The sequence below is a fragment of the Phoenix dactylifera genome, chromosome 5 (genome assembly GCF_051530095.1).
Source record: "Phoenix dactylifera cultivar Ajwa chromosome 5, Ajwa_hap1_PhDact_Kaust_v1.1, whole genome shotgun sequence".
NCBI lineage: Eukaryota > Viridiplantae > Streptophyta > Magnoliopsida > Arecales > Arecaceae > Phoenix > Phoenix dactylifera.
Genome location: NC_143194.1, coordinates 24,787,307 through 24,927,055, shown reverse-complemented (window position 1 = coordinate 24,927,055; position 139,749 = coordinate 24,787,307). Strand labels below are relative to the sequence as shown.

Sequence of the window (139,749 nt, the reverse complement as noted above, 5' to 3'; positions counted from 1 at the left end):
CAGCATGATATCTGGTTGCTAATCGTATTGAGCGACTAGCTTAAAGAACATCTTTATTTTTGGTAACTGACTCATTCTTTTTGGCTCAGGTCGTGAAGCTCTAAATACAATTGCTGAGTCTGATCCATCAGCAGACATATGTATCAAGCCCTGTCATTCATTTTAACCCATGTTGGCACTTATGTGACTAGTTCTTCTATTATGTCTTGCAGTCAGCCCCATCACATGAGTCCCTTCTTTCATTTTTGCACTGACAACTGCACTTTCCTTCCCTTGGCAGCTGAATAAAGGAAGTATGACAACTGGATCGATCAAGAAAAATATAAGGTTCATTGTTTCAAAAACAATACAGGATTTTTTTCTTAGCCATTTGTGAGGACCTGTTAATGATGCATAGGGATCCATCCGACAGTTTTTAGGATCCGAAGGATGATTGTTACTAGTACACCATCAACATAAGTTGATTGTTGCCCCAAGAATTTAATTCTATATTTGGTGGTCCTAGGAATCCTAGATCAATTTTTGACTTTTGCATTCTCAAGAAGATTGGTTTTTGCTAACTTTCACACCTAGCCTTAGGAGTGGGTTGAACTCTCGTATGAGGTACCCTGTCTTCTAAAACCGCAGGATGAGAGGAATGTCCATGGTTACTATGTTGGCACCTGGTGCAGGGGTACATTGGCACCTGGTGCAGGGTACATTAGCACCTCAGGTATCAATGTTGTAGATCTTGCCTTGACACATTCTGTCGGTTGCCCTTTGATTAACTTACAGTAAGCAATCCTCTAAAAGTTCTCCATCTTCTGCTCGAAAATGATCAAGCATGGTGCCGTCATCTGTTTGTCTCCAGTATCGACATGTCTTGATGATTTTATACGTGCTTTGACCACTTAGTTGTGTAAAGACGCTCTGGCCACTTTATACCAAACCAATGAAGCCTCATAGTGTTTGGGCCTGCTACTCAGTTGTATAAAGGGGCCTAAATCAATGGAGCCTCCTAGTGATTAGTTGTATAAAGGGGCCTAAATCAATGGAGCCTCCTAGTGATTGGGCGCATGAACAAGTAGGATGATGCTACTGTACTTTTAAATTGGGTTAATAATGCTTTTTGGAGGTTTTGATGGTATTCTGTTCTCTAATCTGGTTTTGGACTGATAAGGGGAAATGTCCAGATTCAGGGACTAGGAAAGGTGGGAGTTTTTAGGTTATGAAGGTTCAAGTTTATAAGAGAGTCTATAGCAGAGAAAAAGATCTGTATGAGTTCATGAAACCACACAATGTGATCAACCCCTGATGTGAGGGTTTTAACAAAAGTTGGCTCTTTCCTTCCAACAGTAGAAAGGTTGGTTCTTTAGATGCACATTCTAAAGCTTTGTTATGATGGGAAGCTAGAATGGGAATTACTTCAACTGGAAGCCAGTGAAATAAGAGAGAAGGGTGTTTTTGTGAAGATGAAGATGAAAGGAATAAGTCCGCGATAGTGAAAACGGCTCAAGAAACAAAGACTTGGGCAATGCAAGGCAAGAACCCTTTTATTAGTTATGTGAAGGCAAAGTTGTGGAAGCAGCTTCTTTGGTACAATATACAATAAATCTCCATATTAATTAGTAAATTCTATGATTTGAAGAAATTTGAGAAAAGCATAGAGGACATGTTGGGTTTCTAAATTTTCTTGATATCTGATGGTTTGAATGTCTTTTTGAGTGGCTGGTAGTCACAAATTTGTGGTACATCAGTCTGAAGTATGCGATGTGAGTGATGCTTTCATGCATCACTAACCCAACGGAAACTTGTTAAGATGCTCTCTGGGCTAGAATTCGTATAAAGGAGAAACTTGCCTCATGCAGTCAGTCAATCCATTATGTCACAGATCAACAAATCAGTGCCATTCTTCAATTAGTATGATCAATTTTCTCTTACTTGTTTAAGGATCCTAATAAAAGAATCACCTGCCTTTACCCCAGAAAAAAAGAATCACCTGCCTGTCTGCTCTTGAATTCAATATGGTAAAACACAGATTCTTCATTTCCCTAATACTTTTAATGTTGGAGTTTGTTTACTTTGAATATCTTTGAAATGAGTGGTTAGTGTAATTCTTAAGATCCTTTTGATATACTTCTAAAAATAAAATCTAGTAAATAGTAATTAGGAGATCTGACTTGTTATCTAACGAAAGTAGAAATTGTTCTTTACTACTACATAATTGTAGTTTAGGTTCTCATGATAGCTTTGGTTTGCCTACTCCAAACATCCTGATAATGTGCATTTCTTGCTCTCACGTGATATTTAAGAAAGCAACCTCCAGATAGATCTTTTTTCCCCTTTTCGAGTTGCATTTTGGTTGTGTCTTATAAGTTGTGCCTTAAATGTAATCTTCTATGTCAAACCACCTTCTTTCTTTGTTTCAACCCTTGGCAAACTTGTAGGAATCATTATGGGTTGCCCCCTTCTTGCGTAAGCTAGGGTGGGAACCTTGGAGGGTGGCTCTTAGGTCATGCAAGTTTAGATAGGTTTCCTATAAGCTGACTAGCCTTCTTGATTTTGCAGCTGGGCCCTTTGATTTACCTGACAGATATGGTCTGACACATGATTCTGCATGAAGACATTTTAGACATTTGAATGATGTTACAATTGTCAGAATTGGGAGCAGGTGAGGGTGTGGATGCAGGGAAGTGGATACTTTAGAAACCTTTTTAAGTAAGGAAGCACATAAGAAGTGGGTGCAGGTTCGAGATTCTAGGAAGATTCTAAAGCCGGTGGCGCTACCCTAAGAAGAAGATTCCGGCTCCTAAGATTTTACTCGTAGACCTGCACCTGTAGTTGACACTTGAACTGGGTAACATAGGAAGCTAAATAAGTGAGTGAATAGATAGAAGGTAAACCTATAAGAAAAGGAGGAATTAATTTCAGAAAAAAGAAAGTAAATAGGTCTTATTATGACATAATTGTTACCACCAAATAACTGAGAAATTGTGACCTAATTTTAAAGGGATGATCACTTTAGTGGATGTAGTTGTTTACAAAAATTGCTATATTCCATGTGATCTAAAGTAAAATTCACTAAACCAGTTGAGTGTCTATGTTTGTGTAATTGGTCTACACATCATTTGGGGTAGTAAAGACAAGTTTAGGGTTGTTTGGTAGGCTGCTTTAACCAGAAACTGAATTCATTAATCTCATGTAATTGGGTATTGAGATTATAAATGTTCCGGTGAAAATGCAGGCCTGTTTTTATGTGATCCAGGAAAACCCAAAAAATATGGATTTCAGGTTATATGAGGCCCTCATCTTTCTGAAAATTGTGTTCCCTGAAAAAAGCATGGAATTTATTGATTAGGTGACAACTGCGCTCTCAGGTCAAGTGATGATGCTTCCAACAGCCCACCTCTAGAACCACCAGTCTCCTAAGCAACACCAACAAAGCATGGCAAATTAATCCATTTGCATGTACTTGAATTAGACAACTTTGGTATGCCATTTCATTCCTTTTGTACTTCCCTCTTTTGCTTTTCTTGTTTTTCAATACTATTGTCTGGTTGCACCAAGCAAAAAGATTGAAGTTTTATGTGATATGTAGGCTCAGTCGCTGATAAGAGTCCGTGGTAGCCATACTTTTTCTGGTATTTTTAGCTACAGATATCAAAAACACAGAACAATAATTTTAAGACTTTTATCTGTTACAACTTGAACCATGTACAAGGTTTGTTGCAGGGAAGTCCTAATGACCATTCTAACTAGAACCATTTTTCTATTATCATTCTCCATGGAGAATCCTTTTTTACATTATTCTGCTTTTTTTGTGGAGTTTTTCCATTCTCATCAAATGCATATACGGTATTAAATCCATTTGCCAGTTATAATGACTTGATGCGTGGATTTTCTTTTGAATGGTGCATGATACTACCTTTTCCCTTGTTATTAGTGATTGATCTGTTGCCCATAACCTATCAACTACCCCATCTAGTGGAACTTTGGTTGGGAATGATCCTTTGCAGTTGATCGCTGTGGCAGTTGTAGCTTTAGCACCCTATGGATACAGCTATACCAACGTATAGAACAGATACTGTTCAAGTAAGTTCATCTTTTCTATCTTATTGTTGTTCTGTGTATTAGTTTATTGCCCTCAATCAAGTTAAAATTTTGATATGGAGATACGTAAGTCATCTTATTTTCTTTGATCAATGTTATCTTCTCTCTCTGTGTCCAGCTTAGAAATGTTTGTGGAACTATTTAGACTTCAAATGACCAATGTAACTCTTCATGCTATTGTTAGGTGACTTTTTTTGTAACTTTTGTGTATTCCTTGGATAAACTTATGTTTCATTTATTTATTTATTTATTTATTTATTTATGATATCAATCTTACATTATTTTGTCTACATAATCCTTCTGCCCTTCATAAAGAATCTGAATTCCTGTGCACTTCTATATGAACTTTTTTTAAGCACTCTTTCTCTCTCTCAATCAATCAATCAATCACAATAAAAAACAATCCCTTGTTTAGTCTTACTGAGCATTTTACATGCTATGTTCAGTTGTTCTGGGTGTATCTCAAGCCATTTATGTATGTTATACGAGCATCCATGATGCTCTTCCTGTTGTAAATTTCAATTCTGAAATCTTAATCTTGGGTTTCCAGAGCTTATATGTATGATCAAGCATAATTTGAATGATGTCATAACTTCAATCTACGTCCACTGGAATGAGTTAAATTCTGTTAGTTTCTGATTTTCTTCCAGTCTTTGGTTCTTTCCTCTCTTTAAGTTGGTTGCTCATGATTCATTTTATGTGATCATGTTCTAGGTGCTTGTTAACAGTACCGTGACTGGCTTCCTGACCAAAAATTTTATTTGTCTTTGGAAAATTCATGCTTGAAAAGGAATCATATGGAATCAACATGGGTCGCCTTAGATGTGCATTATAGAATAAGCAGCTAAAGAAATGGTGTCAGATTATGGAAGCTTGAATTTTTTGGCTGGATATGTTATGAGCTGTCACTTGTTGAACAAATTTTGTGAGGTGGGATTTGTTCAGGATCAAGTTTGTACTAACTATTATGTCTTCAAAATGATTTTTTTTTTGGTTTTCTTTTTCTTTTTCCCAAAATTACACGAAAGATTGTATAGAAGTATAATAGGAGAGGTGCATGCATGTTAGGCTAGCTATTCAGCTCATTTGCTCCAAGACGACTGATGATCACCCTCAAGTTGAATGTTAAACAATAAAAACATCAAACTATTTTTTTCCGCACAATGTCAGCTTTTAACTAACTGCTAATGGATTGTTAGGTAAAGGCATTTATCTGATCATTTTATTTCCGTTACTTATCCATTTCTATTTGACAATGTCAAATGCTTGCAGGTTAGAGGGAAAACTTGAAACTTTTCCTTGTCATTTTCCTTTGAGGTTTTTCTGGATGTGTTATTTATTTATTTACTTTTGTGAACATCTGAGTGGATTATATTCGCTGATCAAGTTTTCCCGTCGCAGGATCTCGACAGAATTCTTCTCTAGAAAAGAAAAAAAGGAGGCGAGAACGACCCAATCGACTTGTTCACTGGTACATTGGATTGCCGAGGAGGGGCTGTCGTTCCAGATGTTAATGGTACGTATCCGTCCAGTGTGTCCTGAAGCTGAGCAGCTCTGCCGTAGATCTTGGTGATTCACCGTCGACGGTGGAAATGCAGGCCGGGAATACTACTCGGCGTGGGATCGAGTGGAGGCTGGCTGGCTGGCAGGGTGGGAAGCATTCGCCTTGTCACCAAGTCAGGAACCGCAGAAACATGTTGAAAGGGCCCCAGGTGCCTTGTAGCTTACTAGTGGCACCATCGCTGCGAGATGGATCCGCACATCCTTGGAATAAGTCAGAGCCACACGGGGGGCAACCGTCTGCTGAGTGGAATCAGGCTGCGAACTGGAAGGTCTGGGTTGTATCTTCCGCTTGAAAGAAGGATTCACCGCGAAAGCCAGCTGCTGGCCATCCGGACCACCCCCAGCCGCGTTCCGCCCAAGACCTCTTTCTTTGAAAAGCACCGTCTCCTCCACCTAGCCGTCAAAGCCCGGTGGAGGTGGGGAGCCTACTTCAGCTGCAACACCGGGCCTGCTCGGGCCTGCTCGGCCATTGGCGAGTTCCTTGCTACCACATTCTCTCTGGTAGCCATCCCTGACTCCTTGTTGAAAAAAATCTCTTGATAAGTTAGGGATGCAAATGGGTCGGATCAGGTTCTGAGAGACCCCGATTTTATCTGATTTTTTGTTCGGATCCTAATTTTGGATCCAAATCCGATCTGGTTGAAGATCAGATTGGGTTCGAGTCGTGTCCGAGTCAGGTTTGGATCCGAATCAGATTCAATGTTTTTGCTCTTTTGGGAAAGGATCCGGGCAAATCTAATTTGGTCATATCATAATTATGAGGTGCTGGGTGACCCATGACTTGAATCTGATTACTAACCAAGTCGGTCTACAAGCCAAATTTCATGTCACTATATTTTTTGTCCATATGACTGATTGGACGGAACTTGGTGTCTCCCAGCTCCCCTCTCACGAGGACAAAAAAAATCCCAGACTTTCTTCCAAATTCCAATTCCATTGCAAAGAACTGGCACATGACCCATAGTTCCCTCACTTCCTCCCTGCAAAAGTTAAAAAAAACAGAATCCAAAAAAACAAAATTAAAAAAAAAAAGCCAGCTACCGAGACAATCAATAATGTAATAGATCAAGAGAGAATCCTGATGGACCAATAGTGCCATGACCCACCAAAAATAAAAAAAAAAACCTCCCTTTTGCTTTTTCTCTCTCTCTCTCTCTCTCTCTCTCTCTTCAGATCCATTCGGGTCGAGTCGGGTCTGTTCGGTAAATCCAGATCCGACTCAGAAAATAATTCGGGTCCAATTTTAGAACCTGATCTGGACTTGCGGGTCCTAAAATTTGGATCGGATCGGATCTACATGGGTCGGATCTCGAGTTGACCCGACCTATTTGCAACCTTAAGGTAAGTTGAGGATGTTTCCAACTGGATAGGCAGTTTCTAGCAATCCCGTGCATGCTTTGAACGTGATAAAACAGGCATTGTTTAATAACAAACAGTCTTGTCCATTTAAACAAAATAATTGTTGGAAAATAATGGCCAAAAATTGCTATATTGTTATTATAGCATAGTGTTATAAAAGGATAATCTACTAAAATAAATTCAGAAATTTGAAAGAAAAAAAATTTGAATCAAGGCGTGTGACTCATGCTATTTTAAGGACGTGATTTGCCTTCTACATGCGGGTCTGCGGCGATTTCGTCCTCAAGGTACAATAATCAGGCTCAGCTCTATTCTTCTTTAACGAGCACGATTATCGATAGGCTTGATCTGATCGACTTTTTCAGATGTCCACAAAATAAAAAAGATAAAAAAGTAGAAAAATTTTTTGTCTGTGGAAGAAACTTTCGGAATATAGAGTACCAGTGAGAGATATTAGATTATATTTGATTAATCTCAGATGAATCTATTACAGACTCTAGGGGTAATTAATTCCCCACCCTCCAAAAGACCGCATTATAACAAAAAGTCCCCGTTGACCACTCTTAAAATGTTCCGTCCAATATCTCCACCAAGTTTAATTCCCGGTCCCTGAGCCCCTTTTATTTTTTCAAAAAAATGCCGAAAATACCCCTGCCCCTCTTAATCTCCTATTCCAAGAAGAAGGAGGAGGAGGAGGAGGAGGTACGGACCGGTTGACCATGGCCTGTCCCTGCCCAAGCTCCCTCCCGCGGCCGCGACCGGCCCCGGCTCGCCCCCTCCCGTGCCCCTGCCCCTCCTGATCTTCTGTTCCCAGAAGAAAAAGAAGAAGAAAAAGGCCCGGCTACCGCTGACCGCGGCCCGCCCCCGTTCGAGCTCCCTCCCGTAGCTGCCGTCGGCCCCTCCCGAGCCCCCTCCCATGGCCTGCCCTTGCCCGAGCTCCCTCCCGCAGCCGCCGCCAGCCCTGGCTCGCCCCCTCCCACGGCCGCGCCGCCAGGAATGCCCCTGCCCCCGCCCCTTCACGAGCCTCCTCCCGCGTCCGTCGCCGGCCACGACCCGTCCTCCTCCCGCGTCCGTCGCGGCTTGGCCCATTACTGGAGCCGCCGACCTCGCGGAAGGAGAGGCGTTCTCCACTAGCCAGCAGCGGCGGTCGCCGCCGGCGGCCACGCCCTCTCCCGCGGCTCCCTCCAACGGCCGCCACGGCCCGGCCCCCTTCCGGCGTCACCGGCTCACGGGAGGAGAAGAAAGAAGAAAGAAGAAGAAGGGAAGAAGAGAAGAAAAAGAAAAAAAAAAGAAAAGGAAAGAAAAAAAAGTAAAAAAGAAAGAAATATATATATATAAATGAACGAATAAATAAATAATATATTTTAATAAAATCAAATAATATAAATAAATAAATAAATAAAGCCACCACGGTCAGGCCCTCTCCCGCGGCCCCCTTCCGGCACCGCCAGCTCGCGGGAGGAGAAGAAAGAAGAAAGGAAGAAGAGAAGAAAAAAAGAAAAAAAAGAAAAAAAAGGAAAGAAAAAGAAAAAAGAAAAGAAAAAAAAGAAAAAAAAAGAAAAGAAAAAAAAACAAAGATTTAAGTGAGTGCAAAGAAGACTTACTTGTGTATAGAGAACACTTAACTGTGTGATCCACATAGTTAAGTGTTCTCTGTACATAATTAAATTTTGGGGTAATTAATTCCCCACCCTCCAAAAGACCGCATTATAACAAAAAGTCCCCGTTGACCACTCTTAAAATGTTCCGTCCAATATCTCCACCAAGTTTAATTCCCGGTCCCTGAGCCCCTTTTATTTTTTCAAAAAAATGCCGAAAATACCCCTGCCCCTCTTAATCTCCTATTCCAAGAAGAAGGAGGAGGAGGAGGAGGTACGGACCGGTTGACCATGGCCGGTTGACAATGGCCCTAGACTCTATTCGGATGAGTGAAGAGACGGTAGCTCTGTAAATGCATAATGTTTTAAAAATACTATATTTTTTTTATAAACCAACGTTGTCTTTCAAAGAGTCGCAATTTTTTTGAAAGAAGCGTATGATAAAAATATATTTTAAAGCATTTAAAATAATTATAATTTAGGAGATAAGAAAATTTATTTTTTTTTTAAATTTAAACTCCAACAATAACAACCTTAACTTGCCCCATCAACTAAGACTCATAAAATGTGGCTTGACTCATCAAACTGACTGTGTTCAGCCTACCATAAGCAAGTTTCGATTTGGACTAAAGGGATTTGGGTGATAAACAATTTAACCTATTTAACCTATTTAACATTTAGGTCAAGTTCAGTTTCAGACCCTGATTTACTTAACTTGTTTAACTCGTTTAATATTCGGATCAAGTTGGATTGGATAATCTGTTCAATTTGTTTACCTCATTTAACCCCTTTAAGATATGTTAACTTATTTAAAACCTTTTTAACCTGTTTTTGTCTTATTTAACCCGACTCGCTTAATATGATTAACCCATTTAAATTCATTTAACCCATTAAAAATTCACTTAATATGTTTAACCAGTTTAACTTGATTTGATCTGTTTAATAAACGTATTATGTGGGTCGGATTGAATTACCTTTTTAATAAATAGGTTGAATTCAGATATGAATTTTTGACTTATTTAATAAACATGTTGGGTTCGTCTTGATGAATTTTTAAACTAACTGCATCCAACCGGACCCCATGTTTAACCTGATTGCCACCCCTACTGTTACGGGGGAACTTAGCCACCATGCCCTACGTGACCGGCACGCGCGCCCAGGAAGACTATGGCAGCCCCTTGATCCAGCAATCCGACCCCGAGTCGGACATCTTCGGCTCCGCAGCCCGACCCCGAGTCGGCTGCCCCTTAATCCAGCAATCCGACCCCGAGTCGGACATCTTCGCCTCCGCAGCCCGACCCCGAGTCGGCAGCCCCTTGATCCAGCAATCCGACCCCGAGTCGGACATCTTCGTCTCCGCAGCCCGACCCCGAGTCGGACATCTCTCGACAACGACAGGCTATTCCCCAGAGGCACGCCGCAGCCTCCTGCTCCACTACTCCCTGCAACGGTTGTATCTGGCGCTGCTCCACGATCCCCTGTAACAGCCGTACAAGGCGGAGCTCCACTACGCCCTGTCACGGCCGTACCCAGCGCTGCCCCATGACGCCGTGTAACGGCCGTGTCAGTGGCAGCTCCATCGTGCCCCACGATGACGAACCCCCCTGAAAGACCCCCCAGCCTGGTATATATGCGGCTGGGGGGAGAAGGGGGGGTAAGCAAGAACTTCCAGAGCATTCTCCTACTTGCTACTATTATCTTTCCTTCTCCTCCAACCTCCTCTGACTTGATCGTCGGAGGGCCCCCACTACCCCAGTGGTGGTGCGAGGCTTGCTTGCAGGTTTTCCGGTGGAAAACGGAGCGCAATCAACACCAACCAAGGCAACCCAAACGGAACCCCGTTCACACCGCTGTGCCAATCGTTCTCGGTTTGGACCACCAGCAACAGTTGGCGCTAGAGGAAGGGCCCGAATCTCAGAGCGATCATAATGGCACGGCGAGGTGGTCGTGGAGCTTCTAATGCCTCCGGTCGCGGGGCCTCTCGCGCCTCCGGCCGGGAGGCCGCTGCGTCTCCAACACATTCTCAGCAACACTCCACCGTTCCACCCCCCATTCAGATGGTCGAAGCCGCTCAGTTCGACCAGTTAGCCCAGCAGGTTCGCACCCTCGCGGAGGCAGTGCAGAACCTGCAGGGTGTGATGTCTCGGGCGCCGCAGCGGGCCCAGGAGCCGCTGCTCCCTGAGCGCTCACCTGTCCTCCTCAACCCGCGCTCCTTCCTCTCCCATGGGGAGGAGCGCCGGCGCGAGGAAGATTCTCGAGCACGGTCCATTCTGCCGGGACCTTCCCATCGGAGCTGCGTGGGGTACGAGAGGCGGGCCCGGGCGCGTTCCCAGACCCCCCAGTCCTCAAGGAACCCGCGCTCCAGTCGGTCCCCCTCTCGGTGCACCTTGTCTCCCACCCATCGGTCGCGCTCCCTGGACCGGCGGGTGGACGATCTCCACCGACAACTCCAGGTCCTGAAGGGCCACTCCAAAGATCCCTTCGCCGACTTGGAGATCTCCTCCCAGCCGGCGCTTGCCTCGAGGATCCTGCGGACCCCGAATCCGCCGGGGTTTAAAATGCCGGCGATCGAGCCCTATGACGGGGCGGCGGACCCGCGGGATCACGTCGAGAGTTTCAGGACCCTTATGCTCCTCCACGGAGCATCAGATCCTCTCCTCTGCAAGGCCTTCCCGGCGACCCTCCGTGGCCCGGCAAGGGCGTGGTTCGCCGGCTTGGAGGCTAACTCAATCCAGTCCTTCGACCAGTTTACTCGCCTCTTCATCACCCATTTCGCCGTCAGTAGCCGGCGGCGACTGGTCTCCGACTCCCTCTTTGATGTCCGGCAAAACGAGGGAGAAAGCTTGCGGGATTATCTTACCCGCTTCAACAAGGCTACGCTGGAAGTCCGGAACCTGAGCCAGGAAGTGGCTCTTTCAGCCCTGAAGCGTGGCTTCCGAAAGGGCAGACTCACCTTCTCCCTGGACAAACGCCTGCCGCGGAGCTTTCCGGAGCTGTTGTCCCGGGCGAACCAGTATGCGGACGCCGAGGAGGCGGCCGCCCACCGGAGCAAGGAGGCCGCCGAGATCCCTCCAAAGCTCGAGAAGAAAAGGCGAAAAGAGGCACGCCAGAGGAGGAGCCCGACGCCTCAACGTCGGTGCAGAAGCCTGTCGCCGGCGAGGAACCACGGCGCCCTACGCCCTCGTTCTCCGCCCCGACGTTTCAACCGGTACACTCCTCTCCTGACTCCCCGGGCCCAGATCCTCATGGAAATCAAGGGGCGGGAGGACCTCCCGGTCCCGAGACAGATGAAGAAGATTCCTGGGAGGAGGCCCTCTCGGGCGTACTGTGAGTACCACCGGGACCACGGCCACGACACCGAAGACTGCTTCCAGCTTCGGGACGAGATCGAGGTTCTCATCCGCCGAGGGCGTCTCGGTCGATATGTGAACGACCGACGTCCCCCCGCAGATCCGCGTCCGGCCGATCCGGCCCCTCAGGAGCCTCGGGAGCAGAATCGACCCGTCGCGGGCGTGATCCACACTATCACTGGGGGCTGCCCCCGGCCCGAGAGGAACGTAGGGGGCTCGACTGAAGCGTCAGGGGCAGCCGTCGCAAAGAGGCAGAGGGTCGGTAATGTAATCACTTTTTGTGATGAAGATGTAAAGGGGGTTCAGACCCCCCACGATGACGCCATGGTGATCTCCCTCACTATGGCAAACTATGATGTAAGGCGTGTTCTTGTGGATAGTGGAAGCTCAGCTGATATTTTGTTTTACGAGGCCTTCCAAAAGATGAGCTTGTCCAGACAATTGTTGCACAAAACATCCACCCCCCTCATAGGATTCACTGGTGACGCTATCTCGGCCGAAGGTGTCGTTGAGCTGCCTGTAACTGCGGGCGTTGCACCCGCAGAAGCCACGGTGCGGCTCGGGTTCTTGGTCGTCCGTGTTCCCTCGGCCTACAACGCTATCCTCGGACGACCCGGACTGAACGCCCTTCGCGCGGTGGTCTCTACGTACCACTTGCTCATGCGGTTCCCCACGGCGGCCGGGATTGGAGAGGTCCGAGGTGACCAACCGACCGCAAGGCAATGTTTCCTAGCAACTCTCAAAGGGAAGAAGTTCCTGAGGCCTAACCCTCGGATGACTGGCTTAGAGCCGGAAGAAGTTCCTGAGGCCTAACCCTCGGATGCCTGGCTTAGCGCCGGAAGAAGTTCCTGAGGCCTAACCCTCGGATGACTGGCTTAGAGCCGGAAGAATTTCCTGAGGCCTAACCCTCGGATGCCTGGCTTAGCGCCGGAAGAAGTTCCTGAGGCCTAACCCTCGGATGACTGGCTTAGAGCCGGAAGAAGTTCCTGAGGCCTAACCCTCGGATGCCTGGCTTAGCGTCGGAAGAAGTTCCTGAGGCCTAACCCTCGGATGCCTGGCTTAGCGCCGGAAGAAGTTCCTGAGGCCTAACCCTCGGATGCCTGGCTTAGCGCCGGAAGAAGTTCCTGAGGCCTAACCCTCGGATGCCTGGCTTAGCGCCGGAAGAAGTTCCTGAGGCCTAACCCTCGGATGCCTGGCTTAGCGCCGGAAGAAGTTCCTGAGGCCTAACCCTCGGATGCCTGACTTAGCGCCGGAAGAAGTTCCTGAGGCCTAACCCTCGGATGCCTGGCTTAGCGCCGGAAGAAGTTCCTGAGGCCTAACCCTCGGATGACTGGCTTAGCGCCGGAAGAAGTTCCTGAGGCCTAACCCTCGGATGCCTGGCTTAGCGCCGGAAGAAGTTCCTGAGGCCTAACCCTCGGATGCCTGGCTTAGCGCCGGAAGAAGTTCCTGAGGCCAAACCCTCGGATGCCTGGCTTAGCGCCGGAAGAAGTTCCTGAGGCCTAACCCTCGGATGCCTGGTTTAGCGCCGGAAGAATTTCCTGAGGCCTAACCCTCAGATACCTGGCCTAGCGCCAGAAGAATTTCAAGAGTCGGGAGTCAGCGAGACGCTACCAAGAGTTAAAAAGAAGAAGGACGAAAGTGAAATGAAGAAACTCTATTTGCATTAACTTTCATTGTTTCAGGGCCGAGACCCATACAACTTGGCAAAACGCCAACACACAAAGAAAAGAACGAAAATACAGAAGGTCAGCTTGGAGGAACCCCCGGGTCGGGAACGCCGGCCACGTCCGCAGGGGGTAGGGAGACGGTTGGAGAAGCAGCAGGCAATGGCGCCGGAGGGGAGTCGAGAAGGGAGATCCCACTCAGGTCAATTTCGGGGTACTTAGCCGACACCCTTGCCAGGCCTTCCTCGAAGCCTAAGACAAAGGAGTCGGACCCCGCGTCCGACATGTCACGGACGAACTCGTCAGACTGACGATAGGCCTGTACCGCCTCCGACATATCACGGGTGAACTCGGCGGACTGACGATAAGCCTGTACCGCCTGACGCCCGATCTCCGCACTCTTCTCGGCCAGCGCCGCCTCTGCCCGCTCCATAATCTGAGCCTTCGCCTCCAAGACCTTCGCCACAATCCGGTCGTCCGCCTCGGAGGAGACCCTCAGCAGATCAGCCTGAGCCTCCCTGTGCTTCGCCTCGGCAGCAATGCGGGCAGCCTCAGCCTCCTCCAGGCGCGAATGAAGCTCCTGGTCGCTCGCGCGGGACTTCTCCAAGGCCGACTCCAATTCGCCCAGCTTGGCTTCAAGAGACCGGGTTCGGTTGCGGGCATTGTCGGCTGACCGCTGGGCTTTCTCCCACCTCTCCCGGTAGTCGGCAGCCTTCCGGGACTGCTTCTCGGCCCGCTCCTCCGCCTTCTTGATCTCGCCCTCGAGACCCGAGGCAACCTTGAGTTGCTCCTGAGCCTCCAACAGTTGCTTCTCGAGAGTGACGAAGCCGAGTGCCCGCTCTTCGACCACCCGGAGCCTCATCTCGAGGTCCCTAGTCGTCCTCCCCGCCGCAGCCTGACCTCCCTCCTCTACTGCCTTCAGTTAGCTCTCGGCCCTCGCCAGAAGCCTCGCCTGTTCCTTGTAGCACTCCTCCAGGCGGATCATGTACTGGGCGAGCTAAGAGATAGGAAAAACGATGGCGTCAGGCGGGGATCAACAGAGCCTATAAATGATGAAAGCGACCGAAAGAACACTCACCGACATGAGACAGACGCAGCTGGCAGCCCCAACGTCAGGGACCCTCATCTCCCGGACCTGCCTGCGGTCCTTCTCCAGCAGTACCGTCTCGATGAGGCTTCGGGCGCCGGCGAAAGTGAAGGCCGACCCCGACTTCTTCCCGGAGTCGGACGGTGGTTCTGCAGCCTTACCCTTACCCATCGCTTGGGGAAGAGTCATGCTGACCATGCTCGGGGCGGGGACCGCCCCTGGAATTGACAGGGTCCCGCTCGGCCGGGGCCTCGGCGCGTCCCTCCTCGTATCATCCGGAGCCGACCGAGTCAAAGGCTGGGCTGGGGACCGATCACGTCCGACCTGTCCATCTCGGCCGCGCCCGGGTGATGCCTCCGGAGAAACGGTAGTCTCGGCATCGGAGGGCTGATACAGCGTCAACTCCCGGTCCGCGCCCGCGGCGTCCCCCTGATCGGTGGGTCCGGACCCGTCTGTCGGCGTCAGAGTCGCCTGCCGGCGGGACTTCTTCGCCGGTGGGGCCCCGCTCGGAGGAGCTCGTTTCTTCCTCCGAACTGCTTCCAGTAGGGACGTCCTACCAACAGCCGTTGCCTTGTCCGACCGCATGACGTCGTCGATCTCTGCAAAAGGGACGAGGTGGTCGGAGGTTGAGAAACTGAAGGAAAGAACGAGACGAAAGAGGAGAAAAGAGCTAAAAAAGAAATGGTGGCGGGCTCACGGTCAGTGGGGACCGAGCTCAGACCAACGTTCACCAAGGTATCCTCGGAAATAAGGCAAGCCACCGAGGGGAGCCGGCCCTCGGCAACCAACCCCTTCAAGACGGCGACGCCATCGGATTCCTCCCTCGACAACCTCGATAGGCCAATCGGGGACTTCATCGGCGTCTCCCAGGTTGCCCTGATTCCCCAAGAGGGATCTACGTCAATGAAAAAGAAACGCTCCTTCCAGCCGTGAATGGAGGAAGGTGCCTCCTTGACGAGGCCGCACCCTCGCCGCGCCACAAAGCACCACCACCCTTTGTCCTGGGGGTGGCCGCTCAGGCCGTAGCATTCCCAAAAGACATTCAGGGTGGCGGGAACCTCGTGCATGCGGCAGAGAACCTGGAAGGCCGTCTGGGCGCGCCATGAGTTCGGCACCAGTTGCGTCGGCGCCACTCTTAAACCCCGAAGCACCTGCACAACTAAGTCCGAGGGGGGAAAGCGAAACCCAGCCTGAAGAATGCCCTCATTGATGGCGACCTTCCCTGGAGGAGGATGGGACATCCTCTCCTCAGGCCCCGGGAGCGTAACATTGCAGGCCTCGGGAAGGTGGTATCGAGCCACGAACCTATCTAGGTCTTCAGCGACCAGCTCCGACTTAATGCGGTCTGCTCTCACTTCGCCCATCCCTAATGGCCAGTGAATCTACGGTCAGGACAGGGTCAAGAAGGGGGAAAGGACCGGAACGACTGGAGTACCCTAATACAAAAGGAGAAAGTATGGAGAGCCTTAAATTGAAGAATGGGGCAACTCACCGGAAGAAAAGGAAGAACGGCTCCGAGAGCGTCAAAGGAGGAGCAAGCGAACAGTCCGACGGCAATGACGGCAGCGCAAAGGAGAAACTCGGAGATGTCTGTAAAGAGAGAGGCGGACGGAGGAGGGCCCCCGGTTAAATAGGCGGAAAGGTGGGTGACGCCACGGTGAGGACGCCTGGCTGCCGAAGGGTCGCTCGCGCCCCAAAGGCGAATCGACGCCATTAAGGAGGGATGTCCGCCGAAATCCTCAGGCTGCCAGGTCAGCAACAACCGCCATACGCCATAAAGAAGGCGGGGAGCTCGAAGCGCGCGCGCCTCTCCGAGGGATGGCGGCAATCACGAAGCATCACTCCCTTCACCCGTTCCCCTTCTGGTTCCAGGCTCGGAAGTGGGGGGCTACTGTTACGGGGGAACTTAGCCACCATGCCCCACGTGACCGGCACGCGCGCCCAGAAAGACTACGGCAGCCCCTTGATCCAGCAATCCGACCCCGAGTCGGACATCTTCGGCTCCGCAGCCCGACCCCGAGTCGGCTGCCCCTTAATCTAGCAATCCGACCCCGAGTCGGACATCTTCGCCTCCGCAGCCCGACCCCGAGTCGGCAGCCCCTTGATCCAGCAATCCGACCCCGAGTCGGACATCTTCGTCTCCGCAGCCCGACCCCGAGTCGGACATCTCTCGACAACGACAGGCTATTCCCCAGAGGCACGCCGCAGCCTCCTGCTCCACTACTCCCTGCAACGGTTGTATCTGGCGCTGCTCCACGATCCCCTGTAACAGCCGTACAAGGCGGAGCTCCACTACGCCCTGTCACGGCCGTACCCAGCGCTGCCCCACGACGCCCTGTAACGGCCGTGTCAGTGGCAGCTCCATCGTGCCCCACGATGACGAACCCCCCTGAAAGACCCCCCAGCCTGGTATATATGCGGCTGGGGGGAGAAGGGGGGGTAAGCAAGAACTTCCAGAGCATTCTCCTACTTGCTACTATTATCTTTCCTTCTCCTCCAACCTCCTCTGACTTGATCGTCGGAGGGCCCCCACTACCCCAGTGGTGGTGCGAGGCTTGCTTGCAGGTTTTCCGGTGGAAAGCGGAGCGCAATCAACACCAACCAAGGCAACCCAAACGGAACCCCGTTCACACCGCTGTGCCAATCGTTCTCGGTTTGGACCACCAGCAACACCTACTATCTACCCTATGGTGATATTTGGTGACCCAAATGGAATCATTATAATAATTTTAGATCATTGGTGATCCTTATTGTTGCTGGTGGTCCAAATCGAGAACGATTGGCACAGCGGTGTGAACGGGGTTCCGTTTGGGTTGCCTTGGTTGGTGTTGATTGCGCTCCACCTTCCACCGGATAACCTGCAAGCAAGCCTCGCACCACCACTGGGGTAGTGGGGGCCCTCCGACGATCAAGTCAGAGGAGATTGGAGAGAGAAGGAAAGATAATAGTAGCAAGTAGGAGAATGCTCTGGAAGTTCTTGCTTACCCCCCCTTCTCCCCCCAGCCGCATATATACCAGGCTGGGGGGTCTTTCAGGGGGGTTCGTCATCGCGGGGCACGATGGAGCTGCCACTGACACGGCCGTTACAGGGCGTCGTGGGGCAGCGCCATCGTGTAGCACGATGGAGCTGCCACTGACATGGCCGTTACAGGGCGTCGTGGGGCAGCGCTGGGTACGGCCATGACAGGGCGTAGTGGAGCTCCGCCTTGTACGGCTGTTACAGGGGATCGTGGAGCAGCGCCAGATACAACCGTTGCAGGGAGTAGTGGAGCAGAGGGCCGCGGCGTGCCTCTGGGAAATAGCCTGTCGTTGTCGAGAGATGTCCGACTCGGGGTCGGGCTGCGGAGACGAAGATGTCCGACTCGGGGTCGGATTGCTGGATCAAGGGGCAGCCGACTCGGGGTCGGGCTGCGGAGCCGAAGATGTCCGACTCGGGGTCGGATTGCTGGATCAAGGGGCAGCCGACTCGGGGTCGGGCTGCGGAGCCGAAGATGTCCGACTCGGGGTCGGATTGCTGGATCAAGGGGCTGCCGTAGTCTTTCTGGGCGCGCGTGCCGGTCACGTGGGGCATGGTGGCTAAGTTCCCCCGTAACAGTAGCCCCCCACTTCCGAGCCTGGAACCAGAAGGGGAACGGGTGAAGGGAGTGATGCTTCGAGATTGCCGCCATCCCTCGGAGAGGCGCGCGCGCTTCGAGCTCCCCGCCTTCTTTATGGCGTATGGCGGTTGTTGCTGACCTGGCAGTCTGAGGATTTCGGCGGACATCCTTCCTTAATGGCGTCGATTCGCCTTTGGGGCGCGAGCGACCCTTCGGCAGCCAGGCGTCCTCTGGCGTCACCGAGGCGTCACCCACCTTTCCGCCTATTTAACCGGGGGCCCTCCTCCGTCCGCCTCTCTCTTTACAGACATCTCCGAGTTTCTCCTTTGCGCTGCCGCCATTGCCGTCGGACTGTTCGCTTGCTCCTCCTTTGACGCTCTCGGAGCCGTTCTTCCTTTTCTTCCGGTGAGTTGCCCCATTCTTCAATTTAAGGTTCTCCATACTTTCTCCTTTTGTATTAGGGTACTCCAGTCGTTCCGGTCCTTTCCTCCTTCTTGACCCTGTCCTGACCGTAGATTCACTGGCCATTAGGGATGGACGAAGTGAGAGCAGACCGCATTAAGTCGGAGCTGGTCGCTGAAGACCTAGATAGGTTCGTGGCTCGATACCACCTTCCCGAGGCCTGCAATGTTACGCTCCAGGGGCCTGAGGAGAGGATGTCCCATCCTCCTCCAGGGAAGGTCGCCATCAATGAGGGCATTCTTCAGGCTGGGTTTCGCTTTCCCCCCTCGGACTTAGTTGTGCAGGTGCTTCGGGGTTTAAGAGTGGCGCCGACGCAACTGGTGCCGAACTCATGGCGCGCCCTGACGGCCTTCCAGGTTCTCTGCCGCATGCACGAGGTTCCCGCCACCCTGAATGTCTTTTGGGAATGCTACGGCCTGAGCGGCCACCCCCAGGACAAAGGGTGGTGGTGCTTTGCGGCGCGGCGAGGGTGCGGCCTCGTCAAGGAGGCTCCTTCCTCCATTCACGGCTGGAAGGAGCGTTTCTTTTTCATTGACGTAGATCCCTCTTGGGGAATCAGGGCAACCTGGGAGACGCCGATGAAGTCCCCGATTGGCCTATCGAGGTTGTCGAGGGAGGAATCCGATGGCGTCGCCGTCTTGAAGGGGTTGGTTGCCGAGGGCCGGCTCCCCTCGGTGGCTTGCCTTATTTCCGAGGATACCTTGGTGAACGTTGGTCTGAGCTCGGTCCCCACTGACCGTGAGCCCGCCACCATTTCTTTTTTAGCTCTTTTCTCCTCTTTCGTCTCGTTCTTTCCTTCAGTTTCTCAACCTCCGACCACCTCGTCCCTTTTGTAGAGATCGACGACGTCATGCGGTCGGACAAGGCAACGGCTGTTGGTAGGACGTCCCTACTGGAAGCAGTTCGGAGGAAGAAACGAGCTCCTCCGAGCGGGGCCCCACCGGCGAAGAAGTCCCGCCGGCAGGCGACTCCGACGCCGACAGACGGGTCCGGACCCACCGATCAGGGGGACGCCGCGGGCGCGGACCGGGAGTTGACGCTGTATCAGCCCTCCGATGCCGAGACTACCGTTTCTCCGGAGGCATCACCCGGGCGCGGCCGAGATGGACAGGTCGGACGTGATCGGTCCCCAGCCCAGCCTTTGACTCGGTCGGCTCCGGATGATACGAGGAGGGACGCGCCGAGGCCCCGGCCGAGCGGGACCCTGTCAATTCCAGGGGCGGTCCCCGCCCCGAGCATGGTCAGCATGACTCTTCCCCAAGCGATGGGTAAGGGTAAGGCTGCAGAACCACCGTCCGACTCCGGGGAGAAGTCGGGGTCGGCCTTCACTTTCGCCGGCGCCCGAAACCTCATCGAGACGGTGCTGCTAGAGAAGGACCGCAGGCAGGTCCGGGAGATGAGGGTCCCTGACATTGGGGCTGCCAGCTGCGTCTGTCTCATGTCGGTGAGTGTTCTTTTGGTCGCTTTCATCATTTATAGGCTCTGTTGATCCCCGCCTGACGCCCTCGTTTTTCCTATCTCTTAGCTCGCCCAGTACATGATCCGCCTGGAGGAGTGCTACGGAGAACAGGCGAGGCTTCTGGCGAGGGCCGAGAGCCAACTGAAGGCCGTAGAGGAGGGAGGTCAGGCTGCGGCGGGGAGGACGACCAGGGACCTCGAGATGAGGCTCCAGGTGGCCGAAGAGCGGGCACTCGGCTTCGTCACCCTCGAGAAGCAACTGTTGGAGGCTCAGGAGCAACTCAAGGTTGCCTCGGGTCTCGAGGGCGAGATCAAGAAGGCGGAGGAGCGGGCCGAGAAGCAGTCCCGGAAGGCTGCCGACTACCGGAAGAGGTGGGAGAAGGCCCAGCGGTCAGCCGACAACGCCCGCAACCGAACCCGGTCTCTTGAAGCCAAGCTGGGCGAATTGGAGTCGGCCTTGGAGAAGTCCCGCGCGAGCGACCAGGAGCTTCAGTCGCGCCTGGAGGAGGCTGAGGCTGCTCGCATTGCTGCCGAGGCGAAACACAAGGAGGCTCAGGCTGATCTGCTGAGGATCTCCTCCGAGGCGGACGACCGGATTGTGGCGAAGGTCTTGGAGGCGAAGGCTCAGATTATGGAGCGGGCAGAGGCGGCGCTGGCCGAGAAGAGTGCGGAGATCGGGCGTCAGGCGGTACAGGCTTATCGTCAGTCCGCCGAGTTCACCCGTGATATGTCGGAGGCGGTACAGGCCTATCGTCAGTCTGACGAGTTCGTCCGTGACATGTCGGACGCGGGGTCCGACTCCTTTGTCTTAGGCTTCGAGGAAGGCCTGGCAAGGGTGTCGGCTAAGTACCCCGAAATTGACCTGAGTGGGATCTCCCTTCTCGACTCCCCTCCGGCGCCATTGCCTGCTGCTTCTCCAACCGTCTCCCTACCCCCTGCGGACGTGGCCGGCGTTCCCGACCCGGGGGTTCCTCCAAGCTGACCTTCTGTATTTTCGTTCTTTTCTTTGTGTGTTGGCGTTTTGCCAAGTTGTATGGGTCTCGGCCCTGAAACAATGAAAGTTAATGCAAATAGAGTTTCTTCATTTCACTTTCGTCCTTCTTCTTTTTAACTCTTGGTAGCGTCTCGCTGACTCCCGACTCTTGAAATTCTTCTGGCGCTAGGCCAGGTATCTGAGGGTTAGGCCTCAGGGAATTCTTCCGGCGCTAAGCCAGGCATCCGAGGGTTAGGCCTCAGAAACTTCTTCCGGCGCTAAGCCAGGCATCCGAGGGTTAGGCCTCAGGAACTTCTTCCGGCGCTAAGCCAGTCATCCGAGGGTTAGGCCTCAGGAGCTTCTTCCGGCGCTAAGCCAGGCATCCGAGGGTTAGGCCTCAGGAACTTCTTCCGGCGCTAAGCCAGTCATCCGAGGGTTAGGCCTCAGGAACTTCTTCCGGCGCTAAGCCAGGCATCCGAGGGTTAGGCCTCAGAAACTTCTTCCGGCGCTAAGCCAGGCATCCGAGGGTTAGGCCTCAGGAACTTCTTCCGGCGCTAAGCCAGGCATCCGAGGGTTAGGCCTCAGGAACTTCTTCCGGCGCTAAGCCAGGCATCCGAGGGTTAGGCCTCAGGAACTTCTTCCGGCGCTAAGCCAGGCATCCGAGGGTTAGGCCTCAGGAACTTCTTCCGACGCTAAGCCAGGCATCCGAGGGTTAGGCCTCAGGAACTTCTTCCGGCGCTAAGCCAGGCATCCGAGGGTTAGGCCTCAGGAACTTCTTCCGGCGCTAAACCAGGCATCCGAGGGTTAGGCCTCAGGAACTTCTTCCGGCGCTAAGCCAGGCATCCGAGGGTTAGGCCTCAGGAAATTCCGCTCGTTGGTCGGCCAAGGCTGGCGCAAGCCGAGGCAACCGGTCGGGGCTTCAGGCTAGTCTGCTCCCGGGATGATCATCGGGTTAGCCTGGCATCCGAGGGCCGAGCCTCGGGAGATTCCGCTCGTTGGTCGGCCAAGGCCGGCGCAAGCCGAGGCGACCGGTCGGGGCTTCAGGCTAGTCTGCTCCCGGGATGACCATCGGGTTAGCCTGGCATCTGAGGGTTGTCAGGCCTCAGGAAATTCCGCTCGTTGGTCGGCCAAGGCTGGCGCAAACCGAGGCGACCGGTCGGGGCTTCAGGCTAGTCTGCTCCCGGGATGATCATCGGGTTAGCCTGGCATCCGAGGGCCGAGCCTCGGGAAATTCCGCTCGTTGGTCGGCCAAGGCTGGCGCAAGCCGAGGCGACCGGTCGGGGCTTCAGGCTAGTCTGCTCCCGGGATGATCATCGGGTTAGCCTGGCATCCGAGGGCCGAGCCTCGGGAAATTCCGCTCGTTGGTCGGCCAAGGCTGGCGCAAGCCGAGGCGACCGGTCGGGGCTTCAGGCTAGTCTGCTCCCGGGATGATCATCGGGTTAGCCTGGCATCCGAGGGCCGAGCCTCGGGAAATTCCGCTCGTTGGTCGGCCAAGGCTGGCGCAAGCCGAGGCGACCGGTCGGGGCTTCAGGCTAGTCTGCTCCCGGGATGATCATCGGGTTAGCCTGGCATCCGAGGGCCGAGCCTCGGGAAATTCCGCTCGTTGGTCGGCCAAGGCTGGCGCGAGCCGAGGCGACCGGTCGGGGCTTCAGGCTAGTCTGCTCCCGGGATGATCATCGGGTTAGCCTGGCATTCGAGGGCCGAGCCTCGGGAAATTCCGCTCGTTGGTCGGCCAAGGCTGGCGCAAGCCGATGCGACCGGTCGGGGCTTCAGGCTAGTCTGCTCCCGGGATGATCATCGGGTTAGCCTGGCATCCGAGGGCCGAGTCTCGGGAAATTTCGCTCGCTGGTCGTGCGCCTGTTGCTTGCCGCCCGACGGGATTTCTCCGTGGCCAGCTGCGATCGTGTTTCTCCTCCTCTCCAAGCGTCGCCTGGGGAACACCAGATGGGCATTAAATGCTAATTGAGGGGTTACCTGGAAAATCGGACCGCCAGTTGCTGCTTGCGAGGAGTGTCAGTTAAGCGGCCGCGATACGCGCGTTCTTCGAGGCGGATGCGGCCTGGGCGCGAGCGGAGATATGTGGACCTAGGGGTACAGGCCACCCGGAGTGTCCTGCACAAAGAATGCGATTAAGGAGAATAACGCTTAGGAAATCGCGGGGAGATACGCCTCGAGAGCCGGATCGGCTCCGGATTCAATGCGCCCGCATTTATTGGAGCCACCCGTAGCGGAACGACCGGGGGGCCGCAGTTTGGCTATAAATATAGGTGCAGGTGCGATGGAGCCTGCCAAGTCGGAGCTGTTCAGGTTGCCATGGATCGTGGGCCTCCTCTCCGGCGCATGGTTGAGAGACCCCTACCGAAGGGACGGGAGGCGCGCCCTTCGCGACTTCCGCCAACTAGCCGTTTCATCTGGGATCAACAAGGAGGTTCTCCCCGGCGGAACTCCGCTCTAGGCGTTTCATCCGGGATCACGTCTCCCCTCCTTGAAGTTCGGCCTCCCGATTGAGCTCCGCACCAGGCGCTTGACCCGGGACCGCGCCTCCATATGCTCTTTTCCCTTGTATTCCTTCTCTCCCCTAACACTGGGGAGGACCGGAATATCCCTTGGAGGTGGCGTTCCCCTGGAGGCAGCGGGAGCTTCATCTGCGGCGGCTCCTCATCTTTTTCGTGAGGCGTGGATGGCGCCTCTGGGTAGGAGCAGCGTGGACTTCTCCTTCGTCCACTTCTTCTTCATCCGCGCCGGCTCTTCGTCTTCTTCGTGAGACGCCGATGGTGCCTCCGGTTGGAAGCACCCACTTCCGGCGGGATTGCAGCCGCTTCGGATGGAGGTTTCGGGATCCCAGATCTTCAGCTCCTCGGAGTCTCCACCTCTTCTTTACTTTCTTTACACCCTAATTCCCCTCTGGGAATTCCTTGTAATCACACGAGCACGCCATTGTAACCAGAAATTATTGAAATGAAAAGTGTTATACATTTTTGAACTGTCTTTCTGGCATTGTCGTTCTACTGGTAATACATCCGCAGGTTAGCGGAATTCCAGCTCCTTGGAATTTCTCGACCATCTAGGGCCTCCAACTGGTAGGAGCCAGGTCGGTTTACCCAGCGAACCCTATACGGGCCTTCCCAATTTGGCGCTAGCTTCCCACCTTCCGCAGGTTGAGATGCTTTAGCTCGCCTTAGCACCAGATCTCCGATTCTGAAAAGCTTCGGTCGGACCTTGGAGTTGTAATATCGGGCCACCCTCCGCTGATACATCGCCATCCGAACCTGCGCCATTTCCCTCGCTTCTTCCAAGAGATCCAGGTTCCCTCGGAGTTGCTCCGAATTGGCCTCGGGTCGGTGCGCGGCCACCCGAGGTGAGGGGAGTCTGAGCTCCACGGGGACAACGGCTTCCGTGCCATAGGTTAGGCTGAAAGGCGTCTCCCCGGTAGGGGTCCGATGCGTGGTCCGATACGCCCAAAGGACATTCTCGAGTTCTTCGACCCAAGCTTGCCCCGTCCGACCGATTCGCGCTTTGATTCCTTGGAGGATTGTCCGATTTGTGACCTCGGCCTCGTAAAACAAAATATCAGCTGAGCTTCCACTATCCACAAGAACACGCCTTACATCATAGTTTGCCATAGTGAGGGAGATCACCATGGCGTCATCGTGGGGGGTCTGAACCCCCTTTACATCTTCATCACAAAAAGTGATTACATTACCGACCCTCTGCCTCTTTGCGACGGCTGCCCCTGACGCTTCAGTCGAGCCCCCTGCGTTCCTCTCGGGCCGTGAGCAGCCCCCAGTGATAGTGTGGATCACGCCCGCGACGGGTCGATTCTGCTCCCGAGGCTCCCGAGGGGCCGGGTCGGCCGGACGCGGGTCTGCGGGGGGACGTCGGTCGTTCACATATCGACCGAGACGCCCTCGGCGGATGAGAGCCTCGATCTCGTCCCGAAGCTGGAAGCAGTCTTCGGTGTCGTGGCCGTGGTCCCGGTGGTACTCACAGTACGCCCGAGAGGGCCTCCTCCCAGGAATCTTCTTCATCTGTCTCGGGACCGGGAGGTCCTCCCGCCCCTTGATTTCCATGAGGATCTGGGCCCGGGGAGTCAGGAGAGGAGTGTACCGGTTGAAACGTCGGGGCGGAGAACGAGGGCGTAGGGCGCCGTGGTTCCTCGCCGGCGACAGGCTTCTGCGCCGACGTTGAGGCGTCGGGCTCCTCCTCTGGCGTGCCTCTTTTCGCCTTTTCTTCCCGAGCTTTGGAGGGATCTCGGCGGCCTCCTTGCTCCGGTGGGCGGCCGCCTCCTCGGCGTCCGCATACTGGTTCGCCCGGGACAACAGCTCTGGGAAGCTCCGCGGCAGGCGTTTGTCCAGGGAGAAGGTGAGTCTGCCCTTTCGGAAGCCATGCTTCAGGGCTGAAAGAGCCACTTCCTGGCTCAGGTTCCGGACTTCCAGCGTAGCCTTGTTGAAGCGGGTAAGATAATCCCGCAAGCTTTCTCCCTCGTTTTGCCGGACATCAAAGAGGGAGTCGGAGACCAGTCGCCGCCGGCTACTGACGGCGAAATGGGTGATGAAGAGGCGAGTAAACTGGTCGAAGGACTGGATTGAGTTAGCCTCCAAGCCGGCGAACCACGCCCTTGCCGGGCCACGGAGGGTCGCCGGGAAGGCCTTGCAGAGGAGAGGATCTGATGCTCCGTGGAGGAGCATAAGGGTCCTGAAACTCTCGACGTGATCCCGCGGGTCCGCCGCCCCGTCATAGGGCTCGATCGCCGGCATTTTAAACCCCGGCGGATTCGGGGTCCGCAGGATCCTCGAGGCAAGCGCCGGCTGGGAGGAGATCTCCAAGTCGGCGAAGGGATCTTTGGAGTGGCCCTTTAGGACCTGGAGTTGTCGGTGGAGATCGTCCACCCGCCGGTCCAGGGAGCGCGACTGATGGGTGGGGGACAAGGTGCACCGAGAGGGGGACCGACTGGAGCGCGGGTTCCTTGAGGACTGGGGGGTCTGGGAACGCGCCCGGGCCCGCTTCTCGTACCCCGCGCAGCTCCGATGGGAAGGTCCCGGCAGAATGGACCGTGCTCGAGAATCTTCCTCGCGCCGGCGCTCCTCCCGTGGGAGAGGAAGGAGCGCGGGTTGAGGAGGACAGGTGAGCGCTCAGGGAGCAGCGGCTCCTGGGCCCGCTGCGGCGCCCGAGACATCACACCCTGCAGGTTCTGCACTGCCTCCGCGAGGGTGCGAACCTGCTGGGCTAACTGGTCGAACTGAGCGGCTTCGACCATCTGAATGGGGGGTGGAACGGTGGAGTGTTGCTGAGAATGTGTTGGAGACGCAGCGGCCTCCCGGCCGGAGGCGCGAGAGGCCCCACGACCGGAGGCATTGGAAGCTCCACGACCACCTCGCCGTGCCATTACGATCGCTCTGAGATTCGGCCCTTCCTTTAGCGCCAACTGTTGCGGGATTTTCACCCCGGCAACAACCTTAGTCCCAACCGAGCCGAGCAGAAAGAGACCGCGTCCCCCACGAGGTATTGTCCGCTTTGGGCGCTCCGGTCCGCGCGTCCAGCGCTGACGGAGGGAGACGTTTCCGGCCCGCGCGTCCAGCGCTGACGGGGGGATTGCCCTCACGGTTTTGTCCCACAAAAGGGCCCTCGTAAGGAAAAGGCTTCGCCCTCCTCATTATAAGGCACGGAACTTTCCGCTCTAGCCGATGTGGAACTAAATTCAAGGCCCCCTCCCCCCCCCCACAACATAGCCCCCCCAGCGGGAAGGTTCCGGCCAGGTTTTACCCCAACGGGCCCCCACAGTCCTGGAGGGTAGTCAATGGAGAGAGGAGGCGTCCCTTCCTCTAGCGCCAACTGTTGCTGGTGGTCCAAACCGAGAACGATTGGCACAGCGGTGTGAACGGGGTTCCGTTTGGGTTGCCTTGGTTGGTGTTGATTGCGCTCCACCTTCCACCGGGTAACCTGCAAGCAAGCCTCGCACCACCACTGGGGTAGTGGGGGCCCTCCGACGATCAAGTCAGAGGAGATTGGAGAGAGAAGGAAAGATAATAGTAGCAAGTAGGAGAATGCTCTGGAAGTTCTTGCTTACCCCCCCTTCTCCCCCCAGCCGCATATATACCAGGCTGGGGGGTCTTTCAGGGGGGTTCGTCATCGTGGGGCACGATGGAGCTGCCACTGACACGGCCGTTACAGGGCGTCGTGGGGCAGCGCCATCGTGTAGCACGATGGAGCTGCCACTGACATGGCCGTTACAGGGCGTCGTGGGGCAGCGCTGGGTACGGCCATGACAGGGCGTAGTGGAGCTCCGCCTTGTACGGCTGTTACAGGGGATCGTGGAGCAGCGCCAGATACAACCGTTGCAGGGAGTAGTGGAGGAGAGGGCCGCGGCGTGCCTCTGGGAAATAGCCTGTCGTTGTCGAGAGATGTCCGACTCGGGGTCGGATTGCTGGATCAAGGGGCAGCCGACTCGGGGTCGGGCTGCGGAGCCGAAGATGTCCGACTCGGGGTCGGATTGCTGGATCAAGGGGCAGCCGACTCGGGGTCGGGCTGCGGAGCCGAAGATGTCCGACTCGGGGTCGGATTGCTGGATCAAGGGGCTGCCGTAGTCTTCCTGGGCGCGCGTGCCGGTCACGTGGGGCATGGTGGCTAAGTTCCCCCGTAACACTTATCATAGGATAAGTTGATCTCCAATAATTTAAAATTACTATGTTTGGTATGTTCCCAACTACTCATGTTATATTTCATAAAAATATATTTATTAATCCTATAAATTAATAATTCTATAAAAAATATTAATTATTATTATAAAATTAACATTCGTATTTATACTTAAAATATATTATTATTTTAATACTATTATTATTTTAATTAAGAAATAAGGCAAATAGAAGCTATAAATTGAATAAGTTCGTAATATAAATATAAAGTATATTAATATATTTCTATTATAATTTAAAAATAAAATCAAATAATAGTATGACAATGATATGATTATACTATAATATAATATATATCATAGATTCTATATATGTAACATCAATACAATATAATATATAATGTTGATATAATATATTAATAGTATATTGATATACTATTTTTTTGTCACTGAAGAGATATTTTTGTCCCTAAGTGATCTTGGATATCCATCTTCTAGGATAAGTTTTCCATCACTCAGTTGAACAATAATTTGACAAATGGAGATAATTTAGAATTATTGCCACATAGGATTATTATGGTGTAACCAAATATAATGATTTTGTTGTCTGCACCCACATCACTTTTGATCTTGAGATGATCGCTCCATACCAAACACATTCTTTTAGAAAATTGGATTAGAATAAATAATAGATGTCATTGTCTTTAAATGAAATATTTTTATAAGGTGGCATGAAGATTTAATTTTTCAAAACTTATATTAATTAATTTTACGAATTTATCTAAAAAATCAAATAAATGATGATTAGCTCAAATGTTGGCCATTATCGTGTTGAATGATGCTCATTATCCAATCATATACTATTTATAATGCAAAATTGCGGAAGTTTGGCCACGAGCGGCGGGAAAAAAATAGATAATAATTTTTGCAATTGGTGATAATATTGTGCGTGAATTTTAGACGTGGAAAAAAATCAAATCGACGCCGTGACATCTTGCTGGGAAAATACGGACCGCTAATTGGTTGATTCTGAGCTGTTGGATCGATAGAATTCTGAATTCCTTTCACTTAGATGGGCGGGTCGGGATTCGAGAGTCGGCTCCGGCGAGGAGACGAGAGCACCGAAGGCGTCTTGGCGGGGCCGGATCGGTAGAATTCCGACCGGGTTCGGGTCCACCTTAAAAAAGATCGGACCTAAACCAGATCAAGCTCGACCCGGTCCATTTTTCTTTCTCTAAAACCCTAAATCCCTGCCCCTGTGCTCTTCTTTCGACAATTCTCCGAGCCTCAAACCCCTCGTCTCCACATGCCCGCGGCCATGGCGAAGTCGCTGGCGGCCTCCAAGAAAAAAGCTGTATTACCTTCTCATGTTTTTATATTCTTAATCTCCCTATTCTTGCATTTCTTAGTCTAAAATTCCTCAACCTGCTTTTTTTGTTGACCTGTTGATTGGAGAGCAGGATCGCGTCGAGCAAGAAGAGCCAGAGGAGCCATCGGAAAACGGTTTTGTGAGGGAATACGGTGATCAAGAAGAGGAATCCGAGCGTACTGATGCGGTGGGTTCATCGGAAGGCGAGGTTGGTGTCCATCCTCCGTTCTTGAATTGTAATCCTTCAAAAGCTCGTTTTTTTGATAACTTTTGTTCTATATTCGCTGTAGAGATCCTCTGGAGAAGGTGAGAAAGATGGGAAAGACGATGGAAAAATTCATCAGTCGTCGGAGGAGAGTGATTCATCTGAAGATGAGGTATTTCTTGTCGTCCGGTTGAGTAGCTGATACAATTTAGCGGTTGATCTTATAAATACTTCTTTCGAGCCATTGTTTAAACGTTTGGATTTTTTTTTTCGTGTTAAATGAAATGTAGGTGGCTCCCAGGAATACGATTGGGGAAGTTCCATTGGAGTGGTATAAGGATGAGGAGCACATTGGATATGACATCACGGGGAAGAAGATCAGGAAGCACGCTAGGAAGGACAAAATTGACTCTTTTCTAGCCGGGGTAGATGATTCGAAAAATTGGTGAGTAAAGGTCTTGTTGTTATTTTCATCCAAGTCATGTTTAGTTTAAAGAAGTGATGCGGGTTGATAGGTTCTTACTAAAAATTTCTATACCATGTTCTTTTCAACTGTATCATTAGTGGGCGTGAATAGGTGTGATGTTTGGTTTTTTGGGAGAAGTAGTAGTTGCTGCTTGTTGCTGCTAGTTGCTGCTTAAAATCCAGCATCTCTATGAACCTGAACCTTAACGTTTAATAGCTTAATAAGAATTTAAGGATTTTAGGGTTCCTTGGATCGAGGGTAACTTGCTACTTGATGTACTAAGATTTGTACACTTAGCAAGTGGTTTACATGCAATTTACAAGTCTTTTGGGTTCTCTCAGATAAGAGAATGGAAAAGAGGAAGGATTCAGGCTTGAAAATAAAGGGTTTTATGTCTGGGATTTAACAGAAATAGGACTTTGGTCTAATCTGAGGTTAAAAGATTGATGGATTTTAAGAGAAAAAATATATGATCAGAAAGTTATTAAATCTGTTATCGCAATCATCAATAATTGAAACAAAAACAGGCAAAAAAAATGTCAGATGAATGTAATTCCTTTTGTTATAATGTGACTGGCCCCTGCAATTACTGGCATGAATTCTGTTTGGATTACTAAAGTGAAAAAGGGTTACTCTCATAGAAAAATTAAGAAACCCAACTCCTTAGCTGGTTATCATCTTTAAGACCTAAATACCTTGTAATGAATGTCATGCTCTAATTTAACTTTTAAGCACAAAAAGCCCATGATCAATAGTTGTCTCATGTCACGCACCTTCCTTTATATTGTTGTAGAGACATGTGCCCCATAAATTTAACCACCAAATTGTTGAGTATCTAATACTTTAGGAGGAACATTTCTTGAAATTAGGTCCAGTGTTCCAGCTTGTGAATGATATCCAATGCTGATCATGATAACTATATGAAATTCAGCATGCTCCCAACTACATAAACATGCATATAATTACTTTCAGCAGTTGTGCATTTATGCATAAACTGGCCCATAAGTAACAGTTATCATCTCACATTTTCTAGAATGCATCTCAGACACCTCTATCCATATTGGTATAGCAAGACAGGTGCCACCAGCATGACTTCCCACTGCAACAATTTAGGGGAAATGTCCACAAAAATAGGTCCACTGTCTCTGCCAATGAGTGATGATCAATGCTGACCATGAAACTTATGTGGAACTTAGTATATTTTCCCACATGAGAAGTTAAACTTGTAGGTAATCGGTTTTTCCCACATGTGGAACTTATTATATTTTCCCACATGTGGAACTTATTTGGTTTTAAGTTCCTGTTTTAACATGAAAAGGCAATTTAGTTTGGAAACAATGGAGCTTTTTCATAAATTCCTATTAGTTTTCTTGGTAGGCTGATGATACTCACAGCTTAACATGTTTATATATACACAAAAATGGAACTGTCTATCATGACGTGGAGCTGGACCAGCTACAGACTGCCATCTTAAGGGTCAAGCCTACCTATTCATCCGAAAGTTCAGTGGTAGCCCTTGCAAGCAAGCCTATGGCATGGACTTTCTATACCCAAGTTGTCAGTATTTCACCTTGTTATGAATATCATTCATACGTGTCCTTGGAGATTAATGGAACTGAGATTACTGCTTTTTAGATCAGCATTAGATGCTTTGCAGACAGGTTAAAGTGTAACTTCATTTTCTATCATATGAAGTAGGATAGCATGGATGAGTAGAGGAGAGAGCAGTATGATCCATTGTCCTTTACCTTGTCTACCTGATTATTCTTAAATCTTTTGTCAGTATTTTCATTGGTTATACATTATTTTTGTTTCCGTTTCTTTTGGCTTCATTGTTCTTTATGTAATATTCTATGCCAATTTATGTTGGAGTTTCTGGATTTCAATTAGCTTATTTTTTTTATTTTTCAAGAAAAAAATAAGTGAATAGTCCCTTGCTTTTATGTTTAGAACTTATTATTTTGGAAACCCAATGCCATTTATGTGGTAGCATGTCCATGCTAACTACATCATAGGTTCCAAGAGGTAAAATTTTCCAATACGAGTTTTTGACTTCTCTAGTTATTTCATATTGGCTCATCACCTTTCTTCTCAAATATGTGGACTGATTAAAAATGCTGCACACTGTTATTAGAGGGTCTATCTCCATTGTTATTTTGTGTCTTCTTCTTAATTCTTACAGACCTATAGCTGATATAAATTTCTATAAGTACTTGATGCCTTATTTAATTTGTTAATCCTTGGTTGCTAAACTATTTTACGATATCCAGTTGAAGGTGCATATGGATTGTGTTTCGAAATGCATTACAACTCTATCCTGCTGACCAGAATTTCTTTTTCCTGCTTTGTTTTGCATGTTTTGTTTGCCAAATTTAGGAGAAAGATTTATGATGAGTACAATGATGAAGAGGTGGAATTGACAAGGGAAGAGATTAGAATTATCCGTAGATTGCTGAAGGGAAGGACTCCGCATGCAGAAGTTGATCCATATGCGGTTTGTAGTCTGCCCTGCCATATACTATACTAAGTTTGTAATCTTGCAAATGGTTCATCTTTTAAATTTATGCACGAACTGTATTAACATGGAATGCATTGTTGTATCATCTATATTACTCATTCAGCCCTATGTTGATTGGTTTGACTGGGAGGATAAAGGACATCCTCTCTCAAATGCACCGGAGCCAAAGAGACGATTCATTCCTTCCAAATGGGAACAGAAAAAGGTACAAGTCATTGCTACAAATGTTTAATCTTATAGAAAAAAGGGATTGGTCTTGGTGGAACTTTAATTATTTTATGTTTTGAAGAATGTCAGCTATCAGCTAGCATTGTCTGCTTTGTAAGCATTGATTAAGGGTATTACCTTTGGTAGGTAGAGGCCGAAGCAACTTATCATTACGCAGCATTTGCACTTTTTTCCTTTTCAAACTAATATGGCCCATGCTGTTTCTTTATTTATTGCTATTATCATTGGGAATCAGCCTTTGTAGTAGTCATCCAAGCAATTTAATCACCAGCCAATGTTATAATGTCATAAACATCAATAACCATAATGAATATAACATGTGATTTTGATTTAATGTGATGCCCTTGAAATAATTATCAGTAGATTAATACTTTTGTCAGTATGGTCTAGAAATATCTTTTGATAGAACAACACATTTTTAAAGTCAAGGATCATTGTAACCATCATCGTTATTGATAACCCACATTTTCTGATAAATTTTATTGATGGCCTAAATATATAAGATCATTATTTATAACAGTTATGTACTTATGTTTCTCGCTCAGTTACTTCAGAAATTTTTTGTTACTTCTATGTAGTAGTTCAATTAATTAATATGACCAAGTATCAGCATCTTTTTTTTCTTCTGTGGATGCGGTAATCATTAATATAAAACCAGATATGAGTAAACTAACCATTTTTCTCAATCCTCTACAATACATGCATTCAAACATGTTCAAAAGAGATTTTAATAAAGGAGGAAACAACATTAATGGATATCATGTGAAAGCAATGGACTTGTAGTTTTGGAAAGTATGCTGCTTTTTTCCCCCTAGCGAAATATGTTTGTCACCCTGAAATCTTTTAATAATGCCAGGTGTTTATAATTAATGTAGCATTATGCTGTGACATAATGGGGGTGGATGACAAATAGAATTACTGGCTGCATCATGCCAGAGTAATTAATTTTATTTCTTAAAATCTATTAGCTAAAAGATTCGGATCATAGGGGAATATAATTACAATATAATCTGAATTCAGGGACGATCAGTCTGTGGATAATATTCCGTGGATAGAAATGTTGGGCAATTAAGAGGGTTGCTACACAAGATGAGTATTATAAGCTTGAGAGCAAGATTTGCCATATTGGTCGGTACTATATTGGTACCACATGGTATGCTGTCTCGTACTGTACCGACACTCGGCCTCAACATCTCGTACTGTACCATGTACCGACACTGTAATAGGATGGTACCGGTACAAGGTCCGGTATCGAGACGGCAAACCTTGCTTGAGAATACTGAGTTGATTGTGTTTGATCGGGAAGAATGAAGTTAAGACTGTTTTTAATTTTGGCAACTTAAAATTCTGCTGATAGAGGGTAAAGTGATCAAACAGAAAATTGGTTGAGATAGTATACAATGTGCAATGAAGTCTTGAGGTGGCCTTCTATGAAACAGGTTTAAGATTGTGAGGAAGGTTGAAACAATAATGGAAGAGCAAAGAAAAGTTTAATGGAAATGGTTGTCGAGGAAGATCTTTAAAAGGACTAAGTTACTAGGGTAAATGGTGAAGAGGCCTTCTATGAAACAGATTTAAGATTGTGAGGAAGGTTGAAACAATAATGGAAGAGCAAAGAAAATTTTAATGGAAATGGCTGTCGAGAAAGATCTTTAAAAGGACTAAGTATATATCCTTTTACCAGGGTAAACGATGAAGAACAGAAGAAGAATTCCATATGACATCTGCAAATAGATGGGAAAAGGCTTTTTGGTTATCTTGATATTTACTCTAGAACAAATTCCGACTTCGTACTGACTGTTAAAATTCAAAGTAATCATAACCAAAATATTGCAAGTATTAGATGCGATATAGCTTGCTCTGCATATCCTATTTGTCATTACTTTTTATCACTAAGAGAATCTATATGTTGATCTTGTCTACTTTCTTCATTCCAGGCCTTCTCATCTTGTTTCCTGTTAGTTTAATGATTGAAAAGTAATCTATTTTTTTAATTTTTTTTACTAAATTCATTGGTGATTTGGAACCTATAGGATTTGAATTTCTGATTTACCATTGATGAAAAGACACTGTTGTAACTTTCAACCTTTTCCAGCACCAGTAATTTTGTTCTTCAATAGTTGGTTTAACCATTAACTGTTGGACATTTTATTAAAAATATTAGTTGCATGAAACCTTTTGAAAAGATTTAGTTTACCAATTTTTTCTCAGCCATGATAGTGAACTCCATTGACCATTTTCATGGTGTTCTTTTGGTTCTGGCTTAGGTTGTTCAATATGTCAGAGCCATTCGCAAGGGCCTGATTAAGTTTGACAAACCAAAGGAAGAGCCTCCTTTTTATTTATTGTGGGGAGATGATTCTAGTGTGGCAGAGAACAAACGGCATGGTTTGAGTTATATTCCTGCACCAAAACCAAAACTGGCTGGTATTGTATTTTTCACTTTTATAAATTGTAAGGTTAACTGGAGGCAGCCGAAGCTTTGTTGCTAAAAGTTGGCTGTCTCTGTTTAGATTTTTAATTTTAGTTAATCACTTAATCTTGATACTTTATTTTGTAAATATTATCCTCTGAACATGGCTATGGAATATTTGGTTTATGCGGTGTTTCTATTTACTACTTCAGATTACCCATAATGGGGCTTGATATTTGAAATTGCTAAGGTACTTTCCACTATCAGGTCATGAAGAGTCATACAACCCTTCTATAGAATACATCCCTACTCAAGAGGAGATCAATTCGTACCAGCTCATGTTTGAAGAAGACCGTCCTAAATTTATTCCAAGAAGGTGCTTTGGGGTTTTTGGTAGTTTCATATTTATCCAGTATTATTCAATTAGGTCAAGACATGTTGATCGAAGTGATGAATATGTAACAGGTATGAGTCCCTTAGGAGTGTACCTGCTTATGAGAATGCTCTTAAAGAAGGATTTGATAGATGTTTGGACCTGTATTTGTGCCCTAGAACTCGCAAAAAACGTGTAAGTTGTCATATTTGATATATAAAGAATAAAGTTATCTCCTCTCTCTCTCTCTCTCTCTCTCTCTCAATCACATTGAAATATTTCTGCCAAAAGTTTTTCACTCCCGCTGTTGCTTTCAGAAGCATTTACTTTTTATTGATATTTTTCTGATCTTTATACAAACGAATTGGCTTTAATTTCACAGATTAACATTGATCCTGAGTCTCTAAGACCCAAGCTACCTAGTAAGAAAGATTTGAAGCCTTATCCCTTGACATGTTATCTTGAGTATAGAGGCCACAGTGGTCCTGTCAATTCAATTTCAATTGAAGTATCAGGGCAGTGGATAGCATCTGGTTTGTGGTTAATTGCCTTTTTTTTCTTCAATTTTTCATGTTCTGTGCTATTATTTTATTAAGATACCTTTTCTTTCCCTTTTTGTACCTGTCTGAATTTGCAATTTTGGCATTCATCTGAAGGTTCAACTGATGGAATGGTACGTATTTGGGAGGTTGAAACTGGTCGTTGCCTTCGAGTGTGGGATGTTGGTGAAGCTGTGCAGCACATTGCATGGAATCCTTTGCCTGAGCTTCCAATATTGGCAGTTTCTGCGTAAGTCAGATTCCATCTTTAAGCTGTATGTTACATTGTATGCGGTCTCTTTTTGTCACTTCTAATTGTACTAGTACCTTCATTGTAGGGGGCATGAGGTGCATCTATTGAACACAGGACTAGGAGATGCAGAAGAAAAGATGCATATTAAAGAGCTCCTCCATGTTGAGGAACTGTTAACTGATGATGCCGGTTAGTTAATTTGTTACCTACATCATCTTCTGCTTCTTATATATGTTTATTCACAATAGTGTTAAATGCTTCAGGAAATAGCGCATCTGCTGTGAGTTGGGTTCAACATGAAAAGCACGATGGCATCACGCTGAAGCATCTTAAGGTAATTTGTTATATCTTTTATCCAGTCCTTGCAAACTTGCATTTTATGTAACGATCAAAAAACAAATATGCCTAGACACCTGCCTGTATGCCTGCATTTAACATAAATCTATAAATTTAAAAGATCAGATCAATTTATGAGTTACTATGAATGTTGTCAAGTTGGCACTTTTTATGTTTAATTTTTTAGAGTACAGTTATTTTTATTCAAATCTCCTTGTTTATTTATTTATTATTATTATTTTGCGTTGGACTGCCTTAGACCTCTGGGTCCCTGCCTGCATACCCACCTAGTGTGCAGGCACTAGGCATTCCTCTGCTAGCTGTTTGCTGCCTATAGTCTCTTAAGCATCGATTTATCTAATTAACTGTCTCATTATTAGAGCCCAGGTCAACACATAATTGACGCTGCTGCTTGCATTGTTTTCTTTTGCTTTGCAGACTGTGTCAACAGTTGAATGGCATCGTAAAGGCGACTATTTCACTACAGTTATGCCGAGTGATATCCTTATCATAGATATTTGTTTGTTCATCTCTATTTCTGACCTCTTTTGAATTAATGTCTCACTCTTTGTTTTGTGATGTAGGCACTACATCCTTGGTCTGGAATGTTTTGAAGTGCTGTAACGCTTGCTTTTCACAGCTTTGATCTTGTAGCTTTATTGGCTAACAGGCCAAGCCAAAATCTGGAACATGAACTAGATCTTACTGGGTTTGGACTCAGGCCTAGAATTTGGTTCCAACCCAACTTAATTGCTGATCAAGCTGGCTAGTTACATCTTTTTAAAAAAGTTTGCCTATTGGGTCAACCAAAGCTGGAGACATCCAGTTTGACTTGGACTTAAAAAAAAGGAGAAATTCAATATAGGAAATTTGCATATGTTTAAGGTGGTATAGGAAACTTATGTAGATATATTCTTGATCATTATCTACAATGTTTAATTTGGCTAGAATCAAAGTATCATGTGTTTTGGATGTCTCTTACCTATGCATCAGTAAATATAAATTAGAGGAGAACTTTAATAGTATGCCAAGATGCTTTGATTTGATTTTTATTTTAGAAGAATCCAAGCCAATTAAATTTTGGTCTCAAGATGTGTTTAGTTTCTTGAATTATATGTTTTATGATGTAATTGAGCTCACCAACGATCCCACTTTATGCATGGGTAAGAGACCTTTAAAATACTTGATTTTTGGCTTCTAGGCAATTTAGACATTGCAAATCATGGTAATTACTGTAATAAATTTTGGTTTTAAGATGCATCAGTCAAGACAATTATTCAGTTTCTTGAATTATATGTTTTATGATGTGATTAAGCTCCCTAAGTATATTGCAACTGTCCATCTTGTGCCCACTTGATGCATGGTAAGAGATACTTGATTTTTGGCTTCTAGGCAATTTAGACATTGCAAGTCACGATAATTAGTGCAAATCTTTTTTTGTTTTGTTTTCTGAAGGCCTATCATTAATTTATATTAGTAGTTGATGCCAAGTATTCTCTTTCTCTCTCTATGCATATGCGCTCGTCCACTCCCTCTCTACTGTAGATATTTTCAAGATGTTTTTTTGGTTAGTATGTTTTTCATGATTTTGGTTTCAGACATAAAAGGAGATAAAGTAGTTAATGGAAATATCATAGAAACAAGATGGATCAAATGGAGATAGGCCTCAGAACTTTTCATGTCCTCAAGTTTTATTTATAGTCTTCATGATTTTCACCACCTTAGCTTAATTATATAATAAATACTGACAAGTATATTTCAAACTGGATAGAGGCGCTGCGTAATTTCTTGTATACAGATGTAATTGTGTAAATTTTCCTACTGGCTTGTTTATGTGCATATATCATCTTGATGTAATCTAGGATCCCTAAATATCTTTATCTGGTAAACATGTTTTTACAATCTTTAACATATGAAAGGATAGAGGAATTGATGAAATTATCTTAAATAAGATTGATTTTGTAGATAAATGGAGATGAACCTTACAATGTTATGATATGCTTGATTAGCTATTAAAGTGAAATCAGAACTTCAGAGGAATTTGTTAAGTGTAACTTTATGTATGAATTAAAATCTTGGGTACTGCAATCTTATATATAAAATGAGCATACTTACAGAAAGCATATTGAGATGGCAGTGTAGTAATGCTAGAAAGTACAGAGTTAGAAGTAAAGTGCAAGAAGGTTAAATGCAAGGACAAGTTAGTATCTTCAATTATATCATTTAATGACAGAGAATTTGTAGTATAATGGCAGGGAGAAAAAGCTTTAGATTCCTTTCATCCTCGCGTTGTAATGTTGTCAAACTATGAATGGCATGGATACGTTTGAAGGCCCTTGGCACATGATATACATAGTTTTCTTAGCAAAATATGGAAAATAGTCATCTAGTTGCATAGGGAGGAACCATGATATTCACAGATTTCCATGGTTTAATCCCTTCTCTCCATAAAATAGCTGTGTCATGTGCACTTGAAGTCTTATATCCATTTTCTTTTATCTATGAAAATTTTCTGTGGAGAAGCTATGGGATTATGCTTGGTAGTTTGTAGTATATATCACATGCCTTTTTCCTCTTTGTAAATAGTACTCCTTGACCAATTATGCACGTGATTCAAGAGCAGTATTGATACACCAACTATCCAAGAAACATACAGCAAATCCCATCAAGAAGTTGCGTGCGCCTGCAGTTTCAGCAGTTTTCCATCCAACACGTCCCTTTTTCTTTATCTCAACAAAGAAAAATGTTCGTGTTTATGATCTTTCTAAAAATAAACTAATTAAGAAGCTTGAGCCAGGTCTTCGTGAGGTTTCTTCGATTGCTATTCATCCCGGAGGTAACTAATAATTATTTGTTTGATATATGTCTTCCTGATAAAATAAAATTGATTAGTCCAGTTGCTTGTATGCTTATGACATGAGTAGCCATTAAATAATTGTGCATTCGCAGGTGATAATGTAATTGTGGGGAGCAAAGAAGGAAAAATGTGCTGGTTTGATATGGACCTATCATCTCAACCATACAAAAGATTGCCGTATGTCACAAACTTTTAGTTGCAAATAAATCTCTAGTTATTTTCATTCTCTCCTTGTCCTTTAACTAACTGAAGTCATTCATTTGAAAATGCTGATCTTTGCATTTGCCTTTTCTTTATGGTACCGCTTTCTGCAAATATCACTAGCATAAAGTTTTTAGTTCCTTATTTTTAGAGGTGGATACAGGCAAGTGTTTGTGCCTCTCAATTTATTAGTACAACTTGGTGAGGTTTGTAAGGAATTTGAACCAAGTAGCAAAAGGGTAGCACATGCACCTAGGGACATAGCTTTAATGCCAAGATATTGAAACAACTCATTCTCATTATACTTTTGTTAGTTTCTTTTTGTAACAAACCTATTATTTGGATTTCTTATTTCTATATAAGTATCCAAGATCTGTCCAGCAAAAATCGATGTGGGACTAAACACATGCTCGCACGGATCCTGACATACTTTCCCTGTTCAAGCCCTGACGTCCTCGTCAGGCTAAGGGTTCAAATCCATTCAAATCTAATTATAAAGACCATGATTGGCCCGTGGTCAGCCCCAATGGATCCGTGCTGTAGTGTCTCCTAGTTCACATAGGTCCGCTCTGATACCATTTGTAACAACCCACGACCTCATCCAAAATGGCTAGCCGGAAGATATTATTTGGGTTGTCCCAATGGATCTTGATCTGTATAAGTATCCAAGATCTACTCAGTAAATAACCGATGTGGGACTAAATACGCCTACACGGGTCCTGACACTTTTAGCTCATTCTGTGAATTACTCCACAAAAATGGTAATTTATTTAAATGAACATTTATTTAAATGGTATTCATGTAAATTAGTTGTTATTTAATGGTCTGTCTGCTAATAATCTTCCTGCTTGTTTGTTCCTACATTCAAAGGATGGAAAACATGAAAAAAGGTCTTAAAAGGCTGATTGGTACAGGTTCAAGTCCAATCTGCCACAATCCAGTGTGATCTGGATGCATTGGGCCTAGTTCAGCTAAACCGGGTATACCAGCCTTGGTCGGTGTCGTACAGGCCAGTCTGGGACAGTATTTCTGAATTTTAAATCCTTGACTACATGTTAATGGTGTAATAAGTTGTTGGTTCTGGTGTTATTCTTTGTGGTTGTCCCCTGCATGCTTGTTTTTGCATGAATTGGTATGCAATTATTTCCCAAGATTTAGCATTTTCAACTAGCTATGTTATTTCTGATCCAAACATGTGACATGTTTATGTTTAACCCCTTTTTTTTGCCTAAATATTTGTGTTGTTTTCTTCTGATTGCATGGTATTATGTCAATTTCTGTTACAACTTATGCATCTCTTGGTTCAAAAATCTGCAGGGCTCACCCTAAGGATATAACAAATGTTGCTTTTCATCGCTCATACCCTCTTTTTGCCTCATGTTCTGATGATTGCACGGCGTATGTGTTTCATGGCATGGTGTATTCAGATCTTAACCAGAATCCTCTTATTGTTCCATTGGAAATTCTCCATGGCCATACAAGCTCAAATGGTAGAGGTTAGTGTTATGTTGCAATTTCTTCATTCACTTGGTAGTTGGTATCTATATGATGAATAAATCTCTGCTAAGATTTAGGTGCATCACCAATCTCTTTTTGGAATAGTATGGGAATTAGTACTATTAAGCTCTCTGCATAGAGTTTTCTTCAGTGGATGTCCATGTATCTGGTTAGTCTTTATAGTTTAATACAGATTTATGAGGACAGTTTCACTGGTAAAACATGGGTTGCATATAGTTACAGATGATTCTTGATGGAACAGTGTTTCTGCAACTTGAAGTGTGCTTTGGGCACGGACTTTGGGTCGCCTTTTGTTCCCATTCAATCACCATTTTATCATTTGGGCAGTAATAGTAGTCATCTGCGATGCTCTACTTGAAATCGGAGATCACTGGGTAGTACAAAAGCTTACTTGGTTCAATCATTTGCGGTTGTTTTCATTGTTACAAACCTGTGTTACTGGAGAAGAATCAGATGAACTATGTTAATTTATAAAGCGAGATTTTCTTGTGCATTAGATAAGCGAACCTAATGTGTACCTGCAAACCAATAGTAATAGAGTGGTTAATACCTTAACAAATGAGTGTCATGTTGGCTACATACGTCCGGTATTATGAATCCTGCCTCATCTTGGGGTATCACCTGTAGTGTTGCATGGACACGAGTGATAATTGGAGTCAGACAAGTATGCAAGTGGTTGACTCAGAAAGAGGAAGGGAAAAAGGAGATACAAGGGTTACATAGGATAGGATATAATTGTAAGTAAATTATTTATTGTGTTTAAATATTTGTTTGTGCAAATGTAAAAAAGAAAATATTAAAAAAATATTGTTTGTTAAGGCCTTTCAATATATATATATTTTTTATCAAATTTCAAATTAACTCAAATAAAAAAAACATTTTGTAAAGTTATTTCAATACCTATGTTCTTAATCAAACTCTTGAATGAGCAAATTCTCAGTTCTAGCATTAAAACTGGGTCAAACTCATTGTTGGAAGAGTCCAACTTTACACCAATCTCTGAAAGCTGTAACCAAAGAAGTATCCGAATATATGCCATGTATCCAATCTGGATACTATATCCAACATGGATTTTTGGAGATGGATGCAGTTCTTCTTATAACGGAGGTTACCTGTCTTCAGCTAGCCTGCGAGTCTGATGGCCCCAACCTGCTTGAGGCGGGTCTTACGCTGAAATTTACAACATCTTTTTATGCCAAAAAAAAGAAATTACAACATATTTTGTCATAGGTTGGTTCTTAACGTGTACTACTGTGTGAATATATTTTAAGCTTAGGTGAATTACTGGTGCTCTGTAGATAGTAATTATAAGGGCACACCTGGAAATATGAAACTTCTACTCTTTTTAGTAGTTTGCCTGGCCGCATATATCTTAATGTCATGTACTGCCTTTATGCTAAATTTTCTCTTACACCAAAGAAGATGTTCGCTAGTTAATATCATATATGTTGGAACTGTCACTTTGAGCATATTTTTCTCCTATCTGTCTCTCCTGATGTTGTCTTTTGTTCTTTCAGCTATGGTTAGCAACTTAGCATTGAATTTTTCTAGTTTAGAAAATGATGAGGTGGTTTAGTAATAGAGTCAGAGACAACATGGCACTCTGTCGAGCTTTCATGACCTGCAAAATCCCATTCAGAAGTCATTCTTCCTATCTGGCCTGGTTTCTCCATCAATGCAGTCATATACAACTGGAGAACTTAAAGTTTGGTCCTTCATTGGATTGTTATTTCATGACAGTCCTTAACAGAATCCATCCCTTGCACACAATTATATCTGCTCTTGCACACTGTTTGCTTGTTTTCCACACACTTAAGCATGGCTAGGGATTAAACTTAAAAGTAGCCTCTGAAACCAAGGGCTGGAGTTAAATTTTTCAGTCAACAGGGACTAGAAGTAAAATGGTAGTCAATCCATGAGTCAAATTTCCATTGTGTAATTTGAAAGAATTTTCCTTTATGCATCATTTTTTTTGACTAATGACTCAAATAAGCTTGTAAATGTGCAGGTGTATTGGATTGCAAGTTCCATCCGAGACAACCATGGTTGTTCACTGCTGGTGCTGATTCAGTGATCAAGCTTTATTGTCATTAAGATCTCGATGCAAAGCCCTAGAAGAAAGGTGCAGTAGGGTATCTTTAAAAGCAAGAAATTGATTAGAAATCAATGTTCTTTTGGCGGGGTACACTAGAAATTCCTTTGAGAAAGATGAGCAGTACTGAGGTCCATGGAAACTAATTGGCATGATCTTCCTTATCATATGTATCATATTATTTCATGTTTTCATCTAGTTCTTGGCTGATCATCTGTTTGAAAGTTACTTTTTTTGTATTATTTTGGACGGTAAGAGTCAGCATCCTCAGCAACTGTAATGTAAGTTATAAAGCTTCTATCTTCCCCACATTGGGCTCACATATTATTTAAGGAATTTTCCCACTCCTACAGTCTATTATTGCTTCTTTTTTTTTTTTGTTGTTGTGGTGGGAGAAAGGGTACAAAACCAGGATTGCATTGTTGATGAACTTATACTGGTTACTTTCACCTTAGCGAACCTCACGATCAATGATGGTTAACCATTATTGCATTTCCACCCGTTGCATGCAAGATGGCCCCACCATGGCTTGTAAACAGGTGAGGCAAGTTGAATTCTGTGGGATTTTGGTTACTAAATGTAACTCCTGGGTGTCAATATGGTGAGATGCTTCAGGATTTTGAATTCCAGCACATGAGACGCCCATAGAGGCCATAGAGATTATAAAGGAATGGCTATGTGATGTACATGGATTAAGGTTGTCAAGTGAGCTCAAAGGTGAGCTGTTTGTCAGCTGCAGCATTTGGATTTATAAGGGCTAGGGTTCAGAATGAGTATACATATTTCTGTTCATTATATTGAGATCCATGGCAAGAGTTTCAGAACCCTTTGCTTTTATGAAAGTTCTTCCCTCCAACAAGCCTTGGGATTTGAGGTGCATTTAATTTGTCTGTTATACATATCAAAATAATATAGTTGCATGCGTGGATACATGTGCACATACATCGGCCTATTTGTGCTAATTTGACTGTCAGCAAAATTTATGTGCATTTCTAATATGAGCTGAAAGGTTAAGGGTTTGTTCAGAAAAGTAATTGGAAGCTACCAATCCCACAGCTAGAAAAGATGGTAGGAGATGATGAGAGCCCATTCTTTGAGACAACTTATATTACGTACATAAACAAGGAAATAGGTTGGCTATCTTGTCAAACCAAATTAGGAGCATCCGTGACCAAATTTAATTACTGTTGTCCCATTAAAAAGGAAAAAATTGATTTAAGAAAACAAAATGAATTGGTTCTCACCACTGCTGAACTGATTTTCCCAATTATTGCTTTAAAAATCAACCTCCTATCCTGCCAACGAAGGTAAGAATGGTAGGAATAATGCTGAATTTTGACACCAAGTAAGAATGGTAACCATAACCTTCAGCAAGCAGTATTTTGACACCAAGTGCTGAAGCACCCATTTGGAGAGACGGTCACAATTGAACCGAATTACTAGTCCCAACCACACTCCAACACTCTGGTTCTTCCACACTGCTCTTCAAGTCTTCCTAAATTCCTGATCACCAAAAGTCCCGGCAGGAACACTCGCCATCTTTGAAATGGTGGAACCTGTTCTTATCTCTCATTATAATATCCCTTCCAAGTGCTTTGGAAACATACTTAGAGAACGTATGACAGTCATTGCAAACCCTCAGGTTCTTCATGATCCTTATTGGAGTCCCAGCACTCTTCATCCTGGTGAGACCAAATGCAATGGCAAGCTTCTCACTGTGTGTCCTGACTGCAGCCTCTTTCTCCTCGGACTCCACATCATGCAGCACGACTCCAGTAATCGGCTCATAACCCATTCCTCGTAGCACCGTAGTTAGCTCATCCAACTTCTTGTATATCTCCCTCCACGGACCGTGCGATCCTTCACGGAATAAATAAACCTCTCCATCCAACTCCACAGAGCTATAAGCTGCTGCTTTCCTCACATGATTCCCTCTCATGTTCTCCCTAACCTTCTCAACATCATCCCACCTCCCAGAAGCCGCATAGATGTTCGAAAGAAGCACACGATATGAAGGTATCTCAGGAGCTAATCTGAGGACCTCGTCTGCAGCAAGCTGGCCAAGCTCCAAGTCATGGTGAATCGTGCAAGCCCCTAGCAGAGCACCCCAAACACCGGCGTCCGGCTCGATGGACATACTCTTGATGAAGCTATAGGCCTCCTCCAGATGTCCTGATCGTCCGAGAAGATCGACCATCGTCGCATAATGTTCGACTTTCGGATCCAGCATGCGACCGAAATACTCCTTTCCTTCCCTAACCAAACCTGCATGGCTGCATGCGGAGAGAACAGCGAGGTACGTCACGTGGTTCGGCTGCACCCCGTCATCCTGCATCCGAGAAAAGAGAGACAATGCTCTGTGGCTATCGCCGTTAACCGCATACCCTCCGATCATGGTGCTCCAGGAGACGACACTTTTCTGCTGCATCTCGCGGAATAGCTTGCTGGCCTCTTCCATGCTGCCGCATTTGGCGTACATGTCAAGGAGGGCATTCTCGACGAAGACATTGCTCCCAAGCATCTCCTCCTTGATGCGCCTGTGGAGCCTCCTGCCCCGCTCCAAGCACCCCAAATAAGCGCAAGATGAAATGGCGCTCACCAGAGTGATCGAATCAGGCTTCACTCCAGCTGACTCCATTCGGTGAAAGAGTCTGAGAGCCTTATCTGCATGACCGCTCTGCTTGAAAGAACTGATCAACGCATTCCATGCAACCAAGTCTTTGCTGCCGCTGCTCATGCTTTCGAATATATTCTCAGCCGAATCGCAAGCGCCGAGCTTCGCATACATGATCATCAACTCAGTCCGGACGATGGCATCACATACGAGCCTAAACTTAATGACAAGCGAATGGACCGCCATCCCGAGCCAGACGTCGAGCAGGTCGGCGCACGCTTTGAGCACGAAAGGGAAGGTGAAGTTATCGGGGCGGACGCCAAGGCGGCGCATGTCGTGGTACAGAGCGATGGCGTCGCCGGGGAGGTTGGACCTGGCGTAGGCCCGGATGAGGGTGTTCCAGAGGAAGACGCGGGGTTTGTGCATATCGTCGAACAGGCGGCGGGCGTAGGCCATGTCGGGGATGGAGATGAGGGAGAGGAGGAGCTGGGTGAGAAGGCTGTTCTTGTGGGAGATGCCCGTGGTGAGGAGGAGCGCATGTATTTGCTTGAGATGGGCCCGGCGCGAGGCGGACTGGAGGAGGGCGGCGAAGCCGGCTTTGTCGGTGGGCGGCGGCGGCGGCGGCGAGGCGTGGAGGGAGCGAAGGTGTGTGAGCGTGCAGATATTGACGGGTGAGGTTATTCTAGCTATCATCGCTCCTTCATTCCCTCTGATTGAACTAAATGTTTAGAGGTTTTGAATCAACCTAAAACACTTGGAGTTAAAAGCTTGGCTCAAGTTCTTCAATTATCAAGCGCAAGCCTGAGTAGCCCAGAGCCCAGCTTGATGTTAGCCTGACCATCAAACGGGCTGATGAGCGCCTGACCCATCCCTGACCCTCACGGTACGGTTGATGCCCGTTTCCAGCCCCATAGCACAGCTTTTTCCACTTATCCGGTGGTTGTTTGCGTCATGTGGTTCATAAAAGATAAGACATATGGATTTGTGGCTGGTTATATTCCCCTAGAGCAGCTCCTTCTTCTGTCCTTCAGCCTCGAAGGGCCATGGCTACCTTCTTTACATCCCCCACCTTCCTCACCAACCCACTCACAAGGCCCCAGCTCTCGTGCTCGCAAGCGCCGCGCAATCCACCTCCTCAAGCACAGCAACCCATCCAATCTCCGTCGCAGCCTTCTTCCCCACCCCCTCCTCCGCCAGCCGCCAAGCCTCAGCAGAAGCCAAAGCTCGCTGCTGAATCCACCGATTGGATCGCCTCCTCCCTAACCAGAAGGTTCGGCCTCGGCGCCGGTCTCGCTTGGGCTGCCTTCCTCGCTGTCGGGGTCGTCTCCGAGCAGATCAAGACTCGTTTCGAAGCCTCTCAACAGGAAGCAAACACCAAGTGAGCCTTGTAAAATTCACCAACTTTCAGACTAGTCAATATCACGTTAAGTTACTTAAGACGGTCCATGTTTTTGTGCAGGGATGTCGAGAAAGAGGAAGAGATTGTTCTGCCAAACGGCATCAGGTACAAACTTGATGATATCGCTGCAAAGGACTAAAGCTAAGAACAAAGAACCATTAACTTCCTCTATTGTTTATATATGGTTCAGATACTACGAGATGAGAGTGGGAGGAGGTGCTGCGCCGAGGACGGGAGACTTGGTGGTGATCGATCTCCAAGGGAGAGTGGAAGGAAGCGGAGAGGTGTTCGTGGACACGTTTGAAAAGGGGAAGAGGCCACTCGCGCTGGTGATGGGGTCGAGGCCTTACACCAAGGGGTTGTGCGAGGGGGTGGAGTACGCGCTGAGGACGATGAGGGCCGGGGGGAAGAGGAGGGTGATCGTGCCCCCCAGCTTGGGGTTTGGAGATGAGGGTGCGGACTTGGGGCCGGGCGTCCGGATACCTCCTGCTGCTGGCCTTGAATACATTGTGCAGGTGGACAGGGTCTCCATCGCACCTTCGTGATCCGTGAAGCTCCCCAGATTGGTGTTCATGCATTCAGTTTTGGCACGCTAGGATGTGTCATGGGAGTTGTTGGATTTCTTCTACGAATGCTATTTTGATTTCTCTCCCTTATTATTATTGCACAAATTCGATGCATCTAAGATTACATCTTCGTCATTAATTTGCTTTGATATATCAGATCATATAGCTGAAAAGCTCGTCACCTTTGAGTAAGAAACTGCGCATTGCCTTTTCTTTTATTAATTTTTTCAGCAAAATGATGGAAGTCATCTCGCATTTCGTATATGAGCCAGCCCAGGTCCCAGACAGATCAAGCCACTCTCGAAGAACAAGGGCAGTACCATGCATCTAAACAAAGATTGATTGTTAGTTATAAATTAAGACAAAGCTGGGAGATAGATGCTTACGAGTTTGTGCGAGACTCACAACATGTCCGCCTATATCAACCTATATATTGGCAACTAGGCCTGGTAATAAATTTGTTTTTGAATTGAAGGGGACTTTTAATAAAACGGGCTATCTGACTCCTGCATAAATAGCTCATGATTAAGTACATTACAGCTATTAATATCCATGGAAAATATAATTGGATTGCCCAAATTTGAGAATTGGCCCTCTCTACTCTCGGCACAAACAAGATATGATCCAAAGTCATTTTTAGAAGCACAAATACGGTGAACAATAGTTTGCTTTATCTCATGTTAATAATCGATTGCTTGTCTCATAGAAGTACACTTTCTAGTTAGAGGCACTCCTGCATTTATATTATTACCATGTGGTTTGAACTAACATGAATAATTTGATAGATAAAAATTGTTATTGGACAATTTGGATTGCCTTTCCATTATATTTTGTTTTTTGTTTTGCTTTGAAATTTTTCAAATTACAAGCAATATTTTTTTAATATTGATAGGTACATATAAAGCCTTGGCCGGTAAATTATGGTAATATGAAGCCCTAGGAATTATTCATTATTCTCATAAAAAATGAGGCTATATTATTAAAATAGCTAGCCTAATGCTCATTATCCCTATTCAATTGTCAACTTTTTTAATGAATATAGATAAGGAAATAACGAACATATAGAGCCAAGATAGAGTTTATTGCCGGTATTAGTCTAGGAGCTTCATAATAGAATTTGAATATTAATAAATTGAGATAAATTGTTAAAAAATGATTCTAATATGTAAGCTGAATCTCTACTAAGTAAAAATTATGGTAAAGGATCTAAATATGAAGGAGGCTAAGAATGGATGGAAATGTAGGTAATTAGACAGCCCTAAAGCTTAGGTCCAAATTAAAATGGCACAATGAAATAAAAGAAATCTTGGCCCTTCAATAATTTGTATGGATATTTTATAAACCATAAGACAATAATGCAATCGCGAGCTTACCTTTTTCCAAATTTGATGAACAACATTACTCAATGCATGTGCGGGCAACCTTACTTGCATCTTGTGTGAAACAATCACTGGGGACCAACATCTAGAAACTTAATTTTTTGGTACATAACATCAATCAACCTTAATTGTATAAATCTATTAACATCTCAATTGCACCTTAGCTACACTACCGTAGAGGATTATTAAATCTATTTTTAAGCAAAATATCAATCATTTCACTATTTTAGGTATCAATATAATCATAATAAGTACGACAGATTTTTTGATGAAACATATTTAGGATTTAGGCAATCCATATCGAGGATGAAGACCCATGAGGCCAAGGAGCCTGCTTTCCTGCGCACAAAATTTACTCTTCTATGCATAATTTTCTTTGGTGATAGAGGATAATTGTTGAAGTATATGTGAGTTTGGTCTCATGAAAGGGCAGTAGTTTGTTTAATGTTGACCCCAACATGAACTTGGAGCCATGCCAGCATGTGTTTTGTGTGCCAAAAGTGGGAGTTTTGTGTGCTTTAATAGCCATTTTATCCTCTAGCGGCCGTATCAAAAACCCTGGTTTGGTTACAAAAAGCAATTCCGAATATGAGAAGATAAACGAATGGAAAATTCGTTATAAACATTTATTTCATGATAATTTGTTTGTAATTTTTTCCGTTCATGATCTCTTCTAAAATGTACCTTAAATTCTATATTATTTAAACTACATCATCATTGTGACAGCTCTCACTGGGCCCCTCCCACTGGAGAATGTTCAGTAGATAAATTTTACTCATATCCTTTCCACCCGCGGAGAAGCCCACCGACGTGGTAGCTCCTTCTACGTGTAAGTACGTCACACTAGCACCATCTAAGTACTGGTAAATCAGACAGCGACTCCACCGGATAAACAAGGTAGAGGGCATTCGGTCTCCGCATTTAATCATTATCTGCGCGTTTCGAATCTGAGCCACTCCGATAAAATTTTAGTTCTATTCCATCCGTGCTACCATCTCTGTGGTTCAATGCCATAGTTTTGGTAGAGCAGGTTGCTGGTGAGGTTCTTTTCCCCCAATTTTTTTTTGCTCTCCCTTTCTTTAATTCTTTTTACGAATTGATGTGTAGAAATTCCGACCACATGAATCCGAAATGGGCGAGCAAAAGTGAACGGTTATCCCTAGCACAGCAGTAACAGCTACAATTACGCTTCGAGCTCGCCGTCGGAAAAGCAGAGAATGGGGACTGTCCTCGACTCCCATTTCTTGGCCCTCACAGCCCTCGTCACAGTATACACACTCTCTCTCTCTCACTCTCTCTATCCATGGTATCTTCTTCTAGTCGTCATGTTTTCATAATTGATAGGTTGGATATCAGCTAATATTCTTCATCATCACCGGGCTTCTTAGGTTTGATAAGGTCACCGACTTTGCCGGTAATATATTCTTCCCCTTCTCCTTTTCTCTACACATTAGATTTTTTTTTTTGACAGCCGTTTGTACTTATGTGCTATATAATTCCTTACTTTCTTGTGGCATATGTTGATTTCTTTTTGTTATGGAATGTAATATTTTGGTTTTATATCTGTAAGAAGTCTGCTTGTGAAAACCCTCACCTAATTATGCTCAGGTGTTGGTGTAATGGATACACATATACATACGGATACTATTCGAATGCTAGAACACATATTCAAGTGCTCAAAAGAGATAACGGAGATAAATCGAGTTTCACTATTGTCTTCTTTCTTTTTTTTTGAAATAATTGCTGATGGAAACTATATACTTATATATGTTTCAGAGAATGTTGGAGACAGCCAATATTTGCCATATCTATGTTCTCTCTAAATGAACATGCATATAAATTGATTTATAGAATTATTTTGCAGTATGCACATGAGCCATGTGGACATAGTACAGCACCATTTTCTGTTCTTTTGGCTTGAACAAGTAGGCATGTGTTCTTCCTTTCCTTTTTACTATTTATTCTAAGCAAACAAGGAGATTCTTTAAGGAACTACAACATGGTAATGGCAGCCAAAAAACCACACTAAACCTGTTGGCAGAGTACAGTAGAACTATTAAGAGTCTCAAGCAAAACGCTTGTTGAGCCTGAAGGCTCATTGTTAGTGCATTGAGAAGGCAATCTGTCATTATAGATAAACCAGCAACCAAACTTGGAGGAGCCGGGGAGATATTCTGTGACCGCACTTGTTCCTATTAAAGAGAATGTGATGGAAAAACTATGACAGTATAGAAAATGAAATAGTTGGTAGGAATCAGTGGAAAGCCTGATTGAGTTATTGTTCCTTTTGTCCTATTGATCGATATTGTTTCAAACAACCAGCAAAATATGTTTATTTGAAGAACTGAATCTCAATAGTTGGATTTTATATTTTTTTGTTAACTGGATTTAAATATGTTGTTTTACTTCGTGCTTTCATGTTATTATACTTTATGCAGGTGGCACAAATTTTGTTATACTTGGAATACTAACTCTTGCTTTAAAAGGAACATGGCATTTCCGACAGGTACAACTTCTCATTGTTGTTATAAGTATCCTAAAAATGTTTTACTGTCAAATAATGAAACAACAATGAATGACTTAGTCAACAATGCATGCACTTGTATTCCAGTACATGCATGCATCTACTCATCTTGCTTAAATAGAGAACCTCTGTTTGCTCTATGATGACATTTTGGGGCTCTAATCATCTTTATCAGAAGTCCTCCAATGTGCTGTCAAGAATTTTTCTCAATTTTTCTTTTCATGGATTGCTTGTTTGGATAGTCTAGCAATTTACAACTTTTCTTACTGTACCCATGAGGCATTAGTTCTACTTTCTTTATTTTTTTTTTAATAGATTAACCAATGGTGGGAATGAGAAAATATGGACAGATAATTTGTCATTAACTGGATGTCAACAAGTTTAAAATCCTGTGGTCCAGTTACTGTGTTAATACTTTATGGTGTATCTTTTAAATAGTCATACTTAGATGCTAAAAAAAAAGATTAAAACATTTCATAGATAGCTAGTCAATGCAAGAGCTCTTACTTGTTAAGTAAATTTAGATTTCTGCCATAAACAAGTATATACTAGTAATATCATGTACATAAATTTTTACCTTGGCAAGCAATCTGTCATTATAAGATTTTCTTGCAAAAACGGGATCAAGAATTTTACAAATAAATTTAGAAGATGATGCAGCAAGTAGAGTTCCAAAAGCTCCCTAGTTAGTTGGTATGCATTCTTGAAGACAGTAAGGAAGGGTGGAAGGAAATTTTATTTTTACCTTCAAAAAAAAAGAAAGAAATTGACTACTGAAAATGTTAATCATGAAAACCTGAAACCTAAAGGACAAACTTTGTTCAGCACACAGATCTTCCTTGTTCATCACTGCAAACACTAAAACCAATTAGTAACGTAGAACTTGGTTTTATATATAGAATCGTTCGTTACTGTAACTCTTCAATTATATGTGTACTAACAGAATTTTTAATACAATTTATCATAGAGAATGCAGTTATACTTTTCTAAATTTGCAAACATCTTAATTCTTAGAGGGTCTGTTTGTGTCAGCAAATTAATTTGCATTAACCTGCCTTACTTCAGCTATATATATTATCTGCACGAGTCATGTGATTAATATACTCTAGATATAATTTAATGACAAAATTCCCTTTCTGGATTTATAAATTTATCTATCTAAACATGCAGCTCTGTGTTGCAGATTGTGTTGACATTGCTTGTAGTACTTTGGGGTCTTCGCTTGGGATTATTTTTATTGATGAGGTATGCTTATTAAAGATCATACATATTAGTACATTCTGTTCTATTTAGAGTGCATATCTTTAAGTTGATCTCTTTGCTTGAATTAGTTTCATGCTTGATTTTGTATTAAAAAAAATACCCATGATGTTGTTTCATGTCACAGTTGATTCTGATGATGCTTATAAGAAGTGAACTGTAATCAAAAGTGGAAACTCATTGTTATGTGATTGTCTAGGATGAAGCTTTGTAAATAAGTAAGATGTCTTTAAAGTTATCATTTATGATTAAACTTTAAATGAAGCTTCATTTTTATAGATGCAGTTATGTTTAAGGTTGCATTAAAGAAAGTACTGGACGGTCAAATTGTACTTATGGAACTAAAGGAAATGGCTGCAAGAAACAATGTTTATGTGATAAAAGAATGGAAAAAAGTCGATGAGAGAAGAGAAGAACTGAGAAAGAGAACAAGAAAGAAAGGAATGGGTTGCATGGTCTGAACTGCCCACACTTTACCTTTCTTGTAGATGTGGTTTATGAGTAAAAATACAATAATTCTTCCTGTGTCTAAAATCTGGGCCGATCCGATAATGAGTCTATCAATTTAGTATGATAGTATCAAATTCATCTGAAATTTTAGAAATCAAGCAAGCCATTGGTCGATTTGTAGATATTGATACTGCCTGACTTGCTACATGGCATGTAACCAGGATGCTTGTAACCTTGAGGAAAATTTGGTTGTTACATTACTTTCCAAATGAATAGACATTAATCATACATGTTTAATGACCTTTACTGGATATAGTTGATCAATGTTGTTGTCTTAATTTGTCAGATGAAGGCTTTGTGTGTTATTATGAATTTTAAACTAATTTTCAAATCTAGGTGGTAAGTCTATTGTCAGGAATTTAATCAATTCCATAAACCTTCATGCCAAGCAACAAACACATAGGGTAAATGAGCTATGCCAAAATATGGATAACTGTCAAACCTCTGAAATTAGTATCATACTAACATATGAATTAAAAGATAACAAATCATCAAGGCTGGAGCATTCTTTTAAGAAGAGGATAGGTGGTTGCCTTATATTTGTATACTGATTTGATAGATAATATGAGTCTAAGATCTAATCCAACTATATAGAATGGTGCGCTCCTTTCTGTCGACAAGCAGGATATAACTAACAAAGTAGTAATAAATTATTAATTCAAATCACATAAAATTACCCATGAAATAAAGAATAGCAACAAAGATCCTTCTGACTTTATCATATCAGATGGATTGCTTGTTATACAACTAACTTCTTGTTCACTTTAATGCAGTTTTTCTGGGTATGTTTACTTCCCTTTCTGCAAATTGTCAGTTACGCTTCTTATATTTTCTGGTCAAAAGTAGGATTCTGCAGTGGGGGGAGGATCGCCGTTTTGATGAAATGCGTAGTAATTTGGGGAAATTGGCAGTTTTTTGGACATTCCAGGTTTTAGTCACATTTAGTTTCACATAAATCATTCAAATCTTGCAATTTCTGAACGGCAAGTAAGATGTCAATATTAATCCTTGTTAATGACAGGCTGTCTGGGTGTGGACTGTTAGCTTGCCTCTCACAATTGTGAATGCTAGTGACAGAAATCCATCTGTCAAACCTCAGGACATCATTGGTTGGATAATGTGGTCTGTGGGCCTATCCGTTGAAGCAACTGCTGATCAGCAGAAATTGATTTTCAAGAATTCTCCTTCTAATAGGGGGAAATGGTGCAATGTAGGACTTTGGAAATATTCCCGTCATCCAAATTACTTTGGTGAGGTTAGTATGTTTTATCATGTATCTGCTTTTTTTGGTGTTCTTATTCTGTTTGCCATTTTGTCTGTGTACTGTATATGCTGCCAAAACCAACGTAAAAGGAGGGAACATATTATGTTTGGTTCAACATTCTATGATTAAGATTTTCATATATTGGCTTTTAGGTGCTGTTCTCCAAAGCTGATCTAAATTTGGGAAGGCCATTAGAAACTCCTGAATACTATGTTCTCCATGTTGATCCATACCATTGACATCATCATATTATACGAGTGTTTACTGTTTCTTCCCAACTAGTTGGCGTTTACTGGCATGTTTGTTTCAATTTAAATTTCTATTTTTCCAGAGTTATTCGATGCTGCACTTCTTTTCCCATAAGTTGGTAGTAGTAGCTTGTCTACTAGTAAAATTGCAGTGCTAGTGGAAGCTCTGCAGTCAGATTTACTACATCTCCATTCTCCCTTTTATATATTTATGCATTTTCCCCTAAGTTCTTGCTCGTGATGGATTTTATCGATGTGCTTACACAGCTCTCATTGTGAAACACAAAATTTTGTATGTATTCATGCATTTTTATCAAATTTCTGTTGGTACTTTATAGCATTCCCATTCATCAGCTAATTATAAATAACTGATACTTGTTGCATTTACAGATTCTCTTATGGTGGGGAATATTTGCAGCTTCTACTCCCGTTCTAAAAGGTGCAGAATGGCTGGTAGTTATTGGACCTGTATTCCTGACTCTGTTGCTTCTTTTTGTTAGTGGCATCCCTCTACTTGAGGTTTGGCACTTGGCTTCTGAGTGGCTTAACTTACACAATAATTTTCCCGGCCATTGAAGATAATAATTCTCATCATGCTTCATTTCTGAAAATAGGAATCGGCAGATAAGCGTTTTGGCTCTGTAGCAGAGTATCGTTTCTACAAAAACACAACAAGGTCAGCCTCCTTTTCTGTAATTTCTTGGATTGAATTTTTCAAAATCACAATTGCTGACAGGGAAAGCAGAGCAGCTTGTTCTAACAGTTTATTACCATTCCAGCCCTCTTGTTCCATTGCCGCCTTTTGTATATGGAAAACTGCCTGCATGGTTCAAGGTAGCTTTCCTTTTTGAGTTCCCTCTATACAGTCGAGGTCTTCCATATGAAGGTTCGTCAAGCTGATAGTGCTAAAGTTTTCTTCGGAAATCAACTGCTGTGATGGATACACACTTCTCATCCTGTCTACACTGTACAAAGTTTTACTAGGAACAGGGTATCATTCCCTGTCTTTCAGGTTCTGTTCTTGCAATTTACTCCAATTGATGGGTGGCTGCCGCCGCATAAGCTGAGGCACTGTAGAATTCACATCAAACTGCTGAATCTTTTTATTTATACTGAATCTTGCTTTAAAAATGGATATGCGGACCATCTTGTGTTTTAGGTTCTGCAATTCAAGAGTTATGCTGCCCCATGACTTATATCTTAATGATTGTATCCACAGGAGAAGGTTTCGACTCTAACTGGAAGTGTACACAGAAACCCTTTTCATTTGCATTCCCTCATGTGAAATGGAGCATGTCTTTTTTCAGGGCATTAGACGTACGCAAACAAAATGCAGTATTTTTTCTTGTTTGTTTTTGTGATTAAGGCTGCATAATTAGATGGCCCTTAAGTAGACACAACTCGAAAGAATGAGCCTGAAAAACATCTCAAAGCTGGGAGGGAATTATCAGAGCAAAATTTCACACAGCCAAACCTGAGTGGTTTGCCGCATAGGAGACCATTAGTCAGCTGCCTTGAGTGGATTGCTGTATAGGAGGCCATTAGTCAGCTGTCTTGTTTGATGTGGATAGAGTCAAAATGTTTGAAAGTAGAGATAACCCTCATCATATCCTCGAGAATGGGGTAATAGAATTGGATCTGATAGCACTCTGGTCAACCACCTAATCGCAATCCTTAAGAGTCCTCCTCCGGTATGATACTCGGGGCTTTTAAGATCATAACTGCATATATCAAGCCTTCCCAAGCCTCTCTCACCTCCGATGGAACAGTAACATCCTAAAGCTAAACTCCTCTGGCTCCCTGGTTACGAAACGGATACCCAGCTTGTCCATACACGCCACTGTCCCGCACATTGCCATCGAAGTTAATTTTGCGGTTACCAAGACGTGGAGGCTCCTAGGTGAAATGAATCACCCCGGAAGAAACCCAGGTTCCCCGGGAACAAAATGCAGTCCTTGCAAAATATGAAATGGCTCACTAATATCATTTACAACGTCCAAAGGGCTCCACTGAGGTATGTTTTGGCTCAAAGCAGGGAATGGCTCTGTGGTTATTATACGAGGAATGAAAATATTACTGAGAACACCACCGTCACAGGAGGCTGCAAACATAAACCCAGCCCCGGTGCTCGGGATGGTGCAGATATACCTGCCGTCCCCTATGATGCTACCCACTTCGCTTATCCAAAATCTCATTTTTTATGCCTTCTCAGGGATATGAAAATTGAAACAAATAGAGCATTCCTACTTGCAAGTAGTCTTCCCTAAAGTAATAAGGAAATTGTGGATTGATACCATTCAATGTTGAATGACCTAAGTGTATGCATACCATTCAGTAAGTAACAAGCAAATTCGGGATTGACAAAATTCAAGCCAATTTGCAATACAATTCAGTATAATCAGAGTATAATATGGAGAAAAAAAAAAGAATGAAACAATGAGCAGTACAAAGGTTTATTTGATTAATTTATAGACATCAAAACCTTCCTGTCGCACCTAGAGCATACTTGTTTAACTCAGATAAGGAGTTTAGCAAAACTCCTCATCAAACTTTTTTAGATCAAGTGAAACCTGAATGTTGAATTGCACGAGGAAAGGTAGTTCATTAAGAAACTAGGAATAGCAAATGATGCACTTGACCAACCACTGAACCAGGTTACCGGAATTGACTAGGCTCATAATCTGCTGCTCTCACACAGCAAATCTCTCCCAATCATAATGACTAATCTAATGCCCAGTTCTAGCATTCAGCAACCTAGAGTCATAAGCTGTCTACGACCAGCCTTCTTTCTGATGGAAACCAAAATGAGATTTGGCTGTCGGTTCTCGCATCAACTGATTTACAGGTAAGAATATAACAAAAGCAACCTGCATGTGCCAGCACTGGTTTCATAACAATCAATAGAAATACAACGGAACCGCCACTTAACGTCAAGGCATAATCAAGATTTTACCAATAATACTCACCATCCCCCTTGTGAATCCCAAGCTCGGAACTGAACTGCATGGATATTAGTGGATGTAGATGTTTAGGCAAATGTGACAATATAAGTACTAGTATTCCGACTCAGCAAAGTGACAAACAATGAAATCACAACTTTTAGTATAAATAAGGAGAAAACATGACAAAATGCATGGGTTAGCTAGCATGAAATATGTGTATACCTTTAGAAGAGTATTCTTGTTCAAAACATGTTGTACCAAGGACATCTCAACATACATGCCCAGCAAACAAGTATATTACACCTGTTTTTCTTATTTTTAAAATTGTTTGCATAAGAAGATTTAATCATTTTAGAAGAGTCATCACCAGTCAGTCTCCATGTTAAAGAAATGGATCAACATGTCACTTGGAGTGAAGACTAGCAGAAACATCTTTTTCTGGACATGGTTCCATCACGTACCACAATAGCCACGGGGAGTAACATGTACAGGATTTTTGCTGCCACAATGCTTGAATCAAGAAACATAAAGGGGTTCTGGTTCTACATTTCTTCTTATCCTGATATGAGAAGTACAAAAAAAGAAAAAAGTTAGCCACATGTGTGAAAAGGAAAAATTGTTTTATTGAATTCACAACCAAAATTTTAATTGGTAAAAAGGTAGAAAAGGCTCATTGGAAACCTTGTAACTTCTATGACATGTCTTCTGTGCGATATTACTAACATCCACTATAACAAGATATTAGTAGCAGCAGATACTGAACTAACCTATCTAATGTGCTGATAAAATAATGAGACAACTTGAAATGAAACCATTTCTATTTTCTAGTTCAAGTAACGCAATTGAAACAATTCAAAATTTGACACCAGGAAAGAGAATATTAACATGGGAGAACAAAAACAAATTATTATTAGGCAGTTGGTTCAACAAAAAGGTTTCTCTTCCTGCTCCTTAGCTTCAAACTCTGGGTTCCCCAGTTAAAGACTTGGAGACCCTGTCATCAAGTGAAACCAAAATGTGCCTAATCCTTCCTTGGCACTTCATATGGTTGCATAATTGTTCAATTATGGAATTTTTTATAAAAAAATGCATGAGTAGGTTGATAAACCCTTACTAAAAATGCAAATAAGGGTCTGCTTTTGGTTATGAGATTGTATTTCTTCGCATTCAACTTTTTCATCAGAGATGTTTTATGAAAATTGCAAAGCTCAACATTTTACTTGCAGGTCACAAACATAAAACCAAAATTAATTCTTACCACACTGTCACAAACACAATGCATTTCCTGAATTCTGGACACTTTGAATATAATGACAATTTTTTGAAAAATTATGTAGGAATTGTTTTTATATTTTGTGAATTTTTCATTTTGTCATCTAGTTTCTCCTTTTGCAATTTTCTTTTATTTTTATTATCTATAGATTTCTTGAAAAAATAAATTATAGTTTTCTAAACCAAATGTGGCCATGGCATTTGTTGTCATAACCTTTTATTTATATCAAAAAATGTGATGCTAATCAAGGTGTTGATTACTTGCTTCCTTACCTTTTATATTGATCATGGTGGGGGGGGGGGGGCAGCAAAAAGTCGCAAAAGCAAGATCAACAATGAAAAGGCATACTAAAACAAATTAATGATGATAAGAAAATAATAGACCAAAGGACTACAAGAGAACAGCAAAACAACAGCCTCAACCAAGATTTTCAAATTTTCCAGTGTATTATCAGCAATAACCTCATGGCTGCACCATTTTGCATCTGATGAGAGAAGCATATTGTTTTTGGCAATATTTTAAATGAAGACAAGGATTGAAGTGCCCATGCATACCATCCTCCTTTTACAATAGGTACCATGTCAGCAAATTATTTGAACAACAAAAGGGTACTTACATGCAAGGATTAGAGTTCTCACAAATAACCGTACAGTTTTAGCATTATATTTGCAAGTTATCAGCATGATATAAAAGGTGCATAACTTTGCACCATTCACCATAGCTCATTGAAGCGCATCAACCTACATCAGTGCATATTGAAGTGATGCACCCCAGTACAGCATGATGGTGCATAACTTTGCACCACCCACCATATCTCAGACCCTGGTTATGTTCTCTAAACAGCTATATTTCTATTAGAAACGGTTTGGGACATTTGTTTATTACATTTTTCGGGGGGGGGGGGGGATTCTTTTGCTTTTGACATTTGAAGGTGCAATCTAGAAAATAGACGTGATCAGAAATTGCTATTCTACATCAGATCAAAGGTTAGAAATCAAGCTAAGCCATAGTATGTGACACCTTCACAATATTACCAGAATATGATTTTCCAACCATATGCTGCTAGCTTGTGAGCATGATTGTTCCTTAAAGCTATTAGTGTCAGTAATGTGATAACACATATATTTTATGTGTCTAGGTTGGACAAAAAGTTGCTTGGAACTAAGTAATTCATATGTTACACAATAATCTGCAAAAAGACTAGAGTAGTTAAAAACAGGTTTCTTTGATAGAATATGTCTAGACATTAGTCAAAAACATTTAAATTTGATCGAAGTCTATTATAAGAAATGAGTAGCGTAGTACATTGGCATACCTAAGTGTGCCAGTCATGAATATATTATCTGAACTAGCATATTTCACGCCAGTGCATGCAAGTGTCGGCATGGTACATGATGATATATACTAAGACAACTCTTGAATCAAGATTCGCCGTATCGGTCGGTATTGTAACGTACCAGGTGTACCATACTATATCGGTGCTAGATTGATACGCAATCTCGCACCATACCAACACTTGGTAAACCTCACCGTCTCGTCTCATACCGCATACCGACACTGTAATAGGATGGTACCACTATGAGGTCCCATACCCAAACGACGAACCTTGCCTTGAATAGCTTGGCCATGCTACACAATGCTTTATTAATCCCAAGCAAGCACAATGTCAAATAGAACAACCATCATTGTCTACCTGAAGGAGTTTTAAATATGGCTGATCTTACTGCAAGCTCAATTAGACAAAAACTGGAAGTGAGCATTCTACTGTCCTTTTAGTTTTACTGCCATTTAATTAATTACAAGCAACACATTTTATATAAAGAGAACACGAGGAACCAAATATTTGATCAATTCTAACACTCACCACAACAAGATCTAGACACTTTGATAGAAGATATACTAACCAGTTATCCTTGGCCCATATAAATCCATCAGTATCCACCACATGCAAGCTTAAGGCGTGTCTTGAGCTGGAGGACTTATTCTCGAAGCTGTCACAAAATGTTAGAAACTAGTATAAGGACATGCCCAAGTAACTGCCCTTTTGATTACGGTAATGAAGAAAATACCTCTACATAACTAACCTTTGATGTATAAGGTCACCATGTATAACCACCAAAGAGCCTGCTTTAACTTCTATAGGAACAAATTCCTTCCGATCAAAGGATGGCAAAGGACGATCAAAGTGAACCCCATTTTCATCTCTAATAAACCTCCTCACTAAGCCATCTATAACCAATATAGAGAACAAAAGCATATGGAATTAACTTACATAGCAAACGGTATACTGCTAGTAACAATAAATCAAGAAATCGAAGAAGCCATAAAAATGGGGATGAATAATACCCTTATGGGAGCCAGGGATGGCCCAGAGGCAACCATTAGTAATGTTAGCATCTTCCAGTGCTAGCCACAGCCCTGTGCATGATCGAGGTTCGGTGTAGAGAAATGAGTTATCCTGGTGAGGTACCACTTCTCCACCAATGCCTGGTTGCTGCATTGCAAAGTAGTCTATGTAATACAAAAATTGTTGAATTTGTAACCCAACATGCAATCAAAAAAGTGTGTACACTTGTGTGTGTGCACAACAGGACGTGCGTGTTTGGCTGTTTGTGTGTCATGCACGAGTAAGAATTCTAACAAAAAAAAAGAGAAAAGCTTGAACAATCTCCAGCTTCATTATAAAAGATCAATTTGAATCACAACATTGATAAGCTGCAAACTTCCAATAGCTCTCCAAATAAGAATGACATTCTCAGGTTAAGAATGCGAAAAATGGGTAATCATGATGCATCTGTATCTACTCTAGGTGGAGGACAAATAAGATATCCTGTCATTACTTTGGCATACACCATTTTTCTTCTTGAATTTAAGTCAAAAAGATAGATATGTAATTATTTTGTGTCAAAAGGCAGTGAGCATTGGAGGTAAATCGAGAACATAAAAGACTGAGAGCATGAATACAAGGATGTCATCCTTTCAATCAACTCCTTTGAGAAAAGTACAAATGTCAGGTTGAAGAAAACTTGGTAATTGTTTGATTATTTAGCATAGTGGAAACTAACTAAAATGATATCATTAAGAATTTTATTAGATTCATCCACCAGAAAATGATCCCAGTTCTCCACTCATGGAACCAGACTAACACATTGATGAAAAATCCATATTTAGTGCTCTTTCTCTATCTCTCTCAATATATATACATATATATCCATGTAAATTATGTATCCTATCTCTATAAAGGAATTATCTCATTATTAATTATTGAACAATAAGCATAGTGGAATTAATGGTGCAAAGTCAAAAGAATATAGGATTCTGACTTAAGGCTACTGATGAACTAATCCACTGAATCCAGAGTCACAAGTTCCTATATTATAAAATTTCTAGTAGAACTGGGAAGCATCAAGCACAAATACAATACACACCTTTTATTTGGAAATAGCGAAGGAATGCTCCTAATGGAACATGTAGGAATTGTAGGACCTATAGTTTGTTACCTTTCTTTCATAAGCAAAAGACATCGAAATATATGATCAAGATAGATAATTATCTATCAGATACCTCTATTTTAAATTATATCTAAGGCATACGTCTTTCCTTCTATAAAAGAATGGAATGGGAAGACACCACCAGTATCAAGATTGTTGGTGCTCATGCATTATTTGGCTCAATTATCATTTGCTTTTACTTATTGTGCTACCATCCTCGTTTCCACAGTTGTGCTTCCCTTAGTGTCCCCTTTGCTCATTCTACAACTTTGGGCATAAGCCACAACTTATATAGACATCCAGTCACATCAGTCACTACAGTTTTTTCATGTTAATCTATTTTTCCCATTAAAGGTTTCCATGTTTAGGGCATGATAATCTATTTTTGGGGAGATCCACCCTAAGTTGGAGAACTTTGTAGATAGATAGTACAATAACCTACCTTTAGTAACAATATAGCATATACTATTTTATGTATGCCATTTGTACTTGGTGTATTGTTCCAATTTTATCCAGCATCATCCTACATGCAGCCTTGGGTAAAAACCCACACCCTTAAATGAATATTCATGCACATGTTCCAACTCATTGCTCCTCAAGTTCACATCAAAATCAGACAAGTAAAATGCCAGTCACAATTTTCATGTACTAATAAAAGGAAAGAGATCACTTTATTTATGAAGTTTGTTTTGACAATCAGCTTCCCCCATTAGCCTTTCATAAATTATAATTTTGATAAATTAAGATCTGCTTCAGAAAAGAGGGATGTGCAGATTCAAAACACACTAACATGTAAGAGATCTAGCTTTAAATGTCCTATAGTAAAAGGAAACAAATGCACAACAAAACATATCCAGAACAGTATTCAAAATATATAAATCTTTACAGCTCACATATGATGCATAGCAGACATGGGAAAGACCAGGATCATTTGCATCAGATTAAGATCAGATCCAGATTCAAACCAGAATATTCAACAAGTTACCTTAAATATGTACATCGACTGAATAACCACAGGTCTCTTGTAACCCAATGAAAAAAGCATACTAGAAATTTTCTCTGAGGATGAATTTTTTTTGAAAACAGGATCAAGTTCATGGAGAGCTGCAGTAAAAGACAAACAGTGTGAGATAAATGCAGTAAAAAGGCTTGAAAAGATATTATATAATATAATATAATGCTTTTTTAAGACATTAACCAACTCTTTCCTACCCAGTAAAGTACATTGATTATTAATATAAATAATACAAACCATGGCCGACTTTATTAATAGATAATTCCTTTGGCTGTTTCAAGCATCCATCGTCTCCAAATGCCTTTTCTGCAATGAGTGAAGTTATAAATCAACAGAAAGGTTACGTTGATTAAGAAATGAATGAGGGAAGCTACAATATATAGAAGCTGAGTACTTGAAACAGCACTCATGAAGAGAAACACTGGATTCAGAAAATCAAAGATCGTAACAAATTTCTTATTGGATTTAGAATATCAAATTACATCAGACAGAAAAAGAAACACAATTAGGTTTGTCAGAGCAGCTTTACAAATCTGTTGCTCTAGGTCACCTCTATACTATTGAAAGTAGCCATTTAAACAAACATACTAAGCTGGTAGTCTTACTGGACTAGGAAGTAAACTGAAAGTGACTAGAATGTCAGCACCTAGGAGTACATGCATAAAGACAGTCTAACACAAAGATAAGATACACATTACAAGTATATGTGTGTGTGTGTGTCAGTATGTGTGTATGTCTGTGTGTATGTATGAATGTGTCATGTCTATAAGTGCATGTGTGCATGTGTACTGCAAAAGAAGAGGTTAACACTCCTTTTACTTTAGAGTACACTATTGCTCTAAGTATAGTTTCTGCTTCGACTCATGCTTAAAATCACAATGTCCATGGATAACTCAACCTGATAAATGTAGAAGATACATTGGTAGGACTTCTCCCCCTTTCCAACCCATGTTACATGAGTTCAGGTAAGGGTGTCAGGTGCAAGGGTGTCCACGAGTTGGATTGATCTTACCCCCAATATTGAGATATGGAATTGGGCCAAAAAGGACACAAGCCATGATGCAGGTTCAAGGATGTATTGCTGCCTAGTGTGGCAGCACACCTAATCATATGTAGGGCTGTGGCTTTGGTAGGTTAACTCAAGTGAACTTGTATATCATGTGCACTTAAGCATGTTTATCACAGCCTAGCTGGTTAGTTTGGAAAAAAATCAGGAGTCAAACAGACTTGATTAATCGGAACACAACCATCCATAACTCATGCAATAGACATGCAAAAGCCTCATAAAAGGAATTTACCATGCCATGCCACCACATTATCTTCCCAGTTACTAGTCAAATATCTGGTCATCGATGTCCAATGTAGATGCATTACAAGGGTCCATGGAAACCATACAACTAAATGATGGTTAGGTCTTTCTGCGCATTGTCTCAAAGTCTCAATAAGCATGCAGCAGTTCTAGTGGTTGGGGACCTTACAATCACACTAGCAGCTGTGGACAGGCCTTTCTTGTCGAACTGTTAAAGTAAGTTGTCACTATTAGTTTGCACTTGGATATTCTCTGAATTTGTGGATTGCTTGAAAGAAAGAAGTTTGCTAAGTCTACATTTAGCTACTTCAGATGAGAAGTTCTGATGATAATGATGTTTTTAGTTAGTATGCCATATTTCTCATGATTCTTACTACTGAATGTGATAATAATCATATTGTCAGTATGTCATGTTTCTGGTGATTCTGATACAGTTTATATGGCTGTAAACGAAAGGATGTGCACAATGATCTGATCTTTTAATGCGGAGAATATCAGCGGCTTAGTTTCGAACTGTACACTTGATTTTCTTAGAATGGAAGCCTCACTTGCATGCCGATGCTCACAAGGTAATCAAATAGATTTCCTTCACTGAAAAAGCAAATCATGTTACTAGTTTGTTGGAGATTATACAAAATGGTGTTTGTCGCCAAAGAATGTGGATGCACTAAGTGGTTTTGAGTATTTCGCATTTCCGTTGATTACTCATAGTTTAGACATGTTTCCTTCATGTACGAAATGTCCAACCTGTTCGAGAAGTTCAAGGAGTAAGGAGCAAAGATTAAAATGTTTCTTCTTTTCATTTTATTTTATTTCTTGGATGGACAAGACCAAAGAATAAAAACTTAAGGAGCAAACACTAAAATGTTCAGTTAACTTCATGATCAAAGAATCCTCGCGCCCAAAAATCCAATACAATACCAAATCATGGAGATCCGCCAAATTCTTTGAGAATTAAAAAAAAAGAAACTAGATGAAAAGATGACACTTTATTAATTTTGTTTAACATGATAGGAAAAGCCTCCGTTACCTAAAACAAGATCTAAACTGAATTCTTGACTCAACCTCTTAACTCTCAAACTAAACTTATAACTAAAGAAATCAGGAAAACAACATTTTTTTCCTCATCTCTCGTCATTATACTTCTAGCCCACAATAACTTGGGTCAAAGAAGTAAGACAGTTCTTGCCATGGTGACCCAACAATGTGCAATATAAATAAAGTGCTTCCGATCTCTTGAAAATTATAGCTTTAATTAAATCCAAGAACGGAAAAAAAAAAAAAAAAAACATACTCAAATTCTTTAGTCTAAAACTAAGAATTCATTTGTTAGCACAGCACGAAGCAAGCATACTGATGATTAGGCAATTTCGGTGGAATATATTGCTGCTTCTGAAGGAACCAAAGTAGTAGTTCTGTTTAAGAGCTTCATGTAAAAACTCAATGTGGTCCAAGGCACGGTGAAGCGTATTGCGTTGCATTGCGATTGTATCGGTGCAGGCACGGAAAATAACACATCATCATGGGATATCGTCAATATGGATAATACTGTCCAAGATCGTCTTTATCAAGAATTGCCGACAGGGTAAAATTATCAGGCAGTATAGCAGAAACGAAGGTAATCCGTAATCTACTAATAATAATAACAATAAAGAAAAAGAAGATAAGCAAATTTTTGAAATCACACAAACCTTCGAAAAAGGCATATCATAAAGAGGGAAAGAAAACGTCAAGCGTGAAAGCAGAAAAGTTAAACAAAAACACACCTTCAAAGAAAAAGGAGATCTTCTCGGCACTCTCGAAGAAGTAATCATTCGTCAACTGTTGCTGAAACAACGGTCAAAGATGAAGGGAGTTACTTTTCATATGCCTGGAATATGCGGTAAAAATAAATACTATACCTGGTTGATCGTGGAGAAGATCGAAGTGTCGGAGCCGTCGAACCCCTGGAGCAGCTCGGTCATCCTATCCCTCATCTCTTTGACCTCGTCGGGGCTGGAGAAGGATTCGAGCACCAGATACCCTGCCATGCCATGTCATTCTCAGGTTGAATGATGGAAGATCACCGCATGACTCTTGTTTGCTTTTATTCTTGAAAGAATAGGGGAACGATTGGTAAAAGAATACCATTGGAATTGAAGAAGTTGAGTTGATCGGAGCTGAGATTCCCGATGATCCCCATCGCCCTTGCGCCGTGAAGAATACGCGCTATCGAGTATCGAGTATTTTGGGGGAGATATTCTTGGAGCGGATCGAGGTTTTCCCCACGGCAACAAGGAATAAGGACATAAGATATTTCTCCGGGTCGGGTTCGAAGAGGACCGGCAAGGCAGCGGCCGGAAGTATTGACCCGAGCCTTAATCTGACCCCCATATGACCATATGAGGAGCCGAAATCAGCCAAACAAGTTGACGAGATGAAGCGTCTTTTATGGATAAGCTTGAAGCGAGTATTTTAGAATAGGAAGGATGAATTTATGGCAGAAATAATCTCAACAGAGCATCTCATAGTTGACCTGTTGTAATGTCCAAGAACAGGACTCTTTATAGTTGCAGCATCAGGAAATTAAGATGTGTATTAGATGTGGAATGCATATAAATACTTAGATGTGGTGTGTGCCTATGTATGTATGTATGTATATATGTATGTATGTATCCTAAAAACTATAAAAATATACCAATATTTTGGGTGAAAACTTTCGGATTCCCTAAAAACACCCCACCTATAATAACCCGTATGATGACTACCGTATATATATCCTTCGGCCTAAAACATTCTATAATATTTTACTTGCAATAGGTCAGTCCAGCATGTTCAAAGAGCTGACATCTATGCACACAAGAGTCCCAAATCGGAGGGCCTCAGAAAAATCTCTACTCTTAATGCAATCCTTACACCATCAAACTAAGATTATATGACTTTTAAAACATTGGCTTGCTATAGTTGCTGACCAGAAGCCAAAATATTGCCTTTAAATACCTCTCGATGCATTTTAGAAGAGCTGTACAATGACACTTCTTCAGAAACCCTAAATGCACCAAATAGACCTCAATCGATTGACAAGATTTCTGGCAACATAAAGATTCATGGAAGAAAACGACATCCAGCCAATGTTGTACTTGGTAAGGATTTCCATCTGTTCGCCTGAAATCTTCAAGGATCTTCACCATAGTAACGGCATTGTGCACAAGTATGAATAAATTACTACAATCCCCATAGATGAAGATTGCCGGTTATGCTTTGCTGTCAGTCAATTCTTACCTCCAAACTTGCACCTAAATCTGTAGCTGCATCAGCATTTGCTTCCACAATTCTATTGGCAGTGAGTTCATCCATTTGCAAAGACTAAAAACAGAGTCACAATATTGCTTCTTTCAAAATCTCAGTTTCAGTAACATTACAAACTTATCCCTTAAAATTCGTACAACTAATAACAGGCGAGTTTTTTTTTTTTGCTTAAGAAAAGGAGGTAGGGGGGGAGGGACAAGCCCACCCCGCATAGCAACCCCTTCCGGGCCCCGCCCCCGCCAGGACTATGTTCGATTCGGGCAGAATGGCCGTTTGGTATAGGCCCAGCTCACCAGGCCCCAGCCATATATTACTCATACCCTCCCCACCCGTGACCCCGGCCCGGTTACCCCTCTGGGCTCCGGCTCGAGAACCACGTGTGAGTACGTCACACCTGGCACCACCAAAGCTACCAGCCGACCAGTAGCGCTTCTAGACCCCGTGTCCAGGCTAGGGGCATCCGGTTCCCACATTTAATCGACGCCCGCGCGTTTCGAACCTGGAACCACTTGGTTAGAAGCCGAGCTCCGTTCCAACTGAGCTACCGCCTTGGCGGCTAACAGGCGAGTTTGATCATGTAAGAAGGTAAAACAATCGAAACACCACCATCAAACAGACAACACTGATATGTTTCTGTTTGAGAAAGTGCATTTATTTTTATAAAATGTCATGCAACAATTTTGCTACTACCAGATGTGTGTAGTTTGGCTTCAGTTGGTACAGTGGGCCACATAGAAATGTTCCAACGTAAGAGCTATTCAATCCAATACCACTACACCAGAATAATCCAAATGGATAATGATGAATGTTCTCTAAATTCGTGCAGATATGAAGCCATCATATGTTCTACTGATTCACAATGGTCCTTGTTGAATAAAAAGCTGCAGCCAAAAATAAAGGTGGCGCCCACATCAAGGCAGGTGACAAGGCAATAGGTCCACCTCCATATGCCAACATGAGAGCACAACATAGCTGCATAAATGCAAGTGTAACACATGAGTAAAGCAAAAACCAACTATAATAAAACAGTCCGCAAAACTTGATATTTTCTACCTTAAAATGTATCAAGATAATGACCAAACATGCCAACAGGATGACCCATCTTGTCCAACCTCCACATGTCTTATATACTGAGGGATGATTAATGTCCTCTGAGGAGTTGGTTGGAACACCTGAAACATCTTGCGACCCCTGCTCTGATTCCATCAAAAGTGGTCCATTTGAGCACCTTATGTTCCCTCTAGAGCACAAATATACTGCTGACCTTTTGGCAAACAAGCTGTAAATGAGAATAATCATTGGAGTTACTACCAAATACATGAATGGTAAGGTGATGGTAAATATGTCGGGGATGCCTAGATTGTCTATCATCATGGAACTGTTTGGAACCTGTATTCTCCAGCCAGATAAATACATTCCTGCAATGTCTCCATCCTCAGATGTTGCATGACCCCAGAACCATGGCAATTTGAGCAGATATAAAACATATATTATCATAGCAAACCATAACATCCCACTCCTTGAGCCCTCTGTCAAGAACCAGAGTACCCAAAAATAGCTCTTCCTCTGTTGGGTATGTGAGGAAACAGAGACTGACATAACCCACTTCTGATAAGATGCATTTCTCTCCATGAAATAATTTAGAAGTTTTGGAAGAAATAAAAATATGATTAGAAACGCAACATTGCTCCACAAAAGAATCAAATATAGATTGTCCCACTGAACTTCAAAAATTAAATGAGCCAACCATGTATTTTGATAATGTCCGGGTTTACCTTCAACTGAAAATGGTCTTGGTTGGCTTGCAATCTCCTTTCCCTGAGAGTCTATCACAAAAACCTGCAGCCAATAACGAGTTGCAGATACACTTCTGTAGTTTTCAGCATTCCATTTGGCATGAAATAATGGCTTCTGAGCGCCAGAATTAGTTGCAACCTCCAGTGGTATTTCTTCCACCATCTTAAAATCTCTAAATGAATCAAAAACCTTAGCAGTCACATTGATGATTGGTTGAGCAGAGAAGACGAGAGCATTGATATCATTTCTAAATGGCAGGCTATCTGTTTTAATTCGATTCATATTTCTTGAATCAGTGGGATATGTGATAAGGATGGTAGTTTCAAAATCCTCTAGCAGTTTGTGTTTGTCAAGAAATTCAAAATCAATGAAGGAAACTTCCCCTGCATCTATAGCTAGAATTCTGATCAATCTGGAGTCCTTCCAATCTCCTACTTCCCATTCCCAGAACTGTTTAACTATATTAGGCTCTTTGGCATTAGATGTCAATTCAACAGTATGGAGCCTCCAGAGCTGCTTACCAAACTTTGCGTGCAGGTGGCCACAAATGTATGCAGAAACATAGTGGTTTGCAAATATATTTTCATAGCGTTTACCCTCTTCGGATGAAGCAGTAAAAGACATTGGGAAATGCCCGAAGACAACTTTTGCTACCAAGCTTCCAGGATAATTATCCCAATACTGGAGTTCTGATTCCAATGCATCCATTCTTTTGTTGGTTGGATGACCAAACAAATTTGATGGCCCACGTATCCCAGTGCTGATTGTATCATCTATACCCATAAAGATGTATTTTCTCTCTCTTCCCTAAAAAACCTTCAAAGAAAAGGTCAGTCCAAACAATTTGAACTTGCAGTGCACTTTGCAATTTCTGTCCAGACACATGTCGGGAGAAAATATCAAGAGCTATCAGCATAATCTATAGGTATCAAAGGTAAAAACAATATGCTGCAAGTCTTACTAAATAATCATAACTTGATTACAGTAAACCAGATGCGCTGTCAATTTAATGATACAAATACAACAACATAAAATGGTTGTACCTATGACAAATGTAACTTGACTTGAAGACTCAGACAAGAAGATAACTAAAGTCCGAGCATATTTATTATCCTAATCAGGAAATATTCCTACAGAGGCAAACGTAGATTTTTTCATAATGAAAGAGGTAACGAGAATAGCAGATGTTCAATATCATGCATGAATTTTCTTCTGCTTTATAACAGAGCATGTTATTTGAAGTTTAAGGAGCAGTTATGTCGACTTATACAATATGCATCATATGATCCTTAATACTATGAACAAGATTATAAATTAATCTATTCTTAATTTGGGTTCAAATTAACCTTTCACTAGAGAAAAGATATTCTCATGAACTTATATGCATATTTATACATGTGTATAGGGTCACGTGTTTATCCAATGAAAGATGCATACACATATGTTTATCCAAAGCATGTGCATGGCCGTAGTAGAACTAGAGCCAGCTGAATAATATTCAGATATGATTCCTGAGCTGCGTTGTAATCATTGCATGTCACTGAGCATTAAGCAAATTCAATCCTCCCCCTCGCACCAGGGAGAAGGGGGATGAGAGAGAAACAGAGAGGAATCAAAAGTGCATCAGGGATATTCCCCTAGCACATAGTGAGACTTCTGCATGACAGATTAAAAGAGAACATGAGCATGAAACGAGAATTATATTTATACACAATAGGATCACAAAAAAGGTAGGAGTAAATTGATGGGAGCTTAAGCATACATAAATAAAGTACATAGAAACAGAAAACTGATTCAAAAGTTTTGGCTTTTTGCAGTAGACCAGGAGTATCCATGGTTGGGCATTCTCGCATAGATATAAAAGAGAGGTATATAATTATATATCGTCATATACTGGGATTGTCCTTTTGATGTTAACTCTCATATATCTCTGACTCTTTCAGCAATGTATACAATTTTTTTGCATGTATAAAAGATCTTTATGCAATATTTATGCATAACATGCACCTATACTCATATCTAAACTATATGAAAAAGTAAGTTTTGAAGGTTCATAACTGGCTTTTGCGCTTTGGGGAGTTTATACAGAAAATGATTTATATGGGTATATCTAAAATACAATAGTCAAATCTATTACGTTACTCCAAAATGACCAGCCAACATAAATCACACTATCCAATCCTTCTTCCTCTCTCCATTTCTCTCTACCACAGCAAGCAGATATGATAAAATAAGACTGATTCTGCTATAGATCCACAAGTCCCATTTTTTTCTCTTTGTTTTCTTCTCCAGTCTCTGATGTGATGGGAAAGAGAAGAGAAAATTTGTATTAGCAAAAAAAGATCTTAATAAGTTTAGGTTTATCCCTACCTGATTAAGAGGTCAGCCATCAGTTGTCATTGCCCCAGACTAGCTGCCAGAAATTCCTGGATGTCAAAGATTAGAGGTGTCTTCTAGCCAGAGGCCACAGTCAGCAGCCATCCTAGAAAAATTTTGCAGGTCATGGCCTTGAATCATCTCTCAACCAACCTAATTCAACTAGTCCAGGCTAAGTGAAATCCCGAGGAGGGTGGCCTCGCGCAGTTCAATCTAGACTTTTAATCTTACTATTTGGATAAAGAATGAAATATACTGCTATACCAACTATGATCAACAAAGCTCCAATTGCATTTGATCAGATTAGACAATTAAGGCAGTGTTTTTTTAGAGGATTTAAATTTCTCTTAGGATTATTATTATGTATACTCGAATTTTTTCATGATGTAACAATTGTTTACAAGAGTATTATTCGAAACTAGCAATTGAGCATGTGTAATGCATGCTGGAGAAAGTCATAGAACCCAATTTATTTTGATTCGAATCAAAAGGTCTCAATCTATATGGGAATTGAATTAGAAAAAGAGATTGAGTCCAATTTGTTTGCACAAAATAGAGAAAGAGATGGAAACCAATCAGTTTGGGAGTTCTATGAAAGGGTCAGAGATATCACAATTAACAAGAGAGAGAAAGTTTAGTGGGATAATTAACATGTTTTGAAGATAAAAAGAAAAGGTATTCTCGATATAAAAAGTGACAGACAGAATCAACAAGAAATAATTCTCTGATTTCAAACCATTTTTATATATGGTATAGGTATACACTATCAACTTTTTCCTTTCTCTACAATACAAAAATTATTTTTATCATCAGTTAAAATAGATTACATATATTAAGAAACTTTCTGTATATGAGTTTTTAATGTAGAAAATAATATACTTCAGTGCCAGATATTTATTTAAAAGAAGAGTACTAAGAGGTTAAACAAAACATCAAACCAATGAATATTAATGATTCCAGACCAACTAAAGCGGCAAATACCGTCATTTTCTCAAACATCTCAAGACTTATTTTTAGCTTTTCATTTTATGAAACCTTTGTAAGAGCTTATATTATTGACCTCCAATTTTAATTATATTTTAACATTTCATAAAAACAAGTAACTTGTTAATCTGTAATAAATGAATATCTATAAAAAAAAGTTAAATAATTCATGAACAATTCATAAAATTTGTCAACTATCGAAAACTATGAAACATTCTATTTATTCATGTATAGTTTAGAGAATCACTTGACATGTGAAAAGTTTGTATTTTGAGAACTTCTTAACAACTTAGAGAGTACAAATACTCTATCCCATCAAGCTCATCTTGAAAAAAAAAGAGAAAGGAAAAAAAACATTGCGTTGGATTCTTCTCCCATGTTTGTTTGTGGACAAGAAGAGCATTAAGCCAACCTAAGATAGGAGCAACCTACGCATCAGTGCCAGCAAAAGATAAACCCCTAACATGAGAAGGAAAATCATCTTTCCAGTGCTTGATAAAAGCATGGTCAGCACCAAAGCCAGCCAAACAGTCCTCTGGCTGATTGCTCTCAAAGAAAATGTGGAAAACCTAAATGAAAACCAAGCATTCCTACAGATGCAAGAAATCAAGAAGGCAAGGATGATACAGGATATCTTGCTTAGCATGCAATGCACGAGTGTAGCCTAGGGGTTCATATTATACTTAAATAGTATCCAAGGCTTGCTAAAGTAAAAATTCATTCAACTAATTATTGCTAAAAGTAGAAGATACACTGAATGAATAGACTAGCACGAATAGCAACAACTAAATTTACAAATGCTCAAAAAAATATGAAGTTCAGATTATAGTATAGAGGTGCTCATTATGATTATTCAGTCTTTCAACATCATGGAAAAAAAAAAGATATATGCACATATATATTGTTTTAGCGGTCAAAACAAATAGAAAAGAACTGGGATACCTACCAGAAGAGAGATACTTTGAATGGTGCCTGTCCTATTTAGCTGTGAACTGACACTATAAGTGGGGAAAAAGTCCAACTTGTGTCCAACATAGGGAACTCCATATTTGTCATGATTGCCTCTTATGTCAAAGATTGTCCTCCTGTCTATGCCACTTAATCTAACAATTGCATCCATGGTGTTTCTGTATTGGATCCATTCTGTCTCATCCTGCCTTGTGCTTGTCCGTCTCTTGTTTTTAGCATCTGTTTTCATAGAAAGATGATAACCATAACTTGGTGGAACAATAATTTAAAAGGTTATTGACACGTGGAATTACTGCTATAAGGACTTTGTGATCCTACACCATCATCATGGCCAAAAAATATAAACGGGGTTGTTACAGGCTTGTTGTAGTCCATGCCATAAAAAAACCAGCATGGGTGAAAAGCACAGCATGGTGGTTCACACCAAAGTGCATGAACACATCTTGCAATCATGATAAGTGCCTGTATGGTGCAAACAAGCAGAAAAACATCGTTTTGTTGATTTAGAAACAACAATTCATTACTCCATCTTCCACTTATTTAGCGTTTATATAATATATGTTATCTGAAGTATTTCCCCCTTCTGTTACCTCATAACCTTCTAATCCCAATCCATTCGATCCTCTATCTAACACCTACTCGAGCGCACATGCCGATACCATTCTCGATCAGTTTGAAGTTTCTTTCAAAAATCGAAAACCAGTCCAATCCTGATCCAGTGCAGGGATCGATTTAGGAGTTTTAATAAAAGTTACCCAATACAGGAAATCTTAATGTATATAGGTCGTTAATCCTAATTATTTGCATTTCTTCTTTTTTTAACATTAAACAAAAAATCCTCTAGGCTAATATTGAATTTTGCAAGTTTGGAGGACATTTGGAAGCACTACCACATTAGGTTCCAGAATGCAGACATATCTAGAGGAAGAATAAACTTTTTCATATAAGTCTTGCAAATATAGAGCTCAAATTTCGTAGATAGTTCTGTTAACATCTGTTTGATTGCCAATAACATACTATAGTCGAAATATGAATCTTTTGACAACTGCATTTTGCCAAAAAAAAAAAAAAAGAGAGAAATAAAATTTGGTTGTTCCGTGCAAAACTACAGAAATAATGATCTGAGGGCCCTCAACTGCATAATAGCTCACGATGATATTTAATATAACATTCTGGACTGCTTTTATTTTTCCAGATAGTTTCTTTTTTATTCATTGGCTTCAATCGATTCTTAATTTCTTAATAATTTTCAACCGAAACTGCAGAAACACCAAAACAAAAGCTCACAAGATCCGGATACAAGACCGAGATTTTAAACCTCGATACTGATTTCAATCAATTCTTATGAAACTTATTCTAAGAATTCGTCTAAATGATATAATCACACGTCTAACCATAATCCAAAAACTTACAATCTATCCACGCATCCCAAGTCCATCATAAATTGCTGCTAAACACAAAATCCCACTTTGCCTTCACATACTACTATTAGCGGCCAAAAAAAGGCTAAAATTGTCCAACAGTCGTTCGACACAAGTCCTTGACTTCGTGACCTCAAATGCAAACCAATTTGTAGAAATACAAAACGAGATCAAACATGTAAAGAATGGCCATCGAAGGAATACCAGTGATATCCCCAGTGATGAGGAGGAGAGAGGGCTGGATGACGCGGAGGGCAGGGGCGAGGCGGCTCACAAGGTCCTCCGCGCGCTCGGGGTGGAAGGCGCTGAGATGGAGATCGGAGACCTGGACGACCCATGCCACGTCTCCGTCCATGGGGAACGACTCCCTCGTCACGTAATCTCTATCTCCTCCGGCCTCGCTATTGATTTCCATCGACGAGGAGATGGCGGAGGAGAGGAGAAAGAGGAACCAGAGCAAAGACTTGGAGGCCATTCTTCGGACTCGGGCAGCAGCGGGACGGCGGGGCGGGATCGCTGTTGGGGAAGGGGAAATTGGGAATGGTCCTGCGAATTAGGACTTGATGCGCCTTTAGCGTCTTGGGAAAGTCGACTGTGACGGCTCGAATTTGTTCCCTGGATTCCAATCGCTGGTCATTGAAGTTTGGGTCCGCGGCAGCTTATTTATTTATTTATTTATTGGATGAAAGAAAAGGGTGAACCCCCAGACCGGCTGCAATTGGATAAATATGAGGTATTAATCTCAAAGGGGCGCCCTCTGTTCCAAAATATTTAGACTGAGTAATAAAGTAGTCTTTTAGCCAAGCATTTTTTTTAGAAAAGCAAATAAAATCACAGACTGAGTGGTCTCATATGTGGCCAGTCACTCTGAAAATATCTTGTAGGTTGAAGAAAGAGATTTGTCTAGAGCGCCCTAGGGCCTATTCTTTTCTGACTTTATTGAATATATCTATACTAAAAATATATGAATTATCCACTTCAGCAAAACAAAAAGTACTAGTCTGTGGCTTAGCTGGCACTAGAAAATGCAGGTTATTAGGCAGCGCGAGAAAAAGTTATTGGAGGATAATGTGTAATACAATATAGGAGTCCGAAAAAGAAACTTGAATCCAGAGGAACTCCACACTAATCTACTCGAATTTACACTGTTAATGAAATTATGTCTAATTATATGTTTAAGCTAGCTTGCTTCTGATCTTGCATGGTCTTTGCCGTGTTGCATGCCCAACTTGAATGGTAGGTTCGGGGTGTGATGTAAACTCTGAACACGAAGAATTCTTTCCTCAGGATTGATATATCTAGATAATGATTTGGAACTCTTGCCTCAATTCTGTAAGCATCTCATCATCTCATTTAGAGGCTCGTCTAAATTTAAACCTTCTTGCTGAACTATTAGTAGCAGATGGTTAAGAAAGTGCTACTTTGCGCTTATCTTGAGATCTTGTTTCTTTGCACGTATCACCTCCCTAATTGTTCTTTGGAGGGGAATGATGATTTTAAGAAACATCAGAGATCATTTCTAGCACGAAGTTTTTCACACAGTGTTTCTAGAATAATTTATACGAGACCTCAGCAAAGCATGCCTGATTCCGTTGTGGCAAATCAGTCATAACCCTCTTGTATCTGCTTTTCCTTTTTTTTTTGGTACATAGAGCAGCCCAACAAAACAGAAGTGAAGCAAAGCCAGAATCACAAGCGAGAAAACTGAACTTCGGTCATGTCAGCCAAAACCAGATTTTTTATTTACAGAGGTAGATTCCAAGCAGATTAAAAATCATCGTCTCTAACTATTCTTGTTAACCCATCTGCTAAAAAAAAATCCACGGATGCAGCACATGGAAGAATGTCTTGAAGTTCGTGAGGTCAATAGGGCGGCCGACTGGATGGCGGCATATGTTGCGAGCCACTTAAGAGGTACTTTATGGACTGGGAAGAGAGAGATGCCCGGAGCACTTGGGAATCTTTTGTTTTCCGATTCTATTGGGTGTATTTGTACCCATGATGTATGAAATGTCCGTTTTAGCAAAAACAAAAAAAAAAATGTCTTGAAGCCCGTGAGTACCATGGAAGAGGTCTCTTCCTATGCTTGCGTATTCGATTAATAACCGTTACTGAATCACCTTTAAGCCAGCAATTAATCCACACCAGTCTGCATGAAGCTTTGCTTCTCCTACTGAACTGTCATGAGACTTCATAACCCCTGCAGCCGTACCCCTGCTCCATGCTCTCTCGGTTTCAATTGTAGTTGATGATGACTGAAAAAATTCATTTGAGAACCGCTTTGCGCGGAAGAACAAACATCTTGTGTGTTGCTTAACTTTGCTTGGAAATTACGGTTATTTCTAGCTGTTCATATAGCCCAAGCAGTGTATCAAGGAAGAACTTTGTACAATACTATAACCCTCCGATTAGAAGTCATACTTATTAAATTCTGCAAGCAATTGAATTGTGGCATGAGTATAGACAATGTTCCATATCCTCTACATTACTTTGACCCCTTCTTATCTGTTTGAAAATAAATTTGATGTTGTAGGAGGTCACTATATTTGGCGAGTGGGGTGATAGGAGCCAGTTATCAGCAAGAAAAATACTTCTTCCCTGCGTTCCATGGATTGCAATCTTTCTCCTACATCTCATTTATAAGTAAATGATATCACTATCTATTTCCTCAGATTGTCGCAATTGGGTTGAAAGGTCCATTTGGTGTAGTTCTTGGTGGAATTTTGGATATCCTAGATATATAATCTTCATAGACTCGACTTTGCAGCAGGGACTATTTTTAACCCTTGTTCGTTTGGACGCAAAGGACGAGCGTTTTGCACTACATCAGATGTTATTGGAGGAAAGAGCTCGGCATCTCATATACCTGAGAAAATGGCAAGGGATAGTCCACTCATTCATCATGTCCAAAGAAATGTTCTCTTTCGAAATCCAGATTTCTGGGGTTTTTTCTGGTATTAATGCGGCATGAACCTTCATATAGCTTACTGAGTGAGAGTACCATCTTTAGCATTTGCTGTGCATTCCTTCTGTTCTTTTGTCGAAGAATCATGGCTTTTGGCTTGCTCCTTATTGAGAATATCTAGTGAGAAATTATATTTTACACGACGTGCACTACTGTATGGCCATGCGCATCGCTAATTCTATGGCAGTGTACCGAGATAAGCGCTTGATGAATGGAGCCAAGCAATTATGATTAGTGGCGTGCACGGCAATGTGGTGCACACCGTGTATGATATAATTTCTCTTGTCTAATGGCCTGCGTTCTATTTGCATCTCTACATTTGAATGTATGATAAAGAAGATAATAAGATACCTTATCTTCCTCTCAGTGAAAGCCAATGAAGTGGAAGAGGAAACGTCTCCCTGCTGTTCTTCCCCTGTTATTGACCGTATTGGAAGTACAGATGATAAGTAAAAGCCTGTGAATTGTGACAAGTTATCTTCTTGCATAAGCCCTAGAATTTGTACTAACTATATCATGAGGACACACGTGTGGCAGACAAACTTGCTGCTGCCTCCAGCCGGCCAGCCCTACCTTGGCCCGCAAAAGGAGGCGTGTGTGAACTCTTATTCGACCCGGCATTCAAAGTACATATATATAAAGGATGACCTTGAGCGCATTGAAGCTATGCACCATAGTATCTTATAACTCCTACATTATGTTGGATTCTAGTAATGTGATGTGAAATGATATCAAACTTCTCTTCTCAAATACTGATTGCAGACTTAGCACTTTTTATCTTATAATTGAGCATTATTAGGCTAATACAAGCTACAAAATTGGTATTTCCAAATTTATTTCTATAGCATGGCCAAACAACTGGGGTAACTGAGCATCCACAGGCTTCGACGGACTTATATATTCCACAACTAATGCGCTACAAGGATTATGCTTTGTGGATTGATCACATTCGCCGAAGTATGCTTTAAAACCATGTTCAACCACGCTCATCAAAATTGCGATCTACAACATCACATGCTAACCGATAACTCCTGACCGAGCTTGACTTAAACCTAAGCCCAACCCCAACCCATTAACAACCCTACTCGCAGCTTCCCCGACACAACCTCGAGGGGAATTAGACACATTACCACAATTTTCATCCTATGGTCCAAATTTGATTAAAGTCTCTATCAACTTATAGTCAATTTGGAAAAAAAAATTCTATGGTTGTGGAAGTTGATCATGTTAGAATATCTGGATCATTATACTAGGAATTAAAACATCATAATAAAATAAATTTAATCACATACCATTTAGTCGAACCGTTCTGATGCAGTTTTTCTTCAAAAGCACTTCTCAGGTATAAGAGAAACTCTAGGGCTGGCTCTCCCACTTCCTCTCCCTCTTCCTCTCCCTCTCCCTCTCCCTCTCCTTTAGTTTATGTTGACAACCCTCTAACTCATATATATAGTATTGAGCCAGAGTAGAGTTTTGGATGGAAGAGGAGATTGGGCCAAAATAAGTAAAACAGTTATTGGACCCTTCCATTAAGATACTTAAATAACCAAGAACCAAGCCATACACCTTCATACCACATTCCCATATATATATATAGGAAAAACACTGAGATGGACCATAGCCTAAAATTTTATGGATCGCAATTTTATTTGGGCTTCACCAGTCAAATTTTATGCACCTCTCAATCCGTTTTTCGCAAATAACATAAAACACACAATCAATGACAGCTCATATTTTAAATAAAATCTTACATATAAGCCGCTCACTAGATGGGCCATCAGCAAGAGTACAGGAGTACCTTCCTCGCTGACATGTTCCTCAACTCTGAAGATTCCACCGGTTCAAATATGGGTGGTCGTGCTAAATTCTTGGAAAGTTGCAGGTTGGTCAAATTAACTCTTGACTTCTGCCACGTTTATCTAATAAAGTCTAATCCTTGTAAAGTGTTCGCATTACCTCCGGTTTGTACGTTCCTCTAGATATTTTTTCCCCTCAGATCTCTAGTTCTCTTTAAGCAGTTTATTAAACTGAGCAACCGTTTATGAATCTTTGCTTGCTTTGAGGTTATTACGAGCGAAAACAGTGGGGTAGTTCGATCTAAATGATCTTCGAGGGCGTATACTCATAGATTTAATGTTCACGAACGGTTTTGGATGGCCAAAAGAAGCAGAAGCAAAAGAAACCAATTTGAATGTTCCTGAAAGAAACAAATACAACATACAAGAGCTGAACACCACCATGCTACAGCAATAAAGCATGATTAAATTGTGACTTACAAGTATTTATCTAGTTAGTTATATATAATACATGAATTAACTACTAAAATATGAATAATTAAGCAATGCTTCAGTGCTTGGATTTTCTAACCAATAAAAGAATCACAAACAGCTCATTCAATATTATAGATGTCATAGTCTGTTGCTATGCCATGCCAAGAAAGATTTTTTTTTTTTTTTTTTTTTTTTTTGAGGAGTATGCCAGGAAAGATAACAGCAACAATTCCAAAAACCCATTAAAAAAGGCCCCTTGTGGGAAAAGAGAGGCATTTCAGAGACAGGGGTCTATCAAGGACAAGGAACCACCTTATTAATAATTGGGATAAGATTACAGACTGAAGGACGCCATGTGATGCACTCAGAAAACGAGGAGCCCGGAGCATCATCCCATACCATACCATCTGCTATGGCTTGTGAAGAGCCCTCCCAGCCAACAAGGCAACCTCCATCACCAGAGTGATCACATCCACCACCTCCTCCACCATGCACTTGTTCCCCTTGAACGTTCCCTTCCCGGAAGCTCTCACCTTAGCGATGCAGTTGAGTAAGTTCTCGTTGCACTCCACATTCAAGTAGTCATCTGCACCCACCAACCACCCATGGAGACAAACAAATAAATGACACCGAAGACGCACCATGAGTTATGAATGGAAGAAATAAAAGAAGAAGAAAAAAGAGCGCAAACTGTGTTTGGATTCGACGCAGTTGTCGTGGGTCATGCAGCAGGCGTCGAGCGCATCGCATGGCTTCTCCCCCGGGCAGCCGCTGTATAAAATCCCACAGTATTTTCCATATTTCAGAAATGGAGGAGCTTTAATGCCGATTTCATCCACAAAAAGAAAGAAAGAAACAATGTCAGCGATCCATCAAGAATGCTTTGACCAAAGTTACATTGTGAGATGGAGGAGGAGATCAGTGTTTACCATTGCAGTGCTGTGACGCGCAGGTTCTGCTGCACTGCTGCTGCTTGCTCTGTGGAACAATCAAACAGGAAAAAAAAATGAATGTAAAGTAATAAAAATTGAAAAAAAAAAAGAAAAAAAAGGAAGGAGGAAGAAGAATTTTTTATATATTTGTATAATGCTGACTGCGGTGATGCCGGAGTTGACGGACTGGACGCCGATGTTGAGAGCATGGATAGGAGTGGTCGAGATTAGGAGAGCGAGAAGGAGATGGAAGATAAGGATGGCTAACTTCGATGACAGATTTCTTTTTCCTCCATCCATTTTCTCTACCCACTGCTCGCACTAACAACAAAGAGAAGAAAGCAAGAGACCGAATGCTCGGAAAGTTTAGAGCTTGGTTTTCTGATTTTGTACAGGAAAAGGGGAGGATTGGGTTGCGGGGTGGTTGCCGGGGAAGGGAGGGCTCTACTGAGGGACTGTCAGGGGTCCGTTGTCCTTTCCGGCTCGTGAGAAAGCTGTGTTCGAGCTCACGGGTTGCCATCAGACAATCTTCTTTATCTAATCGAACGGTTTTGAATGATGCGGCAGATTTTGTGATGAGATCTAGACTTCAGATTTGTAGTAAACGGCGGAAGTTGAGGGCCGCCTAAGCTGGCCTCACCTATGTCTCTTTTTTTTTACTTTTTGGAAGATATGATTCAAACAGTCCTAGTATTGGATAAGTTCAATAAAAACAAAAAATAATAAATTTCAAAGTATCCTAGACAACTCATTCTCTCCAATCTATTGGACACTTCTGGAGTGACTAGCCACATACGAAATCACTCAGTCCGCGGTCCCGTTAATCTATCTGAACACATGCTTGGTCTGGAAGACCACCTAAGCTGCTTCAAAACATCTAAAATCTGATAGGAGGTTGTATCTCTTTGGTGCGAGGCATATCTATTAGAAGACGAATGAAGTATGGTTGATCATATCGATAAAGTATTTTAGACTAGTGTGGTAGAGATGCCAAGGGCTTTTCTGAATATGTTGTTTTCTTCTTTCTTTCTTTTTTTGATGTATTCGCATCAGAGTGGTGTGAAACATCCATCTTAGGAAGAAAAAAAATGTAGCTAGCATGCGGGGGAATATCTCTAGGTGGATAGTGATACATGCGTGGAATTGACATCGACCGAGATTGTACCAACCTTGGTTACTAAATTATTTCTAAAGATATATTAAGCAACAGCAGTTTGTGTTCACAAATTATTGCTTCTAGCGGATAAGGTTTCATGGCGTTCAGGTTGGGCATGTCACAAAAGTAGTCACTAGTATTGAGATGTGGATACGACGGTCAACCTAGCACTGGAAATGCTAGGCCCAAGCCCAAAGACCCTAAAGGGGCCAGCTTCTTGGAGGCTGAAGCTGCTAGATTCTAACCTCAATCATTTTAGAAAAATTAGAAAGACTACGAAGCTCGTTTTAGCTTCATCACTTGGGGTTATGGTTCAATTAGAGGAACTTGAATTCAAGTTACCAATAGCATCAGCTTTAATAGTAACTACTGAGATAATTTTGTTATCATAGGTCATTTGCACATAAATTTTAGTTTCATAAATTAGAGTTGCAAAAAAGAAGATAGAGTTAGCAATTTATGCTTTTCTTTGTTAAAGCCATGACATGAATGAAATTATACTTAAAGAGTTGTCGTAGCCCTTTCCCTTGACCTAAAAAAGAGAGTTGCCTGGCTGCTTATGTTAGTCAATCATATAACAACTATTTTATGAATCTTTGCTTCTTGGTCTCTTTTCTCGATTTTTGAATATTTTGCACGTTAACCCTCATGGATGTACTTAATGCAAGATCTGTGTAATATATCCGGTCTACCGGAAAATGGAAATGAGAGATGAAACGAAGTTGTGTGTTCTTGACCTAATTTGTTTCTGGGTTGTAAAGTTCTATTCTATGACTTCTCTTATCCTTTAATTTTGAGCCTTTAAAAATGTTTAAAAGGTTTGGCAAATAATTAATATTATTTCCCACCACCCACCCACCTTGAAACAAGAGCAAGGATTTGGCTACGAACCGGCAACCAATAGGGATCAGATGGGCCACTTGTGGGCCATTGTGCATTGTCCAGTTGGGTTTCCCAGGTCTCTGAAAATTTTGAACACCCTCAACGGAGGCCAATTAATTAACATGCGTTAGAACCTTACGCCACCAAAAGTTGAAACCCCAGGGATGTTTATAAAAGCATTTATTTGAGATTTGGATTCCAAATGAAGGGTTCTACAATTCAAGTTGTGACCGCAATGACCTACTGATTAATCCCCTCTTTTATACATGAGGTTTCAAGCTCAATCTACAAAATTCATTTCATCGAAAAATTGGTCTTGGAAAAATTTTATATGTAGGCCCCCCTTTTTTCTCTCTTTACAAATAAATACATTTATTCAAATCAAAGATTCATATAATTGATCATGATCTATACGAGTAAATTTTTTTAGAAATTATGATGGTTTGTAATCTATGGATCATAGACAAAAAAATGGATGGTTTTTATTATGCTAATATGCTAAATATATAGTGAAGCATTTAAATTGAGAACTTATCTTATTCATCATGATGAATATATATTAAAATAAATATAGAATGAAAATTAATCAAATTTGATGCTCAGGTCAGAGAAAAATATGATCTAATATCATTTTAACCATCTATGATGCATAGTTTAGAGACCACTAAAATACATAACTTTTAGTTTTTAGGTACCTCAATGGCAGGGATCGTGAACAGTATCGACCTTCAATTTAGATGTCCATTATTAATTTTAGAGCTAAGAGGAGTAGATTTTCTCTCCTCTTATGAGGAGCAAAATCCATCTAATAAATATATGTATTGTGTATTTATATATAAAGAGAGGGAAATGCTATTTACTCCTCTCAAAAGTGACAGAGTCTAGCCTTTTCAACTTCAAAATTATTAATAAAACATCTAAATTGAACATCCACACCATTGACCATGATTTATATAGCAAAAGATGTTTAAAATAAAGTACTATGAATTTTTGATAGTTTCTAATCTATGTATCATATAGATACAACATGGACAATTCTCATTATATTAGTATATTAAAATATATGGTAACCACCGAAATATATGATTCTAGGCTTCTAGTATTTTCAATGGAATAGATCATGTTTCATAGTTAAGATGGATTTTGGACATCATATCATTAAATAAGAGTTTACGTAAGTTGGTTTATTGAGATATTGGAGCCCTAATGTAGTCTATATATGATACAAGCACTAAAGTATTCCTTTCGCATCTAGCACATGCACTCCACATACATAGCTCATTTAAGTTTCTCCTACTATTTTTTTTTTGAAAAAAATTTAAGTCTGGACATTCTTTTATTTGAACTCCCCCATAATTATAAGAGTGGGGTAATTTTTCTTGTGAAGCTTCCTGATTACTCACTTAATCCTTATCTTTCCTCACATGATGACATGGAAAACTATTGAACCAATAGAGATGATCAGATATCAAATATAGTAGGGCACCTTTTAGTTTAAATTTCTAGAAACAAAAAATTAACAATGCAAAACTACACCATTCAAATTGAAAATCCAGACTGCTAAAGATGATTTATACTATAAAAAGTAGAATAAAAATAAAAATTTATCTATGTTGATATTCTCTAACCTATGCATCGGGTGAAAAAAATAAATTATTCTAATAATAATGATATTATGTTCTACTCATATATTTTACCACATTAGTGCATTCAATGTCGTCCATTTTTTTATCTACTTGATGCATAGATTGGAGAGCACTAAAATCTAGCATTTTAATTTTATTGTTAAAATCTGTCAAAGATTTAACCCAAAGCATGGGGAGTGCGTGCACACACGCCTACGTGCGCGCGCGCATATGAGAGAGAGAGAGAGAGAGTCAAGGACCTCCGATATCATAGAAAATTTTTTTTTGAAAAGAAGTACTCAAGATTGTAAACAATATATTGACGTACTTGGTAGAATTGATAGATATAAATGAAAAATTTCTGCTGATAGATTCACTAGACGATATAATGACAAATCTATTGAAGGCAATTAATGTTCGAAGGGGGTGGGATGGGCCATATATGAGTATGTTTGTCAGTCAAGTATGATTGCCCAAGCAATGAAAACCCCACTATCCTACAAGCAAGCAAGGAGGTACATGGATGATATAAATACTTCCTTTCTTGTCGAGCTAAATAAAGTAAGAGAACATGAGTTAACAATCAAATAAAATTAAGAAAACTATTGTTAACTGATTGCATGGAACAACTTTGAGAGAGTGAGAGAAAGATGAAAAAGTGATAGAAAGAGTGTTGCTGCCAAAATCCGATGTGGAGGTATGAGGAACGTCGCTTAATCTGCACTGAGGGAAGAAGCACTGATCTGCATACAAGAAGAAGACAAAGAGGAGGCCATGGTGCTGATTCGATCGGGAGCTCTCCAATGCTTAAGTCACTGAAAGGGCTTTAAGGAATAGAAGAGGAGAATAAGACTGGAATAAAAAGAGTGGAGAGTATTATATTGTATGTGGTGTATACTTGGCACATCAAGCTCCTTTTTAGGGATGAGGAGTTCTAGTCTTGCCGATGTTGGACACTTGGGTCTTAATTCAAGCGAAGGACAAACTCTTAGTCTCCAATCTGAGGAAGACTCATTCAACTAAAAAAAAAAATTCCTCTTCCTTGATGCCATGTGTTAGCTTATGATTGGAGGTCGGACTTGGGCCATATCACATGCCCTCAACTTCTACACCCAAGCTATTCCTCCAATTCGGGCTAAAAAAATAGATAAGCTAGTTAATAGTAGGTCAGACATGATCCACCTCATCTCGCCTATTTCTTCATATTATAGGCCACTTGAGATGAAATGATTATAGTTATTGATGACGAGATGTGTGTCCAGACACACGGCATCTGTCAGATTGGAAAGATGGTCAAGCATATAGATCTCTCGCAGATCTGAGTCGTTGAAAGCTCTATATAAAGAAGATAAACTTCAACCTTCGAGTTCGACTTTTGGACCCTTGCCCTGTTTAGGCATTGGAGGCCATAATTTTGGAGGTCAATTTTTGGATCCTATCTTATTTAGGTCAGCTTGTACTAGCCATTATTGCCTAAGGTCGGCTTCTAGAGCCATTTATCATCTAAGGTCGGTTTTTAGGAGCTTACCTCCCATAGGTTGGCTTCAAAGAGTCGTGATTATGTGAGATCTACTTCAGGAGGTCATTATCATGTGAGGTCGGCTTGTAGATTTTTTTTTTTTTTTTTTGATAAACCAGTGCCTCACACTAGATGAGTGTGGCTTCCAGCTTGGAGTTTGGCTTTCTGGGTCATCTCCTTTAGGTTGGCTTCAGGAGTCATTATTGTATGAGATCATCTAATAGAATCTTGCCCCCCATTCCTAGCCCTCGGGCCGAGTTATCAAAGTTTGGCATTTTGGGTCTTCCTTTAGTTCAGCTTAGCAGCTGTTGCCATGCAAGGTCGGCTTGCTTAATTTTGCCTCTACCGATGGGATGAGTTTGGATGAGCTACCCAATAGTGTGCACTCGATTGATCAGGATGGGCTTTGCCAATTCCCATATGAGCGTAACTAGAGCTAGGACTTTTTACCTCTGCAGGCTTTGCACTTGACTGACCAATTCGAACTTTGCCACTTTCGATCCAAGCCTAGCATGAGCTAGAATTTTTTATCTTAGTAAGCTTTACACTTGACTAATCAGGTTGGGTTTTGCCACTTTCGATCTGATCCTAGCCTAAGCTATAATTTCTTGGTAGGCTTTGCACTTGACTGGTCAGGTTGAGCTTTGCCACTTTCTATTCAATCCTAGTTTGAGCTAGGATTTTTCACCTCGGCGATTCTAGGATAAGTCCCGTGGTTGTCGCCTTAGTGTTTAGGTTGGTGGTCCTAAGATGAGTCTTGTGGTTCCCATACCTCGGAAGGCGACTTCATAAGTCTCACTTTAAAGATTTGTGTCTTGCAGGGATGCTTTCGTGGCATTTGAAAAGGAGCTGAAATATAGCTTTATTGATTACAAAGATAAAAACTTTTGTATTACAGATTGTATTGGTAGTACATCTTAAGATTATCAAAATTTCATATCTTTCATCATTTCCCACATATCGCTCCAATTTGTTACCACCAAAATCTGAAGGTTTGAGGAACGCCGCTCAATCTACCTGAGGGAAGAAGCGGCGATCTGCACACAATAAGGAGACAGAGAGGAGGCCGCCAAAGCTGATACAACTGGAGGCCCTTCATTGCTTAAGCCGGTGAAAGAGCTTTGAGGAACATTAGAGAAGAATAAGATATAGATCGAGTATTGTATTACATGTGGCGCATACCTATTGCATCAAGTTCTTTTTGTATAAGAGGAGTCCTGGTCTCGTCAGTGTTGGACTCGAGTCCTAATTCAAGTAAAGAACAAACTCTTGATCTTTCATCCCAAAAAGAATTTCTTTTTCCCTTGATGCTATGTGACAGCTCATGATGGAGGCCAGATTTAGGCCTCGTCAAAGAGAATTTGGAATCTTAATCCTGGCAAGAGGTTCATGAGGGGCTTAGATCGGCTAGCTTGTCATTGCTTCGTGCTAACATGATACGTATTCGGTGCGTTCATGGCGGTTTGCACATCCACATATGGAGCATAAGGGAAGATTAATCCGCAGCAATCTTCTCTAGCTTATACATGAATCAAAGAGGTTCAGTTTTCCGATCAACGTCCATCTGTACATCACACAAATACGCACAGTATCTCACGTACCAAACGAAGCCAAGCAGTATGAATCGCCATGTGAGCTAGAACCGTGCTGCATGCATGCTTTCCTGTGCGAAATGGCCAACATGATAATAAGGACGAAATGAATCGACACCATGAAGCAATTAGAATTACGAAAGATTCGGTATGCTATTCGCAGCGGAAGAATAACCTTGGAAAACAGAACAGAAACAGCACTAATTCGATGCATAAAATGATGGCTGCTATACTGCATGCGCTCAATCCGTCTCCAATCTCCATGATGACCAGGATACGGGAGATTTACGGACGGGAGGAGGCAAAGTGTGGGAGGCATAAATGCCTCGAGCAGCCCACGTCACTATAGCGTGGCTCTGACATCATCATCAACCCCTTCTTCCCCTCCCCTTTTCTCTCTCTCTCTCTCCCTCCCTTGCGGGCGTTGGTGCTGCGCCTGTGGTGGTGGCATCATTCGGATCCTTGAATGGGGAGAGGCGAAAGGGATAAAAAGGGCAGGCGGGGGGGGGGGGGGGGGGGGACCAAATCAAGTGCATGTGCGCGACCACCGAAACCATAAGGGGTCCGAAAGCGGCAAACAAGACCCGGCCCGAAAGGCCCCAGTAGTCCCACTAACTCACTCTCCTCTCTCCCTTTACCAAAAAGCATATAAAATCCCACGGAAACTGAGATGCTAGGAAAAAAAGAAAGGTTTTGGGAGACCAGAGAAAAGGCTAGAGGAGTAGAAAGAAAGAAGAAGGGAGCATGAAGCAAAGATGGCTGGGACTATGTTACTGAAGCCAAAGCCTAAGTGTGTGTGAAAGAGAGAGAGAGAGAAAGAGAGAGGAGGAGGAGTGTATTCCAAGACACAATGATTACGTCGTCTTAGGGAAGGCAGGAGGGGGGAGGCGTGGAATTGGAAAGCAGAGGGTTTGGAGGGAGGCAGAACGTGGATCTTGACCGAGGTGGACCTGCATCCGATCTTTGGATCTCTTTTCACCGCGTCAGGCCTGGTCGGCTCTATTTCTATACTCGGCCATGGCCATGCGCTCTTTTCACCTTCCCCTCTTTTCTCGCTTCTGTGGCCGCAGCAGCAGAGCGTAATTATAATATCTCCGAGAAGGGCGGTGCCAAAAAGAGAGAACCCCTCCCGATATGGGGAATCGAAGAGCGAATCGCGTAGGAGCAAAGTAAAAGCCCCCGGGGTTGCCGTACACGACCGAGCAGAGTAGAGTGGCTAGCTTATACCACCTCCCCTCTCCCTACGGATAAATAAATAGAGAGCCCGTCTGCTCTCCAGGAAGGAGTAAAAGGAGAAGAAGGGGGAGGCAAACATAAAAAGGATCGCAGCCTTTTATGTTGTAGTAAGCTTAAAGGAGGAGAAAGGGAGAGGAAAGGAAGGGACGTAGGGTTAGGTGAGAGAGATGGAAAGTAATGGAGAGGGTTCTTCTAGTAGGGGCCATGAATTCCAAGGATATCGGGACGAGGAGCAGCAGCAACAGCACTACAACAATAACAACATGAGCAACCAAAGTGGTGGTGGTGGAGGAGGTGAAGGGTTCGTCTTTCCGACGGAAGCTGCTGCTGCTGCTGCTATTGGTGCTGGTGTTGGTGGTGTTGCTTCTTCTTCTGTTCTGCCATGGCCGCTGCCTCCTATACATCACTTAAGCTCGACTCAGTTTGCGCCATCTGATTTAGTCCGAGACCAGAACCAAGAACACTTCTTCCCTTCTCTCCCGCCACTCCCTCCCCCGCCGCCGCCACCTCCTCCTCCCCCTCCTTTCTATGGCGACTTGTACGCACGAAGGGCTTCGACAGCTCTACAATTCGCTTACGGTGGTGCTGGCCTCGGCTCCTCTTCGGATCCTTTGGGACTGGGGGGTCTTTACATGGGATCCGAGGCACTGGCTCGCGGTGGGGGTGTGTCTCCTTTGTCGGCCTTTGGAGGCCTTCATGCGGAGTTGGGTAAGTTGACGCCGCAGGAGATCATGGATGCCAAGGCGCTTGCAGCTTCCAAGAGTCACAGCGAAGCCGAGCGCCGGCGGCGCGAGCGCATCAACGCCCATCTTGCTAAGCTGCGCAGCTTGCTGCCCAGCACCACCAAGGTGACCACTACATTAATCGGTGATATTTTTCATTCACGGTCCGAGCATCCTTCTCAAATCCCACGGCAATCCTCTCATTTACGACATGCATAAATTTGTCACGCCTCTAAATCTCTCATTTTTGCTAGCATCACCACTTCAATACGAAGACTCTTTTCAGATCTATCAAATATTAGGAGTACTAAGTTGACTACTAGTGCAACTACTCCTGATATCTATTCAGGTTGCTCTTTAGCTTGTTCCTTCTTAGAATCCTCTCTTCCTTCTGGGCAGCCTAGCTATGGAGTATGGAGAAGAGATAGGAGTAGACAGTAGAGGGACAAAGAATGGAGAGGAGCCGCCCTATTGACTTGAAAAAAGGATCCGGGGGAGGAATAGTCCAGCAAAAAGCTTGCTTTGAATGAGCTTTTGCTGGAGAGGAGTGATACTAGGAAAGACAAACACGCGCACTCCTGTCAGATAAAAAGAGAAGCACTCGGCCGTAGCTTCTTTGTCCATCCACCCACAAATCCCACTCCCACATATGGAAGCGTGCATGCGAGCACCCTGGGAGCTGACCACTCCTCCCCTCTCACATCCGGGGATAATAATAATATTTAATTCTTTATGTGAATCCCACTTCTCTTCTTCCTTAGTCTCCCATTCTTTGTCGAGGACCGTATCTGCCCTCCTCATCTCGCTTCTTGCGTGCTCTTACCTATATATTCTCCAGTCCGCACCTTCACCACCTACCCACTTCAAAATTTTTAACATTTTGCTACTATTCTTGTAGACGGACAAAGCCTCGCTGCTAGCGGAGGTGATCCAGCACGTCAAAGAACTGAAGCGGCAGACGTCGGAAATAGCTGAAGACAGCCCGCTGCCAACCGAATCCGACGAGCTCACAGTTGATGCCAGCAGCGATGAGGATGGCAGATTCATAGTGAAGGCATCGCTGTGCTGCGATGACCGCTCGGACCTCCTTCCAGACCTCATCAAGGCGCTGAAGGCTCTCGGGCTTCGCACACTTAAGGCCGAGATCACCACCCTAGGCGGCCGTGTCAAGAACGTCCTCGTCATCACCGGTGAAGATGATGCCGACCATCAGCAGCAGCAGTCCATCGCCTCCATCCAAGAAGCACTGAAAGCAGTCATGGAGCGGACGACGGCAAGCGACGAGCCGTCCTCGGCCGGTGGTATTAAGCGGCAGCGGACCACCAATCTCTCTACCATACTTGAACACAGGTCTATTTAACTCAAACAAATGATACATGCATAGTAATATGAGGTCATAACTATAGGTATTTCTTTCCCTTTTTTTCCCATGAAGGGTTTGGACTGGTATTTATACTTTTGTACTGTTTGGTGTGTGTTTGCTGGCCAGAAGGGGAAGGATTTTGGTTTTGGGGTTTGTGAGATTGCAGTGATAGAGAAAGGGGAGGCCGGGCTTTAGCCGGAAAGGGTTGGGGGAGAGAGTGGGAGTTAATGCTACTAATGATCGATGATGGATATTGGACGGGCAATATTGCACAACTCCTCTGTGGATATCCACCGAAGACGTGCTGGTTTGCTGATCACAGTGCAGTCGCCTCTCTGTTGGTGGCTTGTCTTCTAGTTTTAAGCGTGTCATGAGACGTTTCCATCGATCCAAAGGCGCCGTGCATGACGTAGAATCCAAGGCATGCAACTCCCGTGTGGATATCCACTGAAGAATGGGAAGGGAAAAAGAGGTTGGAACTTGGGGTTCTATAATTCTTCATTGCTCAAGTTATTTATGCCGTTGAAGTTGCCTGAGTTCAATATGTTTCAGCCGATCAAATATTGTGGCTTTTAGGGGCCTTGTTTTAGAGTGCAAGCATGTATTTAGCTCTAGAAATTATGGTCTCTACTTCTGATTGGTTATCTCTCTCTCTCTCTCTCTCTCTCTCTCTCTCTCTCTCTCTCTCATTCATTTCTCATTCACAGTCTGTGAGTACAACTTCTGGAGTATATTCTCTTGTTCTGGACAAGATTATCCAACGCTGAGTAGAGTAATGACTACTCGAGGACTGAAGTTTGTAGGGTTTGGGATGAGGAAATAACATTGCATGCAAGGAATGGTAGAATGTTATAGAGTATCATATTTTCCTTTTGGGTGTGTAAGAAGGACAGACAGACCCTAATTACTGTTTATATAGTAAGTTCTTTGCTTGGAGAGTCGTGACTGTTGTTGGTCTTAGTATACAACATTTTGAATGGGAAATGACCAATTCTATTTTGAGATTGCATGCAAGCAGCCAATATGTCAAAAAATCTTTTCCTTGCGTTTGTTCTTTGGGGTTAAGAAAATATAGCAGTTACTGAACTGCAAAGCTGACGAGAGAGGGAAATATAAGGTAAGCAAAAATGGATAAGGGACAGAAGTACAAGATCAAAAGTGCCCAGAAGCAAGGTGCTTGGAAGGAGTTTGAAAGTACAGGTCTATGGCTCATCCAAGCAACAGGAGATAGAGAAAGCTTTCAGAGGTAAGAAGGTCCAAGAGTGAGCAAAGCAAGTGGCAGAGCTCGGTAAAGGGTAATGTGGCAGTTCCACTTCTTTTGTGGCTTCAGCACCAAAAGTTCAAAACAATAGCAGAGCTGATTGTTTGAATGCTACCTTAATGAGCACAGCCAAGAGGTTTTCCCTTTTGTTATATATGTTTAAATTTAAATTTATCTAAAGTTCATCCAGACAATTCTAAATTACTAATAAATTGTTCATAGGTGCAGCCTTACTCTGGAAATATTCGTTATAATTTATGTTTTTGGAGGGGATAAGGAAGCTAATCTATAACTCAAAAGTATCATATTGAGAACTAGCTAGATAGGATCTCTTTAAAGAACAGTGCTGCCATTTCACTTTTATATCATGTTTTGCCATCTATCACGCTGATAAAAGCTAGCTTTACACCAGCTTTCTGGATGGCACGTTTCCTTTTAAAATATGAAGTCCTATCAATATTTGCAGCATGCTTCATAATTTCCAGGTTTGCATAATTAAGGTTTGGACGGTGGCCCTTAAATGAGCATGAATATTTTGCAATACAATGATGCTAGTAGCTGAAAATGCTAATTAAGATGGTACAATTCAAACTTTGTTGAAAAATTTGACAAAGCTCTAAATTATATTCTTAATTAAGTGAAATGTTATGGCATTGTTTGTGAGGACCCGTGTGAACATGTGTTTAATTCCACATCGGTTATTCGCCGGCTAAATCTTGAACACTTATACAGGATCAAGAAACCCAAATAATATTTTTCGGCTAGCTTTTTTAAATAAAGTCTTGGGTTGTGACAAATGGTATCAGAGCAAACCAGCCTATAACTTATGTGGACTAGAGAACACTGCAACATGGATCAATTGAAGCCGATTATATACCGATCGTGGTGCTTGTGATTAGACTTGAATGGATTTTAACCCTTAGCCTGAAGAGGACGTCAAAACTTAAATGGGGGAGTATGTGAGGACCCATGCGAGCTTGTATTCAGTCCCACATCGGTTATTCGCTAAGTAGAGTTGGATACTTATACAGGATCAAGGAACCCAAATAATACTTTTTGACTAGCTTTTTTGGGTGAGGTCTTGAATTGTGACATTGTCTAAGTCTTAAAAACTTTAGTCTATTTTCTGCTCTCTCTTTTTTGTAAGAAATTAATTTCTTCTTTTTGTTCATTGGAAAAGGGAGGGAAACCCTACCCAATTAGTTGAGATAATGAAAAGAAGTACAAACTAGTTGCTTCTATTGTTCATTTTCTCTAGTCGGATACATTTCAATAATCACACATCAATTCTAGATTCCAGCCTCACTCTTTTGCTCGTACATATCTCCTAAAGAAATTTGATGCAGACTGTCGTGTGAGTTTTGTGTATAAGGCATGGTGAGCTTGTTAAAAAAAAATATAAAAAGAAATATATAAAAGAGAAAGGGGAGTGAGTGAGAGGATAAACACTAGAAAAATGAAAAAATTGTTGCTTATTGTCAGCAGAAGTAAATGAGCTTTAATATCATATATATTAAGATATGGAGGTGAGAGAAGATGATAGATTGAGGGATAAAATAACTTTTTTTTTCACCTCCATCACTTTTTATTCATTGCAAAATGATTTACACTGGCCTTTACATAGTTACATAGCAACTCTTTTATATAACGCTTACGTAATTGAGTACTAGTCCTATTCAGAGGACACGACTATTAAATAGATCATGGAATCATTCTCTCTCTCAAAAGAAAAGGTCATAGAATCTAAGAGACACTTTTTAAAAACTCCAGCAAACAAAATCATACTAGAATTAGCTCATGGACACTTAAAAGTTCATACTAGAATTAGATTTGGCTTAATCTCAAAAATTCATACTAGAATTAGCTCATAGATATTCATAGATCCATCAGTTGTGGACTCAACCAAGATAGGTCAAACATAAGCTGTAGGGAAAAACCATCTCGATTTCATAATCATTGGTCAAATTTGTTGTCCAGCTACAATAGGGTTCCTATGAGAAGCTTTAAGCTGGTTGTTCACAAACTTCATAGTGTCATAGCAAATATTCAAGGCTTGACAATGTTGAACATCTTTCTGTTGCATCTTTAATTGAAAATCACCCTTAATTAGGAGTTTCACCTTTGTGAAAATAACTTTGGAATTTGAATCTCAAACACGTCGAAGATTTTCTTGCAAAGAACAATTATTCGATGGATTTATATGAAGGGATCTGCCTTTGACAATCAATTTGAGGGCCTATTTATTGGCAGAGGTGACATTTATTATAATTAGCAATCCCTTTGACGTGTCGTTGCATGGACAGAAGTTCTACTTCCATGTTATTGTTTTGAGTCTGAAATCTGATTATGAGCGACAGGAAACAGTAGAACCATTGTTATGAAGTCTAGGTGTGAGGTATTGTTGTGTGTTAGTCTATCTTGCAGAAACAATATATTACTTCTGAAACAACAAACAATAAAAACTTCCCCAGTGTCAAATACCTATCCTCCCTTAGTGTCAAGAAACGCCTGTTTGACATTGCATATTCAAGCCAAAATAATTAATTTCTGGTGTTTCCGAAGTGCCAAATGCCAATGAATTGTTGTCTGGAACTACCTTATATATCATATTATTTAGAAGTTAATGATCTTTCACTATATGAATACTCAAACATGTGTTAGTGATCAATAACAAAGTTCAGCACAACATTTTTCTAGCTACACCTAATCTTTACTCGAGCACACTATCAGACATGTAATATGTGGCTTAAGATTATACACAATAATTAGTTGCTATAACGGGCCTAGCCTCTAAATGCCCATCCTCATGTTGATGACGGGGCACTTTAATTCTCTACTATGGCCTTTAAAATTATGAGGTATATCGTCTCCAACACATCATGGACGACAAAATTCAATAATAACCCTAACCGATGATTGAATGAACTTCGAGGACCATATGTTTTGATATATATGTCAACTTATACAATTAAGATCGAGCTTGGTCTTCTATGAACTTCTACATAACCTCATGCTTAATGTTTCGTTTGTTCGCAACATTGCATGAATTTCGAAAACGCTCCCCCTTGATGAATGATCAATGACTTGGCTAATTTTGGAGCTTAGTATCTTTCAGTTGACACAGCCAAATAAGATTTGAATTAACCAATTTCGGTGTCATATCTTACAGGTTCAAGGCCATATGGTCATGTTATATCAATTGGCTAAATATTAGTGTAATTCTTCTATCAAATGATGATTCCGATTGATGATGTCATTAGCAACTAAGATCTGGTAGTTTGTAAGGATGATTTTTGGAACATTGACTCATTGTGGTCCTACGATATTTGTCTTCGATGCCATATAACGGTCTTCCATTTTAAGTGACTTCAGTGTGAATTTCTTGAATGCTCTTGACCAAGTTTAATGCATTAAAATCTTAGACTACAACCTTCAAATGGTTATTCCATTGGATTTCCATTAGTAATAAAATCTCAAGAGATAATCTTGTTTTTAACTTAGTTGGAGAGGCAAAACTTCTTGTGTTTTTTTATAAGAGTAACAAATCTGTAGATCATCTTGCGTTCTTCAAAGTCCTGAGCTATTTGGAGTTGGTACAAAGAAACGAGGCTTGGTGTCAAAGAGAAACTTCGTTCAGTGCATTCTTTGTCATCTTGATGGAGAGATGCAAGTTAGAGAAAAAAAAAGGGGGACACATTCACAGCTGATACATAAGTGCAACGGTTAGGTGAGTCTCATGGAAAGAAAGAAAGGCTTCCTTAGAAGGTTTTTAAGTAATTTCGGTATTTACTTTGCATGTCATGACGTGTTTCGATTCATAATCTGTGGAGATGTCTGTTTCGAGCGGATAATGAAGAAGTTGGTCGCAAATTTTCTTGGAAGAGCCACTTCAAGATCTTATTCATTTGAAGAGGATGTTGCCGCTGTTATCTGTGAATGTTTTCGTTGTTCTTTGGGTCCTCAGATTGTTGAGCTTCAATTTACTTTAGCTGTTTTGCTTCCCCATTAATCTTGCAGATCTTATCATAAATAGAATTAAGTTGGAGGTCTCAACGGACACCAAAAGACTTACAGTCCTTTCCCTCTTCAGACTAAAACGTTTCAGTTGAAATGTTTCAAGCTCAACTAATTCCGTTCTGAAACGGAATCCCACCAGAATCCGTTTTCCCAACGGCATTCTGTTGTATCTCTTTAAACTGGGGAGTGAGCTCTATATAAGCTCATGTATTTCAAACCGACTGATGTAAGGGGATCGTCATCCATTCCAGAGCTTCTCTCATCTCTATTCTTCTCTTCTAAATTTTCATCATGGTATCAGAGCAGTTGATCCTGCTCAACCTCCCAATCTTTCTCTCACTTTGATGGACGATCTTCAACAATAGATGACGGAGCAATCAATCGACCTTGAAGTGCATTTACCCATGGCCTCTCCTGGATCCATTCATGTCACCGGAGCAGCAGAAGATGCCCGAACTCAGGACACTCAGGTCATCCCTCCCAAACTAAAATTTCTTCTGAATCAAATCCGGTCTCTAGTATCGAATCAACTCACCTCTGAGAACTATCTCACGTGGAGGTCCCAAGTCACCAGGATCTTCAAAGCAAGTGGGTTTTTCAGTTTCCTTGATGGATCCTCTGTCCAAACACAGTTCTCTGATTCTCTTACCCATGATACCTAGCTTTTTGTGGATCAATTCCTAGACCCAGCACTAAACTCTATAATATCCCCCTCCATCCTGCCTTATGTCATCAACCTGAAACATTGCCACCAAATTTGGGCAACTCTAGATTGCAGATTAAATTCTGCTACAAGAACACATATCATTCAACTCAAAAATGAGTTGCATAGCATCAGAAAATGAAATTTATCAATGTCCCAATATCTTGATGAGATTCGATACAAGGTCGATGCTCTAGCTGCTGCAGGTTCACAGATTGATCCTGAAGATGTCATCCTTCATGTGCTCAACGGATTACCTACATCCTACGTCTCTTTTGCAACAGCAATTCGTACTCGATCCTCCTCACTCTCTCTAGATGAGCTTTATGCTCTTCTATGCAGTGAGGAGATCATCCTGCATACCAAGGAGAGGGACCAACCAGCAAGCGATTCCACATTTGCTTTAACAGCTATTCCAGGACGAGGACGTGGCGGCAGATTTCTCTCTACACAAAGAGGTGGAGGCAGATCGAGACCATTTGCAAGAGCTGGAGCTTGGACCGCTCCAGAACGTGTTCGAGACAGTAAGTCCCCTATAGAATGTCAGATTTGCAGGAAGCGAGGGCACTCAGCAGTTCACTGCTGGTTTCGCTTGGATACCTCATATGCAGAGAAGCCTCAAACATCCGTAAGTCATCAGGCATTCTTAACAACTTCCTCCCCTCGACCTGCTCCTCCTAAGGATTGGATAGTGGACAGTGGAGCCACAACCCACTTGACTTCGGATGCTTCCATCATTCATCAGCCGACTTCATACCATGGGACTAAACAAGTGGCCATCGGCAATAGGGGCACACTCTCGATTCATCAATCAGGAGCTGGTATTCTTCCTACTCCAACCCATACTTTTCACCTCTCCAGAATTCTTCATGTTTCTCGCATTTCGCACAATTTACTATCTGTTCACAAATTGGCCTTGGATAACAACTGCACACTCATTTTTGACTCTAATGGTCTTATCATCAAGGATAAACACTCTTAACAGATACTTTTTCAGGGAAGATGCTCTAAGGAACTGTACCGGATCCCATCTATCTTCTCCAACTCCTCCCCTTCACCGAATGCGTTGTTATCCACCCTCTCCACTGTCACTCTATGGCACCATCGTCTTGGACATCCAGCTGATCGTGTTACTTTCCAGCTCACTAAGCACATTTCTCTTCGAGATGCCAAAGCACCAGCTGCTGTCTGTTCTGCTTGCTGTCTGGCTAAAAGCCATCGGCTCCCCTTTAAACCCAGTGGCATTTCTTCCCGGCGTCCTCTAGAACTAATCCACTCCGATGTCTGGGGCCCCTCCCCTCATCCTTCTATCAATGGTTTTCGATATTACGTCTTGTTCATTGATGATTTTTCTCGTTTCAGCTGGGTGTATCCTATGGCTTACAAATCAGATGTATTTTATCACTTTCAACACTTCAAGAACTTAGTTGAAAATCAATTTTCTTCTTCCATTAAGACATTTAGATCTGATGGTGGTGGAGAATTTCATAATCATAAATTTCAGTCTCTCTTTTCCTCTTCCGGCATTGCTCACCAAATGTCTTCCCCTCACACCTCAGAACAAAACGACACTGCAGAACGAAAACACCGGCATATTCTTGAGGTGGTTCGGAGTCTGCTCATTCACTCCTCTGTCCCTGAAAAATTCTGGACTGAAGCTCTCCTAACAGCGGTTTATCTCATCAACCGCTTGCCCTCACCATTACTCCATCACAAATCCCCTTATGAAGTATTGTTTCAAAAACTTCCAAACTACACCTTTCTTAAATCATTCGGTTGTCGCTGTTTCCCTTGGCTTCGGCCATACTCACGCACGAAATTATCACCTCACTCCACTCCCTGCATATTCTTCGGCTACTCTACTTGTCATAAAGGATATAGATGTTATAATCCCAGCAATGGTCAGATTTACATCTCTCGCCATGTCACATTTGACGAAAACTGCTTCCCGTTCTCAGGTTCGCATCAGTCTTCTTCCATCTCACCAACCTCAATACCTCATTCTCTTCTAATACCGGCATCTCTCCTCACATCCACTTCAGCTACTCCATATTCTCCTATCAACCCTTCCAGCACATCCACTCAACCAAACACTACTGCTGTACAACCTCCAAACCTACCTCCCACAATCACATTCACCCCTCCTGTAACCATTTCATCACATCCACCTCCTCCAAGACATCACATGGTCACCCGATCGCAAACGGGTTCCCTCAAACCCAAACACATACTTTCCCTTATCAGTCATTCTCAGCATCAGGAGCTTACATGCTTTACTGCTGCTAACAACAGTCCCCATTGGAGATCCGCCATATCTCTAGAATTTAACGCTTTTCTTGAGCAGAGAACTTGGGATCTTGTACCACGTCCCTCTAATCAAAATATTCTGGGCTGCAAATGGACCTTCAAGATCAAGCATCACTCTGATGGATCCATTGCCAGATACAAAGCCCGGTTTGTGGCTCAAGGATTTAAACAGCAATATGGCATAGATTACTTTGAAACCTTCAGCCCGGTAGCTAAGTTTCAGACCATTCGGGTCTTGATAGCTCTAGCCACCACACTAAAATGGCACATGCGATAGATTGATGTGTCGAATGCTTTCTTGCATGGTACACTTGAAGAAAATGTCTTCATGGAGTAGCCCCGGAGATTCACAGATCCAACCAAACGTGATCATGTATGCAAACTGCGAAAAGCAATATATAGTCTCAAACAGGCCTCCCGGCAGTGGTTCACCACATTTACATCCTATCTGCTTCAGCTCGGATTCATCAACAGCTCTCCTGATCCTTCCCTCTTTCTTCTCAACAAGCAAGGCAGTGCTACCTATGTTCTTGTATATGTTGATGACATCCTAATAACAAGGAACAACAACACCGATATCACCCAGCTTCTTCTTCAGTTGCAGAACAGATTCAAGATTAAAGACCTAGGAACTCTGTCTTACTTTCTGGGGATTCAAATCATTCATTCACAATCAGGAGTGGCTCTGAATCAGTCCACATACGCACATTCTCTTCTACAAAAGGCTGGGATGCTGGATTACAAACCTATCACAACACCTCTGTCAGTCAAGCCTCATTCCACTAAGGAACTAGAACCCTTCCCCAATCCTGAATATTTTCGAAGTCTGGCTGGATCTCTCCAGTACCTCACCATCACCAGACCGGACATCTCCTTCGCCGTCAATTACATCTGCCAATTCATGCATCGCCCTCTGCAAACTCACTATCATATGCTCAAAAGGATTCTCCGGTACATCAAAGGCACAGTGAACCATTTCCTACACTACAACTCCGGCTCCTTGACTCTCTCGACTTTTTGTGACTCTGACTGGGCAGGGGATGCCTCTGATCGTCGATCAACCACAGGCTACTGTGTCTTCCTTGGATCAAACCTCATCTCATGACTTGCTAAAAAGCAACCTACTGTTGCTCGCTCATCTACTGAAGCCGAGTACCGAGCATTGGCAATCACCTCAACCGAAGTCATTTGGCTTCGTAGACTACTCAAAGAACTGCTGATCCCCATCTCGCAGCCTACAGAACTATGTTGTGACAACATTTCTGCTCTATCCCTAGCAACAAATCCTGTATTTCAGGCTCGCACGAAACATATCGAGGTGGATTACCACTTCGTGCGAGAGAAAGTGCAATCGAAGGAGCTGTGCCTCGCCCACATCTCTACTCAAAACCAGCCAGCAGACATCTTCACAAAACCACTCTCTGGACAACGGTACTCTCTATTGTGTTCCAAGCTTCGAGTTCTCTCCCAGAACTCAGCTTAAGGGGGGATCTCAACGGACACCAAAAGCCTTACAGTCTTTTCCCTCTTCAGACTAAAACGTTTCAGTTGAAATGTTTCAAGCTCAACTAATTCCGTTCTGAAACGAAATCCCACCAGAATCCGTTTTCCCAACAGCATTCTGTTGTATCTCTTTAAACTGGGGAGTGAGCTCTATATAAGCTCATGTATTTCAAACCGACTGATGTAAGGGGATCGTCATCCATTCCAGAGCTTCTCTCTTCTTCTCTTCTAAATTTTCATCAGGAGGGCCACCTCTTTTTAAAAAGAAAAAAAATCAAATATTTCGACGACTTCAAAAATATCCAACCAGGCCTTCTCTTTTATATCCCGTGTCTCTAAGAACAGTAGCATGACATGAAAAATAACCAATTCCTCCTATACAAGCCCTTGCGGATTACCTTCTTCTCATCTAGTTGGCAAATATTTTAAATAATATCCAATTATTTGTTAATATTACAGTGGAGAGATGTCAAGGCCGAGTGTAATTTGAAATTAGTTCACAAAATGCTTCCCCGTACATGCACCGTTAGCATATATTTAGCATTTGTGCCTCCATATTTTAATAGATGACATCTAGTGCATAATTATTTTGATGTTTTAGCTGCTAACAAGAGTTCATGATGCCACCAATGTGAGTTACATCTGCTGGTTGGCGTCCCTCTAGTTTTCATGTACTAGCAAGACGTTCTAGGTTGAAACAAGGAAGGTGACATTCCTATTATATGTACCTGTAGGAGTATATACGAACAAACAAACAAAAAATTCTTGATAATGCATATAGTTAATTTCTCCGAGAGTGATCAAGGTTAATGAGGCTATCACACCAAGCGGCTCCATTGGACCAAAAAGTTAACCAACACCACCAATCCACAACCTCAACAAGTTTATGCATCATTGGTTGTTGCAAGGATTGTAAAAACTCTTTTGCCTCAAGCAAGAGATCACAGGTTTGAAACTTAGGTGCTATTTCTATCACAACTCAGGACTTCGCACAAAAAGATTAACCTAAATGTATTTTTTAGGTTTTTGGTCCTATATAAGTACCCAACATCTTCTCAGCAAATAACCAATATAAGATTAAATACATGCCCGCACAGGTTCTCACATACTCTTCATATTCAAGCTCTGACGTCCTCGTCAGGCTAAGGATTTAAATCTATTCAAATCTAATCACAAACATCACGATCGGCTTATAGTCAGCCTTCATGAATATGTACTGCAGTGTTCCCTAATCCACATAGGCTATATGCCGAGTTTGAATACTCTTTATCACAATCCAGGACCTCATCTAAAAAGGCTAGCCAGAAAGTATTTTTTAGATTTCTTAGTCCTGTTTAAGTACCTAAAATCTCCTCGGCGAATAACCGATGTGAGACTAAACACATACCCATATAGGTTCTCACAATTTCTTAAATATTTCATCTCCTATTTTACCCCTAGTTTCACTAGTGGTATGCACAATCTACTTGGCTACTACGCTGAGGCCTAGGAGGAGTGAGGAGGGGCAGCAGCTTAAATTTTCTCCATCTCAAAATAAATAAATAAAAGGAAAACAAGGGCGATGCTAGGAATAGGCTTATATTGGGTTAATTAATTGATCAATAGTCTTAGTCTAGAAGTTCAAAGATAATATCATGGACAATTTCACGTTAACAGTACCTTGATTAAATGTTTGTGCATTTAAACCAAACGTTTCTTCATGCTCAGATGAAGATGTTATCTAGCCTATAAGGAAAAAAAATCAAATATATATAAAATTTTTATAGAAATATCTTGTAGAAATCGTACCTATTAGTTTTCCCGAGTCCCAACCCACCCTCTATGATCCATTATGAATGAAAGACCCAGTTCGATGCTATCAAGCCATCATCCCAAGCTCGCATGAAGAAAAAAAAAAAAAACGTAAAAATTTTAATAAAATTTGGGCAAAGAATCCAGCTAGAATTCTTGTCCACCCGAACGCGCCTAGGTTAGAGGGGCAGAACCGGCGCCGGTTTTTGCTCGATATTTAAAAAGAAATCCCAAATACGCAAGGAAACACGGAAGCACGCCGAATATCTATTAGGGAACTGAAGAGTCTGGCAAACCGGCAAACCGCCTTACCAAATAACAAAAACAAAAACGATAATAATAGCAATAATAAGCCGCAGTTTTTTAGGGTAAAGAGGCGAAGGGGCTGCGGCGTTATCCTCGCTCCCTTCCCACTTCTCCGTGACATCCATCTCCTCTTACTCCTTGCTCGCTCTCAGCAATCTTTTCGCTCCCAGAAGTAAGAAGTGCGCGCGAGAGGGGAGGAGAGAGACGGGTCATGTCCTCCTCGACCAACCTATGGGTTCTCCTCGGCCTGGGCCTCGCCGGCGTCCTTCTCATGACCCGGCGGCTGAAGCGGGCCATCAAGCAGGATTTCGGGGCTTTCGTCGAGCGGCTCGAGCTCCTCCCTCCCCCTCAGCCCGCCCCTCCCAAGGCTCCCCATCCTTTGACTGGCCTCTCCTTCGCCGTCGCCGACATGTAAGCTTTTTCCTAAATCTATCCTTCTCTTATTCTTCTAATCCCCTGATCTAATCATCTCTTTCTCCCCTTTTTAATCTTTTCTAGGTTTTCTTCTCACTGTTCCAATCATCAGTTATGCCTAATTTGTTCTTGACGAGAGAGAGAGAGAGAGAGAGAGAGAGAGAGATGTTTTTGACGGTTTTGATTTGATAGTATGTTCCTTCCTGTTGTGATTTAGGGCTTGTTGTTATGTAGTAGCAAGTGGTCATGAGCTTCTAGTGCTTGATTCCTTTCGGGGGAATAGGAGGCGGTGAAATATGATTTGGGTTATTAATTTGATTCTGAGACTCAAAAGTATAATTTGATTCTGCCGGCCGGTGTTGGCTGCTGGCCGTGCAATGAGGACATGTTAAAGATAGCAACAAGAACGAGATGCAAGCGACTAGAATTATGTATTTTATTGTGTTTCATAGCATAGAAATAATAACCCGCATACTGTGATAATTTTTGTTTGTTGTTGTGGACAATTTTAGGTATGAAAAGCTTAAGCAACTCACTTAAATCAATCAAGGCTTTCTACTTGGTTTCTACAAAATTATCCTTTAGATGAAGATATTTGGAATGAGATAGCCCTATTACAGTAGTAGGGATTTGAACTCCCATACATAAGCAAAAGTTATAATGATAATTAGAAGCAAAAGGAATGCTATCTTGTTCATAGCTACCACCCTCCTACACCACTAATTCCCTAGCTGCAAACCTAGAATGTCAATCATCATGTGCTGTTTCTAGGTGCTTTAGATATTGTGGGTGATAATGAATTGTGAGAGAGCACGATTATTGACTCCTAATGACAGAATACTTTTACTTTTAACATATTCTAAATGTAAGACATTTGAAATCTTGGGTCCAAGCATGAATCAGATAACTAAACCAATGACCAATACAAAGCATGTCAAATAGATTTTTTGCTCTTCGCTCCTCATATCTGCAAAATGTCACACATTCTGTCATTTTGGAACAATCTGCAGAGAAAGAGATGTGGTCATATAACTTGATTGAGTATGTTTATTGTTACTTCATCCCCATTTTCTTGGATTTAAGTCATTGCAAAGTCAACATTTATTTTCCTCTGAAATTGGAGCTTGATACTTGATATGTAGTCTAGTTTTCACATCAGTGTCTTTGGATTCAACCATTTCTGTGAATTCATGATCAAACATGGTGAGGTGGACATTCTTAATCTTTTGAACTTGTGTTTTTAGTACGTGCCAAGGCTGTTCTATTTTAAAATATATTAGTACTTTTGATTTTCTTGTAACTGCTTACTGCAAGTGACTATTATGCTAGCTATCAAAGAAATCATGCCTCAAAACTTCTTTGACATACTTTAATGGCTTTCATTGGGCAATCATAGCTGAATTCTTGATTGCTTCACTGATCAACAGATTCGATATCAATGGATATGTAACTGGATTCGGCAATCCAGACTGGGCAAAAACTCATGATCCTGCAGCACGGACATCTTCAGTGGTTTCAGCTCTCGTAGATGGGGGTGCTACTTGTGTTGGAAAAACAGTGATTGATGAGATGGCTTATAGGTCAGATTAGTATTTCATTATTCACATTTTCTGCTTACATTTGTAACATAACATACAATCAATTTACCACTGTGCGGCCTCTTTTGACATTTGAACTGACCTCTTTCTATACAGCAGGGCCCCAATAGGGTTTCAGTGAAGATTTAAAATCTTATCATGTCTTTTTTTCTCTTGTGGTTTATTTTCCTTATAGTTTATGATGCCTTTGCTTAATTTAAATACATTATATTTTCAGTATCAATGGTGAAAACAAACATTTTGGTACACCAACCAATCCTGCAGCTGTTGAGCGAATACCTGGAGGATGCTCGAGTGGATCAGCTGTAGCTGTTGCTAGTGGTCTAGTTGATTTCTCCTTGGGTGAGCTTCTAAACCACTAAATATTTTGTACAAAGATGTAATGATAACAAACATGACTGTTTTTTAAAAAATCATAGCCGGCTTGCCTTCTCTTAATATGTAATAACTAGCTTATAGACGTATATTGTGAAATACCACCCATTGAACTAGTCATGGTTGAGCTGATGAATACTAGTATGCCGCAACCTGCATGCATTTAAGAAATTTACAGTTTCACATGTTTTATGACCTCATATAATCATGTTTGTGTGTTTGAGGATCTAGTGGAATACATAACTTCCTGTATGTGGAAGACTTTTTAGTCTTCTCCCATAATTTGCACATTGGTGGCATTTTCTGTCCATCATCCGGTCTTACTGATTTATCACTCTCTTCTTTCCATAGCCATCTTCTGGATAAAGCCCATTTGTGTCAGGCTTTTCTGTCAGTTTGTTCAGTAGGTTGAATGATCTTGTTAGAAATTCTACAATGCTTCATGGTTGGTTTGAGCTCCTACCATGAAGTTTTTGTATGTCCAAATGGCCATAGACTTAATAATGCTTCACTGATGAACAATAGTTTTATCTTTTCCTGCTGTAGCTTCTACTTATGCAATACGGAGGATGACTGCTTGGTCAAAACTGTGGCACTACCTCTAGTTTACTTTCACTGAATTTTTATAGAAGATCCTGGTCTTTGTACCTTGACATTTGTTGTATGCTCTTGGAGCTCTATTGTTGCTTTTTCTATTCTGGAGGTGACCTAGATATACATTGCCCTTGACCATGACCTCGACTATTATTTGCTTAATTTTTTTGAGTTCTTTAGGAATGCAATAGAACCTCCAGTCTCAATAACATTTCTTGTGATGCAAATACATGGACGTTTTTGCTTTCTTGATTTTAGTTTTTGCTGTCCTCTTATACATATGTAGACAGAACTGATTAGGGAAAAAGTTCGGACTTAAGTGAACTTTTTAGGGTTCATTGGCCTCTAGAGTAATAAGAAAATCAATTAGTATTGTAGTTAAAGGGAATGCTTCTGTGATGATCTGGAGGGAGCGGATAGCAAATTGGATTATCATTTAACTGGAACCAAGCAATGGAGTATGATTGAGCAGGTTCGTGAGCTTATGCTTGCCAATTCCTGAATGCATCTCATATAAAAATATGGGCGATAGAGGCTTGGTTTTCATTGTTCCATGCATTTCATAGATTAACTTTCCTGTAGAAATTGCTTGCACCATTTTAGAGGAGTGAGATTGTGAGACAGTAGTATTATTCTGAAAAAGTGTAACCTCCAATGAAAATTGATTGGTTTCTGAAAATCAAACTACCAACTGCAGCCTGCAAAGGGGTGTTACCATTTTGGGTTGACAAGCAATGGGTTTTGTAATTCCAATTTTTTCTTTGTTGACAAGCTAGTAAGACCTGCAAGTTAACAACCTTTAATACCTGAATGGTTTGTTTTAAGGTGATGTAGCCTGAAGCATCTTTCTTTAACTACAAAATACCTAATTCCATACTACGAAGTTCAATGGCCATTCTTGTCCATGTGAAATGGGTTTTATCGAGCATGACAGTAGTATTCTCCAGCAACTGAATATGATGGTTCATCTTCTGTGACAGTGTAACTGACTTTTTATTTGATCGTGGTGGAATGTTAGATTTGGTTCCTGTTGTCTTCATCTGCTCCAAAAAATTCTTAATGTGTCATTTTAAGGGCCTACCAGTGATTATTTGAATCTTAACTGTTATTTACATTAACCTTGTTTCTTGTCTTTTACATCCATATTGATTTTTTATTTTTTGGCTTGCATATTCATCCGCAAGGACTAGTTTTTATATTTACAGTAGAATTGTATCTGATATCTGAATTTCATTTTTGACTTGTCCAATAATTTGAAATTGTCAAATGGAATTGTCCCAGCTGTGTTAATGTCAATATTTTCGACATATGAGGCATAGTTCTTCTTGCAACTCAGGAATCATCAGAACATCAGTATTTGATTAGTTTTCTTTTGATTTGTGCTGCAAAAAGGAGAAAAAAGGGTTACTCTTGTCATATATGCATCATGGGCAGTTCCTTTATTGACTCATAAACATGTGTAGGTGTTGACACTATCGGTGGTGTGAGGATACCTGGGGGATTTTGTGGTATATTAGCATTCCGACCTTCACATGCTGCTGTTTCGAATATTGGTGTTATTCCAGTCTCACCAAGTCTTGACACTGTAGGTACGCGCATAAATTTTTCACAATTTAAATTCTTCCTATTTTTGCACTCTAAGATATATACTTATTTGAAGCTATGGGACTCTTCTTAGAGTACATTTTGTTTGTTGTTTGCTAAAGCAATAATGACAATGGTTAGAATTAGCTGTCATGGACATGGGTGGAGCATGGTAATACAGATATGGATGTGATATATAAATTTTCCTAAAAGTATGATATACCTTCCCGCTTCTATATATCCTTATGTCATCACATGCATGTATGAATAGCTTAATGTCTATACAAATGTAGAGGCATGCTGTACGTAGCTGATGAGTTTTGAAGTTTAAATGTAACTTCATGTATCTTTCGATCAAATGTTCAGATACATCAAACTTCTTTAGTAACCATATGAGGTTTTTTTATTTGGATCAGGGATTTAGGGATCCCCCTTAGTTGGCCCACATGGGCCACACTGACTGGGAGTGGCCCATGGCATTATTGGTAAAAAACTTGAACTGACTCCTGCCAGTACCACTTGGTAGCAGGTTAAAGGTGTGAAGACACTTGGGGCTCATTTGAAGGTCAGGAGGGGAGTTTTTAGCTAGGTCAACAAGGTGACAGCAATGTGTCATTGATGTAAGTCACTGCATCGAAATTTGAAACAAAATAAGCGTTAAAATAACAATTTCATATCAAATATCGCCTGCCTAGCTAGAAGAAACGTTAAAGGTATAGAAATTAAAAGGATGGAAAAAGCCAATTCTAGCGAGAAAAGGCCATGCAGCAGGGCAAGCCAGCCTGCCGTGACCATACTGACCCATGCCCTGCATCAGTTTGACATGTGCCGTGGTACATGCCATGCAGGTTGGTGACTGGCATGGATACTGTTGGGGGGAAAAATGGACCACCCCACAAATACAATTAAAGCACCCAAATCCGACAGCAAGCCGAGCTCATGCAGGCCGAGCCGAGCTCAGAAGGCCGAGCCGAGCTCAGAGGACCGAGTCAAGCTCATGCAAGCCGAGTCGAGCTCAGAAGGCCGAGCCGAGCTCATGTAGGCCGAGCCGAGCTCAGAAGACCGAGCTGAGCTCATGCAAGCCGAGCTCAGAAGGCCGAGCTCATGCAGTCCGAGTCGAGCTCATGCAGGCCGAGCTCAGAAGGCCGAGCTCGTGCAGACCGAGCTCATGCAGGCCGAGCTCAAAAGGTTGCCGAGCATAGAAGGCCAAGCACAGAAGGCCGAGCTGACCTCAGAAGGCCAACCTCGTCGTCCACATGCTGCAGCCATGCCCTGCAGCAGCCTCACCGCACCATGCTTTACTTGCCGGCTATGCTACGATATATCAACCAGGGATCATACCCTGTTACGACTGTCAACGCCTCACCATTCCCAAGAATGGACTGCACTGCGCGCCACAAGCAAGCTCTGTCTGTGCGCCATCTCCCATGATGGAAACGGGCCATCCACGGCAACTCATTACTTCACACGCCCACGTCCAATCGTGACGGTAACCCTTTAATTCGTCCAGTCACATCACAGGTAATCCTGCTACTCCTATAAAAGGTAGGCTTCTTCCTCCCAAAGGGGAGGCTTCGGACTTCTACATACAGTCCATCTCCTTCTCCAAAATTAAGCCCCCCTCTGACTTAAGCATCGGAGGGCCGCCGCCGGAAACCTCGGCCACCGTTTTTTTCAGGTCCCCCGGAGGACGCCGCCCGCCGACGGACCGCCACCCACCATCTCACGCTGGAGCTCCTCCTTCTGAGCCGACGGCCGCCTCCGGATCCAATTTCCAGCAACAGTTGGCGCAGAGGAAGGGACCGAGTCGTGGCCATGAAGCTAAGGAGTAAGGGAGCCTCTAACGCCTTCCGGCATTGTGTACCAAGTTCTGGACACTCAATCCAGAACCTATCACCAAGGCCTCCGGCGGATCCAGTCCTCCAAGTTCAACCAGAGCAGTTCAACCTGCTTGTTCAACAAGTCCAAGCACTCACTGCGGCCGTTCAAGGCCTGCGGCAAGTAGAAGACCAACCTCTACTACCTCCTCACGAGCATGAGTCCTCAGGACGCCGCTCGCGATGTTATTTCTCTGTGGAGTGTCGCCACCATCGAAGCTCCCACCGAGCTCGACCCCCAAGCTCACGCATCCATTATTCTAAGAGCTCGCGCCGAAGCCTGACGCCTCGAGTACGGGAGCATCTATATGAGGCGGGGTTTGCCCCATGCCAAGCTGCAACAGGAGCCCCACCCGAGCTCGGTAGAAAAGTCGAGGACTTGGAGTGGCAGATACAGATGCTTCAAGACCAAGGCCCAAAGCGAGACGCCGACCTTGACTTTACAACAGAATTTTCATTCCCTCAATGGATCATGGATGAATCAATCCCCCAGAGGTTCAAGATGCCACAGATTGAGCCATATGATGGCTCATCCGATCCTCTGGATCATTTGGAGAGCTACAAGGCCCTTATGACACTCCAAGGAGCCACAGACGCTCTACTCTGCAAAGCCTTCCCAGCGACTCTCCGCAAGGCAGCTCGTCTTTGGTTCTCCGGACTAAAACCTAGCTCGATTCTCTCCTTTGAACAGCTGGGCAGGCAGCTCGCCACCCATTTTGCCGCTAGCCGGCGTCAGCGCCGGACCTCAGACTCCCTCTTCGCCATCAAGCAGAAGGAGGGAGAATCCTTAAAAGACTACATCAGTCGCTTTACCTCGGCCACATGGGAGGTTCGCAATCTCGACCAGTCAATCGCCATGTCGGCATTGAAGAATGGAGCTCGGTCCTACAAATTTCTCCTCCATCGAGAAGAGCTTCTCCGCCGACTTTGTTGAAATGTTGGCCCGAGCTCGCAAGTACGCCAAGGCTGAGGAAGCCATGGCCTCTCGGCGAGAGGCAGCCGAACAACCTGCCAAGATGCAGAAGATGCGCCACGAGGAGCGCTCCCAACCAAGCAGCAGATCCCTCTGGCATGAGAAAGAGCCTCTTTGGCCCAAGAGCCTAGCTCACTCGAGGTTTTTCCTCCAAAAGTTTCAGACATACACTCCCCTCACATCTACCCGAGCATAGATCTTCATGGAGATTGAGGGTCAGGGCTACCTCCGACCTCCATTGAGGATGCGACCGACAGAGTCACGGAAGCACTCCAAAAAGTACTGCCACTTCCACCGAGATTGCGGCCATGATACGGAGGATTGCTTCGAGCTCCGTGATGAGATCGAGGCACTTGTCCGTCGAGGTCGGTTGAGTTGTTTTGTCCGTGATCATGCCTACAGGAGAGAGCCTGAGGAACAAAACCTAGTGCCGCGTGAGGAGCAGGACGACAACTGACCTCTCGCAGGCATCAACAATATCATCAGAGGGCGGGTGAGTAGAGGCGCCTGAAGCATCGAGCTCGGAAGAAGGAGTTTCCTCAAAGCATCCGTGTACTACGAAAGTCATCTCCTTTTCCGATGAAGACTAAAAGAGTGTTGAGCCCTTTTTATGACGACGCTGTAGCTATTTCCTTCATCATTGCAAGGCTTTAAAAAGAATTTTAGTACATAATGAAAGCTCGGCTGATGCCTTATTTTGTATGCCTTCCAAAGGATGAGCGCTCCTCTGGCTAGATTCACAGGAGATTCCACCCCAAGAAAGTACTATGAAGTTAAATCCTCTCATGGTCCAGAAGATCGAGCTCATGTAGGCCGAGCCAAGCTCAGAAGACAAAGCGAGCTCATGCAAGCCGAGCTCATGCAGGCCGAGCTGAGCTCAGAAGACCGAGCCGAGCTCATGCAGGCCGAGCCGAGCTCAGAAAGCCGAGCTCAGAAGGCCGAGCCGAGGTCACGCAGGCCGAGCTCATGCAAACCGAGCCGAGCTCATGAAGACCGAGCCGAGCTCATGCAAGCCGAGCTCAGAATGCCGAGCCGAGGTCACGCAGGCCGAGCTCATGCAGGCCGAGCTCACGCGGGTCGAGCTCATGCAGGCCGAGCTCAGAAGAACGAGCTCCAAAGGCCAACCTCAGAAGGCCGGTGCTAAGCCAAGTCCTGAGGGACTTCAAAGCTCGAGAGCCATTAAAAAGTCTCCAAAAAGGTACAGGACGCCACTTTGGCTTTAAATAATTTTAATATTTTACCTATTTTCAGGTCGGAGAATCCAAAAAACGACCTACGGGTATCCCTATCTCCAACGTCGCCCCGCTCCGAATAAATACGCACGATCACCAACGGAGGAAGTCCGTCTCCTGTATGTGTCTCCAATGATGCCCCGACCAAGCTCGGAACGCCAATTCGACGACATTCGACGCCCTTCGACGACATCCGACGCCATGTCAACGCCATTCGACGCCATGTCAACGCCGTTCGACGTCCTTCAACGACATTCGACGCCTCCTACGACAACACGCCCCGATCTGAGTGGGGGCACCCTGCTGAGTCGACCACAAGCCAAAGAAGGCCGCTGAGTCGACCTGAAGCACTTAGCTCCAACTGCATGAGAGGTACACTCTACTTGGCACGTACGTCTCCATAGATGTTTGGCTATATTACAGGATGATCGACGACTGGACTACTTCCTTCGCCCAAGCCAAAAAGCAGCTCAAACTCGGAAGTCGGGGGGTAGTGTTGGGGGAAAAATGGACCACCCCACAAATACAATGAAAGCACCCAAATCCGACAGCAAGTCGAGCTCATGCAGGCCGAGCCGAGCTCAGAAGGCCGAGCCGAGCTTAGAGGACCGAGTCGAGCTCATGTAAGCCGAGCTCAGAAGGCCGAGCCGAGCTTAGAAGACCGAGCCGAGCTCATGCAGGCCGAGCCAAGCTCAGAAGGCCGAGCCGAGCTTAGAAGGCCGAGCTCAGAAGGCTGAGCTCGTGCAGACCGAGCTCATGCAGTCCGAGCCGGGCTCATGTAGGCTGAGCTCAGAAGGCTGCCGAGCACAGAAGGCCAAGCACATAAGGCCGAGCTGACCTCAGAAGGCCGACCTTGTCGTCCACATGCTACAGCCATGCCCTGCAGCAGCCTCACTGCACCATGCTTTACTTGCCGGCCACGCTACGACATATCAACCAAGGATCATACCCTGCTACGACTATCAACGCCTCACCATTCCCAAGAATGGACTGCACTACGTGCCTCAAGCAAGCTCTGGCTGCGCGCCATCTCCTCCCATGATGAGAACGGGCCATCCACGGCAACTCATTACTTCATACGCCCACGTTCAATCGTGACGGTAACCCTTTAATTCGCCCAGTCACATCACAGGTAACCCTACCACTCCCATAAAAGGAAGGCTTCTTCCTTCCAAAGGGAAAGCTTCGGACTTCTACATACAGTCCCTCTCCTTCTCCAAAATTAAGCCCCCCTCTGACTTAAGCATCGGAGGGCCGCCGCCGGAAACCCCGGCCACCGGCTTTTTGCAGGTCCCCCGGAGGACGCCGCCCGCCGACGGACCGCCACCCGCCATCTCACGCCGCAGCTCCTCCTTCCCAGCCGACGGCCTCCCCCAGGTCCAATTTCCAGCAACAGATACCCAACATGACTTTTTAATCCTTGAATTGGATCAGTATCCTTCAGTGGTAATATATCATGATCATGGCCATCATAATTATCGATATATGATCATAGTCAAGAGCATGAACTTCTAAACTACACCTGCCAACCCATCTAGGATAATTGATAGTAGATAGAAGATTTTTTTCATTATTGGGCTGGGCTTGGATCTGCTTGTTTCGGCTCAATTATAATTATTCTGGAATTTGGTTAGTTTTTTCATCTTTATTTTTTCTGCTGACCTAAAATGAACCTGATCTGACCTTAACTCACCTGTACCTGCCAATCTGCCTGAAATAATTGGGTTTGTGTGAATGTTTTTTGTTCTCAGCTTAGGAACAGGCCTGCCTATTCCAATGAAATTAAGATAGGGTTGGGTTCATTTTTTTTTAACCACTTGATCAGCATTTAACATAAATGCTCAAGGAAGTTTTTGTTAAATTATAACTGTATAATCTTCATAGTGAAATGCATTGAAAGAATATATTTTTTGCTAGTTTATTCAGCATCGTTTTAATATTAATTAGGTATTTTGTGTTTCAATTTGTTAAAACATGGCATATAGGGTGAACATTTTACAGGAAGAAATTTTGTTCATGTAATTAGCTCATATTTCTGCTATGCAGGATTATTTGCTAAGGATCCCAGTATCTTGCGTCGTGTGTCTCACATACTGCTTCAACTTCCATATGCTGATCACCGCCAGCCTAGACATATGATTATAGCAGATGATTGTTTTGAACTATTAAAGATTCCAAATAGCAGGGCGACTCAGGTGGTGATCAAATCTACAGAGAAGCTGTTTGGAAGTATGTTTTAGCTTATTGATCCATATTGTCTGTAGGTTTTCTGCAAGTGCTTAATTATCTTCTATTTACTGTCCATGGATAGCATGTCTTTGTATTGTTGATCTACCTTGTCAGTAACATTATTAATTGATGGCTTCAGGGCAACTTCTAAACCATGTAAATTTAGGAGAGTATCTGGCTTCTAAAATATCCAGCTTGAAACAGCTTCAAAATGGGAAGAAAAGTGGTGATTCAAAGACTGCATTATTATCACTTGCAAATGCTATGCGGCTGCTTTACAAGTAAGCTCCTTGTATAGTTGAAAATCATACAACTTTTGGATTTTTTTGTGTTGTTTTATGGTATGTTTGTTTTTGTTACTTGAATGCCAATATTGTATCCGTAGTTTGTGTTATTTAACCTATTCATGGAGCTCATGCTTTTCATTTTTGCAAATTCATCAATACAATTTTAAGGCCCTAAAGTTTGGGGATGAAAGATGGTTTTATCTTGGCAGGTAATATAAATATAATCATGTTAACCTGGTTATTTTGACAGTGTTGAGCACTCCGTCTCCTACCCATGATTGTCATTAAATTTATTAAAATGATAAGATAATGCACCAAATTCAGCCAGTGAAATATTGCAAGCACAAAGCAATAATAATTCATGAAAACAAGATTTGTCGTGTTCAACTTCAAACACAAGGCAACAAAAACATGACTAGCATGTTGTGTTACTTTTCCATGTTTGAAATGAACCACTTTTTCTTGTCCAGAATTTTATACTTATTTTTGGATGTGTAATATCACTTTTTCCTCATGTCAGGAAGTTTATGGTTCTAATCCTGGTACATCTATATTTGTTTGTCAAAGACTCAAAGAACATATTGGTACTTGGTACACATAAATTAACTCTCTTATGTAATAAAAAAACTAAAAACAGATTATGCTTAATTTGTTTTTTTTAATTTGATTTTGCTTAGAAATTGCAGAGAAATGATTGTAGTGGCGGCTAGTTATACAGTTTAAAGTTTTGTTTCAGGTCTATTGTCAAAGAACTATGTGTTAGTCCTTGCCCATTTGCTACCATGACTAATGCTTCCAACATTCTTTTCAATAGAATAATATTATTATAATTCCTAACATTTGTAGGTCAATCATAAAAACACTGTTTATCTTTTTATCATTATCTAGGTCTATGTTTTATGGTATATTAAAAAATCACTCCTAATGAAGAAAATTCAGCCATCAAATAACTGAGACATATAATTATTGTCACCTCTTATATATGAATTCTATCTATGTGCGTCCTCCCTCTCTCTCTTCTCTCTCTCTCCCCCTCGCCATTGCTTCCCGCTATGCACCCAGATCTTCTTCTGTTCCAAATAATTCTACTCAACATCATCATGTTAAAGATATGGAATGCTACTTAAATGAAGCACCCCTGCATTGGTAAATCTAAAGGAGGATTTATTTCATAGATTCATCTTCACCTTTTAAGAATTTTTCACGATGGTTACTTTCCATATGTTTCATATGATTTTAATACCCACATCAGTGGTCTTATGTGGTCCAGTTTCAATTAACTAAGACTGGAAAAAAGGTATATCTTAAGAAAAATGATGCTACCATTTCCTTTTGTGCTGAAAAGAAACATGCAAAAATAATTCTTTTGACTACTCCACAACATAAGAAAAGAATAAGTCTTGAATATTTTCTGGATCTAATTTGGCTTTGTGGCAAATTTTTTGGCCATAAATCTTAGTGGAATTCTTTTGAAAGTTCAGATCCATGTTTGCTGAGCAGAATTTGTAGCGGTATACATAAATCAAAATTTGAAACCAAAAGTCTAAAGCAAGCTTCTATCTAATCCTTACCTAAATCAAGCTCTAGTGTTCGAGCCGTGGTTGCGGGTACAAGAAAGTGAAGCTCTTAAAAAGTTCAAGGGTAAGGAAGTCCCTCGGGTTACCTGTATAACAAAAAGGTGAGGTCCGCATTCTGAAAAGAACCTGTCAGAATTTGTACGGAGCTGATCCGATTCAATTGTCACTGGTACATTTATTTAGTGGTTTATGCTTTAACTAGACTTCATACATTCATCTGATAGGTTTTGGTCCTGGAGTGTAAATTGTTGTGCAAGAACTATTTAAGGAACAGGCTAGAGTTTGGCTATCTATTCCATCAATGTGAACATCTGTTTAAAGCCCTCATCACCGTCTATTCTTTTTTCCCCTCTTATGTGACAATTCACCATAATATTCCATCATGTTGTTAGTTTTGATTGAAATTTAAGCCCATGAATAGGGGCTTCATTAGAAAATCTAAGCTATGTTACTAACTTTTTATGATCTAAAAAATCTCTACTTTGTCTCAAATTTTTGTGTATACAGGATTCAAAACCACTCAATTATTCCAGCAAACAAGAATTAATTTTCTTTTGCACTCTACTTATAAATGCATCATGTTATCTTTTATTGTACAACTAATCCTCCCTTTAATACTTCATGCGTCTGCCTCTTGATTCATTTGCTACAAGAGCCTTGGGAGGTTCATACTAGCTGCCATGAATTTATTCTAAATGCTTGTATATTGTCGTACTTGAGTCTTTGACTATGATGTTTCATTTAGGTTACTCATTGATTATGAACTAAAGACATTTCTTTTGATCATACTTATTATCTGTGGAAACTTTTAGACTAACTTGAGTTTTTAAGAAATTTAAAATCTTGAAATGAGTCAAAATGGAGTCAACTGACCTTGGTTGGTTGGAAATGGTATTGTTTGATGTTTTTTAATATGAAAAGTTATTTAATTCACAGACTTGAGATAGTGGAGAATTTTGGTATCTAAGGATATGCATTTCTGCATGACATGCTAAAAACTCAGTTGGAAATTGCCTTCAGTGGTCTAAAGGATTCATGGTGGAATTGGATTCTCATGGATTCCTATGTGGATGAGAATACGAGAGTATGTTGAGTCTTTGCTAGTTGTTTAACAGTAAAATCCAATAGGGGAGAGTTTGTGGGTCATGATGAATCGTGTAAAAATATCTTTGGGTTGAATAAGGGAGTATGGGGCATGTAAAATCCAATGATGACCTAGATGCTTGCTAATTACCATAGCTTCAGAACCTCCAAGCAGATATCGAAGGTCTTTGATTAGTTGAAGGTATTTTAAGAATGGACCAGGCTTATCCAGAATCAACCAAGCTAAGCAAAGAGGACATTCTTAAATGAATGATATGGAGGTTGATATGGCCTTGGAATGCAATAACTTGTAGAAGATTTTTGCACCTTCATTGGACTAACAGTTTCACGTTGACATGCAAGAAATGATGATGATTAACTTTGCTTCTCTTTCAATAATTTGGGCTCTACTTGAACATAATTGTGGTTTTCTTCTCGTAATTTTTTTTCCTAGATTCATCGGGCCAACTATCCTTTCTCGGTAGTGCCTAAAGTTATTCACACTCATCATAGTTTCATCGGAGAAATGGGATCCAAAAACCATGAATTTTGCAGTGCTATGTCATATATGCATATTGATTGTCATATATGCTTTGCTGACCAATTCGAGTTGGATTCATTGATATTAAATTGACTATCATTATATTTCACCATGAAATTTACTCAATTCCCAGTTTAAAGTCTTCTTGTTATGGCCTATGCATGCTTGGCACTCATACTAGTAGTCATCTATGCCAACTTAAGAGTATTCTTTCTCTTGTTGGATAACATTTATTGCTTTGTTTCTGGAAACAAGCTGAAAATTTTTCTCGTTGCTCTTATTTGACCATTCATAAATAAGCTCCATTATCATCGTTTTTATGTCTTATTCGTAGAACCATCATCCAGATAATCATTTTAAGCCTTTTTGCATACAGGCATGAGTTCAAAAATAATCATGAGAGGTGGATCAACTCCGTTAAGCCTGTCCTTGATCCTTCTATATTAGCTGACATGAGTAGTTCATTGGATGATAGTGATGCACATATTGAATACTGCCACTATGCAAGAAATGAAACACGCTTGGCCCTTAATGCTCTTCTAAAGGTATGCATGTCCTAATATTTTAGCATAAGTTTTTCAACCATTAGTAGCATTTGCTGACTTCTCTTTAATTTTTTTTGTTTTTCTTAAAAGTTGCACCAGTTATATTTTCATTTGAAATTGATGTCTTTGAACTAGTTTATCCATTGGCATCTATTTTGTTGTCAAACCCAAAGAATTGTGATTATATTATGTGGTTATGTTTATTAATTACAGGTATCTAGTTCAGTGGAAATTCATACATGTCAACTAGAAACTTTGATATCTTTGCACTGACACTGTAGTTGTTTGCTTACATGTAATATGAGAAGTGATAACTGTTGCCTAAAAATTGCACGCACACGCGTAAGCTCAGTGATTCAAAACAAGCTTCATGTGCATCGAAAGTAAAATAAAACATTCTCATCTTCATATATTAGACATGGTAACTTAACAAACTTGAGCTGCTGCTGTAACTGTTTAAAGGTAAATCCAATTACGTGGATGATGACATCATCTGATTTTGGATGAAATTTGTTGTTTTTTTAAATTTGATCATTTTTTGAATCTGCGGAGTCCTTTTTTCCACTCAAAGATGATGCACTCATAAAATAATATACTTCAGTTATGGTGAACTCGTAAATAAAAATGAACTCAAATAGGCTTTCTTAACATAATAAATAAAAGAGAATGTTTCCTGTACAGTGCAATCCTTAGTAGCAGAAACGTTTACCTAGGCAATGCACCTGTTTCAGAATTGTCTTGGAAACTCAGATTCACAACCTTTTCCTAAGCACTTTGCTTACAAGAAGTGTTTCTACAATATCTCCGTCTATGCACCTGCACGGGCTTCCAATTTTGGCAACTAAAATACACTCAAGAGAACAACCCCTATATGTATCTTTCAAGTATAATTATGAAATCAAGCGCTTCATTTCCTTCTATTTTGAAATCACTATAAAGGAGCATGCTTAGGAGTTAGATATTGTAATGGAACAAATGATATTGGATAGTGTTGCCTGAGCTTTTGGTTTGATATTGAGAAGTCCTGGAGCTAACATAAACCATTTGATACACTTATTCCTGGTCTTAACTATCGATGTCTTCAGCATCATATTTTTTATCCTATTTTATGACTTATTGGGGTATAAGGATATGGAGAGCTTGTGCTTCCTAAATTTTAGGCCTTCATCCAATTAGCAAGGAGGCACTCTGGCCTGCCAAGTGATGAATGTGTGCATATCATATCTTTTCTAATATTCTAGCTTCCCCCCTTTCTCCACCCTTTTTCCCTTCTTCCTTGGGAAGGAGTCTGGAACTTCTGTTAATTTGTTGCCCTGGTGATCAATGTTTGGGTGATTATATCAGTTTCTGTGCCTGAAATTTTGATTCTGTAAAGTATAAACCACTAAGATCATGCTTTTATTTAGATCTTGGTAAGAGGGATAAGCATTAATCTTTGTGGAAAACTTTTAAATTTTTATAAACAGGGAAATTCCTGAGCTGACTCTTGGTTTCTGTCAAATTTTCACCTATAGGTTGTTGGTTCTGGTTTGGTGGTTTTTATGCATAGTGCTGTTGTGGCTCTCATGGGGCTTGTCTTGTGCATTATGACCCATCACTTGCTTGGTACCTTTTGTTTGCTTCTACTTGTGAGGTGGTCCCTGACGATCTTGCCTGCTTGGGCCGGGAACAGGCCTTTTGTTCTTTTCCTCCATGGGGTATAAAATAATGAGCACAGGTTGTGTGTTGATCATTGATGAAACATTTAAACAGCATATTATCTTGGATGACAATTGATGCACCTAAGTACAGCCTTTTCCTAAAAGTACAGCGTGCACTGTGGTAGAAATATTATGATATGTATAAAGTAGGTATGGTTTGGTTGCATTGGTATTTCACTGTGTGATGGAGTCTCAACATGACAATTTTGTGTGTGAGTTTAACACAGCTATTCTGTGATTGATCTGGTCCTCGCACTTTTCCAAGTTACCCATATTGATTTTGGTTATGTGCAGGATGATGGAATACTTGTTCTTCCTACAGTATTAGGAGCTCCTCCAAAACTTAATGCAAAGGAAATTTCATCATCGGACTACCAGTCTCGTGCGTTATGTCTATCGGCTATTGCTAGCATGTCAGGCTGTTGTCAGGTACAGTGCTTTTGTTTGGCAATTGAAAAATTTGTTGATAGCAATTGCTTGACCTTGGTCAACTGGTAACAGTCATACCAGTTAATTTCTAATGCATTAAGGATTTTTCTGCAACATCCTTCTCCTTGCATGTGCAGGCGACCATACCCATAGGGTTCCATGAAAAGTGTCCTGTGTCAGTGTCCTTTATTGCAAGGCATGGAGGTGATCGCTTTTTACTAGATACTGTCCAGACTATGTTTGCATCTCTTCAAGAGCAGGTTGATGAAGTTATGAAGTCCAAATCGTCAAGCAGTAGCATCAGCAAGGAAGAATCTGCAGAAATTGCAAAAGAGAAAGTCAGTTCTCTCTCTTTTTATAAGCTAATGTTTTGTTTGTTCTTGTCGATAGTGTGTTATGCTTAAGACATTGTTGTGGATATTATATTGTTATCATTAGGCAGGAGCTTTATTCTGTAGTAACTTAAAACTTGTTAAACAATATGAAGCCTTCTGAAGTAGGTTGTTTTGAACATTTGATTTGGTTGAATTTTTCATTATTACTTCAATCCTTGAATTAATTCTTCTCATCTCATCTTAAACCCTGTTCCTTTGACCTGTGGAATTTCTCCTTATTTTGGTATCAATGGCTTTATGACAGGGTAACATTGCTTACAAAGAAAAACAATGGCAGAAAGCTGTTAATCTGTATACTGAAGCAATCAAACTAAGTGAAAAGAATGCAACATATTATAGCAATAGGGCTGCTGCATATCTGGAACTTGGGAGGTACTACATTATCTTTTGGGTTCTTTTATTCTATTATTTGCTTCATGATTGAAAGATCTTGTTTTGTTCAACCAGTTACCTTCAAGCTGAAGCTGATTGCAGCGCTGCCATAAGCCTTGATAAAAAGGTCAGTAATGTTGTATAAAACAAAAATTTGTGGGTTCGACTTGATATCATAATTTAGTACCTTGGTTGAAGCTCGTTATGGTGATTATATAAAGCATGAATCCTAAACCTTCTTTCTGCATCAATTTTACCATAAGTTAACCAGCATATCCGGGTGATTAAAATTCAAATTCATGCCACGATTCTACTGTGATTCCTCCGTAGAGTGGACTTCACCTAATGAAAAGTTGGAATTATTTGTGATCTCCATTATGTATTGTTTTTGGTAAGATGTGTGCTGCTTCTGTGGTTTTGTGCTGGATTCAATTTTTCCCTTCTTTTGGAATGGGCCCTGTACTGTAGGCTGGTGGGACACATGCCAGCAGGAAAGTTTGTGGCTCAAGGTGCATGTGAGCAATTTTTGGCTACATGCTTGCGCAGGCTTACCACAAAACTGGCCATGTTTTCCATCCTTCCATGTTGCTTTTGTGCAGTCATTGTTGATCTTCCCTTTTTGGTTTCAGAAAGTTGAGAAAGCTCCACCTGATGTTCCATTTAAATAAATATCTTACATACACCTAGGACGACATTGTTTCATTTTTTAATTTGTTAGTTCTCTCAGCATTTTCCTTTTTTTTCTTTTTGGTTTCTTGTTCAGAATGTCAAAGCTTATTTGCGAAGAGGTACTGCACGGGAAATGTTGGGCTATTACAAAGAGGCAATCGAAGGTCTCTCTCTCTCTCTCTCTCTCTCTCTCTCTCTCTGTGTGTGTGCGCGCGCGCGCACTTGGGTATGTGCACTTGTGCGTGCATATGTGTTCTAAAAGTATGGGATTCTGCCCTTGCCATGAGCTTGGAACCAGAATCACTGAAGTCACCACATCTTTGGGTTAAAGATGGCTTTCCTATTAAGCTTGCACTACAGGATTTGATGCGCAGGAGCATCTGCTAATATTGGTATGCTTAGCTTGCCTGACATCCAGGACCAAGCCTTTTTCCAAACTACAAAAAATTGTAGATGTTGAAAATTCCAGTTCAAGTCAGCGGTCCTCAAATTTATTGTTTAAATGACTGAATGCAAATATTTTGCCTCCTTGCCGCTCTGAACTTGCAGATTTCAAATATGCACTCGTTTTGGAGCCAACGAACAAGACAGCAATCCTTGCCGCTAGTAGATTAAAGAAGCTATTCCAGTAGATACCACACTAGCAATTTGCAGGTGGTCGAAATCACCTGTTCAATGTTTGATATTTGAAGATGGTGGGTTGACCCGTACAGGTACATTTGAAGATGTTCGGCAGCACCTTAGAAGAGCACGAATCTCAAGAGTTTGCAGGCATCCGGATTGCTTACCATCTATCACGCTGAAAGTTTTCAACTTATTTACAAAATCTATGGCTCTTGATATTGCCTCTTCCTTGGTATAAGATATGCTAGTCCAGTTTTGTTGCGCAGCTGATATCAAATGTCAAATACCATTTTCAGTTTTACCATATATGCCCTCTATTTTTTTGAATTGTACTATAAGATCATCATTTCTTGCAGTGATGGCGAGTGGTATTTTGGAATAAAATCGCATAGTTTGGGATGGTATGCTATCAATTCATTCTTCGCATTATTCACATCTTTTATTGTCCCACTGCTTTGTTGGTTTTGTCTCTTGCTGTGGGAATCGCTGGTTTTGAAATGGTTAGGAGTTCGTTCTTGCTCAGAAGTATTTGATATTGCATATCGAGCAGATGTGGCTCCACACAAAGAATTGTCATTTTACACGGATTGCTATTATTATAATTTGCACGGTAGTTGAAGTACAATTTACTCCTATTTTGTATGAAACGAAACCAAAAAAAAATCTCCAATATACAAGATTGGATTTTGGAAATTTTTAGAAGATTAAGTCCCTCAATGTGAGCGCGACCAAGATAGTCGTGTTATTGTCTGATTTCAGTATCCCTTTCCTGCAAGGTAAGGGTTTGCTGGGTTCTTTGTATGTGGGTGCAATTATTGCCGCCCATAAGGTATTGCCCAAAAAGCCGTACACGCCGAGGTTGTTCAAAGCGATAAGCAGCCGTCCAAGTCAAAAATAATCTTGTGTGGGCCATGTAGCATTGATATCTCTACCATCATTCTCTACTGAGGTGACTTCATGCGGATGATTGTGTAGGTTCAGTTACTTTCTAGCGGTGGCGTATGTTACACAACTTGAGTAATGAGGCAATAAACCAATTCCTGTTGTCAAAAAAAAAAAAAAAAAAAAAAAAATATTGCCATTTGAAACTTCCTTGTATCAGGAGGCCGCGTCAACATCAAGAAAAAGAGGCTTGCCGATGATTGAATTATGATCGCCAGGTCTTTTTAAGTGGAGAATTGATATTTGGAGTTGCTTGACAGCGACATGGTCCCGACGGCTTTACGCGTGCCGCGTAAAGCGATGTTGCCCGATTACCATTCTCGATGGCGAGCTCGACTGCTTCAGCGCCGGTGGAGGCGTGGGAGCTGGGAAGGCAATACAAGTCTCTTGGCTGGAAAATCTCTGCATTCCTGGTTTGACCTGGGTTCTGCATGGAAAGCCTTCAAATGGGGGCGAGGTAGCAATCAAAGAAGAGGGGAAGAAAGAAATGAATATTCCCTTCATGCACGAATGGGTTGTTGTGGGCCCCATTGCACCCCTTGAAGTGGTGGGACCCCGTCTTGAATTTAGCATAGAATAATGTGAGCATATGAGGTTAGGTATTCCTGGGATTGCTTTAATACATGCAAGTTGATGGAATAAAGAAAAAGCTTTCGAGTAGGATGAGATGCCTTTGGATGGCTGACCTAAGGACCCTTGGAATGGGCTGGCAATAGATCCGAAGCAACTAACTTTGCAGATGACAACTTTGGAGCTGTGAAGGACTCATATAGTAAGCAAGTATAGAGGCTTTCATTAGATCTACATGTTCTGTCCTTTTATGAGCTGAACGTGGAAGGAGCAATTAGATCATCCAATCCCTGGGCTTCAACATGATGCACCACCTAGCTGAGACACAAAGTTGGCCAGCCCACTTCAATGTCAGCCCCACCTAAGTACATGTTCCGAAAAATATGGTACCAATTACTGCAGGACTATGCAAACTTTTCTTCGAATCCATTCATATGATGAATCGATGAGACGTAAGGTGCTTGTTGATTGATTATAATTAATTGGACTATGATGAAGGTGGTCTATTTTTTCTGCTATATACTACACAAAACATTCTACCGAGGGTCCTTGTCCTAGCAGTGTATTCAAAAATCTAGAGGGGACAAGATATACCAATCACTCCACTCAAGGCATCCCCGAACTTGAGTCCTAACCTTATTTTATGCTGATTTGAAGGGCTTTGTTTTGGTTCTGAAGTTATAAAGGACTAAGGTTAGACTCGCTATCAACATAACTCAATGGACATGGTTTCTTGCTGCGTTTGTTGCTCTCAGTGTAAACCCCTTTTGTTTGGCCGCTTACTGCCGGGCATGTACCATACCATCATTTACGTACGTTTGCCTCCAAGAAGATTTGGAGTCCGAGTTCTAGATCCAAAAGATGACTAATTACATGCAGTTACTTGGCATTCTTTTATTAACTGGGACTAGTTTTTGAAGTAAGTATCATGGACGCAACATCATCTTAGTGTAGATTTATAGTTGAGTTGGTGTGATTTTTACGGCACTTGGTGAGATACATGATTAGCGCACATGCATCCTGTGTCAGACTTACTATGCACGGTAATTGCAATCACTACCGACATGTTAATTGGGACACAAGTGAATATTTTTCTCCCCAAGAATGTCTCTAATGATCTTGGCTTCGCAGTTTCGGAAGCTACCTTATGAGGGGCAAAATAGATCGTCCTGTTCACAACATGGGACCATCCCATTCCAGCCAAATAGACCTCGGCGCCGATCAGGCAGGACCTCGATCCCGCTAAGTGTCAGTCCGACCTCGGACCTCGCCGAAGGCCAAGCCGACTTCGGCCAGGTCTCTCCACTGCTACGACCTATAGCAGCCTCCTCTGAAGTATACAATGACGACCCGCTCTGACCAAGTTCGGAGCGCCCTATACAAAGACGCGCTCCGGCCTGAACTCGGGGCGCTCTGCTGAGTAGACCTCAAAGTCAAGAAGGCTAAGCTAACCTCAATGCCTACTGAGCCGATCTCACCGAATATATATCGTAGCCCCCATGTCGGCCCGACCTCAGTGTCCTGCCAAGCAGGCAAGGCCGACCTCGGCCCCCCGCCGAAAGCCGAGCCAATCTCGCCCAATATGCACCGCGGCCATGCCCTGTGGCACATGCCAGCGCCATACTGCATGCAGAGACAACTCAAACCGTGTGCCTCAAGCAAGATGTAGTTGTGCGCCACCTAGCCAATACCATCTCCTCCCTTGATGAGGACAAGCCACACCACCGCCCCTGGGCACCTCCGCGGGGACTATAAATAGCCCCATCAGAGATTGCCTAAAGGACTTTTTGACCAACAAATACTCCACGCTAACTTAAGCATCGGAGGGCCTTCACGAGAAATCTCGGTGAGATTTTGTGCAAGTACACCGATGCACGGGAGGTGGCATCCTATCTCCTTCTCGGCCGGCAACTTCTTCGACTACTCCGACGTGGTCGCCCTCATGCAAGATTTGAACCACAACACTACCCATTGAGTCTAAAGGTAGTAAAGGGTCTCAAAATCCATAAAGAATTCTCTTGTACACCATATTTTCGGATGCTAATAGTTGTTGGTTTGATTTATTGACTTTAGGTTCAATTGAGCTTTTCTTGATTATTTGGTTTTGACCCAAAACAACACTACGATTTGGTATTGGTTCTAAAACTATCTAAATAACTGGAGGTGTAGTCTGTCTATCCCAAAAATAATAATTACAACATCTAACGTCCTCTTATCATTACTGCAAAAGTTCTAATAGTTTTCCACAAATAACAACATTTTTCATCCTTAAGATACTTGACCAGTGCATGATAACACGACGCTTAATTCAACTGGCTTCATGCCACCCTGTCCACGGTGAGCCTGAGCTTGGAATTTAAACTCTATTTTTAATAGGTGCAGTTAGGCTTTATATAGACACTAGTTTCAGGAATTACCTCTTCACTTATAAATAGACCGCTTGAGATCGAATCTTGAGAAGTGTTATCCCTCAAGATTTTGTCCTAAATACGTGTAGAAATTTCTTCAAAGTGAAAATTATAGGTTTAAAGATTACACCAGCCGAGATATTTATATATATACCGGTAGGATAGGACTATGTTCTAGCTCAGAGAGAGGTTTTCTTTTTTTTTTAATCTTTTGGAATAAAAGTCTGTTGTTCAATTCAAGATGCTGCAATACGTGCACATGTAGTCTTATCTTGCAACTAATTTTTATTCCATTAAACATGCATAAAGTCTAAGAGACACTTCAATAGTTCACTTTAGTAATCCTTATTTATTCAACATCACATCCACTTCCAACAAATCTTTTAGAATTTTGAATCATAATAGAATCTCTTGCATTAACCATGAAGACTCAAACTTAGGGTGTCTAAACTCGAAAGTATTAGGATAACCATAGTTTTGCAGTTACATGTGGATAGAAACTTTATATGATAATTGTCACCCACTGAGAACCTTCTCTGTTCCATGAGTATCGTCCTGACATAGGTATTGGAGGGTCCTCTGCCGAACACATTCCAGCAAGAAAACTTCTTTGTCTTTGCTGTTTCATGTCCGAGCTCCATCACAGACTAAAAACCCGAACACAACCATCCATTTCAAACTACAGTTTCGTACGACCCGAGCAGCTCACCACCGAGCCTTTCAGCATCTCCCCTACTCAGCACCTGGGTCAACAATAACCAGTCTAAACATGTATGGAAAAACTATCCCAAGGGATGCTGTGCATATTGCCTAGACATCTCATAAGCATTTTGAGCTTGTGTAGGCAAATATTTATCAATCACTAACATCTACTAGAGCTCCAAATTAAGTTTCATGTATGTTTGTATCTGCATCTATACAGATTTTGCAAAAAGGAACCTCACATATCAATCTCTAATTGCAGCCAGAGCTTTTGATAGAGGATGTAAGTTCTGAATATAACCCTTTTTCCTGTTCCAAAATATTTATTTTCTGCTTGAGCTGATACCTGGATAGGCGTACGATTGTCTTCATCAGATAATCTCCTTAATTTTGTAGATACATAATCTGCACCAGAACTATGTTTTCTTATCTTTGGAAACCAAAATTGGTAGCGTAGAAAAAGTTACTCAATATTTTGCTTGTTGAAAACTTCAACATTTTATTTCCATTACTCATTTCTTTTTTGAGAGAAGGGAAAAAGGTGTTCCGCGAGCATTACGGTTTCCCATGTCTAACTACTTGAGTTGAATTATCCAGACATGGAACTAAAAATTTTAATTGGTTAGGCATATCATTTTAAACTAAGAGTTTCATTATCATCTTAAACCAAAAGTTTTGAATAATCTCATTTCTATATATTTATTGGTGTCCCACCTGTTTAGATAGATGTTCATGCCGCATCGTGTTATCGAAGCCCTCTCCATATTAAAATTGGTTCTCATCATGGTGGTCCTCCTGATTTGCAAACAAAGTACAACCGCAAAGCTTCAACTTGGTAAGATGTCTCCATCATCATTCATGTACACTTGGACCATGGCATCCCCATCCAAATAATATGTGTATATAGCCACAAATATTAGGCATACCCTCTTCTAAATCATATTCTTTCTATTTCACTAGCATTTGTTAGACTCTCTTTCTCCTCTTTCTCGCCCTAGCTTTAATACGTTCGATGAAAAGCTAATTTAAGCTCATTCTCGTCGTCACAACCAAAGTTAAAAAATGTCATGCTTACTGGAGTTTCGAAGTTTTTGGTATTGATGAAACATAGTCTTATTTGTCAAAACCTTCCTCCTCCATTCATCCTTTCGAGCCGAGCCAATATGATCGCATTTCATGCAGTGTTTGTGCCACGTAGATATGTGGTCTTGCATTCAAGAGAATAGTCTGAAACCCTAGCGATCAGTGGTCACGCAATTCGTATTCTAAATAGATAAATAGAATAGCGCCAAGGAACAAATTGCACAGATGCAAACGAACCCCCTAGCAGAAAGCTCCATGACAAATCCAGTATCAATTAGCTTGCCCCAGCGTCCTTATTCTAAATAAATATATAACATCGTTGCCAAAAAGGTGACCTTGCAATCTATACTCCCCTCCCCTGGATACCATTATCTGGTTCCAAGATCTTCACTTTCCACCCCAATGATTAACATGCCAAAAAGAACCAGCCATCAATGATAAATATCCCCAACAAAACGCTCCTCAATCCACGCATAAATTGCAAACGGAGAAGTACAGGGACCAAGCCGGCTATGCAACCGAATAGCCTATAACAGGAGAGGACTCCCAAGAATTCCTGGGAAGAAGACGCCAGCTAAATGGGAGACATTCACTGAAAAAATTTTGTAGCGAATTCGTCTCGCAAATCAATCCACCCATGTGACATGATGCGGTTTATTTATCAACCTAGAGATTAGACACCACAGCCTAATAAACAGTGGTTTTTAGCACCAACACCTACCATGGAAGCATCGTAACCCAGCAGCTTTCTTGTAACCCCTGATGCGATGCAGGCACCAATACCGACATCAAGACACGGACAAGCACTCACCTTTCCCAGATCCCTAATTAATTAATCCCGACACCCTCCCCCAACAGTTAATTACACACTCAAAAGCTAGATTCCCTCCGTTCTTTATCTTCACTGTAACAGGCTCGATTAAATTTACTCCTTAATCATGTCAGAGAGAGAGAGAGAGAGAGAGAGAGAGAGAGAGAGAGATGGCATGTGTGAGAGTGCGTGTGGGGAAAGATGGAGGGACTGGGGCGCAATCGGGGGAGTCGCAGTCGATTTGACTCCACAATCAGAAGGGGCCCGCCGGCCCGCCCGCCCGCCGGCCATTGCAATTTCCCAATTTAGTGGTGGGTCCACAGTGTTCCCCTCGGTGAGCCCACACACCCATCCCATCCTGACAGCCACCTGATCCCGATTGGACAGCTGTGGTCGCGACTTCCCTCCACTTTGTGGGTCCCAAACGCTCCGCATCCTCACCCTCCGTCCGATAATAATTGCAGGTATTTATTTATGTGCGCTGATTTGATGTGTATATAAATTTATATCGAGAGAGAGAGAGAGAGCCCGGGCGCGCCAATCATCCCACCTATTTTTCTGACATAATTTTACCAATAGAAGCATATTACCGTACCGAACTATGCTCGGGTTCCACTGTTCCACTGCCACTACCCAGCAGGAAAAGCTTTTTAGTCTTTTTAAAATAAAAAACACCTCTTTTTTTATTTAGAAAATAAGGTGGATGGTAGATAGATTACACAGGATAATATTCCAAAGAGGCTGACAAAAACCAAAATTAACTTAACAAAAAAAAAAAGAAAAGAAAAGGAGAGAAAGAAAGGCGAGAGATGGGGTCCAGGGCGAGCCCCGAGCCGGGGTTGATCCAGTGATTCAGCGCTCCGCAGCACCATCAATCACCCTGAACCGGTGGACCCACCTGGGGTCAGCAGCGGAAGAGAGAGAGAGAGAGAGAGAGAGAGGGAAGGGGCATCATCAGACGACTGCACTTGCTGCGTTCCGATCGAGACGGTGGGTCGGTCAGCGGGCGGCGGAGAGGGCGTCGCCGGCAGCGGCGACGCGCCAGGCGGAGGTGGCGATGAGGGGGCGCGTGTGCCACCCGAGGGTCAAGCATCCGTCCTTCTCCTCGACGCGATAGCCATCGCCGCCAGCGAAGAGGGCCAAGAGCATGCTGGCTTGTTTGAACGCATTGGACCCAAGGTGGACCGGCTCGAAGCCGGCCCGGGTCATCCGGCCACGCCACTGGCCCAGTGTCTCGTGCCGCTCCGTCCGCTCCGCCCCCTCGCACGCCACCACGTTACAGATCTGCCGCCCGAGGTAGACCTCCGACATCACCCGGTCCTGCTGCCCCCCGCCAGTGGCCACCTCAGCCGCCGCCGCCGCCCCTGTGGCGGTGCACCCGCCCTCCAGCGAGTCGAACATGGTCGAGTAATAGTGCAGGGCCTCCGTGAACCGCTCCAGGAACGATCCGGCGTTGTGGTTCGCCTCCTGCTCGACCGCCGTCACGATCCTGGGCCGGACCGCCCTGACCGTGCCCAAAACTTTCTCCAGAGCGCCCGGCCGGGCCAGAAGACGGTGGAGCTCCAGAACCGAGTTCACAGCCACCGCCTCCGGCTCCTCGTCTCCACCGCTGCTGCAGCCGCCAGCGGCATCGGCCCCCAGCATGCAGGGTTCGAGGTCGGCTAGGCTGTTGGCGACGTAGCCGCGGTACTGGAAGTCGACGTGGATGGTGTCGGCGAACTGGGCGAGCTTCCATCCAACCTGCTGGAGGGCGTCGGTGTTGTCGGGTTGGGGAGGGCCGATGCCCGTGAGCCGGAACGACGGCGGACCGCCCGGGCGGAGGGCTAGGGCTTGCATCAGCGCCGGCCACTGCATCCCCTGCCTCATCCCGAAGTCGATAACGTGGACGCGGCGGCAGCCGGCGAAGGCCTCGAGGATGGCCTGGTTGGCGGTGAAGTGGGCAAACTTGAGGTAGGGGCAGCTCTCGTAGAAGTGCATCTGGAGAATATCGGAGAAGGCGGAGTCGAGGGCGCAGTCCTGCTGGGGGTGAACGCGGTAGATCCGGCGGGCCAAAGCCTCGGCGAAGTAGCCGGCCACCTTGCGCATCGCGCCGCCCTGGGAGGTGGCGAGCACCGAGATCTGCTTCACCAGCGCGTCCGCCGCCTTGAGGTTCTCCTGCTGCACCGCCTCCGCGCAGGCCATCAGCGTGTGGACCAGCCGGATCCCGGCTTCCTGCGAGTCTACAACCACCACCGGCAGCGCCCCTGCTGCCGGCCCCGCAGCCATCGACGACGCCTCCGTCGCGGAAGGCATCGACGATCCCATCCCTCCTACTACTACTCCAACTCCAATCCCTCCTCGGGACGAAGACGAGGAAGAGGAGGAGGTCCTCATCCGCTTCCGATCTCGGGCGTTCAGCTCCACCGTAGCCTCCGGTCCGTACACGACGCGGCCGGTGGCGGCGGTGGCGGCGGAGGGGATGGGCTTGAGATCGTACTCCGACTGGCGCCGTGGGGTTGGCAAGTCGACGGTGGTCACAGTAGAGCACTCAGCCGGATCTAGAATCGAAGCCGGAGCGGCAGCGGCGGGGACAGGCGGCGGCGGCGGCAGATCGAGTTGGTTACTCTGGTGCTTGGGAATCGGGGCGGAGGGGAGGGGAGGAGGCGGGGCGTTGAGCTCGGAGAGCATGCTCTCAAGCCAGGTGGAGAGGTCGGAGGGGTTATAGTGGACGGTGTCGGAGGCGAGGTGGGAGAGGAACGCGTCGTCCTGGGCGGCGCTGCTGCCCATGGCCATCTCGAGCTGCTCGAGCTTCAGGGCGACATCTGCCATATCCGAGGACCGGACCTTGTACCCGAGCGCGGCCAAGAGCTCGTCTACTCCACCGTCGTGCTCCTCCTCCATCCCCGTCATCTTGCCCTTCCCGCTCAACATCATCTCCGCCGCCGGATACCCCCCAACTCCACCCCCGCTCTCCTGATGCTCTCTCTTCATCGCTTCCCTACTCTAGCTTCCAATCGAAATCTATGGTTTATGGATGTCGGAGGCAGGGGGGATCTGGGATTGGAGCAGAGGGGGTGTCTAGTGATGGCGGCGCGGGCTCCTACAACCGCCTCGGAGAATAAGAGGGAAAGGAAGAGGAGCGGCGATGGAAGCGGGGGGAGAGGGGATCCGGAGCTATATCGGTGGAAGAGGGGGAACACAAGGGGGAATATGGTGGGGGCATCAATTGATCAGAGAGGCATCTCCTCCAAATCTCGCTCTCTCTCTCTCATCTCCCTCTGTGTGTTTGCATGTTCTTTCAGTAGAACTTCAGCACCCCCCATTGGAGATCATCTGCCAATATAAATTAGAAGATTAAACAACCAAATAATTAAGATATATTTTAAATTATTAAGAAAATAGAAGAGAGGAAACCGATAAAGGAATCGGAGACAGACGGGGACTCGTACCGCCACCGCAATTTTTCTTTCTTTCTTTCTTTTTTTCCTCTATGCACCGAAAAACATTTAATAATCCTTAGAGTTTTCCTTTTCAAAACAGAATCGGAGCGTTACACCTGGACCTCAGTGATCGCGTAGGAGGCCGATCTCTTCGTACGATTCTTGCTGCCGGACCTAATCCGTATCAGGAGAATAAAATACTCGAGTAAATTTCCTACTTGGCGAGAAATTTACACGCTGGAAGGATGAGAAAGCTTTTTGGTGTGGGTGGAGAGGGAGGGGGGGTTGAAGTGTGAAAGCAGCACTGTTACACTGTGGCACGGCGTACAGAGGATTGGAGGGAGAGGGGACGGTGGGGCCGGCAAGGCGGCACCCACACACGAGGGGTGGGGCCCTTTCGCTGTCAACGTCCATACGGAATTGGGCGTGGGGCCCATGCCCACCCGCAGCAGCACCACTTCCGCTACACCACCGCCTCCGGCCGGGACCCACCGGCTGAGCGGGCAGCAGAGGTGGGATCCAGGTCACGGGCCGGCCTGGACGGCCGGGCCCCACCCCCCAGACGCCGTGTCGTCCCGGGACCCTACCCGTTACGGGCGGCGGGTGACGGCATCCCGAAACGGCCTCGCCTCCCTTTCCAAACAAAAGTGGCACCATCCTTAACTTTTTCCCTATTTATTCACTCATCGCCTCATGTTTTCATTTTTTTTTAAAAAAATCTAATTCTAGTTGATTTTTTGATTTACTTAATCGATTATTTATTTATTTATTTATTTAATGCCGTCCGTTCCGATCCCCTGCAATCCGGATGGGTTGACGTCGGGCGGCCCCACTGCCAACAAATGCAAGGCCACCCAAGCTGACAGATCCACGACGCCATCCGCATGTGATCCTCCCACGTGTCCAGATTCCGTTGACAGGTGGTCCCCACCCCTCCCCCCGATGCAGGCCGTTGGGAAAGCCTCCCGTTCCTTCCCTTCCTCTAATCTACACCCCCGCCCTTTTCTTCCTGTCTTCATCTCCTTCACAAGATTTTAATAAACAAGAAGCAAAGTTTGCAATGATCCAATACTCCTCGAACTATTTGGTGATCTAATTCAAAGCAGCCGTTAATCCCACATGTAAATACGTAAAAAAGTAATCTTCGATGCAAGTACGTTTCCTCACATCTGGAGCTAAACATGATACAACTACAACTTTATATACCTAGTGGAGATATATATACCAAGTGGAGATATATTAAGTATGAGGTGTTGGAAATAAGCATCTCGAGCAGATGGGCTTGGGTTTCGGTGCAATCACCCCCGGCGCCACCTCTTGGCGGCTAGCGACTCCGTCACCGCCCCTCTCTCCCACGTCTCGATTCCCAATTATTTTTGCACGCCATTATTTACCGTAACGTCAAAACGAGCTCGGAAAGGCTTCCTTCGAACTCATCCGAGCAGTACGATTCCATATGCTACTGCCCAATGGGGAATGAACGGGTGAGGGCGAAACGTGGGTTAACTTCCCGGTGACGATAACAAAATGGGACCGGCGATTGATGCAAAGCTCTATAGGTACCCGATGGTGACTATAAGATAAAGAATGTTAGTTAAATAGTTGTGTAACCATCAAGTGAAGCAACCCCAGGGACAGGTTGACCGCCTCCTTACGTGTACCACTTCCTCTCGATATCCGCCGGCATCCAGCTTATATTATTTTTCTATGGTCTATTTGCGCTTTTTATATTTGTCATTTGATGGGGAATTTAGATTTATTCGCTCTGATGGGCTGCGACGTAAACATGGCCCAACCGGTTGGTTACGCCACAACGATTAAATTAAAGCTTGATAGATTATTGTGATCACCAACCACATAGATTCATATTTTTTATATGGAGGAACAAAAAAAAAAAAAAACAGTGGCCATCGTGGCTGGAATTTCCGATCGGTGGTTTCCCAATTGAAACCAAGTCCGGCGGATGATTTCTCTTTCTATGTCTCAAATTCTAGAGGGTAATTTCAATTGGACAATAGGGTGGCTAACATATCGATCGACGAAGTAATTTTTTGTAAGAGATTTGTATGTCGATGCAGGAATTGTATATGAAATTATCATTTGATATACCTTAGCGTAGGATTTCTTGCGGTCAAAAAATTCAAAGTGATTGCCATATTTTTCTAGTTACCTATTTAATCTATTTATTACTACATTCGAACATGTTTATATTGGGATCCATTTTGACTATGAACAAGCATGCTCTTAGTATGCTATGATGCGTCTGAATCAAATGGTTGATTTTATTTCAAATTTATTTGGTATTCTTTGTAGGGTTTGCAGAATGATTTGAATTCTTAAATTTATAAACCACACGTGCTTGCATGCATGCACACATTGTCCATCATTCGGATGTAGGTGGAGACTAATGTCAAAATATATATTTACTGTAGGTACATCTTATAAAAGGCTTTTATTTACATATAGTACATCTTGGAGTTATTCAAAGTTTTGATGTGCAACTATATCAACTACAACTGTACCTCGTGCCATGTCAAGTATGCTTCCATGGTTAGTTGATGTAATATAGTCAACTTAATCCGCTAGCAATATGAAAACTAATAAGGTGAGTGAAAATGCAACTCATAGAAACATGACTCCATTTTTTGAGGACAAGTCAAATGTAGGCACGGGATTTATATGCATTGGACACCTTATAAATCACACCTAATAAGATTCAATTTTTCAGCCTTATAATTTTTATATTTAAATTTGGTAATATGTGCAAACAACACAATAGAGGTACTCAACGCCGTGACAATAGTTTGAGAGTCCATTGGACCGAGGAAAAATGAAATGCCTTAATCAAAATGCGTCCACTTGTGAGATCCATATATTGCCTTATGAAAAGATTAGATTGTGATTAGATTCACAAAATGTCATGTCTCGAACCCAACATCCGAGTCGGCTACGTGGCACAGCCGCATGCTCCGTAGAGCAAAGCCCTAAAGAATATGCAAGACCTGAAAATTTATTACAACCACAATATCATTTAATAATAATGATCTCAATTCATAACAATTAACAAAACTGGTATAATTACAAAAATTAATTATCCAACCAACATTAATGATGGTTATCTACTCACAAAAAATTGTGTTTCTTATAGTTGCTAGAGACTATTGGATGTGTTAATTTAAACTCAAGTCTGCGTTTACATTTTGAGCAGAGATCTTTGTTATTATTGATGAAGCCACTAGTAAAATATTATATTGAATAAAGATGCTTACATGAGTTGTCACATATAGTATTACTGATAGATATTAAGACTCTTGGTGAAGAAAGATTTGGAGGTTAATAGAGTTAACTCTACTCATAGTGATATTGGCTCGGAAACTTCTAACCCTTTGAGTTTGTAGTAAATCCTTTTGAAAAGAAGATCAATTCAGATTGTCTAATCAAATTACTAAGAAAATCTACGATTAATCCACTTTAAATTAAACCTAGATATTTTGGATTCTAGAAGGGTTGTGGGGATAATGTGGTGATCTTAAACTTGACTAATGACTTGAGGGTTAGTTATGGTAAGTACACTTTATATAAATTGAAGACAGAGATTTGGAGGTTCTGCTCTAATCCTACTTGATATTTTAAAATTTGGATTTTCTTAGTCCTAATACAAAGTGATATTTTGGTCAGAAATTGTTTAGTAGCTTTAGGGTATTTGCTGAGTTAGATCAGAGTGCGCAGCAGAAATGTGGTCATTTGAGTTATTTTAAAATTGATCAAAACAATAATTCTTTGATCTAAAAGGTATTATGATAGAAGAACTAAGTTAGAAAAGAAGAATATTATGATTCTTTCGCTACTGAAGGTAGCTATGCAATTTTTACCACTAGGTTCTTCTATAGTTGACAACTCTTGAGACAATTTTTGAACATTTCAAATTTAGTGTTAATAGATTGATTGTTCTTTGGTTAGGCTTGAACCTAAAATGTTTTGACATAGATCTCCTACTCCTAGCTCCAATATTGTTAATCTATCTATTGAAAGAGGCTCGAGGTTTTTCAAGGCTAAAGGTTGATCATTAAATCATGGGCGAAGTTAAGAGATAAAAGAGGATTGTGAATTATGAAGATCATTGATGTTAAAGTTTTTTTTTCCTATTTCTGTTAAGCTGATTTTGAATTCTATATAAAAAGTTATTTAGAGCAGTTAATTTCTTGAGCAAAGAAATACAGCATTTTAATCTAAGGTTAGGATGTTAATCTTTTTTTTTTTGCAAGAGATCAAAAGAATCTGCTATGTATTATAGATAGAGAGGATCAAGTTTTTGAGATGTCATGATTTTGTATGTCATAATTTTTTATATCAAATCTTATGAGGAGGCACTCTGAGAGAGAGACTGTTTAGGAGCTCAAGAATGATATGATGGTTGCATGCTTTCAAAATTTCAAGTTTGAAGTAAGTTAATTTTGAGGATGAAATTATTTTAGGAGGAAAGAAGATAAAACCCGACCCTTTAAGTGAATTGGGCCTCGTCCATTTGACCGGCCTAGTTGAGTTTGGCCAAAAAACAAAAAAAGGAGAAATCTGCACGTGTCATGCACGTGCCTAGGGAGAAGAGGACTTCCAATGAGAGTCTTCTTCCTCTTGATCTCGCCAGATAAAATCTGACTCCAGGTCGGATTTCGGTCGCAGCCGAGTTTATTTAGAGGCTTCCTGAGTCCTCTCTCTCACCCCCATCAGAGTTGCAGCTGTCACGCCCCGGACCGGGATCCGTGACACGGCCGTGCTATTGCTGACTACCGCCCACAATAGCACGCAGCCTCATACAAGGGTAGCAGTAGCCAAAAGAAGTCAAACTTTCATGTATTAAAAGATTTGCAGTACAACTTTTAAGGCTGATACAAAATACAGAACTTCTATATTGTTTAGATATACAAAAGTATGTATGCTTCACCCAAAAATAACGAAGCTCTATTACAAAAGAAAAATACATCTGATGGCGATCACTGGTGAGGATCTGAAAGAAAATGTAAATAAACGGGTATGAGCTATACGGCTCAGTAAATAATCCTGCATAATCTTATCAGATCAACTAATATGTTAAACATGTTTAAACAGGGTTTGAGAAGCTGACATGTATACTATCTGACAATTCATCATAACAAAACATTTATGCTGAGTAAGCAAATCGGTATTTTTTTGTCAATAAGAATTATTCATAAGAATATACATATGAAAAACCGTGCCCTCGGCATGTCGTGGTCCATACTCTCGGATGCTACTGCGAAGTCATTCTTGGCCACTGGCGGGGCCAGCTCAGTTATTAGTCAGCCACTGGTAGGGCCAGCTCAGTCATTCTCGGCCACTGGCAAGGCCAGCTTAGTTGCATTCGATCAGTAGCATCTTTGAGCCCATTTATAGTATCTCTTGGCTAGATAAAATTTGCTATACTAACTTGCATGCATGATTAAAATATCAACATAATCATGATGCATATAAGGTCATAATTTATGAGATTAAGCAAGTTACTCACTTTTAATAACATGTCATGCATGAAGTATAAACTTGAATAATACTTAGGAAATGTTAATAAATATGACATGATCCATAATAGGATTAGAACATGTTACTTACAATAATTTGTTATCCAATTTCTTAGGTCCGGATGACGGATCTTTGACTCCTAAAACCACATTATAAGAATCAGTTCATCTTACCATGAACTTGTTTGGATCCCAACCAAGGATCCTAGCCCAATTTAATTTACCTAATTTGAAGCCTTTGGGGTTCAATTAAAATCAATTTGGGTCCACAAGGTTTAATTGGGCTTTTCATAAAAGGGTTGGGCCTGATTCAAAACTAATTGAGCTTGCTGGGATCAACATGACATGAATGGGGTTCAGACCCAGCTCAATTGAGCTTAATTGGGTTCGTTCAAGCTCAGTTAGGTTCAGACCCGATGCTATTTGCGCTTAATTGGACTCATTTCATTCGATTGGGCTCGGTTCACCTTTTTATTAGGTTTACCCAAGCCCATTTCAATTTATTTGGGCCTAACGAGTTTCGGACCCGAACTTGGATCCGACCCGTTAGGCAGCCCGTTAAAGGGTTTCTTCTGAGGGATTCCAGAGGCTTCCACCTCTTTCGTCCGTGCCTCTCCCTCTCCTCCAGTCCCTCCTTCTCTCTCATTCTCTCTTCGTCTCCACCGAAACCCTTGCCACTCGGCCGAAACCCCTTCCCGGCCTCCCCCTCCTCGGCCTTCCGGTTCCTCTCCTTCCTCTCACAAGCGACCGGGGAGACGAGGCTCCCCCAGTCCACCGGCCGAGGTGGGGCTTCCCCTTGGCGCAACAGCGAACGGAAGGCCGGCCCTTCCTCTTCTCCGAAGTGATGCTGGAGAAGAGGAGGAGGGCCGGGAGGTGGGGTCGAGGCCGGATCTTTTCCGGGAGGTCCTCACCTGCTCCGACCACGACGGGGTAAGGCCGCAGTCTGAGGATGAAGCCTCACGGGTCTGGTAATTTTTTTTTTGTTCTTCTTTTGCTTTCGGTTCCCTTCTTCTCTCTTTTTCTTTTTCTTTTTTTTTTTAAGAACAGCGCCATGGGGCTCGGCTGAGGCTAGCGACTTTGTGGCCACGTCTGTTGCCGGCTCAGCCAGACCCGGTGGCCCTTGGTTGCCCCTCAACCTTGGTTGCTTTCTGTGGGGCTTTGTGGCCTGTCACCTGCAAGCCGAGTCCGGTAGGGCTCGGCCCGGG

At 42.8% G+C, this 139,749-nt stretch overlaps 10 protein-coding genes and 1 long non-coding RNA gene across 17 annotated transcripts; 5 read left to right on the top strand and 6 right to left on the bottom strand.

The window, feature by feature from the left end:
- The first annotated feature begins 28,888 nt into the window (after positions 1-28,888).
- LOC103721398 (Transducin/WD40 repeat-like superfamily protein) lies at positions 28,889-43,545 on the top strand. Its single transcript, XM_008811594.6, has 18 exons — positions 28,889-29,187; positions 29,294-29,410; positions 29,493-29,579; positions 29,698-29,852; positions 32,250-32,367; positions 32,495-32,596; positions 34,887-35,046; positions 35,300-35,408; positions 35,498-35,600; positions 35,788-35,938; positions 36,062-36,194; positions 36,283-36,386; positions 36,461-36,531; positions 36,972-37,032; positions 39,142-39,369; positions 39,483-39,567; positions 40,909-41,087; positions 43,118-43,545. Exons 1-18 carry the CDS (start codon positions 29,140-29,142, stop codon positions 43,201-43,203), a joined length of 2,097 nt encoding a protein of 698 aa, XP_008809816.4. The 5' UTR covers positions 28,889-29,139; the 3' UTR covers positions 43,204-43,545.
- Positions 43,546-44,293: 748 nt separating this feature from the next.
- Positions 44,294-46,734, bottom strand: LOC103721397 (Tetratricopeptide repeat (TPR)-like superfamily protein). The gene has a single exon (XM_008811593.6). It carries the CDS (start codon positions 46,506-46,508, stop codon positions 44,709-44,711), a length of 1,800 nt encoding a protein of 599 aa, XP_008809815.4. The 5' UTR covers positions 46,509-46,734; the 3' UTR covers positions 44,294-44,708.
- Positions 46,735-46,763: 29 nt separating this feature from the next.
- LOC103721396 (peptidyl-prolyl cis-trans isomerase FKBP17-2, chloroplastic) lies at positions 46,764-47,919 on the top strand. The gene is made up of 3 exons (XM_008811592.6): positions 46,764-47,193; positions 47,275-47,319; positions 47,405-47,919. The coding sequence occupies exons 1-3, from the start codon at positions 46,859-46,861 to the stop codon at positions 47,757-47,759; spliced, it is 735 nt and encodes a 244-aa protein (XP_008809814.4). The 5' UTR covers positions 46,764-46,858; the 3' UTR covers positions 47,760-47,919.
- A 2,141-nt stretch (positions 47,920-50,060) lies between these two features.
- On the top strand, positions 50,061-56,203 carry LOC103721395 (uncharacterized). 3 transcript variants are annotated; one of them, XM_088721975.2, is made up of 10 exons: positions 50,061-50,196; positions 50,267-50,427; positions 50,504-50,573; positions 51,598-51,665; positions 52,867-52,928; positions 54,300-54,381; positions 54,475-54,708; positions 55,356-55,484; positions 55,580-55,641; positions 55,745-56,203. In XM_088721975.2, exons 2-10 carry the CDS (start codon positions 50,377-50,379, stop codon positions 55,863-55,865), a joined length of 879 nt encoding a protein of 292 aa, XP_088578101.1. In that variant the 5' UTR covers positions 50,061-50,196; positions 50,267-50,376; the 3' UTR covers positions 55,866-56,203. The 3 variants fall into 3 exon arrangements, with proteins under 3 accessions (XP_088578101.1, XP_088578100.1, XP_089786889.1); XM_088721974.2 differs by having other exon boundaries at positions 54,297-54,381; positions 55,745-56,154; XM_089930763.1 differs by having other exon boundaries at positions 50,193-50,427; positions 54,297-54,381; positions 55,745-56,154.
- A 1,124-nt stretch (positions 56,204-57,327) lies between these two features.
- Positions 57,328-57,990, bottom strand: LOC148703491 (uncharacterized). The gene is made up of 2 exons (XR_015987202.1): positions 57,932-57,990; positions 57,328-57,832 (listed from the first exon to the last, which is right to left on the bottom strand). It is a non-coding gene; the product is annotated as an uncharacterized LOC148703491 (long non-coding RNA).
- A 113-nt stretch (positions 57,991-58,103) lies between these two features.
- PAHX (phytanoyl-CoA dioxygenase (PhyH) family protein) lies at positions 58,104-67,979 on the bottom strand. The gene is made up of 9 exons (XM_008811589.6): positions 67,123-67,979; positions 66,897-67,018; positions 66,762-66,822; positions 63,924-63,992; positions 63,657-63,775; positions 61,527-61,674; positions 61,265-61,409; positions 61,085-61,171; positions 58,104-58,466 (listed from the first exon to the last, which is right to left on the bottom strand). Exons 1-9 carry the CDS (start codon positions 67,175-67,177, stop codon positions 58,424-58,426), a joined length of 849 nt encoding a protein of 282 aa, XP_008809811.1. The 5' UTR covers positions 67,178-67,979; the 3' UTR covers positions 58,104-58,423.
- An 884-nt stretch (positions 67,980-68,863) lies between these two features.
- Positions 68,864-76,467, bottom strand: LOC103721393 (putative metallophosphoesterase At3g03305). 2 transcript variants are annotated; one of them, XM_089930756.1, is made up of 4 exons: positions 76,035-76,467; positions 74,387-74,628; positions 69,337-70,887; positions 68,864-69,255 (listed from the first exon to the last, which is right to left on the bottom strand). In XM_089930756.1, the coding sequence occupies exons 1-4, from the start codon at positions 76,303-76,305 to the stop codon at positions 69,130-69,132; spliced, it is 2,190 nt and encodes a 729-aa protein (XP_089786882.1). In that variant the 5' UTR covers positions 76,306-76,467; the 3' UTR covers positions 68,864-69,129. The 2 variants fall into 2 exon arrangements, with proteins under 2 accessions (XP_089786882.1, XP_089786883.1); XM_089930757.1 differs by lacking the exon at positions 68,864-69,255 and having other exon boundaries at positions 69,381-69,562; positions 69,673-70,887; positions 76,035-76,389.
- A 4,815-nt stretch (positions 76,468-81,282) lies between these two features.
- LOC103721392 (phospholipase A2-alpha-like) lies at positions 81,283-82,431 on the bottom strand. Its single transcript, XM_008811586.6, has 4 exons — positions 82,160-82,431; positions 81,995-82,043; positions 81,757-81,882; positions 81,283-81,651 (listed from the first exon to the last, which is right to left on the bottom strand). The coding sequence occupies exons 1-4, from the start codon at positions 82,295-82,297 to the stop codon at positions 81,476-81,478; spliced, it is 489 nt and encodes a 162-aa protein (XP_008809808.4). The 5' UTR covers positions 82,298-82,431; the 3' UTR covers positions 81,283-81,475.
- Positions 82,432-89,431: 7,000 nt separating this feature from the next.
- LOC103721408 (transcription factor bHLH30-like) lies at positions 89,432-92,736 on the top strand. Its single transcript, XM_008811606.6, has 3 exons — positions 89,432-90,855; positions 91,628-92,079; positions 92,219-92,736. The coding sequence occupies exons 1-3, from the start codon at positions 90,175-90,177 to the stop codon at positions 92,259-92,261; spliced, it is 1,176 nt and encodes a 391-aa protein (XP_008809828.2). The 5' UTR covers positions 89,432-90,174; the 3' UTR covers positions 92,262-92,736.
- Positions 92,737-103,916: 11,180 nt separating this feature from the next.
- TOC64-III (translocon at the outer membrane of chloroplasts 64-III) lies at positions 103,917-123,491 on the top strand. 2 transcript variants are annotated; one of them, XM_008811585.6, is made up of 13 exons: positions 103,917-104,391; positions 105,822-105,974; positions 106,210-106,334; positions 108,425-108,550; positions 114,674-114,856; positions 114,996-115,137; positions 118,721-118,889; positions 120,884-121,018; positions 121,156-121,356; positions 121,658-121,785; positions 121,861-121,912; positions 122,549-122,618; positions 123,004-123,491. In XM_008811585.6, the coding sequence occupies exons 1-13, from the start codon at positions 104,192-104,194 to the stop codon at positions 123,084-123,086; spliced, it is 1,767 nt and encodes a 588-aa protein (XP_008809807.4). In that variant the 5' UTR covers positions 103,917-104,191; the 3' UTR covers positions 123,087-123,491. The 2 variants fall into 2 exon arrangements, 1 of the variants encoding a protein (XP_008809807.4); XR_015987196.2 differs by having other exon boundaries at positions 103,967-104,391; positions 122,549-122,846.
- A 6,759-nt stretch (positions 123,492-130,250) lies between these two features.
- On the bottom strand, positions 130,251-133,077 carry LOC103721390 (DELLA protein SLR1). Of its 3 annotated transcripts, none has more exons than XM_088721970.2 (2): positions 133,011-133,077; positions 130,251-132,906 (listed from the first exon to the last, which is right to left on the bottom strand). In XM_088721970.2, the coding sequence occupies exon 2, from the start codon at positions 132,562-132,564 to the stop codon at positions 130,594-130,596; it is 1,971 nt and encodes a 656-aa protein (XP_088578096.2). In that variant the 5' UTR covers positions 132,565-132,906; positions 133,011-133,077; the 3' UTR covers positions 130,251-130,593. The 3 variants fall into 3 exon arrangements, with proteins under 3 accessions (XP_088578096.2, XP_088578097.2, XP_038984744.3); XM_088721971.2 differs by having other exon boundaries at positions 133,023-133,072; XM_039128816.3 differs by having other exon boundaries at positions 132,988-133,026.
- Positions 133,078-139,749: the final 6,672 nt, after the last annotated feature.

Coding starts and splice junctions, on each gene's coding strand:
- LOC103721392 (XM_008811586.6), bottom strand. CDS start 82,297: ATGGATGGAGGAAAAAGAAATCTGTCATCGAAGTTAGCCATCCTTATC. Junction 82,044..82,159: donor TCAACTCCGGCATCACCGCA/GTCAGCATTATA, acceptor ATTGTTCCACAG/AGCAAGCAGCAGCAGTGCAG. Junction 81,883..81,994: donor CGCGTCACAGCACTGCAATG/GTAAACACTGAT, acceptor TCGGCATTAAAG/CTCCTCCATTTCTGAAATAT.
- LOC103721393 (XM_089930756.1), bottom strand. CDS start 76,305: ATGGCCTCCAAGTCTTTGCTCTGGTTCCTCTTTCTCCTCTCCTCCGCC. Junction 74,629..76,034: donor CATCACTGGGGATATCACTG/GTATTCCTTCGA, acceptor CTATGAAAACAG/ATGCTAAAAACAAGAGACGG. Junction 69,256..69,336: donor TTATCTTGATACATTTTAAG/GTAGAAAATATC, acceptor GCATTTATGCAG/CTATGTTGTGCTCTCATGTT.
- TOC64-III (XM_008811585.6), top strand. CDS start 104,192: ATGTCCTCCTCGACCAACCTATGGGTTCTCCTCGGCCTGGGCCTCGCC. Junction 104,392..105,821: donor TCCTTCGCCGTCGCCGACAT/GTAAGCTTTTTC, acceptor ACTGATCAACAG/ATTCGATATCAATGGATATG. Junction 114,857..114,995: donor TACAGAGAAGCTGTTTGGAA/GTATGTTTTAGC, acceptor TGATGGCTTCAG/GGCAACTTCTAAACCATGTA.
- LOC103721396 (XM_008811592.6), top strand. CDS start 46,859: ATGGCTACCTTCTTTACATCCCCCACCTTCCTCACCAACCCACTCACA. Junction 47,194..47,274: donor CAACAGGAAGCAAACACCAA/GTGAGCCTTGTA, acceptor GTTTTTGTGCAG/GGATGTCGAGAAAGAGGAAG. Junction 47,320..47,404: donor GTTCTGCCAAACGGCATCAG/GTACAAACTTGA, acceptor TATATGGTTCAG/ATACTACGAGATGAGAGTGG.
- LOC103721398 (XM_008811594.6), top strand. CDS start 29,140: ATGCCCGCGGCCATGGCGAAGTCGCTGGCGGCCTCCAAGAAAAAAGCT. Junction 29,188..29,293: donor CGGCCTCCAAGAAAAAAGCT/GTATTACCTTCT, acceptor ATTGGAGAGCAG/GATCGCGTCGAGCAAGAAGA. Junction 35,409..35,497: donor CCTAAATTTATTCCAAGAAG/GTGCTTTGGGGT, acceptor AATATGTAACAG/GTATGAGTCCCTTAGGAGTG.
- LOC103721395 (XM_088721974.2), top strand. CDS start 50,377: ATGGGGACTGTCCTCGACTCCCATTTCTTGGCCCTCACAGCCCTCGTC. Junction 51,666..52,866: donor GAACATGGCATTTCCGACAG/GTACAACTTCTC, acceptor TCTGTGTTGCAG/ATTGTGTTGACATTGCTTGT. Junction 55,642..55,744: donor TTCTACAAAAACACAACAAG/GTCAGCCTCCTT, acceptor TTACCATTCCAG/CCCTCTTGTTCCATTGCCGC.
- LOC103721390 (XM_088721970.2), bottom strand. CDS start 132,564: ATGAAGAGAGAGCATCAGGAGAGCGGGGGTGGAGTTGGGGGGTATCCG.
- LOC103721408 (XM_008811606.6), top strand. CDS start 90,175: ATGGAAAGTAATGGAGAGGGTTCTTCTAGTAGGGGCCATGAATTCCAA. Junction 90,856..91,627: donor TGCTGCCCAGCACCACCAAG/GTGACCACTACA, acceptor CTATTCTTGTAG/ACGGACAAAGCCTCGCTGCT. Junction 92,080..92,218: donor TCTACCATACTTGAACACAG/GTCTATTTAACT, acceptor TTTGCTGGCCAG/AAGGGGAAGGATTTTGGTTT.
- PAHX (XM_008811589.6), bottom strand. CDS start 67,177: ATGGGGATCATCGGGAATCTCAGCTCCGATCAACTCAACTTCTTCAAT. Junction 67,019..67,122: donor CAACTTCTTCAATTCCAATG/GTATTCTTTTAC, acceptor ATGGCATGGCAG/GGTATCTGGTGCTCGAATCC. Junction 63,776..63,923: donor TATTAATAAAGTCGGCCATG/GTTTGTATTATT, acceptor CTTTTACTGCAG/CTCTCCATGAACTTGATCCT.
- LOC103721397 (XM_008811593.6), bottom strand. CDS start 46,508: ATGATAGCTAGAATAACCTCACCCGTCAATATCTGCACGCTCACACAC.